This window comes from Rutidosis leptorrhynchoides, chromosome 2 (genome assembly GCF_046630445.1).
Source record: "Rutidosis leptorrhynchoides isolate AG116_Rl617_1_P2 chromosome 2, CSIRO_AGI_Rlap_v1, whole genome shotgun sequence".
Lineage (NCBI taxonomy): Eukaryota > Viridiplantae > Streptophyta > Magnoliopsida > Asterales > Asteraceae > Rutidosis > Rutidosis leptorrhynchoides.
In genome coordinates, this window is record NC_092334.1 from 568629742 (window position 1) to 568773920 (window position 144179).

The 144179-nt window shown below is 34.0% G+C and overlaps 6 protein-coding genes and 3 pseudogenes across 9 annotated transcripts; 6 read left to right on the top strand and 3 right to left on the bottom strand.

Moving 5' to 3' along the window:
* Nucleotides 1-25664: 25664 nt before the first annotated feature.
* LOC139894580 (uncharacterized) lies at nucleotides 25665-31530 on the top strand. Of its 4 annotated transcripts, none has more exons than XM_071877947.1 (5): nucleotides 25665-25766; nucleotides 27849-30190; nucleotides 30226-30534; nucleotides 30806-30878; nucleotides 31079-31530. In XM_071877947.1, exons 2-3 carry the CDS (start codon nucleotides 28743-28745, stop codon nucleotides 30329-30331), a joined length of 1554 nt encoding a protein of 517 aa, XP_071734048.1. In that variant the 5' UTR covers nucleotides 25665-25766; nucleotides 27849-28742; the 3' UTR covers nucleotides 30332-30534; nucleotides 30806-30878; nucleotides 31079-31530. The 4 variants fall into 4 exon arrangements, with proteins under 4 accessions (XP_071734048.1, XP_071734049.1, XP_071734047.1 ...); XM_071877948.1 differs by lacking the exon at nucleotides 25665-25766 and adding an exon at nucleotides 27585-27771; XM_071877946.1 differs by lacking the exon at nucleotides 25665-25766 and having other exon boundaries at nucleotides 27585-30190.
* A 2204-nt stretch (nucleotides 31531-33734) lies between these two features.
* On the bottom strand, nucleotides 33735-36019 carry LOC139893172 (APO protein 2, chloroplastic-like). Its single transcript, XM_071876322.1, has 4 exons — nucleotides 35881-36019; nucleotides 35363-35496; nucleotides 34867-35222; nucleotides 33735-34719 (listed from the first exon to the last, which is right to left on the bottom strand). Exons 2-4 carry the CDS (start codon nucleotides 35492-35494, stop codon nucleotides 33888-33890), a joined length of 1320 nt encoding a protein of 439 aa, XP_071732423.1. The 5' UTR covers nucleotides 35495-35496; nucleotides 35881-36019; the 3' UTR covers nucleotides 33735-33887.
* A 25791-nt stretch (nucleotides 36020-61810) lies between these two features.
* LOC139889797 (uncharacterized) lies at nucleotides 61811-64765 on the top strand. The gene is made up of 4 exons (XM_071872727.1): nucleotides 61811-63290; nucleotides 63737-63809; nucleotides 64048-64140; nucleotides 64669-64765. Exons 1-4 carry the CDS (start codon nucleotides 61811-61813, stop codon nucleotides 64763-64765), a joined length of 1743 nt encoding a protein of 580 aa, XP_071728828.1.
* Nucleotides 64766-83276: 18511 nt separating this feature from the next.
* LOC139889798 (putative disease resistance RPP13-like protein 1) lies at nucleotides 83277-88754 on the top strand (annotated as a pseudogene).
* Nucleotides 88755-95980: 7226 nt separating this feature from the next.
* LOC139889799 (APO protein 2, chloroplastic-like) lies at nucleotides 95981-98686 on the bottom strand (annotated as a pseudogene).
* A 300-nt stretch (nucleotides 98687-98986) lies between these two features.
* LOC139889800 (protein FAR1-RELATED SEQUENCE 5-like) lies at nucleotides 98987-100574 on the top strand. Its single transcript, XM_071872729.1, has 3 exons — nucleotides 98987-99092; nucleotides 99611-100107; nucleotides 100191-100574. Exons 1-3 carry the CDS (start codon nucleotides 98987-98989, stop codon nucleotides 100572-100574), a joined length of 987 nt encoding a protein of 328 aa, XP_071728830.1.
* A 458-nt stretch (nucleotides 100575-101032) lies between these two features.
* LOC139889801 (putative disease resistance RPP13-like protein 1) lies at nucleotides 101033-107184 on the top strand (annotated as a pseudogene).
* A 2205-nt stretch (nucleotides 107185-109389) lies between these two features.
* On the bottom strand, nucleotides 109390-114727 carry LOC139889802 (APO protein 2, chloroplastic-like). Its single transcript, XM_071872730.1, has 4 exons — nucleotides 114667-114727; nucleotides 110862-110995; nucleotides 110369-110724; nucleotides 109390-110221 (listed from the first exon to the last, which is right to left on the bottom strand). Exons 1-4 carry the CDS (start codon nucleotides 114725-114727, stop codon nucleotides 109390-109392), a joined length of 1383 nt encoding a protein of 460 aa, XP_071728831.1.
* Nucleotides 114728-114800: 73 nt separating this feature from the next.
* LOC139889803 (uncharacterized) lies at nucleotides 114801-115718 on the top strand. Its single transcript, XM_071872731.1, has 3 exons — nucleotides 114801-115224; nucleotides 115297-115415; nucleotides 115509-115718. The coding sequence occupies exons 1-3, from the start codon at nucleotides 114801-114803 to the stop codon at nucleotides 115716-115718; spliced, it is 753 nt and encodes a 250-aa protein (XP_071728832.1).
* Nucleotides 115719-144179: the final 28461 nt, after the last annotated feature.

The following is a 144179-nucleotide window of genomic DNA, read 5'->3' on the forward strand; positions in this document are numbered from 1 at the left end:
AAACTACATTGGCATAACTTGCTCCGACACTACTTGCTCCGCCATTACTCGTTCCGACACCATTTGTCCCTTTCGTTCTATTAACCCCTGGTCCGTAGACCTCACACTTCGACGCGCTATGACCATTTCTTTTACACTTGTTGCAAAATTTGGTGCAGAACCCCGAGTGATACTTTTCACACCTTTGGCATAGCTGCTTCTGATTGTTGTTGCTGTTGCGGTTATTATTGTTGTTGGGATGATTGTTGTAGTTATTGTTGTTGTTGTTGTTGTTGTTATTGTTGGGCCATTTGTTATAGTTGCGATTGATGTTGCGATTGTTGGGATAATTGTTGCGATTATTGTTGTAATTGCTGTTGTTGCTGTATTGGTGATTCTTATCACCGTTTTCCTCCCACTTTCTTTTGACTTGCTTCACATTGGCCTCTTCAGCAGTCTGTTCTTTAATTCTTCCTTCAATCTGGTTCACTAGTTTGTGAGCCATTCTACATGCCTGTTGTATGGAGGCGGGCTCGTGTGAACTTATATCTTCTTGGATTCTTTCCGGTAATCCTTTCACAAACGCGTCGATCTTCTCTTCCTCATCTTCGAATGCTCTCGGACACAATAGGCAAAATTCTGTGAATCGTCTTTCGTATGTGGTAATATCAAATCCTTGGGTTCGTAACCCTCTAAGTTCTGTCTTGAGCTTATTGACCTCGGTTCTGGGACGGTACTTCTCGTTCATCAAGTGCTTGAATGCTGACCACGGTAGTGCGTACGCATCATCTTGTCCCACTTGCTCTAGATAAGTATTCCACCATGTTAACGCAGAACCTGTGAAGGTATGTGTAGCGTACTTCACTTTGTCCTCTTCAGTACACTTACTTATGGCAAACACCGATTCGACCTTCTCGGTCCACCGTTTCAATCCGATCGGTCCTTCGGTTCCATCAAATTCCAAAGGTTTGCAGGCAGTGAATTCTTTGTAGGTGCATCCTACACGATTTCCTGTACTGCTAGATCCAATGTTATTGTTGGTATGTAGCGCAGCCTGTACTGCGGCTATGTTTGAAGCTAGAAAAGTACAGAATTCCTCTTCATTCATATTCACGGTGTGTCGAGTAGTCGGTGCCATTTCCTTCAAAATAGTCAAATGGAACAAGTTAATCATACAGAATATTAAGAGTAGTTAATAGTATTTCGTAGCATAATATGAACTCATTTATAAAGGCTTTTTCTTCATATTAGCGTTTTATAAGTTTAAATTCGGGTAGTACCTACCCGTTAAGTTCATACTTAGTAGCTAATATACAATTCAACTACTACAATTCTATATGAAAAACTGATTATAATAATATTTCGCGTTCAAACTTTTACACAATATTTTACAAACTTACAATACCGCTTATTTTACATATAGCATGAAATATAGCACACAATAAATTTGATACAAGATGGTTGTGAAGATAATTCTAGCTAGTACACAAGTCGTTCAGCAAAGGCAATAAAGACACGTAATTCATACGTCCAGAAACAAGTCATGCATTCTGGTTTTACTAGGATTACTTCCCATCCTTGGTCTTGTGGAACATAACCGTTATGGCCGTTGATAAGACAGCGTGTTGTAACTTCGTCAAAGGGACGAGGGTTACGTAATGTCCAACAGTCCCGTAACAATCTAAAAACCTCATTTCTTACTCCAATTACCGACTCCGTCACTTGTGAGAACGTTTTGTTTAATAGTTGTAGCTCGATGTTCTTGTTCTCACTTTGGTGAGAAGCGAACATTACTAATCCGTAAGCATAACATGCCTCTTTATGTTGCATGTTAGCCGCTTTTTCTAAATCACGAAGTCCAATATTCGGATATATTGAGTCAAAATAATTTCTTAACCCATTGCGTAAAATAGCATTTGGGTTCCCCACAATATATGCGTCAAAGTAAACACATCGTAACTTATGGATTTCCCAATGTGATATCCCCCATCTTTCGAACGAAAGCCTTTTATAAACCAAGGCATTCTTGGAACGTTCTTCGAATGTCTTACAAACTGATCTCGCCTTAAATAGTTGTGCCGAAGAATTCTGACCGACTCTAGATAAGATTTCATCAATCATGTCTCCGGGTAGGTCTCTTAAAATATTGGGTTGTCTATCCATTTTGTGTTTTTATACTGTAAAATAGACAAGAGTTAGATTCATAAAAAAAATAATACTTATTAATACAAGCAATTTTTACATATATCATAAAGCATAAGCACACTATATTACATATATTACACCACACGAATACAACTATCTTATTCCGACTCGCTTGTTTCTTCTTCTTCGGTTTTGGTTCGTTTTGCCAAGTTTCTAGGGATATATGATGTTCCCCTAATACGAGCCGTCGTTTTCCACATTGGTTTAGAAAAACCTGGTGGTTTAGAGGTTCCCGGGTCATTGTTACAAATTAAGGACTTCGGGGGTTGACGATAGATATAAAGTTCATCGGGGTTGGAATTAGATTTCTCTATTTTTATGCCCTTTCCCTTATTATTTTCTTTTGCCTTTTTAAATTCAGTTGGGGTAATTTCTATAACATCATCGGAATTCTCGTCGGAATCAGATTCATCGGAGAATTGGTAATCCTCCCAATATTTTGCTTCCTTGGTGGAAACACCATTGACCATAATTAACCTTGGTCTGTTGGTTGAGAATTTTCTTTTACTTAACCGTTTTATTATTTCCCCCACCGATTCTGATTCTTCTTCCGGTTCCGATTCTTCTTCCGGTTCCGATTCTTCTTCCAGTTCCGACTCTTCTTCCGGTTCCTCTTCGGGAACTTGTGAATCAGTCCACGAATCATTCCAATTTACATTTGACTCTTCATTATTATTAGGTGAGTCAATGGGACTTGTTCTAGAGGTAGACATCTATCACATAATATCAAACGCGTTAAGAGATTAATATATCACATAATATTCACATGTGGAAAATATATAGTTTCCAACAAAATTTGTTAAGCAATCGTTTTTCAAGTAAACATGGTCGAAGTCCAGACTCACTAATGCATCCTAACAAACTCGATAAGACACACTAATGCAAAATTCTGGTTCTCTAAGACCAACGCTCGGATACCAACTGAAATGTCCCGTTCTTATTGATTAAAAACGTTCCATATTAATTGATTTCGTTGTGAGGTTTTGACCTCTATATGAGACGTTTTTCAAAGACTGCATTCATTTTAAAACAAACCATAACCTTTATTTCATCAATAAAGGTTTAAAAAGCTTTATGTAGATTATCAAATAATGATAATCTAAAATATCCTGTTTACACACGACCATTACATAATGGTTTACAATACAAATATGTTACAACAAAATAAGTTTCTTGAATGCAGTTTTTACACAATATCATACAAGCATGGATTCCAAATCTCGTCCTTATTTAAGTATGCGACAGCGGAAGCTCTTAATAATCACCTGAGAATAAACATGCTTAAAACGTCAACAAAAATGTTGGTGAGTTATAGGTTTAACCTATATATATCAAATCATAATAATAGACCACAAGATTTCATATTTCAATACACATCCCATACATAGAGATAAAAATCATTCATATGGAGAACACCTGGTAACCGACATTAACAAGATGCATATATAAGAATATCCCCATCATTCCGGGACACCCTTCGGATATGATATAAATTTCGAAGTACTAAAGCATCCGGTACTTTGGATGGGGTTTGTTAGGCCCAATAGATCTATCTTTAGGATTCGCGTCAATTAGGGTGTCTGTTCCCTAATTCTTAGATTACCAGACTTAATAAAAAGGGGCATATTCGATTTCGATAATTCAACCATAGAATGTAGTTTCACGTACTTGTGTCTATTTTGTAAATCATTTATAAAACCTGCATGTATTCTCATCCCAAAAATATTAGATTTTAAAAGTGGGACTATAACTCACTTTCACAGATTTTTACTTCGTCGGGAAGTAAGACTTGGCCACTGGTTGATTCACGAACCTATAACAATATATACATATATATCAAAGTATGTTCAAAATATATTTACAACACTTTTAATATATTTTGATGTTTTAAGTTTATTAAGTCAGCTGTCCTCGTTAGTAACCTACAACTAGTTGTCCACGGTTAGATGTACAGAAATAAATCGATAAATATTATCTTGAATCAATCCACGACCCAGTGTATACGTATCTCAGTATTGATCACAACTCAAACTATATATATTTTGGAATCAACCTCAACCCTGTATAGCTAACTCCAACATTCACATATAGAGTGTCTATGGTTGTTCCGAAATATATATAGATGTGTCGACATGATAGGTCGAAACATTGTATACGTGTCTATGGTATCTCAAGATTACATAATATACAATCCAATTTGATTAAGTTATGGTTGGAATAGATTTGTTACCAATTTTCACGTAGCTAAAATGAGAAAAATTATCCAATCTTGTTTTACCCATAACTTCTTCATTTTAAATCCGTTTTGAGTGAATTAAATTGCTATGGTTTCATATTGAACTCTATTTTATGAATCTAAACAGAAAAAGTATAGGTTTATAGTCAGAAAAATAAGTTACAAGTCGTTTTTGTAAAGGTAGTCATTTCAGTCGAAAGAACGACGTCTAGATGACCATTTTAGAAAACATACTTCCACTTTGAGTTTAACCATAATTTTTGGATATAGTTTCATGTTCATAATAAAAATCATTTTCTCAGAATAACAACTTTTAAATCAAAGTTTATCATAGTTTTTAATTAACTAACCCAAAACAGCCCGGGGTGTTACTACGACGGCGTAAATCCGGTTTTACGGTGTTTTTCGTCTCTCCAGGTTTTAAATCATTAAGTTAGCATATCATATAGATATAGAACATGTGTTTAGTTGATTTTAAAAGTCAAGTTAGAAGGATTAACTTTTGTTTGCGAACAAGTTTAGAATTAACTAAACTATGTTCTAGTGATTACAAGTTTAAACCTTCGAATAAGATAGCTTTATATGTATGAATCGAATGATGTTATGAACATAATTACTACCTTAAGTTCCTTGGATAAACCTACTGGAAAAGAGAAAAATGGATCTAGCTTCAACGGATCCTTGGATGGCTCGAAGTTCTTGAAGCAGAATCATGACACGAAAACAAGTTCAAGTAAGATCATCACTTGAAATAAGATTGTTATAGTTATAGAAATTGAACCAAAGTTTGAATATGATTATTACCTTGTATTAGAATGATAACCTACTGTAAGAAACAAAGATTTCTTGAGGTTGGATGATCACCTTACAAGATTGGAAGTGAGCTAGCAAACTTGAAAGTATTCTTGATTTTATGTAACTAGAACTTGTAGAATATATGAAGAACACTTAGAACTTGAAGATAGAACTTGAGAGAGATCAATTAGATGAATAAAATTGAAGAATGAAAGTGTTTGTAGGTGTTTTTGGTCGTTGGTGTATGGATTAGATATAAAGGATATGTAATTTTGTTTTCATGTAAATAAGTCATGAATGATTACTCATATTTTTGTAATTTTATGAGATATTTCATGCTAGTTGCCAAATGATGGTTCCCACATGTGTTAGGTGACTCACATGGGCTGCTAAGAGCTGATCATTGGAGTGTATATACCAATAGTACATACATCTAAAAGCTGTGTATTGTACGAGTACGAATACGGGTGCATACGAGTAGAATTGTTGATGAAACTGAAAGAGGATGTAATTGTAAGCATTTTTGTTAAGTAGAAGTATTTTGATAAGTGTATTGAAGTCTTTCAAAAGTGTATAAATACATATTAAAACACTACATGTATATACATTTTAACTGAGTCGTTAAGTCATCGTTAGTCGTTACATGTAAGTGTTGTTTTGAAACCTTTAGGTTAACGATCTTGTTAAATGTTGTTAACCCAATGTTTATAATATCAAATGAGATTTTAAATTATTATATTATCATGATATTATCATGTATGAATATCTCTTAATATGATATATACACATTAAATGTCTTTACAACGATAATCGTTACATATATGTCTCGTTTAAAAATCATTAAGTTAGTAGTCTTGTTTTTACATATGTAGTTCATTGTTAATATACTTAATGATATGTTTACTTATCATAGTATCATTTTAACTATATATATATATCCATATATATGTCATCATATAGTTTTTACAAGTTTTAACGTTCGTGAATTGCCGGTCAACTTGGGTGGTCAATTGTCTATATGAAACATATTTCAATTAATCAAGTCTTAACTAGTTTGATTGCTTAACATGTTGGAAACATTTAATCATGTAAATATCAATCTCAATTAATATATATAAACATGGAAAAGTTCGGGTCACTACATTAGGTGCTAGTATAAATTTAATGCCGTATTCACTATACGCTAAACTAGACCTTGGAGAATTGAAACCAACAAGAATAAGCATATAACTAGCCGATCGATCAATAAAATATCCTAGAGGGATAATGGAGAACATGCTAGTTAAAGTTGGTACTTTAGTATTTCCAGTAGATTTTGTTGTTCTGGACATGGAAGAAGATTCTCAAGTTCCTCTCATATTAGGAAGACCATTCTTAAACACGGCTAAAGCAATGATAGACGTGTTTGGTAAGAAACTGACCCTAAGTATAGAGGACGAGAGTGTTACCTTTTCAGTTGATAGAGCAATGCAACAACCGCAATCTGCAGATGATACATGTTATTATATACAAACTATAGATTCACATGCAGAATTATTAGAAGAATTTCCAGAATTACAAGGAACAGGAGAATGTTCTTTAGGAGAAGGAACTGAACCAATTGATGAAGTTGAAATGTTAGCTACACTAATAGCTAATGGATATGAACCAACAACAGAAGAAATTCAAATGCTAAAAGAAGAAGACAGATATCGATATAAATCATCGATAGAAGAACCTCCAACATTAGAGTTAAAGCCACTTCCAAACCATTTGGAATACGCTTATTTACATGGTGAATCTGAATTACCTGTAATAATATCGTCTTCTCTTACTGAAAATGAGAAATCACAACTTATTTCTGTATTAAAAGCTCATAAACCAGCCATTGCATGGAAGATTCATGATATTAAAGGAATAAGTCCTTCGTATTGCACACATAAAATCCTTATGGAAGAAGGTCATAAAACGTATGTGCAACGCCAACGAAGACTAAATCCTAATATGCAAGATGTTGTTAAAAAAGAAATTATTAAACTGCTAGATGCAGGTTTAATTTATCCGATCTATGATAGTCCATGGGTAAGCCCAGTTCAATGCGTGCCTAAGAAGGGTGGCATGACTGTCATCACAAATGAAAAAAATGAGCTTATTCCTACTAGGACTGTAACAGGATGGCGTGTATGTATTGATTATAGAAAATTAAATGACGCCACCAGAAAAGATCACTTTCCCTTACCTTTTATTGATCAAATGTTAAAAAGATTAGCCGGAAATAGTTACTATTGTTTTCTTGATGGTTTTTCCGGATATTTTCAAATTCCAATAGCACCCGAAGATCAAGAGAAAACCATATTCACGTGCCCTTATGGTACTTTTGCTTACAAACGCATGCCATTTGGACTTTGTAACGCCCCTGCAACCTTTCAAAGGTGCATGATGGCGATTTTTCACGACATGATAGAAGAATGCATGGAAGTTTTTATGGATGACTTTTCAGTCTTCGGTGATACATTTGAATCATGTCTAGTTAATCTGGAACGAATGCTTATTAGATGCGAACAATCAAATCTAGTACTTAATTGGGAGAAATGCCATTTCATGGTTAAAGAAGGCATCATTCTTGGTCATAAAATTTCAAAAGAAGGAATTGAAGTGGATAGAGCTAAAGTAGATGTAATTGCTAAACTTCCACATCCCACCAATGTTAGAGGAGTTAGGAGTTTTCTAGGGCATGTCAGTTTTTACCGACGTTTCATAAAAGATTTTTCTAAAATTGCCACTCCTATGAATAAACTCCTAGAAAAAGATGCTCCATTCATCTTTTCAGATGAATGCATCAAATCTTTTAATATTCTTAAAGAGAAACTCACTAATGCGCCGATCATGATAACACCAAATTGGAATCTACCGTTTGAACTTATGTGCGATGCAAGTGATTTTGCAATGGGAGCCGTTTTAGGACAAAGGATTGAAAAAAGATTTCAACCTATATATTATGCTAGTAAGACGTTACAAGGAGCACAAACAAATTACACAACTACTGAAAAAGAACTCCTTGATATTGTCTTTGCTTTTGACCAATTTCGTTCATATCTCGTTCTAGCAAAAACGGTGGTCTATACTGACCATTCTGCTCTTAGATACCTATTTTCGAAACAAGATGCTAAACCAAGATTAATCCGTTGGATCTTACTCTTACAAGAGTTCGATATTGAAATCCGAGATAAAAGAGGAGCAGAAAATCTCGCCGCCGATCATCTTTCTCGTCTTGAAAATCCCGAATTAGAAGTTCTAAATGAATCGGCCATACAAGACAACTTTCCTGATGAATATCTATTGAAGATAGATTATAATGTAATTCCATGGTTTGCAGACTATGCAAACTACTTAGTATGTGGATTCCTTGAAAAAGGATTGTCGTACCAAAAAAGAAAGAAATTCTTTAGTGATATAAAACACTATTTCTGGGAAGATCCACATCTGTTTAAAAGTTGTCCAGATGGAATAATACGCCGATGTGTATTCGGAGATGAAGCTAGTAAAATTTTAAACCATTGTCACACAGGACCAACAGGAGGGCACTATGGGCCTCAACTAACAGCAAGAAAAGTTTATGATGCCGGATTCTATTGGCCTACAATTTACAAAGACGCTCACCATCTTTGCAAATCCTGTGATGCTTGTCAAAGGGCCAGAAAAATAAGTCAACGTGATGAAATGCCACAAAATGTCATTCAAGTATGTAAAGTATTTGACATTTGGGGTATTGACTTTATGGGTCCATTTCCAAAATCTCATAATAATCTATACATTCTCGTAGCCATTGATTATGTATCTAAATGGGCGGAAGCACAAGCTCTCCCAACTAACGATGCACGAGTTGTAGTCAACTTTTTAAAACGTCTTTTTGCAAGGTTTGGAACACCGAAAGCTTTAATAAGTGATCGGGGTACTCATTTCTGTAATAATCAACTTGAGAAAGTTCTTAAAAGATATGGAGTAACTCATAAAATCTCCACCGCATATCATCCACAAACAAGTGGACAAGTTGAAAATACCAACCGAGCTTTAAAACGTATTCTAGAAAAAACCGTAGGATCAAATCCGAAGGAATGGTCCATTAAATTGGAGGATGCACTCTGGGATTTTAGAACAGCCTACAAAACTCCAATTGGAACCACACCTTTTAGACTCGTTTATGGAAAAGCATGTCATCTTCCAGTAGAAATTGAACACAAAGCATTTTGGGCTTTGAAGACATGTAATCTTGATTTACATGAAGCTGGACGTCTACGGTTAAGTCAACTAAACGAATTAGAAGAATTAAGACATGAAGCATACGAAAATTCGTTAATCTATAAAGAAAGAACGAAGAAATGGCATGATAAAAGAATTAGAAGTTTAAAAGAATTTAAAGAAGGAGACAGAGTTCTTCTTTTCAATTCACGATTCAAGCTATTTCCTGGAAAATTGAAATCAAGATGGTCTGGACCATTCATAGTCAAAAGAGTTTTCCCATACGGAACGATAGAATTAATAAATTCAAATGGAATTGAATTTAAAGTTAATGGTCACAGAGTTAAACATTACATAGATAGTCCAATGGAAGTTGACAATGAAGTTAATCACAATTTCGATACCACAGCTAACTAAGTGTGGGGAGAATCAAGTCTTTTAAAGGATAATATGTATTTCTGTTAGAGTTAGATTTTCTGTTTTCATGTAGTTCTCGAAAATGGAACCCGAATGGTCTTTCCCTAGCAGGCCCTAAAGAACTAGTCTTCTCCCCCCATTCTGAATTTTTATTTTTTTAGGTTTTTACGAAATGAAGACTTCCTGTGAACTAAACCATGGTCTAATGCTACACGCTTTGATCACTAAACGTAATAATGACACACTTCCGAGTGAACTAGTATCAGTAATCAGAGAAAGATTGGACGGAGTAAGAAAAGAATCCAGATGCGAAGAAAATAAGTTACAATTTGGTAAAGGAAAATCAAAATCCGCAGCGAAAAGAGGAGCACGACACCTTGAAAGATGTCACAAATGCGGAAAATGGTCACATGGAGGTAAATGTTCAAATAATCAAACCTATTCAAACACCGAATTTGTTACGTTATGCAGAGACGGACCGTTCATATGTTTAGAAGAAAAAACACTGAATGCTCGAGGTTACGCCTATGTAGCCATGGAAAATCAATTAAACCGACTATCTTATGAATGGGATAGATCATATCACTAAGAATACTATCTCACAGGTAAGTCTGTACAGTTTTTATTTTTTATTTTCATTTTTAACCTTTTGATAATAAACGCTAATTTGTTCGCTATAAAGTATTAAATTGGTATTCGATGAAATTAGGTTTGGCGACCGAAATTATTGATATCATTCAAAAATTTATTACATCACTGCGAAATTTAACGTTTATTCTTAAGGTATAAATATCTTTAATCAATCAAACCAAAATATTTCAAAAATTCGTCATGAGTTAAATTAGGTCATGGAACCGAAATTACTTTACCGAAAAGAGGGGCGCATATTTTTGATAATATTTGATTGATTAAAGTAAGATAAAAGCCAAAAAGATTTTTAATTTTATTTTTACCATGTTTTTAAAATTAATATATAAATCTTAAATTAATATTGTGAACTCTGTAAAATCAATATATTTAAGTTTGTCAATATTTGAAAAATTAATATTTTTAATATAAGTTTTTATGTATAAAAACAAAAATATAATATAAGTTTGGTGTGAATTTTTAATATTATGCATTTTTAATTAAGTTTGGTGTAAATTTTTAATTTTATGCATTTTTAAATTTAAGTTGTGTGAATTTAAAAACAAAAATTTACTTTATGTCGCTAAGTTAAAAATATGATTTTTAAAATTCGTCGTAAGTTGAAGACTAGGTCTTTGAACCGAAATTGCTTTATCCGAGGGAGGGACGAGAACTTTTATTATCATTATTTTTAATCTTATTGAATTAAAGTATGCCAAAAACATTAAAAAAAAAAAACCCCAAAAATCTAAGCTTTTAAAACAATCGCTTGAAAAAGACAAATTTTAAAATTTTGTCGAGGGACGGACTAGGACATCGATCCGAAACGACCTCATCCTAAAACAAAGGAAAACAAAATTTTAAATTTATTTTATATTTGTTTTATAAGTTAAGGCTTATTAAAAAAAAAAAAAAAAAAACGCCGTGACTCGCGGAGTTTGTAAGGGTCAAACACCGCAAGTCGCGGAGGACCGAAATTACAGAAAAAAAATAAAAAGGGCCGAACAGCTCAGTTGCACACACTCACAACCCAAAAACTGCGAAAAACACCCGAACAAAACACACACAAAATCGAATTTTTGGCCATTTTTCATCAAATCTTTTACAAAATCATGTTGAGAAGGATGCTATCAAGGAATTACTCAAGAAAAAGGGTAAATTTCTACACCAAAACACCCTTTAATCCGAAAAATTAGTGTTCTTGAGCAATTTTATACCCAATTCAATTTTGATGCTTTTTAGTGTAATTATGCTTAAATTGTTTATGTATTATGCTTGTATAACCTAGATTGATGCTATTTAACATGATTAGAAGCCTTAAACTTCAAATTTTAAGAAATCTAGGGTTTGTGTTCTTGAGCAAATTTGGGACTTTTTGATATAAACAGGTTATGGCCGATTTTTGTCATGAATTGTTACTAAATTGAGTAGTGTAACATGTTTAGGTAGTTAAATGATCCAAACTTTGAGCCTAAACATGATTTTTGAGAATTAAAGTGAACTTTTTCAAGTCTAAAATTCATGAATTTGATTTTTGAGAGATATTGCCATTTGAAACTTGTTTAATTGCTAGTAATGATTATTTTGACATGTTATTTGAGTTGAATGCTTATGAACTTGGCGAACATTTTCGTATATGCTTATTTGAAAAAGTGTAGATTTGATAAAAATATGAAAATGAGCATAAGTTTGATATAAATTGGATATGTCATTGTAATTATTTTGATTGATGATTTTGCTGACACTAATGCATATTTGGATGCACAAAAATTGTGTTTGATATGTTTTGCAGACTGAAAGGGGTGAATCTTCATCCCAAGCTCGCAATGCTCCTCCTGAGAATGCGGAACAACAGGATGTTGATAGCTATTATAAACAAGATATACCTCATCCAGTTATGACATTTTCAGATATGCACTTGGAAGATTTGCACCCGAACTTGAGATTTGACAGACGTTGGATAGATTATCCAAAATACCAAAGGGGCTTGCATACTCTTCATTCTAAAGTTGTTGAAGTACCTAAGATAATAGAATGGGGACCATTAGAAGCTGTAGAATTGGCCGGGCCAATTAGAGAATTACTTACACAGAGGTATGGTAATTCTACTTTTAACGATTGGGTACGATTATTCAGCATGCGTAGACCTGTATATAAAGTATGGTGTGAAGAATTATTGTGTAGTATAGAAATAAATGATCGGGTAGTTAGTTTAACCGATCGATCTTTTATTAGATTTTTGTTAGGAGGTTCGATGCGCCACATGTCTTTACTAGACATGGCTCAGGCCTTACGTATATATACGCCTGAGGAGTTAGCATCTGTCGATTGTAGAGGGTTGATATTGAACGGTAGGAAAATTGATGAAAATTTTGATACGCATGGTGTATGGAGTCAAATGACTAGCCATCACCGATTTAAAGGGGGAAATTACTCTTATTTGGATATAGATAGAGCAGAGTTAAGAGTAATTCATAGGTTTTTAGCCAATTCGATTACACAACGAGGTAAGAATAAGGAAAAGGTAAATGAACAGGATTTGTTTTACCACATGTGTATTCGAGACCCACAAAGCACTGTAAGTATACCTTATTGTGTGGGTTATTATTTATCAGCTATGGTTAGGGGGATGAGACCGCACAGTATAATCGGAGGTGGTATATTTATTACACTAATTGCTGAGTATCTCAATGTGGATATAAGTCGGGGGGGATTATTAGTCGAAGAACCAGAACCCCACGATACAATTGGTTTAAATGTATACCATGGTGCAAAGGTTTTGAAGAGGCGAAATAACGCCGCAGTACAATACCATGGTAGACATCCACAGGTTGAGAGAAACCAACAGCCAGGTAATGTGGGAGGGGGAAATGAAATGACAGAAATGCAAAGGTTTATAGCTTCACAAGAGTATGAAAATGCTAGACATCGAGCATTTGAAGATTGACAAGTTCATTAAAACCAAATCATAGCTCATTGCCAACATGTAGGTAGAAACTATATTCCTACTCCATCGCCCGTATTTCCTCCCTGGTCTATAGAGATCCAACCACCGTATCCTACGTATAACCCAGCCGAAGCATTCTATAACACATACGGTTATGCATGGAACCCCTACTGGTATCAGTATCATCCCTAGTCTACTTAGTTTTATTTATTTTATTATTTGTAATGTTGATACATTTAATACTTATGTTAATATTGTAATAGTTTTTATAATTTTCTAACTTTTATTATTAGATTTTAATAATTTTTGAATGTGGGGTAATATACCAAACTTCAAAAATATGTATATATGTTTGCAGTTTATCTTATGTACACAACAGGGTAAAACAGCGCATTTTCAAAGACTGGCATTAAGTTCAGCAAAAGCAACTAATTTTGACGACAAGATGCAAAATATATGTGAAATAACAACAAGACGGAATGAACAAATGATGTGCACCATTTATCATTCAACACAAACAACAATATGTTTGGAAACTTTGGTAAAATTTAATCATTTCTACGCTAATCACCCTCAATAATTTAAATTGTTACTGATTTCTTGCAAATGAGGGCATTGCAAGATCTTAAGTGTGGGAAGGGGTTAAATTTTTTCGGATTTTTAAAATTTTTATCTTAAACACTTGGTTACCATTAAAAATACTAGTAAAACAGTAGTTGTATTATAATCTAGTGCTCTCTGATAATAAAGAACAGCCCTAGTCTTATATACTGACTACCCAATTCTAGAAAAAAAATTTCAAAATTTTCAATTAAATGAATTCAAAATCATGTTTATACATATTTATGAACGATAAAACTAGGTTTTAACACCGAAATTATTGTTACCTTGGAAAGGACATAAATTGAGAAACAAACTAAAATGTTAGAATTCATTTAAAATGGAATAGAGGAAAACAAAAAGGAAAAATAAAAGCCAAGTGTGGGAAAATTTACCAAGTTATTTTAAACATATGTCACATATTTCTGTAACAAATAATTGAAAATACTTTTGTTTTGAACGATAATTAACTGTTTTACCCGATTTACTGTAAGAAAGATGGATCTACACAATGAATCAATTCCATCGTTAAAAGGAAGTAAAGTCTTCCGAAAAAGAAACGCGCTTCTTGATTTAGGTCATGAAGTTGTCGTCCAGACCAGCTGTAGGTTGATGAAAAATCTAGAAAAGTCATCGCTAAAATCAGCAGGAAATCCACGGACCTCAGCATCAAACAGGGTCGCCAAGTAGTCAGATTTATCCTAACCATGAGAAGGATTTATCTCGTACAATGGGGGGGCACCATGCAAATTAGCTTGATAAGACTAATAAATCAGATCCTCAGAAAGGATAATCTCCTTTAAAGATCAAAAATCAGCTTTTAAGACTGATATTACTCAATCCTAGAGATTGACCTTAAAGATTGAGAATTCAAACTCATGGAATTCAATGATATCTAAACTCGAGCTTGAACGAGAAAATATTTTGATCAAAAATTACAAACCGATTTGTTTTCTGAAAACCTATTTTCAATGCGTTCATTACCATTGAACGTAAAATCCTAGGAATTCACCTGGAATTCATTAGGTCACCTGAACCAAATCGGGTGTCAACCGTAAGAACGGTGGTTGCATAGCATGGTCGAAGACAGGACCTTGTGCCAGACCAAAAAATTATAAGGGTGAGCTTTACTATTGCTCCTACAAAGGATAGTAATTGCGTCCGACACGTTATAGACCATAATCAAAAGCATGTCAGGGAACATTGCCTTAACAGTTGCTTGTTCAACGCTTTCCTTTACAACCGGACGGTAGTTTACCGAAAGGTAATATACGGAGCAAGTATACTGGACGTGTTGCTTTCCTAATACAAGGTTAGCAAGTGGGTGACACAAAACCATAAGTTTTGAGCCAAAATTTTCAAATCTAAAACCCACCAAACCTACAAAAAGAATTTGCAAACACCGGTGAAGGGTTATTCTGGAAAACTTATCTAGGGTAAAAGCTAGATTTAATTTTCAAAAGATCAAATGTTTTCATAAAGATCCAATTTCCTTAATGGATCTAAATTTTTATAGTCATATGGGACTGTAAACCATATCGTTACTACCATTGTTTATACCGCCGTATAGAAATCACTGATGTACAAAGTGTGAAGAATAAAGAAGTGATTCTAGTATTTCAAGACTATATTGCTTGAGGACAAGCAACGCTCAAGTGTGGGAATATTTGATAATGCTAAAAACGAACATATATTTCATAGCATTATTCCTCAAGAAAGACAAGCTTTTAGTTGCAATTGTTCTATTTACAAGTAATATTCGTTTAAATAATAAAAAGGTGAAGACAAAAGACAGATTCGACGAATTGAAGACGCAAACGACCAAAAAGCTCAAAAGTACAAAATACAATCAAAGAGGTTCCAATTATTGATAAGAAACGTCTCAAAATTACAAGAGTACAAGATTCAAAACGCAAAGTACAAGATATTAAATTGTACGCAAGGACGTTCGAAAATCCGGAACCGGGACCAGAGTCAACTCTAACGCTCGACGCAACGGACTAAAAATTACAAGTCAACTATGCACATAAATATAATATAATATTTAAATAATTACTAAAATTATTTATATATTATATTTATTTATATAATCCGTCGACAAGCTAGGAGCCAAGGTTTGGTGAGCTGTAAAAACAAACTCCGCGACTCGCGGAGTTTGAAGAAGGAAAGGGCCGCGAGTCGCGGAGCTTCCCTGGACTAAAATCCCTATAAAAGCCAACGCAGTTTGATCATTTTTAATGTCATAAATCAATCTCTCTCTATATATTTATACGTAATATTTATATTTATATTTTATATTTTAATTTTAATTTTAATTTTAAATCCTAATAATAAGGGTATGTTAGCGAATGTTGTAAGGGTGTAAGTCGAAATTCTGTCCGTGTAATGCTACGCTATTTTTAATCATTGTAAGTTATGTTCAACCTTTTTAATTTAATGTCTCGTAGCTAAGTTATTATTATGCTTATTTAAAATGAAGTAATCATGATGTTGGGCTAATTACTAAAATTGGGTAATTGGGCTTTGTACCATAATTGGAGTTTGGACAAAAGAACGACACTTGTGGAAATTAGACTATGGGCTATTAATGGGCTTTATATTTGTTTAACTAAATGATAATTTGTTAATTTTAATATAAAGATTTACAATTGGATGTCCCTATAAATGACCATATACACTCGATCGGACACGATGGGCGGGGTATTTATATGTACGAATAATCGTTCATTTAACCGGACACGGGAATGGATTAATAGTCACTAGAATTATTAAAACAGGGGTGAAATTATGTACAAGGACACTTGGCATAATTGTTAACAAAGTATTAAAACCTTGGGTTACACGCAGTCGATAACCTGGTGTAATTATTAAACAAAGTATTAAAATCTTGTTACAGTTTAAGTCCCCAATTAGTTGGAATATTTAACTTCGGGTATAAGGATAATTTGACGAGGACACTCGCACTTTATATTTATGACTGATGGACTGTTATGGAAAAAAACCAGACGGACATATTAAATAATCCAGGACAAAGGACAATTAACCCATGGGCATAAAACTAAAATCAACACGTCAAACATCATGATTACGGAAGTTTAAATAAGCATAATTCTTTTATTTCATATTTAATTTCCTTTATTTTATATTTAATTGCACTTCTAATTATCGCACTTTTATTTATTGTTATTGTATTTAATTGCACTTTTAATTATCGTACTTTTTAATTATCGCGAGTTTATTTTATCGCACTTTTATTTATCGCAATTTCATTATCGTTATTTACTTTACGCTTTAAATTAAGTTATATTTATTTTTATTATTTTACATCAGGTTTTAACTGCGGCTAAAGTTTTTAAAATCGACAAACCGGTCATTAAACGGTAAAAACCCCCCTTTATAATAATAATATTACTTATATATATATTTGTATTTTTATAAAATAAAACTAATATAGCGTTAAGCTTTGTTTAAAGATTTTTTTTCCCTGTGGAATGAACCGGACTTACTAAAAACTACACTACTGTACGATTAGGTACACTGCCTATAAGTGTTTTAGCAAGGTTTAAGTATATCCATTCTATAAATAAATAAATATCTTGTGTAAAATTGTATCGTATTTAATAGTATTTCCTAGTAAAATTTAAGCTATTTTATATACACCTCGCATAACATCATGAGTAATCAGGTAATTATTTACTTATATTTTCTCTATGCAATCTTGAATGTTACTATGTTACTGACTGATGTTACTGGCCTACTGCTATGTCACTGAAATGATATGTCCTTGGTGAAATTTTCATGAAAATAGTCTGGTGACCATGTGTTATTGTTTGTAAAGTTGCAAAAGTAAAGATTCTTGGTGAAATTTTCATAAAAATAGTCTGTTAGTGGATGATAATGTTTGGATAAAGTTGGGTCTACTTATTATGATAACTTTAAACATTTCAAATTAATTTGTGTTTTTAACAGGTTGTTTTAGTTGTTGGTTCAAACAGAGTTGAGATAGGAAGATGAGTGATAAATGGGCCAACTATATCCATATTGCACTTAGTTGTGGTTTTTATCCACATAGTTGTTTTAGTCTCATAAGATGTTTAGTATATTTTTATTCATATGTTGTGATATATATAGATTTATTTAGTTAATTAATCACTTTAATTTCTATGTACAGTGTGACGACCCGGAAATTTCCGACCAAATTAAAACTTAACCTTTATATGTTCCAACACAATAAGCAAAGCCTGTAATGTTGAGTCTCGAAATGTTTGAACTATTTATATAGATTCATTTAACCTGTGACTATTTCCGACGATTCACGAACAATTGTGTGTAAATAAATATGTAAATATATATACATGTATAAATATAAGAGTGCATATTAAGTTGTATTAATAAAATACAAAATAATCATTTGAATTGAAAATGTAAAATAATGTACAAGATAATTAAGATTAAAATTTATTTATGATTTAAACGAATTCTTATTTTTATTTATTATCATTTTTATGATATTATTTAGTTATTTTATTAGAATTATTATTAATATTATTAGGGTATTTACTATTAATATTTATTAAAAATAAAAATAGGGAATCCCATTATGTTAGAAGTAACTATCAATTTTTTTCTTTTTCTTCACATGAAAATAATTTACGCACTTCATGTCTCCAGTTTGTTACAAGTCTACTTCACAAATCAATTGAAAATCAATTTAACTGTTAAATCATGTACCTAATCACTCTATATAAGTTACAAACTGCAATTTGAGTTGAAAACAAAGAAAACCCAGAAAATAAGCTCGACACTCGGTACATTCATCTTTTTCACCATATTTTGATTTAGAACAAATTTTCAAAATGTAATAATGCAGTCATGTTAGGAATCGTCTATCTAAACTATCTGTAAGTTTTCAATCCTCAATTCTTTCTATTAATTTCTAATTTGAAAGTCAAAGTTTTGGTTTTCAAAGTCAACTAAGTGTTCTTGAATCAAATTCGAGTTTGTTTTGATATCTCCAGTTAATTTGATGATCCATAAAGATTATAGGAATGATTTGCAACACAATTCATGTTGTAATCATAACCTATAACACTCTTAATCTAAAAATCAATTTTTGAGTTCTTGAGTTCTTCACAGTGATATACACTAACGTGAATTCGAAACAAATTTCAAAAACTAAAAATGTAGAGTTGTTAGGAATCATTTACTTAAACTTCCTGCAAAATCTCAAGTTCCAATTCTTGATAACGAATTCGAATTTGCGAGTCAAAGTTAAATTTTCAAAAGTCAACTGTTTTGTTCTTGGAGAAATTAGAGCTTGTTTTGATGTTTTAAGTTCAATTGACGATTTCAATAGTTTTTAGGAATGATTTGAAACATGTTTCATGTTGTAAAGATTGTCCAAAACGAACTCAAAATTGAATTATTTTTTTTTTCTTGGCTACTAGCAAGCAGTAGGATTTTTTTTGTTTTTTTTCCTCATTTTTTTTATATCATGAACACATTTTTATTTTTTGTTTCATGTTTGTTTAGAAGTCCTAAAACCATTTTGATGATTGACTATTAAGAATGAAGTTGTTTGATTGTTTAGATTTTGGTGAAGAAGATGAAGTGGGTTGAAACATGTAATAGATAAGTATTTGGGTTTGTATTATAAATCAAAAAAACTGAAATGGAGGAATGGTTAAGGGTGTTGATGAGTGAACGAGAGGTCTCGGGTTCGAGCCCGGCTTGGTGCAATTTTTTTAAAACTGACTCCTAAGGTAGTTTTATACTTTTAAAAATTATTATTATTATTAATATTATTATTATTATCCTTAGGTATTTCTACAATTATTAATTTTACAAAACAAAAGATATATATGTAAATATATTATTACATAAAATATACTAATATTACATAAAATTATGTTTCAACTAATATTATTGATATAACATTAATTAAATATCAAATAAGTATCATAATATATTATAAGAATAATTAATACATAACAAATATATAAACTTAATTGATTTATACTATAATGTGTTAATACTTGATATAGGTTCGTGAATCCGAGGCCAACCCTGCATTGTTCAATGTCGTCATATGTATTTTTACTACAAAATACAGTATTGTGAGTTTCATTTACCTTTTTACCCTTTATATTTTTGGGCTGAGAATACATGCGCAACTTTTATAACTGTTTTACGAAATAGACACAAGTAATCGAAATTACGTTCTATGGTTGAATGATCGAAACTGAATATGCCCCTTTTTATTAAGTCTGGTAATCTAAGAATTAGGGAACAGACACCCTAATTGACGCGAACTCTAAAGATAGATCTATCGGGCCCAACAAGCCCCATCCAAAGTACCGGATGCTTTAGTACTTCGAAATTTATATCATGTCCGAAGGAGGATCCCGGAATGATGGGGATATTCTTATATGCATATTGTGAATGTCGGTTACCAGGTGTTCAATCCATATGAATGATATTTTTGTCTCTATGCATGGGACGTATGATTATGAGAAATGGAAGTATGAAATCTTGTGGTCTATTAAAATTATGAAATGATTCTTTATGATAAACTAATGAACTCACCAACCTTTTGGTTGACACTTTAAAGCATGTTTATTCTCAGGTACGAAAGAAATCTTCCGCTGTGCATTTGCTCATATTAGAGATATTACTTGGAGTCATTCATGACATATTTCAAAAGATGTTGCATTCGAGTCGTTGAGTTCATCAAGATTATTATTAAGTCAATTATATTTGGATATATTATGAAATGCTTTACATGCCTGTCAACTGTCGATGTAACGAAAGTTTGTCTTTTAAAAACGAATGCAATGTTTGTAAAATTTATCATATAGAGGTTAATTACCTCGCGATGTAATCAACTGTTGTGAATCGTTTGTAATCGATATGGACTTCGTCCGGATGGATTAGGACGGGTCTCTACATACAGGTGGTGATTTCGTTCTTTTGATGATTGGAAAGTTTGAAGAATTGAAGATTCGTTCTTTACCACGTTGTTATGTTTGTGTTTCTTAATTTGAATGTTGAACTTAGGTTAAAAGTAATATGGATAATTTGTATTTTGAATTTGTTATGTTTGTGTTGAGACTTATGTATTATGTAATTCATGTGTTATGTTTTTGTTGGGATAATCTTGTTCTTTTTTCATTCAAAACACTGGTGCAACACCAATATTTTCAAGAACAGTTAGTGATGTGCAAGAGCATGGATGGATTGTTTTTTATATATAATTGTATTTAATCTTAAATTGAAATTGAAAGTTCGGATTTTCGGATAATCCGATATCCGAATCCGAAATTTCGGATTCGGATATCAGATGGGCAAATCCACTATCCGAATTTTCGGATATTCGGTTTTGAACACCCCTAAATGACGTATGTAGAATAACATGAACCTGAAAAATCTTCTCCAAACGTATTTTGATATCAACATAAAATTCCAATTTTATATTTGGTAAAAAATTCTGAACACAGCATATTTGTTTTGTTACTTTTGTAGATTTACTACTCCGAGCTTTGAAGATGACTTGTGCCTACTCAGGGTCGGTTTCGAGAATTTGAGTGCCCTGGACGAAACGAAAAAGAGGGCCCTTAGACTCTAATGAATAATATAAGCTAATTAAAAAAACGACAAATATATCAATCGTTAAAGATATTTTAAAGATTATTAATGTTACTTTATTCAATAAATGAAACACACCAACTATACAGATACAACATAATTTATACTCCTTGATATTGATCTTCAATGCTTTGCCACAGCTTCTCTTTATTTGTTGTCAATTTGATAAGTGATAAGTTAATGTGTTTTATCCCACATTGGTGAGGATTCAAACAAAAATACACTATAAATTAATAACTTGGGTCATAATAAATAAAGAACAAAAACTAAATTTATTCATTTGAGCATAACTTATCTACACTTTTAAAAGTCTTGTCAGTTGAGCTTGATAATTTTTGTAACCAATAAATAATATTGGGCCCTAAAATTATTGGGCCCGGGGCGAATGTACACCTTGTACCCCCTCCGTCCCGGCCCTGTGTCTACTGTATATCATTATATTTTACTTAACTCCATCTTGCCTTCTCACTTGTCATGAATCTTACTCAATATTCCACCATCTTCTCCTAAAAAAAACAACCAACAAAACAATGTCATTAAATTCTTACTCTGAAAAAAAAAAAACATACACCATGAACTCAAAAGACATGATCACAAACCACAACTATTCCTTTCTAATTCTTCATGTTTTACTTGTTGACTTGTTGTTAATGTTGGGGAATTATGGCCTCACTAATTCCCATCACCCAGCCCAACAATAAACAGTAAAGAAATAAGAACAATACACAAGATTTAACGTGGAAACTCCAAAACAGGAGAAAAACCACCGGCCCCCAAAGAGAGAAATACACTATATCATAAATTGTTACAATGATATAGACGACTCTCTTAAGCCAACTACACTCTCCAAAATATTTAACTAATAGAACTCTCAAACAAGGGTAAGAAAGAAAGAAATAATTAAATACTTAAAGTGTATTGATTGGTGTAATTTGGAAGTGAGGCTTAACACTCCTTTTATAACCAAGTCACCCCTCTCCCACTTCTTCCTCCCACCTATGTGGGATAACATCCATTCACAAATACAAAGCAACCATATCTATTTCTTCTAACCAAAACTATAACCAACAAATCTCCACCGTTTGGATAGAAGAAGATAACCATGCTTCCACTTTGCAAAAGAAACCAACGTAGATGCTTCATCGACGACAACTTCAAGATCCTCATCTTCATGCCGCTGACATTACCTCTAACCCAAGAAATAAAATTTGCATCTTCATCGAACATTGTCAAGACCCGACAATCATTGTCATAACAGACAATCATAACTCTAAACAGAATTATCATACTCCACCATAAAGAGTATAGCACTTAGAATATCACATTCCAAGCATTTTGTATCGGCACATGTTGTATACCCAGCTGAACCGTTATGGTGCAACTTCATGTTTGGCTTTCCCTGGAAGTTTCATCAGCTACAACATTCGTTTCCACCACACAACCTGCATAAACGCCAAACCAATGCCCATGTGCAATTGTGGAACCGCTAACGAATATCCCTTTCCATGGTGGCGCGGACACACCATGAGGATGACGTGACTTCAGAGGAATCCGTCACTCTCCGTAACAACGGAGACAATGTTAGCATCTTTGGAGCCATTTGCCGGATTAGCTCCACCTGGACAATTAACCCTTACATGCCCAGTTTTCCCGCACTTCCAGCATGTCAGATTCTTTCTAGAGTTTCTCTTCTGCCTATCCGAACACAACAGTACTGTAGCTTCTGATGACGAGACTCCGTTACCTTCCAATCTTTTCTCCTCGGATAGGAGCTTGCTAGTAACATCTTCAAACTTCAACGTTTCTTTCCCGTACATTAGAATAGGTTTCATGTGCTCATAGGACGATGATAAAGATAATATCAACCTCAAAGCTTTATCTTCATCATCCGTTTTAACTCCAATAGCCTCCAGTTCCGAAACAATACCGTTAAGAATACTCAGATGATCTGAAATCTTTGAACCCCCATCCATACGCAAAGTATGAAATTGTTCCTTAAGACACAACCGATTTGAGATGCCCTTGCCCTGGTACAACTGCTCCAACTTATCCCAAAGTTCCTTAGCCGTTGATAACCCGTGCACATTTGCAAGCACGTTCTTTGCAAGACACAAACGAATCGCACTTGCCGCCCTCAAATCCATATCATCCCATTCTTCTTCATCGAACTTACTGCTAGAATCACTGCCAGGAACAAGGGTGGGTTTACCCTTCAATGCCTTGTGTAAACCAGACTGAATCAACGCATCCTTGACTTGAACCTGCCATAAGCCAAAATTGATCCTCCCATCAAATTTTTCAACATCAAACCTCATTGGACTGAACTTCGACATCGTATCCGTATCCTATAAACAACACTTTCTCTGATTTTGCTCACGTTTCGAATAGCCAAAAGATGTAGCAGGTAGCCAGGACCCTTTAAATCGGAAATCCACAACTCGCCACTAACAAATCCAACTATTACTACGAATCAGAAAAAATATTGTCTAACCAGATACCCTATACGATCAATAGAACTCGTTTCTGATGTGGACGATCCACTCCCGTGGCAACCACAGAGCATACTCCGACTCCTATAACCGAGACCCCCGTCAAACCTGACGCTCTGATACCAGTTGTTGGGAAATTACGGCCTCACTAATTCCCACCACCCAGCCCAACAATAAACAGTAAAGAAATAAGAACAATACACAACACAAGATTTAACGTGGAAACTCCAAAACAGGAGAAAAACCACCGGCCCCCAAAGAGAGAAATACACTATATCACAAATTGTTACAATGATATAGACGACTCTCTTAAGCCAACTACACTCTCCAAAATATTTAACTAATACAACTCTCAAACATGGGTAAGAAAGAAAGAAATAATCAAATACTTAAAGTGTATTGATTGGTGCAATTTGGAAGTGAGGCTTAACACTCTTTTTATAACCAAGTCACCCCTCTCCCACTTCTTCCTCCCACCTATGTGGGATAACATCCATTCACAAATACAAAGCAACCATATCTATTTCTTCTAACCAAAACTATAACCAACGGTTAATTAATCTTTAGGATTAACAACAGATGGTGTTTTATTACTTTCTTTTAAATACTCTGTTATAACGGATCCATTTGGTGTTTTCGATAACTGGAATTATTCAGATGAATCGTCATGTTCATGGTACGGTGTAATTCGGTTCAATATATCGATCTATCCTCGAAATTAATCAGCGGTTCACTACCGAAAGATTTCGGAAGCTAGGATCTTGTTTATTTCAACATCTCACAATATAATATAACCGGAGGATCCCATCGGAGTTCACAAATAAAATCCCAACAAATTCAAATTTTGATCTATTGTTTAATAATCTCATTGTCCAGTACATGATACAGTTTTTATATAAACTAAATTAATTAAAAGGACAAATTTATGTGAGGGGTTAACGATCAAAATCTAACGGGCGTTAGGTTGTGGTACCAATCACGAAAGCTAGGTAAAGCATAGGTACCAACTATGCAAAAAAAAAGTTTAGGTATTGTTAAAAAAAATATAAACAAACCACAGATACCAACGGCGTAATTTTTTCATTAAAGAATGAAAAGGAAAAAAAAAATAAAAAATAAGAGGAGGATGCATCCAGGAATTGAACCCAAGACACTTCGGTAACCACGACAAAGAAATAACCACTAATCCATAAGAGCGCTGGGAGTGGTTGTCCGTCTCCCCACGTCGCCTAGCTCGTCGCCCGTCGCCCCACTCCCCACTCCAGTCGCTTTGTTCCGTCCCCCTCTGGTCAGTTACCCATGCGACGCAATTTTACAAAAATCAAATGGACCGTTGGTATTGATTTTGCTTTTTTTATTTTATTTTTCTAAATCTGACATACCCAAGTAACATAGGTCACCACTTCCCACTTTTTCTGACTCAGCAAGTTAGGCCTGACATGTCACCACTCTAATATATTTAGTATTAATTAAAGGTTTAAAAGTATCGATTTCATCTCTTGAATGTGACTCACCCGGCCCCATTTGACTAATTAAGGTTTCACATCGCAAAAAACGCAAAAATGAAACGGCGAATTGTATAAATCATGCAACTGGTAATTGTATTATTGTAAGTATTCAGTTATGATGTACTAGTTTGTTTACTGTGCAGCTCTATTTGAAACTTTAAATTTTAATTGATGTTGAAATTTGGAATTAAAAAATTGGAAAAGTAATGGTGGGATATTTTTGAATTAACCATTGTTGGAAATTCATTATGATTAGATTATTGATAATTTGGTTGCTCAGTGAGCATGAGTTTGTAACCGGTGATAATTTGTGCACAGGGTCAGTTATAACTTGAGGAAGGTGTTATGTGGCCATTAAGTAGTTGTAGTATTTTTCCTACTAGATTAAATTATTATTGTGTACCAAACAATATGTTAATATAGCTCTTGATGTGTAGAATAGATGCTTGGACTCGTTCACACTTCTCAAAAATGTTTATTAACTAGTCAAATGGGTACATTTTGGATCAAGTCTTGCTAAAAGTGAAAGGTTTTGTAATTTGGAGTTTGCACATATATAAGGTCTTTCATGGACTCATGGGTGAAAATTCACTTTAGACCGAGTAGCTGTCTATGAGGCATGAAGCAAGAATATTTATAATTCTGTGCATGACAGCATGTTCTAATTCAACCAAAAGATGATTTACAACTTCTTGTTACTGTCTTACTGATGTCCCCTGTTTACAACTTAATTAACAAAGTATCTCTTTAAGAAACAACCTATTAGTTATATGTGACTGAAATTCATCCCCTGCAATTGAGCATGTATTAAGTTATAGTTTGTGTCCGTATGTCTATTTATTAAAACTTGCTTGTGCCTTTAGAGCCACCGGTTACTGTGGTTGATCCGGCTAGGTGCTTTAACCTTCAAACCTTTTGGTAGCAAACCCTGAGAAATGTTAATCACATGGAAAAACCTACCATAAATAACCACAAAATGAAACAATAATAAAGTTTTGACATCGACAAATTAATTCCCTTCATATGTTTTGACAAAATGAAATTAATTCACGGGTCTGAAGTTTTCTTTAGGTTATTAGAACCAAGGCTATATAGTGATTGCTGCACGGCAGATTATGCTTCACACTCGAGCATGACATGTTTGGCAATGATACATGTGCAAACCTGTAATTGGAGTTAGTTTTATATAATTGATTAAGAAGCTGGTGTATATTCTTATGGTTTGCAATATGATAGTATTTCATATTACATTTCTTTCTATTAGTTGAATTGCAATTGATAAGAACTTTTGGTAGGTCCAATTTCATTTATAATGTTAGTGGTGTCAATTTTGACCCATTTACTTGTGAAATGGGTTGATTCAGGCTATATCCTATATCTTATGTTTCACTTGGTCCAAATATTTTCGGCTAAAAACAGAACATATTATTAGATGGATTAACACAATAATAGTTGAAAGTTGATATATACCTCTTAATTATGGGTAATATCTCTTTAGTTAGCATATGTGTAATATCAAATGATTAGTGTAATAAGTAATATATTGGCAGAAGTTGCTTAACTCAGACACGCATATACATACATCTCACATATATTTAGAGCCGTGGGCAGTGGCGGAACTTGAGCCCGATAGAGGGGGTGAAGCTAGTGACATGGGGGTAAACACTAAAAAAATCTTATTTTTTAGTATTTTTTTTTGTGTGTAAATTTTTTTTCCGTTAAATTTAGGTGTGGCGGATACCCCCTTTGGGTAACCCCAAGGTCCGCCACTGGCCGTGGGGCCGTTCCAAACAGATTTTCTCTAACACCTTTTAATTACATTTCTTCCAATATAAATATCTGCACGTCCACTCTACCTCTTGCCATATCTTCAGTCCAATACCTGTAGAATGACGGCTTGTCTTCCCACGGAAAGCTTCACTGGTGCTAAGGTTTGTAACGTTCTTGAGGCCCCACCATTTGTAAACACGAACCCAAATATTAAAAGCGTGCTTGCAAAAGATTAGAGCATATTCTATATCATCATCACATAGATTGCATATCACATAGACTGCATTAGACAACAATGTAGGTCCACTCCTCGCTTGTCCAATTCGAGTAAAACTGGTAATCTTCGTCTTTTTTTTCTGTCCATATGAACATCTCAACTTTTTTAAGAATGAAGTTATTTCTCATAATTTCAGGTTGACCGCGACCTTCTTCAAGTACCTTTTCTTCCAGCAACGATGTGAGAGTTTTTATAGTGATCATCCCATTTGTAGATAGTGTCCACTGCCATATATCTTTTGACCTGCTACTGTATACATGTGACTCAATCATATCCATTTTACTAAGTAAATTAAATTCACTACCCACATGTCCAAAGGGAGATAGGCTATAGCCAATGTTTCAACTTATCTAACAAGATTCTGGTTGACATTTTCCTAATGCTGCCATTGTTAAGGGTCCTCAATTTAAGTAACTTTATGATAAGTGAAATACCAGATACTATTGCTTGGTAGCTTGAGGCACTTGAGGTATCTTAATGTATCTCAAACTAATATCACACAACTACCAGAAAGTGTCTGCAACCTCTATAATTTACAAACACTTATCCTGTTTGGCTGTTACGATTTAGTTAAGTTGCCCAACGACTTCTCAATGCTCAAAAATCTGAGGCATGTTGACATCAGAAATACTTACTCTTTGAAATTGAATAAGATGCCCTTAGGGATTGGTAAGTTAAACAGCCTCCAAACACTGTCCAAAATAATTATTGGAGGTGAAAACAGATTTGGAATTAGGGAGCTGAAAGAATTGAAGAACCTGTGCGGGGATATCCGTATTGAAGGGTTAGAGAAAGTGACAAATGCTAATGATGCACGAGAGGCTAACTTTTCTCAAAAGAGGCTTAGCGAGTTAGAGTTGAGATGGAGTGATGTGGTCGATGATTCTGGAAAAGATTTTCTCGATAAGGATGTATTAGATGGGATGAAGCCTCATAGTGGTACTCTAAAACAACTTAAAATAGTGTCACATAGAGGAATAGAGCTTCCAAATTGGGTTGTGGATCCCAATTTTAATAAGTTATCAGAGGTATGGTTACATACTTACATGGTTGTAATAATTGTACATGTTTACCGCCACTAGGGCAGCTACCCTCACTTGAGAAGTTGTTTATTGAAGGCATGGATGAGGTGAATAATGTAGGTTTGGAGTTTCTTGGTACTACTGGTGTAGTGTCATTCCCTGTACTTAAAATTCTAAGCTTCAAAAATATGAAGTGTTGGAAGTTATGGTCAACCAAAAGAGGGGTTGTGTTTCCGTGCCTTGAGAAGCTTGTTATTAGAAAATGTCCAAATCTGGTCGAAGTATCAATCGATGCACTGCCTTCACTAAGACATCTTAAAATAAGGGAGTGTGATCACAGTGTGTTGACTAGTGTGTTGACTAGTCTGGTTCAGGTAGCTTCATCCGTCACAGAGTTAAACCTAGGTCGTATTTCAGGTCTTACTGATGTGATGTTCATGAGAGGTTTTGGAGATCATCTGAGGAAACTTGAAAAGTTAATCATCAGGTCATGTGATGGGATAAGATACTTGTGGGAATCAGAAGCAAAGGCAAGCGTGGTTCTTGCGAGTTTAAGGGAGTTGGAAGTAGATAATTGTTATGATTTGATTAGTCTTGGTGAGAGAGGGGAGGAGGATGATAATAATGACAAGAGTGGAAGCAATCACTTGGCATCTCTTAGGAACCTGTCTATAGAGAAATGTAAGAATATTGAGCGTTGTAGTTGTCCAAACAACATTGAGACATTGAGTATTCTGAGATGTGATTCAATTAGAGATGTGTCTTTCTCATCTCGAGGAGGGCAGAAACTCAAGTTAGTTTATATTGATGGATATGAAGGAGGAGGAGACAAGACTCAGATGCTTATCAACAACAACAACAATACAGGGATGCCATCGCTTGAATCTCTAGATATTAGACGCTTTCCACATCTGAAAATCATCGTTGAATTGAATTGCTTCCTTCATATCACCAGTTTGAGAATAGTTGATTGTGAAAGTCTGGAGTCAATGCCTGATGTACAACTGCCGAAACTCATATTCTTAACACATCTGGTAATTTACAAGTGTCCAAGTTTGGGTGGTTCATTTCCTGGTGGGCTTTGGCCTCCTAAATTGAAAAAATTAACAATAGGTAAGTTGAAGAAGCCGATATCAGAGTGGGGCCCACAGAAATTCCCACCCTCACTTGTTGACCTGGAGTTATATGGTGGGGGATCGTCAGGAAATGAGGATGATGCGAGTATTATTATTAGTGATGACCATTTGTATTGTCTTCTTCCATCGTCTCTCACCTCTCTCCATATAAAATATTTGAAGGAAATTGAAACAATATCAAAGGGACTGGAACACCTCACATCCCTCCAACATCTTGAAATTCAAGACTGCCCAAAGATGAAACATATCTTATTACCAACATCTCTTACTTCCCTTGAGATACGCGATTTGAAGGAATTGGAAACAATTTCAAAGGGACTGCAACACCTCACCTCCCTCCAACATCTTGAAATTCGCAACTGCCCAAAGATGAAAGATCTACCGAAAATGCAGTTGAGTTCACTTCTCAGTTTGAGAATCATTGGTTGCCCGAAGCTGAAAAAAAGGTATATCAAAAGTAAAAGTGGTAGTGAAGAATCCTACAACTACATGCCCCTCATCTCCCATATCCCCAAAATCAACATATGGGATTAATAATGTGGGTTTGGTTCGAAAAAAAAGTAGTAGTGAAGAATCCTACAACTACATTCCCGTCACCTAAAACACTAAGCTTCGAAAATATGAAGGGATGGACGCATGCTGGACGATTCATCAAGTGTGTCAGGTAAGATTTGTTTACTTTTCACCCACCATTTCATTATATTATGCGTGTAATCAATCACCAATTCATTATATGTAATCAAATTTTTTCTTTTTTTTTTACAGAAACTCTGAATTAGTTATTTCGTAAGTCCGTGTACACTGGCATTTTTTCTTGTTTTCAAGATTTCTAAACAAATGATCATATATTTCCGATATTCCATCGTTGATTTATCCGCTTCTTTGATCATATCACATGATTCTCACTTTATCATATCACATGTTTCTCTTTGTAGCTCAACGATTTTGGTGTAGATACAGTGCTGAAACTGCTGCTGTAGGGATCTAATATTCATGGTTTACGTGGAGGTATGACCTGAGGAATAATTCTCATTGTTTTCTAAAAATATTCACTAGGCAAAAACTTATGTCAGTTACCTAAGTAAACAGTTAGATAATAGGTCGGCTGGACCCAGTCCAGTCCAACCAAACCTGCTTTGACCTTACTCAAACGTACACTTCTAATTTTCCACCTTTGATTGACTCGTGCTATTATGGTTAACATGCAGGACACCAAGCAAAGGAGTTGAATACTTGGTTGAGGTGTCAGCAGCAGATGGTGAGGCCATTGCAATAACTCGTGCTGCTGCAAACGCACGTCAGTCAAATGCAGAAGTTGACCTGTCAGATTGGGATCGTGAAGAGAAGACTATTTCTAGTGACCACGAATCTGATGTTGTAACTGATTCTGAACAAGCTGTTGTGATATGAGTCTGGTCTATCATCTATATCATGAAACTGGTAATGGTATTATTGTAAGTATTCAGTTATGATGTATTTGTTATACTGTATACAGCTTTATTTGAAACTTTAAATGATTATTGCTGTTGAAGTTTGGAACTGAAAAATCGGAGAAGTCATGCTGGTGGGATATATTTGAATCTAGCAGTGTTGGAAATTCATGTAATCATGTTGATTAGATTATTGTTAATTTGGTTGCTTAATGAGCATGAGTTTGTTACTGGTGATAATTTGTGCATAGTTATAAATTGAGGAATATGTTATGTGGCCATTTAGTAGTTGTAGTATTTTTCCTACTGGATTGATTTATTATTGTTTGTCAAACAATATGTTAATATAGCTCTTGATGTGTAGAATAGATGTTTTTACTGGTTCTCACTTACCAAAAATGTTTATTAACTAGTAATATTTGAGAAAAATTGTGGCCATAGCTGATGCCAAAACTCTTAATGGGTACATTTTGGATGAAGTCTTGCTAAAAGTGAAAGGTATAATTTGGAGTGTATCTTTTAGTGAGAACGAGTGATCTTAGTGATTCTTGTTCAGAACAAGTGATCTTAAAAATCTTTGTTGTGATCTCATTCTTAATGGCTCCTTATGACTTATGAGGACAGCTCTTCGTCGATTTTCAAGATATCTATACTTTCTATTAAAGCATGATGACATCGTAAAAATGTTATTTCCTTTGTTAAAAAAATAAAAATTAATCTAAGTATGGTGGGTGATGTCATTAACCTAAATAGTTTTGAATTAAATCTATACTTTCTATTAAAGTTTTAAAATGATGACATCATAAAAATGTTATTTCCTTTGTTAAAAAAAATCAAAAAAAGAAAATGAAAAAAAAAAATTAAACATAGTGGGTGATGTCATTAATCTAAATAATTTTGAATTAAAATAAGATCTTATTAATTATTTTAATGATGTTATTAATAAAAATTATCCAAATTTTAAAAAAGAAAAATTCTAAACCCCATGATGATGTCATGAAAATAATTAATTGTATTTAATGAAAATATTAACATATTAATTGTATAATATATCTCTTTACGGGATTAATTACTATATATGTATGCGAAATATGTCTCAATAAAAGGTTGTAATGTAGTCTTTTATGATAAGGAAAATAGTAATTGTGATGTCTCTAACCTAAATAATTTTGAATTAAAATAAAATCTTATTAATTATTTTGATGATGTCATATATAAGGATTATCCAAATTAAAAAAAAATAGAAATAACGAGAAAAATTCTAATCCCATGATGATGTTATCAAAATAATTAATTGTATTTAATAAAAATATGAAAATGTTAATTGTATAATATATCTCTTTACAGGATTAATTACGCTATATATGTATGTCAATATATGTCTCAATAAAATGTTGTAATGTAGGCTTTTATGACAAAAGAAAATAGTAATTGTGATGAAAATTGAAAGAGAGTGATGGGAGAATGAATGTAGTTCATTTGTTCTGACCAAATTAAGTACATCAGTATGTTTGTAAAAACAACGACAAGTTTCTTAGTCGGAGTACGTGATTCTACGGGTCATTAAACTAAATAACTTTAGCATTTACATTCACTTAATACCTAAAACATATCATTAAATTGTTTCGTTTAAACAAACCCGTAATTTCACGGGTCATTTCACTAGTATTATTGAAAATCTAAAGAATGAATTAAAGAAGATTCATTAATATCTTCCCCAATAACTATAAATCTTGTGTTTTCCTTATTTATTTTCATCACATTTATTTACAAACAACACCCAAGTTCAAGAAGATGATTAAATAAAAAAGTTTTTAAATACAAACTAAGTAATTAACTATTCAACTCCACCTCTAGTTATTTATAAAGACATATCCCTCCGAATTATAAACAAAGCTAAGCTATATAAACAAATAAATCCATACATTTTATATCAGCGTTAATTACAAAAAAATGAGGCCTTTTGGAACTCCATCAGACTAATGTGATAATACAGCTTAATGATAATTTACAAGTTTGCTAAGTTATAACTAGCTTTTCCTGAAAATGTGCAAGAAAAAGTGTTGGAAGATTATCTATAATTAATAACGTTATGAAATCTTAAGACTCCGTTTGACTCACGGAATTCAATGGGATTCTGGCGGAATTGGAATGGAATTTAGACACGTCTAAATTCAGTTAGAATTCCGCCATAATTTCATTAGATTTCGTGAGCCAAACAGGGTTAGAGAACGAGAATACGATAAGCAGGTTATCTCTTTAATTTACAGCATTAAAAAGGACTATCGCGACTAGAAACACATACGTGCTAAGGTGAATATTGACCAACATCACTTCACTTAATAATAATAACAAATATTTAACCACCATTTTTAGACTAATGCAATCGCCAGTTTGTAACGTTTTTAAAGAGGCACTTGGATAAAACATTACAACACAATTAAAATGATCCAATCGGAGGGAAACGCGTAGTAAAATCGAGCCTTTAGAAGATAATTTATATCTTAAAGAACGATCATTTTACAATTCAGAATTGATCATATGAAATACACAATAAAAAAGTAAATTTAACCATACGGTTATAACTTCAAACCACCATTTCTGCTTCTCTAACACTACTAGGAATACCAACATCTAACCGCATCGTCGGCTTGTACTGTTCAGGTACAACCGCACCACCCTGCACACAAATCTCCACGACAGCTGGCGCCTGACCATAAAAATTCCTCAACTCCTTTTGCAACATCGGTTCGTCCAAATTAGGAACATGCCACACGTACCTTGGCGGTATCAAATCATCAAGAACCGCCGATTGCCACCCGTGCTGTCCATTCCTCTGTTGGTGCTTAAACGCCCCACAGTTTTGTGCTTTATGACCCGTGGGTCCCACGTGGATCTCGGGGCAGTATCCACAAACTCTCACAGGGTACATCTTCATCAATTTGTTAGCCCCTGTTCTCATCTTCTCCCATACTTTAAGCGTTTCTTCTGCAAGTAATACTATTTCTTCTTTATTAGACGGTGGGGTTATTTCCCAATCTGGTATTTCAGTTAATAACATGGGTTTTGGATCTTGTGAGGGTAAATCGGGTAATTCACTTTCATCAGCATCGATGAACTCGCTTTTGCTGATTCGAATAATGGGTTTTCGTCTTCTTTTTGTGGGGAAATCGGGTAAATCGACACCTGCTTGAATGCAAAGCTCAACAAGTGCTGGGATTCGAGGGACGGAAAATCGTTCTTCGTGAGTGATACGTTTTCCCAAACGATCGTATAGGTGAAAAGATTCGATTTGAACGATTATGTCCTCGACAATAGCGTCTACCCACTCGTGTTTTCCCTTTCGAATAGAAGAATTTTGACCTTGACATGACTTGAAGGGATGACCCACGGGTCCCACATTAATTTCATTACAATACCTGCCAAAAGGAGATTAAACATATAGAAAAAATCTAACTCCTATCGAAATCTCACTGAATCAACACAATATTGATGAGATGAACATTTGAATGAGATTCAAACAAAAAATTGCAAAAGTTAAATGTGTATCAGGGCAAAAGAATTACTTGCACGCTTGTACGGGGACCACTTTGAGGAGCTTTTTGAGATTGTTAATCAATATAGTTCTTGCATTCAACACATTATAAGCAAGAGGAATCATTCTCTGAACCAGCAACCCGTTTTTTGGAGGTGGGGCGGGTCTTTTAGGCTGGCCTTTTCTACTCTTCATCCTCTCCCTTGCAGCCCGTCGAAGGTCCAAAATAGGTACAGGAAAAGGCTTTTTTTCTTTCTTGGAATAGTAACGTGGCAAATCAACATTTTGAGGATTATTGCTGCAACAAATAATCAATGATTGTGCCCTAGATATATTGGGAAATGGACCTAAAAATACACATTGATGTCTGGATTTCTTGACACTAATCTGCAAGAAAATACTTCAAGTTATTATCAATGTTGTTCAAACCAAGTCAAGTTGTGTGTATGCTTGAATTTACAGAAGCCATGTTTCAAAATGTCAGTTATTCAATACAAAAGCCAGATGCTAACATATACATGTGTTACCTTCACAGAATCAAAGAATTCGAGATCCTGTTGTGAATTGTATTTCAAGCTGCCAGCTTTAATGGGTAAATATCTCTGTTTACTTACAAAGGAAGTAGTTCCCAACTCAGGAGAAACCAAACAACAACTCATATCTGCAATAAAAAATAACAATTGTCAGTTTTTATTATTATATCATAGAAATGAACTCTTACATATAAAATTCTTGAAAATTTGTGGTTTCTAATCTGTTTAAATCAATAGGTAGGAACTTTTAGAGAGTGATTAGTACCCTAAACAACAAGCTCACTACTTACAAGTGGTGTTACTTCTTCAGCAGTTCTACTATTGCTTAAAACTAGCAGTGTTCTCATTGAGGAATTTTATCAAACACTTGGTGTTCATGATATTGTGAATCTTATCTGCTACCCATCATAGAAAAGTATTGACTAAGATAAATGCAAACCCGGCTATAATTGAAGAGATTGAACACGCTAAATTGGAAATAAATCAAACAGATAAGGCAGGACGAAACATACCAGCAGGAAATCGAGAAATTGAACACGGAGTTCGTCCCAAATGAAGCCGCTAGAAGCTTGAGGAGCAACACCCAGTAACAAGGCTTGTTTAGCAGCGGTTAAGGTGATGTTTGGGTGAGATTATTTTGCGCGTGTAATCTGAAATGTAAATTAGAAAATGAGAAAATAAAAATCAACAAAAATGATTAAAAAGTCATTTTAGAATTGAAGTGGCGTTGCTTTTTAAAAAAAATAACGAGATTATGTCTCATTTAATCCTTCTATTATATATATATATATATATATATATATATATATATATATATATATATATATATATATATATATATATATATAGTTAGGATCAAGAGAAGTAACCAATCGGTGGAAGTAAATGTTTTTTTTTCGTTTTTTGAAAAAACTTTGTTCACGAACATTATAGATTGGATGAAAATATGAACATTTAATAAAGACACTTTGTGATAAATGTTTTTATTTTAGCGAGAAAACGCTCGACAAAATAATATTTAACAATTATCGTGTTTTTCGAGCGTATTTTGAGGTTTTAGATATTAGGGTTTAGATATTAGGGTTTAGATATTAGGGTTTATAGGGTTTAGATATTAGGGTTTAGATTTAGGGTTTAGATTTAGGGTTTAGATTTAGGATTTAGATTGAGTTTTTAACACGAACGGTTTAGAGTTTAGGGTTTAGGGTTTGGTGTTTTGGGTTTATGGTAGGGTTTAGGGTTTGGTGTTTTGGGTTTATGGAATAAACCCAAAATACCAAACCCTAAACCCTAAACTCTAAACCGTTCGTGTTAAAAACTCAATCTAAATCCTAAATCCAAACCTATATATATAATAATAACATTCATCACGAACAATATTATCTTGAATATTATTTTTGTCGATCGTTTTCCCGCCAAAACAATAACATTCATCACGAAGTGTCTTTTCTAAATGTTCATATTTTTATCCAATCCATAATGTTCGTGAACAAAGTTTTTTAAAAAAACAAGAAAAAAAAATTGCTTCCCCCCGATTGGTTACTTCCCCATTGATCCTGCCCCTATATATATATATATATATATATATATATATATATATATATATATATATATATATATATATATATATATATATATATATATATATATATATATATATATATATTGGTAGGATCAAGAGGGAAGTAACCAATCGGGGGGAAGCGGGAGGAAGCAAAAAAAAAATTTCTCGTTTTTTGGAAAAACTTTGTTCACGAACATTATAGATTAGATGAAAATATGAATATTTAATAAAGACACTTTGTGATAAATATTTTAATTTTGGCGGAAAAACGCTCGAAGAAGTAATATATAACAATTATCGTGTTTTTTGAGCGTATGTTGAGGTTTTAGATATTAGGGTTTGGATATTAGGGTTTAGATATTAGGGTTTATAGGGTTTAGATATTAGGGTTTAGAAATTTAGGGTTTAGGGTTTAGATTTAGGGTTTAGATTTAGGATTTAGATTGAGTTTTTAACACGAACGGTATAGAGTTTTGGGTTTGGTGTTTTGGGTTTATGGAATAAACCCAAAACACCAAACCCTAAACCCTAAACCTTAGACCCTAAACTCTAAATCGGGCTAAATTTTACTTCACAAAACATTATAAAAAAAAACGTTGACATTTTTCACGAACAATATTATCTTGAATGTTATTTTTGTCGATCGTTTTTCCGCCAAAATAATAACATTCATCACGAAGTGTCTTTTTTAAATGTTCATATTTTCATCCATTCTATAATGTTCGTGAACAAATTTTTTTCAAAAATCGAAAAAAATTTTTGCTTCCCCCCACTTCCCCTCGATTGGTTACTTCCCCATTGATCCTTATATATATATATATATATATATATATATATATATATATATATATATATATATATATATATATATATATATATATATGTGTGTGTGTGTGTGTGTGTGTGTGTGTGTGTGTATGGAGAGGATCCGGTGAGAACTTTTTTAATGTGAGAACTAATTCGAGAAAAAAAGTGGCGGGCGAAAAAAAAAGGAAATTCGAGCAAAAATTAAAAACACGAACGAACAAAAATTTATAGTCGAGCAAAATTTTTTTTTGTTCGAATTACAAAAATGTAGAACACATTTTTGTTCGAATTTCAATATTTTTTGTTCGACTACCGCTGTGTTCTACATTTTTTTTTCGACTATAAAAAATGTAGAACACATTTTTGTTCGAATATCATAATTTTTGTTCGACTTTCATTTTTTGTTCAACCGCCTTTTTTTTGTTCGACTTTCCCTTGCTCGAATTCCCTTTTTTTGCTCTCCCGCCACTTTTTTTTTGCTCGAATTTCCCTTTTTTCGAATTTCAGTGTATTTTTGAGTTCTCAAGGTTCTCACACCAAAAAGTTCTCATTTGATCCATATATATATATATATATATATATATATATATATATATATATATATATATATATAGTGGCAGGATCAAGAGGGAAGTAACCAATCGGGGGGAAGCGGGGGGAAGCAAAAACTTTTTTTTTTCGTTTTTTGAAAAATCTTTGTTCGCGAACATTATAGATGGGATGAAAATATGAACATTTAGTAGACACTTTGTGATAAATGTTTTTATTTTGGCGGGAAAACGCTCGAAGAAGTAATATATAACAATTATCGTGTTTTTCGAGCGTACGTTGAGGTTTTAGCTATTGGGGTTTAGATATTAGGGTTTATAGGGTTTAGATATTAGGGTTTAGAAATTTAGGGTTTAGGGTTTAGATTTAGGGTTTAGATTTAGGATTTAGATTGAGTTTTTAACACGAACGGTTTAGAGTTTAGGGTTTAGGGAGAGACAAATCAAAAGCGGCCGCGAGAAGATCGATTTCGTTCGATGCGAGAACGACATCTCGTTCAACAAACTCTTCAAAGTCCACCAAAAGTTCAGTTATGAAGGACGAAGAAAAAAGTTTATCTCTTGCGGCATTTTGAGATGCAGCCAACAAGCTGCGCAAGGGATCCAAATCCTAAATGCGGATACCGATCGTTTAAACAAGAAAGACAAAAAAATGGTTGGAAAGCTTCAAAGTTGGGTTCGAAAGAAGTTTAGAGATATAATCCAAATTTCGTCTTCCGAAGATGAAGATGAAAACGATAACAACAACAATGATGACAATAATGACGATTAAGCAACTACTTTATGTTTTATTTCAATTTTATAACTGATTAATTTTGTGTTATGTTTAAGTTTATGCACTTTCTAATTTTATGTTAAATGTTATTTATAGTTTTATTTGATATTATGTAATTTTAATTTTAATTAGAGTAAATTACACCAATGGTCCATGTGGTTTAATGTAAATTAAGTCGCTAATCCATATCTCTTAAAAATTACATGGTTCGTCCCTGTGGTTTTAAATATCAACGGCGCTGATCCCTGTAATTTATTGTAAATTACGTCGCTCGTCCCTATCTTTTTAAAATTACATGGTTCGTCCACGTGGTTTTAAATATCAACGATGCCGGTCCCTGTGGATTATTATTATTATTATTATTATTATTATTATTATTATTATTATTATTATTATTATTATTATATTATTATTATTATTATTATTATTATTATTATTATTATTATTATTATTAAGCTTTGTTCACTTTTTTATTCAGATTATATGTAGTTACATCTAGAGTTTCTTTTAATCATGTGTGACGATCGCTCCAAATCCATATGGACGAACACGTCATTCATCGATTTCATTGCGAGGTATTTGACCTCTGTATGATACGTTTTGTAAACATTGCATTCTTTTGAAAAGGCACACCATAAATGAATATTTAAGTCAAAGGTTTTCGACATCTGATGATTTCTACATATAGACAATCACCGTAAATAATAGTTTACAATAGTACTTCAGTTGACAATGCAGTCAAAATAAGATACATGGTGATGATTTGGTGAATGCAACGTTTCCTTGAAAAATATGCCATGTAAGACTCCATGCACATAGTTTGTCTAACATATAAGCAAACAGCGGAAGACTTCTAGGGAACCTGAGAATAAACATGCTAACAAGTGTCAACACAAAGGTTGGTGAGTTCATAGTTTTAATGTTTTGTATAATCTGTACACAAAGGTGGATCACAAGATTTCAGTTGTTTCATCCAGAAATGTTTATCAAAATATTCTACAAGATTGAGCACCCTGGTAACTAAACTTAACGTATATATAATTTGTACCCTTTGTATAATCATCTTAATAATACACGCAAACCAACGTGTACGCTTCTCAAATAGCATACGTCCGTTAAAAGGCTAGCGCTCTAGCTCGGACGGGGATATCAAGCCCTATGGATCCATATACTACTACTCGCGCTCACCAGTTCTTATAACTGGCAATTACTAGTTACCAAAGCTAAGGGATTTTCGGTTCAAACTCAGTGTAGAATTTAGTATGTACTTGTATCCATTGTGTTAAAAATAAAGTGCATGTATTCTCAGCCCAATGAGAAAGGGAGCAAATGAAACTCACATTAGCAGCATATAAAGTCGTTCACCAAAATGTGACCGAAACTCGGATTACCAAATAACCGTAGATCTCAACCTAGAGAACATATGTTGGTCAATAAATGTTTATCAAGCTAGGTCAGGTCATAGTGTATCACAATCCTAATGCTCGAGATCGACATACAAAAGTTATCCAAAGTCGTTTCATACAGTCAATTTTGACAATAGTTCAACAAAATGAGACGTACCTTATATAAGGATTCATTTACTCGGTTGGTAATATTCAAAAATTCAATTTATCAATCTTACAAACAAGTTGTTTAAATATTAATTGCAGATTCAAAAGCAATTCCAATTAACGTCAATTATAATTCAGTTGATCATATCTTTTAATCCGTTCATCGAAACTTTTCGATATCTAAATGAAAAGTTATTGATTTTTCGCCAGCTTTCCAAAAACATGTATATCATATACCTTTTACCAGTAATATATGTATTTAATTCGTGATCTATTATAAACTGTTTAACGACAAAATTTAGCATACAAGCATGCATAAATATATATACTCGAGCACTAGACATGGATACACAATTAATATACAAAAGATAAGATATGAATGCTCACGTATCAATATTGTGATTCAATATTGTAGAAAAGTACGTAGACGCAACAGAGATGATAAACACTAGGTTTGATTCATAAATATACCCCCGAACATTACCCATAATTTCCTTAGCTCTATCCCGCTTAAAAAACCCATTTTGAAAGTGACACGCTCAAGACCTCGTCGTAGTATTTTATGTATAATATTAATATTACTAATAATAATAAGATTAATAATAATATTAATCTTAATAATAATAATAATAATAATAATAATAATAATAATAATAATAATAATAATATAAATAAAATAAATAAATACTTACGGAGTAATTGAATCAAAACAGAAGCAGAAATGATCGAGCTTTTATAGGTGTGGCCTGTCCCCAGACCCCATGCGATCGCATGGTTCATAAGGCCATTGGCCATGCGATCGCATGGACCATTTTTCCAGCTCACATAATTTTGGCAACTAGCTCGTCGACATATTTTTATAATATATATATAATATATAATTTAAATTAATTAATTATATATTATATTTTATTCTTGTGCATAGTTGATTTGTAATTTTTGTTCCGATAAGTCGTACGTCGTCACTCGACTTATGTTCCGGTTCCGGTTTTTCGAATGTCCCTTCGTACGCTGAGAAAATTCGCTCTTTACGTTTCGTGACACGTACCTTTGTCAAAATATAGTCTTAAATTATCAATAAACTATATCACTCAAAGTGTATCTTAAACTTTCGAGTGTTTTGGTCATTTACTTCTATAAATCATCGTCTCGTAGTATGTACATATACATTTTCATTTTGAAATAGTGTTTAACTGTAGCAAAGTTACTGTAGTAAAGTTTTTTTTTATTGTAGCAAATAGTGATTTTCGAAAACACTGTAGCTTTTCGGGTACTGTAGCAATTCGAAAATACCGTAGCAAATTAGTGTTTTACTGGTTCATCTTAAACGTTTTAGTTAACTTATCTAAATATCAATCGAATCAATAATCGAATGTTACTATCGTTTACTAAATAACTTGAAATCATATATATATATATATATATATATATATATATATATGCACATTAAGTTATATATATATATATATATATTGTTCGTGAATCTTCGAGAACAGTCAAAGAATAATTGATTACATGAATATAGTTCCAAAACTTTGAGACTCAACATTACAGACTTTGCTTATCGTGTCGAAAACATTAAATCATTTAAAGATAAAGTTTAAATTTGGTCATAAATTTCCGGGTCATCACATCATGTGTTATCTCAGTTAAATAAATGGAAATTATTTTGAATGTTTAACAAATTTTACAAGCATGAGAACCAAACGACAGTCAGAAACCAGTGCATGCCTATAAAAGTTTGTCCGAAGTTCGTTTGTTGCTTAGCTTTTATTAGAAGAGATTTAATGTTCTTCCATCTTACTTCAGTTTTCTTTATCAAGCAGCAATGAAGTTGACTTTTTAAATGTCAAAAAAGATTAAGATCAGAATGTTGATCTATATTTGTACCACGTTAGACTATCTGATACAGAATGTTGACTTTTTCTTTTTTATCGAGATAGTGTATGATTGACTCTATACGACTGTAAAAAAAAACAATCATGCTACGAGTACTAACTTGTAGCTAACTAACTCATACTAATATCTAAATTGCATCTTTAATTCAGCTTAAATATATATGTATATATAAGTGGTAATGTATAACGTAATAAAGTGGTTAGAGGGACAAATTGGGTAATAATTACAAGCTTATAGTTGACTTAAATTAGGTAAGTCTACCAACGAGGACAGTATGTTGCCACTCACCACCACCACCACCACCACCACCAACAACAACAACAACAACAAAAACAAAAACAACAACAACAATAATAATAATAACAATAATAATAATAATAATAACAATAATAACAATAATATTAATCCATAGGGACCAGCGTCGTTGATATTTAAAACCATATGGACGAACCATATAATTTTAAAGATATAGGGACGAGCGGCATAATTTACAATAAACCACAAAGACCAGTGCCGTTGATATTTAAAACCACAGGGACGAACCATGTAATTTTTAAGAGATAGGGACGAGCGACGTAATTTACAACAAACCACATGAACCATTGGTGTAATTTACTCTTTTAATTATTAACTCTTTTTTATATAATATTTTTTATTATAAAAACAAATAAAAAACAGCAAAATAGAAAATCAAAATTAAATCCCACTCATCCTTAGACAACAGCCCCCATTACAACTCTCATTTTTCCTACCATGATCCAGTCAGCGTCTTTCTCAAAAAGTACATGATATCCGATCCATTTCACAATCATCATTATATCTATTTTATATGGGAGGTGATACTCACACACCAATTTTTGATCTATACACACTTTTTACCATAAAACTTACAATTATATCCTTAAATTCATCTAGAGAGTTGAACCACAATTATTGTAATTAAGGACATATTAGTAAATTAGGTGTGTATGGATTAGAGATGCAATGGTCACCCGATCCAATGAATATCCCTCCGATCCATCCGCGTCGTGATGGATATGGATGAACCTAAATGGATATGAATATGAATATGGATGAAATTAAAAGGATATGGATATGGACATGGATGAAAAGTTTCATCCATGGATATATCCACTAAAACCCGAAATACATATACAATTAGATAAATGTAGATATATGTTTACATATTTCATAATAAAATTGTAACAACCCAACCCAATATACAATCGAACACGTGTAATAATTTTTATTTTATTTTACAGTGGAGTGCGCCACGCGCACACCTCAGGGTGCGCGGCGCGCATAGGCCCACATTCAGTTCTGTCCGATTTCGTCAATTTTCAATTAAAGATCTCCCACTTCCCGGCATATTTAGACGAAACGCTTTTCACAATATGTTATAATGGTTAAAACTTACACGATTCAATAATAAAATGAGTTTTACAAAATGGGGCCCACATCGGCCGTTTTACGAGTTTCATACAAAAGTTCGAGTTTCGACCGCACTAGTTTAAATTCCAAACGACACTATGAGCATGGTTTTTGGGGTTAAACTACCCAAATCTCGGTCAAACTCCAAAGCTATCACATCCCAAATGCGACCCCTAAACAACAAGCGGGATCTCTAATCCAATCGAAGGCCCTTACCCTTGTCAACGCCGGAGCCTATAAAAAGATAAACAACGAGAGGGTAAGCAAAGCTTAGTGAATGCAATAATTATACCCATATATATATAACATACCTACTTGCAATCACTTACACATATACCGCATACACGCTAGCAATACAATTAGCATACCATCTCATGTACAAAGCTAATGATCTCCAACAAACCGCTACTAGCGTAATCAATAACATATAATCGACATAATATAATATGCTACAAAACAAAATACACAACCATGGTTAACCATTCTAGCGTCATGGTGCTACCGGCTCTTTGGTTCACACCATACGCATTTGTCATGATGCTACCGGCTCTTTGGTTCACATCACAACTCGAGTCATACTCACTCTAGAGTGCTACCGGCTCTTTGGTCCACACTCTAATAACGCTAAGGTGCTACCGGATCTTTGGTTCACACCCTAACAAATCGTGCTATAGCGCTACCGGCTCTTTGGTTCACACTATAACACACGTACTATGACGCTACCGGCTCTTTGGTTCACATCATAGCACGCTCGCACATACTATGGCACTACCGGCTCTTTGGTTCATACCATAGCATACAAATAAATACATTACATACATATGCATATAATCATTCCACTCACCTTAACGATTTGGTGACGATTTATACCTCCACAAGCTTCAAAGCAAGGTACCTAATATAATAAGTACTCGATCAACAAACAAACTTGTTGGACTAAATACCAACACTTCACTCATGTGCATTTAATGACTTAAATGCATTAAATGCCCCATTTTCACCAAAACCGCCCTTTAAGGGTCAAGACCATCATTAATCACTTAAAAGCTAGTGATTAAGGTCCAACAACACTAACCATTACACAATTAGGGTTTTTCATACCCATATTTCCCAATTAGGTCAATCATTAGCCCTTTGACTAATTTAAAGTCAACACACCCATTTCGGGTCATCCACTAACCCATCTAACACCCATTTACTAATTAACTAGGTGTGCTAGTGATTAACTAACCAATTAGAACTCATAAACATCACTTAACATTTTGAAACCCTAGGTTAGTCACCATTGAGTCTTCATGACTCCATCTTACCCAAGAACACCCAAAATCACCAAATATGTATTTTATGTTCTTCATTTACCCAAACCCTAACCCTTACACAAAATCAAAGTAAGGAAATTAAAGTTAGAACATACCACTACAACCACAATGGAGCTAGAGAGGAGATGAACAACTTTAATACCCGCACTTTGGTCCGAGAACAACTTCTTCCTCTTGGATTTAAGCTTTCTCTCTCAAGAATCACACTCTCTTTCTAAAATTAAAGTGATATGGATATGGTAGTTGAAAATGGAGTTAATGATACTCCACAAACTGACTAACTGGTCTTTAACTCGTCCACAAGTGAAATTACCAAAAAGCCCATCAAAATATCTCATTAAAACAGCAAAAACCCGGCTACAGTAGGGAGTGCGCCGCTCCCTTTGGTGTGCGCGGCACGCACTAAGCTCAGATTGCTCTCTGACTTCTGTTTAACTGCACAATCATTCCCACAATTTATGTACTCTATATACTCTGCTGTACAATGAAGATTAGGGTCTTACAACTCTCCCCCACTTGAATCGGAGCGCATCCTCGCAATCCAAGCCGCATGACAAGAGGGAAGATAAACCAACACGAATTCTTCGGAATCCCAAGTAAACTCGGAACCTTTACTACGACGCCATTGAAATTTATAAGTTCTCACTTCTTTATTTCTCAACCTTTTGACCTTCTCATCGAGTATGGCAATCGGCTCCTCAATATACTCTAACTTATTGTTTAGCTCAATCTCGTCTAACGGCACCCAGGATGAATCATCCGCAAGACACTTGCGGAGATGGGAAACATGAAATGTATTATGGATCTCCGCAAGCTCTTCGGGTAATTCCAAACGATACGCGACTTCACCAACACGAGCTAAAACCTTAAATGGTCCAATAAACCGAGGAGCTAACTTTCCCCGTTTTCGAAACCGAATAACACCTTTCCATGGCGAAACCTTAAGCATCACCATGTCACCTTCTTGAAATTCGATCATTCGTCTACGCTTGTCGCATACGACTTTTGTCTATCTTGCGCCTTTTCCAAATGATCCCGAATCATATCAATCTTGCTATTCGTTTCTAAGACCAAATCGGTACTCCCGATTTCCTTTTGGCCAATTTCACCCCAACAAATCGGAGTTCGGCACCTCCGCCCATAAAGCATCTCGTAAGGTGGCATCCCGATACTTGTATGATAACTATTATTGTACGAGAATTCCACCAAAGGTAAGTGCTCATCCCAACTACCACCGAAATCAATAATACACGCCCGCAACATATCCTCTAATGTTTGATTCGTACGTTCGGTTTGACCGTCCGTTTGAGGATGATACGCCGTGCTCAATTTCAATTGTGTACCCATATCTTCATGAAACTTTTCCCAAAACCGAGATGTAAAACGAGTATCTCGATCCGAAATAATAGATATAGGAACCCCATGTCGAGCGACTACCTCCTTGATAAACAATTTAGCCAAAGTCTCCGATGATATCGCTTCCCGAATGGGAAGAAACAAGGCACTCTTCGTCAATCGATCAACTATCAACCAAATCAAATCGAATTGGGTTCTCGCCGTTTTAGGTAACTTTGTGATGAAATCCATGGTAATGTGCTCCCATTTCCATTTCGGGATTTCTAACGGTTGTAACTTACCATACGGCTTTTGGTGCTTGGCCTTAACTTGCAAACACGTGACGCATTGCTCAACATACTTTACAACATCACGTTTCATGCCCGGCCACCAATAATCTTTCCTTAAGTCAAGATACATTTTCGTCGCGATCGGATGAATGGAATACTTTGACTTATGTGCTTCATCAAGTAGCACTTGTCGATAATCACCCATCTTAGGCACCCACACTCTTCCTTGAAAAGACAACAAACTACGCGAACCCATAGTAATGAATTCCGATTGTCCCACAATTCGTTCCGCATGCTTGTTGTGAACGTAAGCCTCTATTTGAATCACACCAAGTTTTTCAAGAAAATCGTTAGTAATAATCATACGTAACAATCCCAATCGTAACGCCGGGTGATGACTCTTTCGACTTAACGCATCCGCGACCACATTCGCCTTGCCCGGATGATAAAGTATCTCACAATCGTAGTCTTTCACCACATCCATCCATCTACGTTGACGATAATTCAAATCTCTTTGATCAAAAAGATGTTTCAAACTCTTGTGATCCGAATAAATTGTACACTTGACACCATACAAGTAATGGCGCCAAATTTTCAACGCATGAACAACCGCCGCCAACTCAAGATCATGAGTCGGATATCTCGTCTCGTGTTCCTTTAATTGTCGAGAGGCATAAGCGATGACTTTACCCCTTTGCATTAGAACACAACCGAGCCCATTTAAAGAAGCATCACAATAGACCGTCATGTCTTCCACCCCTTCCGGCAAAACTAGCACCGGAGCTTGACACAACTTCTCTTTTAACAATTGAAAAGCAATTTCTTGCTCGTTCTCTCAATTAAATCTCGCATTATTTCTCGTTAACTTCGTCAATGGAGAAGCGATCTTAGAAAAGTCTTGGATAAACCGACGATAATAACCGGCCAATCCGAGAAAACTTCGGATTTCCGTAGGCGTAGTCGGTCGTCCCCAACTCTTTACCGTCTCTATCTTCCCTGGATCTACTTGAATACCATTTTCGTTCACAATGAGGCCAAGGAATTGAACTTCCCTTAGCTAAAATTCACATTTGGAGAATTTAGCATACAACTTCTCCTTCCGCAACGTCTTTAACACACTCCGCAAATGATGTTCATGTTTCTTCATACTCTTCGAATAGACAAGATTGTCGTCGATGAACACAATTACCGACTTGTCCAACATAGGTTGGCACACTCGGTTCATGTGATCCATGAATGCCGCCGGTGCATTCGTAAGACCAAAAGGCATAACTACGAATTCAAAATGCCCATAACGCGTTCGAAAAACCGTTTTCTCGATGTCTTCCTCACGGACCCGCATTTGGTGATAGCCGGACCGTAGGTCGATTTTAGAGAAATACGTTGCACCTTGGAGTTGGTCGAACAAATCGTCAATCCTAGGCAATGGATAACGATTCTTGATCGTCATTTTGTTCAACTCCCGATAATCGATGCACATCCGCATACTACCATCCTTCTTCTTCACGAATAAAACCGAAGCGCCCCATGGCGAAGCACTCGGTCGAATGAAACCCTTTTCAAGTAGCTCTTGGGTTTGATCTAACAACTCTTGCATTTCTGTCGGCGCTAAACGATAAGGAGTTTTAGCAATGGGGGTAGACCCCGGAACCAACTCAATGCGAAATTCAACTTGTCTTTCCGCCGGAACACCCGGTAACTCATCCGAAAAAACGTCTTCAAATTCACTCACCACCGGAATTTCACGAATGGGTGGTGGCTCATCACGAGTATCAACAACATGGGCAAGAAAAACCATGCCACCACCAACAAGAAAACGACGTGCCCGTGCAAAAGTGCATATCGGCACAAGTCCTCTTCGTTTATCGCCATGAATAATTAACTCTCCCCCACTTGGGGTCTTCACTCGAATAGATTTTTCATGGCATGCAATATCGGCTCTATTATGATCGAGCCAATCCATACCAACAACGATATCAAAATCACCCAAAGTCATCGGGATGAGATCGATTTTAAAGTTTTCGGCACCAAACACAACATTACAATTTTTACACACATCAACCACTAGTACCGTCTTGCCATCTTCTATTTCAACTTATACCGGACGACTTAACTTAGCTAACGGTTTATTAAGTTTAGGCACAAATTTTGGTGACACAAACGACAAGTTTGCACCACTATCAAAGAGTATCCTTGCCGGATTGGAATTAACCATGAAAGTACCTGAGACAACTTCACTAGATTGCTTGGCCTCCTCATTGGTCATCAAATAATTTCGACCCCTAGCCGTACCCGCCGCCTTCTCTAATCGCTTAACATTATCGTTGCGCAATTCGGGACACTCCGGACTCTTGTGCCCCTCTTTGTTACAATTAAAACAAACGATTTTGTTAGAAGATGAGTTCGTACAATCACGGGCCAAGTGCCCTTGTCGACCACAATTGTAGCACGTGGGCCCAAAACTCTTAGAAGCCGTCTTTTTCGCACTACCGACGCTCTCAGCCACACTCTTGTTCTTCTTGTTCGAGTGGCTAGTAGCTTCAAATTTTCGTTTGTCAAAGGTGAAGTCACTCTTTCTTGGAGCAAGCGACTCAAAACCCTTAGCGATATCAAATAGCTCGTCAAAAGTCTTCGCCGAATTCCTACTAATCCTTTCTTGATAGTTATCATTCAAGGTTCGGTAGAAATCTTCTTTCAACATGTGATCGTTCTCTTCATACTCCGGGCAAAATTGGGTCTTTGATAAGAAAGTGGACTTGAGAGTGTTCAAATCCATTGACCCTTGCCTTAAAGTACGTAACTCGTCCTTAAGCTTTGAAAGATCGGCCGAAGTTCGGTACTCCTTGAAAAATTCTTCTTTAAACTCGTCCCACGTCAAACTCATACTTTGTTCTTCGCCATAAAGTCGGATTTTCGCATCCCACCACAACTTGGCATCACCCCTCATCATGCTACTACCAAACCTCGTCTTTTTATCGAGAGGGCACTCACTAGTACGGAAAGCCCCCTCCATATCAGAGATCCATCGAGCACTCTTGAGTGGGTCTCATTCACCCTCAAAGGTGGGAGGTTGAGCATCTTTGAAGTTTTTATAGTGGAAGTCTCGTCTTCCCGCGTTATCCTCTTTAAGAACAATCTTAACTTGTTCCTTGACTAGATTGACTACTTGTTCGTCAATCGAATCCAAGAACATCTTCTTAACATCCTCTAAGAAGGCCTCATGACGCCTTTGCATAATGGCCTCAACCTTGGCCGTAAACTCAACATCCTCGCTCAAAACCCCTTCATTGATCTCAGGTCCGTTTCTCGTCTTCATACTATAAAACATAAATGGTTAAGCAACGAACGAGAAAACCTAACACATATGAATGTACATATACATCACACTACCCCATCTTGCTCAACAATCGTCGTACATCGCTTGTTTGACACGATTTGAACCCGTAACAATGGTAGCTAATCATTGTTACGCGAGCACGTCGCATTAACTTGCTAGTACAACGTCTATCTCGCTTGATGATTGCTATCACAACACAAAACAATTAGCGCAAGGTTAGTTCACATAACCTAAGCACTAATCAACTCCCGGTCCGACTCGTCTCCTACAAGTCCCGCATAAAGCGCATATACAAATAAATCTAAGTCTAGGCACCTATCTCAAGTCGCATAAATCCCTTAGACCATGCTCTGATACCACTTGTAACAACCCAACCCAATATACAATCGAACACGTGTAATAATTTTTTTTATTATTTTACAGTGGAGTGCGCCACGCGCACACCTCAGGGTGCGCGACGCGCACGGGCCCACATACAGTTCTGTCCGATTTCGTCAATTTTCAATTAAAGTTCTCCCACTTCCCGACATATTTAGACGAAACGCTTTTCACAATATGTTATAATGGTTAAAACTCACACGATTCAATAATAAAATGAGTTTTACAAAACGAGGCCCACATCGGCCGTTTTACGAGTTTCATACAAAAGTTCGAGTTTCGACCGCACTAGTTTAAATTCCAAACGACACTATGAGCATGGTGTTTGGGGTTAAACTACCCAAATCTCGGTCAAACTCCAAAGCTATCACATCCCAAATGCGTCCCCTAAATAACAAGTGGGATCTCTAATCCAATCAAAGGCCCTTACCCTTGTCAACGCCGGAGCCTATAAAAAGATAAACAACGAGAGGGTAAGAAAAGCTTAGTGAATGCAATAATTATACCCATATATATATAACATACCTACTTGCAATCACTTACACATATACCGCATACATGCTAGCAATACAATTAGCATACCATCTCAAGTACAAAGCTAATGATCTCCAACAAACCGCTACTAGCGTAATCAATAACATATAATCGACATAATATAATATGCTACAAAACAAAATACACAACCATAGTTAACCATTCTCGCGTCATGGTGCTACCGGCTCTTTGGTTCACACCATACGCATTTGTCATGATGCTACCGGCTCTTTGGTTCACATCACAACTCGAGTCATACTCACGCTAGAGTGCTACCGGCTCTTTGGTTCACACTCTAACAACGCTAAGGTGCTACCGACTCTTTGATTCACACCCTAACAAATCGTGCTATAGCGCTACCGGCTCTTTGGTTCACACTATAACACACGTACTATGACGCTACCGGCTCTTTGGTTCACATCATAGCACGCTCGCACATACTATGGCACTACCGGCTCTTTGGTTCATACCATAGCATACAAATAAATACATTACATACATATGCATATAATCATTCCACTCACCTTAACGATTTGGTGACGATTTATACCTCCACAAGCTTCAAAGCAAGGTACCTAATATAATAAGTACTCGATCAACAAAAAAACTTGTTGGACTAAATACCAACACTTCACTCATGTGCATTTAATGACTTAAATGCATTAAATGCCCCATTTTCACCAAAACCGCCCTTTAAGGGTCATGACCATCATTAATCACTTAAAAGCTAGTGATTAAGGTCCAACAACACTAACCATTACACAATTAGGGTTTTTCATACCCATATTTCCCAATTAGGTCAATCATTAGCCCTTTGACTAATTTAAAGTCAACACACCCATTTCGGGTCATCCACTAACCCATCTAACACCCATTTACTAATTAACTAGGTGTGCTAGTGATTAACTAACCAATTAGAACTCATAAACATCACTTAACATTTTGAAACCCTAGGTTAGTCACCATTGAGTCTTCATGACTCCATCTTACCCAAGAACACCCAAAATCACCAAATATGGGTTTTATGTTCTTCATTTACCCAAACCCTAACCCTTACACAAAATCAAAGTAAGGAAATTAAAGTTAGAACATACCACTACAACCACAACGGAGCTAGAGAGGAGATGAACAACTTTAATACCCGCACTTTGGTCCGAGAACAACTTCTTCCTCTTGGATTTAAGCTTTCTCTCTCAAGAATCACACTCTCTTTCTAAAATTAAAGTGATATGGATATGGTAGTTGAAAATGGAGTTAATGATACTCCACAAACTGACTAACTGGCCTTTAACTCGTCCACAAGTGAAATTACCAAAAAGCCCATCAAAATATCTCATTAAAACAGCAAAAACCCAGCTACAGTAGGGAGTGCGCCGCTCCCTTTGGTGTGCGCGGCACGCACTAAGCTCAGATTGCTCTCTGACTTCTGTTTAACTGCACAATCATTCCCACAATTTATGTACTCTATATACTCTGCTGTACAATGAAGATTAGGGTCTTACAAAAATGCATTTACCGTAGATTTACATTTTTACTTTCAACTTATAACTAAATAACTATGATATATTTCAAAAGAAACGTATATCTAACAAAAATAAACAATCAAATTACATATTTATTTTTTCATAATTTACGTTTGATAGTAAATTCAACAAATTATGTTCTATCTTCGACAAATTTTATGCATTCTTGTGGAAAAATATTAATTATGTCATATTATATTTATTTTTCCTATACTACATTTTTGTTTTCATCGCATATTATGAAATATTATACAGTAGCATTTTTTTAACATCTAATGGATATCCATTAACTCGCTTAATCCAGTGGATATATGTGACGATCGCTCCAAATCCATATGGACGAACACGTCATTCATCGATTTCATTGCGAGGTATTTGACCTCTATATGATACGTTTTGTAAACATTGCATCCTTTTGAAAAGGCACACCATAAATGAATATTTAAATCAAAGGTTTTCGACATCTGATGATTTCTACATATAGACAATCACCGTAATATAATAGTTTACAATGATACTTCCGTTGACAATGCAGTCAAAATAAGATACTTGGTGATGATTTGGTGAATGCAACGTTTCCTTGAAAAATATGTCATGTAAGACTCCAGGCACATAGCTTGTCTAACATATAAGCAAACAGCGGAAGACTTCTAGGAACCTGAGAATAAACATGCTAACAAGTGTCAACACAAAGGTTGGTGAGTTCATAGTTTTAGTGTTTCGCATAATTTGTATATAAAAGTGGATCACAAGATTTCAGTTGTTTCATCCAGAAACGTTTATCAATAGATTCTACATAACAGAGCACCCTGGTAACTAAACTTTAACGTTATAATGATAAATACCCCATTCGTTTTAATACACGCAAACCAACGTGTCCTAAACTCAAATAACACACGTCCGTTAAAAGGCTAGCGCTCTAGCTCGGACGGGGATGTCAAGCCCTATGGATCCATATACTGTTATTCGCGCCCACCAGTCCATATCCTATGTACTGGCAGCTACTAGTTACCAAAGCTAAGGGATTTTCGGTTCAAACTCAGTGTAGAATTAAGTATGTACTTGTATCCATTGAGTTTAAAATAAATTGCATGTATTCTCAGTCCAAAAATATATATTGCAAAAGCAATTAAAAGGGGAGCAAATGAAACTCACCTTAGCAGCATATAAAGTCGTTCACCAAAATGTGACTGAAACTCGGATTACCAAATAACCGTAGATCTCAACCTAGAGAACATATGTTGGTCAATAAATGTCTATCAAGCTAGGTCAGGTCATAGTGTATCATAATCCTAATGCTCGAGATCGACATATAATAGTTATCCAAAGTCGTTTCAAAAAGTCAATTTTGACAATAGTTCAACAAAACGAGACGTGCCTTATATAAGGATTCATTTACTCGGTTGGTAATATTTAAAAGTTTACTTTATCAGTCTCGTAAACAAGTTGTTTAAATCTTAATTATAGATTCAAAAGCAATTTCAATTAACGTCAAACATAATTCAGTTGATCATATCTTTTAATCCGTTCATCGAAACTATTCGATATCTAAATGAAAAGTTATTGATTTTTCGCCAGCTTTCCAAAAACATGTATATCATATACCTTTTACCAGTAATATATGTATTTAATTAGTGATTCATTATAAACTGTTTAACGACGAAATTTAGCATACAAGCATATATAAATATATATACTCGAGCACTAGACATGGATACATAATTAATATATAAAAGATAAGATATGAGTGCTTACGTATCAGTATTGAGATTCAATATTGTAGGAAAGTACGTAGACGTAACGGAGATGATAAACACTAGTTTTGATTCACAAATATACCCCCGAACATTACCCATAACCTCCTTGGCAATAACCCATAATTTCCTTAGCTCTATCCCGCTTGAAAACCATTTTGAAAGTGACACGCTCATAACCTCGTCGTAGTATTTTATGTATAATACTAATTAATAATATTAATAATAATAAGATTAATAATAATAATAATAATAATAATAATAATAATAATAATAATAATAATAATAATAATAATAATAATAATAAATACGGAGTAATATATAATTTAGAGAAAGAAGTGTGAAAACTGAGCAATTTATAGAACCTTTTCTGAAAAAGTACCCCATGCGATCGCATGGGATTTGTGCTTCAAGGCCATGCGATCGCATGGCCCTCTGATCCAGCTCACAAACTTTTAACTTTTTGTTTGTCGACATAATTTTATATAATATATACAATATGTTTAATTTATATAATTAATTATATATTATATTAAATTCACATGCATAGTTGACTTGTAATTTTTGTTCCGATGACTCGTACGTTGTCACTCGACTTATGTCCCGGTTCCAGTTTCTCGAACGCATTTTCGTACGCTTAGAAAACTCGCAATTTACGTTTTGTGACTCGTACCTTTGTCAAAATATAGTCTTAAATTATCAATAAACTATATCATTCAAAGTGTATCTTAAACTTTCGAGTGTTTTGGTCATTTACTTCTATAAATCATTGTCTCGCTATTTGTTGATATATAATAACAAATCGTTTTATGACCAAGTTAATATATATTTTCAACATTCATAAACACGTTTTAAATATACGTCGCAATTTATTCATACAATTAATATTCCAACTTATCATATATATTCAAATAAATATTTAAACCAATAAGTTTAATGTACGGTATTAAACAATTAAAACGTTGTTACGTTTTCAAGTTATAGTATATATATGTATCTATTTACATATAATGGTTTGCGAATCATTGAGAACAATCGAAGGGTAATTGAATAGTTCAAAATTTTGAGATTTAACTTCATAGACTTTGTTTATCATGTCGGAAACGTTAAAGATTAAGTTTAAATTTGGTCAGAAATTTCCGGGTCATCACAGTACCTCCCCGTTAAAGAAATTTCGTCCCGAAATTTGAGTGAGGTCGTCATGGCAAACAATAAAAATGTTTTCATGATGAATATGTGTTGATAAATAGAATTTTTATCACCGTTGAATAATATGGATAAAACAATCCAATTACTCGAAGTGTATGAGAGAAGTTATCGTAATAGAGTGAAATGAAAGAATAGAGATTCGTCTTAACTTTAGACGTAGTTACGATTGATTTCCGGAATTTAAGGAATAGAAAATCTTCATAATCTAAATAAGATTTGATTCTTCGGAATTTGCGGAAATTAGGATTTTCTTTGATTAAATGCGTAATCTGCCTCGATTGCTATGTCTGATATTTCGCTATAAATTGACCTCTTCCGTTTCATTTATTTTCAACACTCCTATAATCTTCTTTCTTATTTCATACATCCCAATAGATTGTGAAAATGCTTAATCTAGTTCTGATTCTTGATATTTTCCTAGCTATCGTATCCTTCATTCTTCTTTTTCATCTGCCACCAGAGAAAGTTATTTTCTTCTACTATTACCTTGGGGTTATAGTGTTTTTCATTCTCCCGTGTCTTTATATTGCTATACGCATTGATATACACGGTTCGTAATTTCGGGGTTGTTATCGGGCTTTATATTCTCCATTATATTTCGGAGCTTCATGCTTTCGTTTTCTCTTCCCGACCTTAAGTCAAGCGGATAATGGTCCAGAATTCGTAGGTATGAAGTTTCAGATGAACATAACTAATGTTCTAAGAAAGAAATGGTAATAGCACAATCTGACTTGTCAAATTACCAGAATACCTCGAAAAAGACCGAATCATTAAGAAAATATTTTCTTGATATTTTTAGAGATTATATAGAATGAAAGAGTTATGTAACATGGTTCATGATGAGGGTATGATCTGTGAACCTTTATCACGTTCCATTAGAAACTCAGCATGACTTACTGTAATATAATCACGTTGATCAAGTGTCATTATATTATACTAACTCATGCTTCAATTCCTAACATTACTTCAAAACATTTATATTTTAAACTTGAAAGTTTCAGAATTTAGAAACTAAAATAGTTTCTTTTATGGAGTAACACAGATATCGTAAGGAGAAAATTGATTTCCGATAAGAATGATTATGGAATTATCTCCAGAAATATGGAGGATATTTATAATGAAAGATACGATGATATCTTAGAATTTCTAATATCAGAGGATGATGAAGAATATTGTCCGCAAGGGTTTAGATTCGGAAGCAAGGTATTCGTTAATGGCTTCAGCAGATACTGAATCATTTGGATTCTTTGAAGACAGGTTTCGTCCTTGGGATTTAGCCTCTTTCATACTTTGCTCAATCCGTTTTCCAGTTCCAAACTTTCTCTTTTTCTGAGCTTTGCCAGCACACTATCCTTTATCATCAAACTTTTTACTGTTAAGGTCATTTACAGTTTTTGCTGCTTCATCAGCATTTTTCAAGATTTCGAGAACTAGTTCGTAGTTTAAGGTGTTTTTCAGAAACTTCACATTCGGAGTAAATAAGTCTAGGAGATAGACATTATATGTTTATATATAACTGTTGGCGTAGAATTGCTGCGAAATTCGAAATACTGATTGCTAATTCCCGGTAGTTGGTATGGCAATTATCGTTAGAAGATGTAGATGAGTACATGATAGGGTTTCAATGAGTATAAGGATTTTTCGGAAGGTCAAGGATCAATGAAGTTGTTGGTAAATTTACTGCTAATGTGGTGGAACATAAAAGGTTCCCCAGTAACAAGAACGTATATATCAAGATTACAATAAGGCTTAATCTGAAAAGTTGAAGTTGACTGGTTGGAAGTGTGGTAAAACTGGATACTTTGAAAAGGAATTGCAAGGTTATTTTTGGTAAAAACAATACCAAAGGATCTTTCACAGTTTTGAAGTCAAAGTATAGCTTTGAAAGATGTAGAGATCTAAGAATGATTTCACCGGTTCAGAGTTATGACTTGGATTCTGATCAGTCAATATCAGAATATGTAATTGAATTTGTATGAAAACGATTGTATATCGTTGCGAGCATTGTTAATAAATTTTTTTTTTTGAATCAAGGTTGAAGAATGTACAGTGTAACATATTAATTGTGAACTTCCATATTTTCCGAGTATTACCTACCCGTTAAAGATTTCACAAGTAATATTTTGTACAAAAGAATTTTTCATTACAGTCTTTATGAAAATATCTGTATGTATATTTTCTTCGAATGTAATTCGGATCATAGTAAGCTCATTTGATTTTTGGCTTGAATGAGAAATGAATAATCTCTAAAACATTAGAGATTACATAATCTTCGCGGAGTATTTCACTAATGAAATCAATACTTCATTATTTATTCTTTTTCCTTGGTGAAGGATGTTGATTGCTCGGAGAATTTTTTTTTTTTTTTTTTTTTTGAACCTTACAAGGCACAGATGATGTTTTCTGGAAAGTTTCGAGTACATCGAAAATGAAAATGTAAAATCAATTATGTAATTGAATAATACACTTGGTTTATTATGAAATGGAATTCATTAAGTTGAAACAGAGATTGTAGTTAACGAAGGTTAAGTTGTTAACGAAGGATGTACATCATAGCATATTAATAATATGAATTTAACCGAGTAATATTTACCCTTTTTCAATTCATACAGAATTGCTTAGTACGAAAAGATTTACGATGGTTTTAAAATTTATATATATAAGATATACATATAAATTCTTTAGAGGAAATGAGTTATTACTTCATAACTCATTGATACAATATACTCGTTGTTGATTCGTAATGATGTCCAGGGTGCTTTCTTGAACTGACGGAGCTCGTGATGTTAGAGGCGATGTTGACAGCACTGACTGTGCTGGTGAGGCTAAGGGTACTATTGATGCTATTTGTAAAAAAGTCTATCTTGTACCTTACGTACCATTCTTGTCAGGGTTTCTACTCTTCCTTCTATCATTTATATTCATTAGATTTACGGTTAGAACTGGGATAAATAATCTCTAAGATTTTAGAGATTACCTAATCGTCGTAGAATATTTCTCTGATGAAGTTATGAATCAATACTTCATCATTTATTGTTATTGGTACCCCTTGGTATCTATGGTGAGTATGATGTTGATATCCGAGGTACAGATTGTGATGTTGAGGTGTGTGATGGGGATGTTGTTATTGGTGGTGGTAATAATACTGTTGGTGTTGATGATGGTGGTACTGGTTATGCTGCTGGTGCTGCTGCTGGTGTTTGTAATCATTGCACCATATTCTCCAAAGCCACTACCCGAGCGCGAAGCTCGTTGACTTCTTCTATTATACTTGGATGATTGGTGGTTTGGACAAGCGGATGAATAAGATTTAGAATATTGGATATTACGTAGTCATTGCGAGCTGTTCTGGAAATGAGGGTGAAAATGGTGTTACGAACGGGTTCGCCGGTAAGTGCTTCAGGTTCTTCACCAAGAGGTGAATGTGGTGGATGGAAGGGATCGCCTTCTTCTTGTCTCTAATGATTAAGTAGATTACGAACCCATCCCCAATTCATCCAGAATAGATGATGGCTAATTGGTTGATCCATTCCGGTTACACTGTCTTCGGAATTCAGGTGAATATCCATATCGGAATAGCTGTTAGAGTTTAAGGAATTTGAACTAGATACGGGATCCATCTTGTATAATTAGGGAGATGATTTTTGATATGAATTAGATTATAGAATTTAGTTTGGTATTCTTCAATACATAATTTACATATATATATATATATATATATATATATATATATATATATATATAATACCAAATTCCATAAATCACGGAGAAATTTTCGGAAGATGTCAGGAAAAGTTTACAGTAACAGATACGCTAAGATATGAATTTTGTCTATACACTATTCATGCAATCAATGCAGTAAAACGTGTCTAGACTTAAGAATGATAAGCATGTAATTTCCGACAAGAAATGATAAGCAAAACTTTTAACATGCAGACACGGTCGAAGTCCAGACTTACTAATGCATCTTAACAACTATCAGTTAGACACACGCATGCAAGACCTGGTTCGCTAGGACCAACGCTCTGATACCAACTGTGACGATCGCTCCAAATCCATATGGACGAACACGTCATTAATCGATTTCATTGCGAGGTATTTGACCTCTATATGATACGTTTTGTAAACATTGCATTCTTTTGAAAAGGCACACCATAAATGAATATTTAAATCAAAGGTTTTCGACATCTGATGATTTCTACATATAGACAATCACCGTAATATAATAGTTTACAATGATACTTCCGTTGACAATGCAGTCAAAATAAGATACTTGGTGATGATTTGGTGAATGCAACGTTTCCTTGAAAAATATGTCATGTAAGACTCCAGGCACATAGCGTGTCTAACATATAAGCAAACAGCGGAAGACTTCTAGGAACCTGAGAATAAACATGCTAACAAGTGTCAACACAAAGGTTGGTGAGTTCATAGTTTTAGTGTTTCGCATAATTTGTATATAAAAGTGGATCACAAGATTTCAGTTGTTTCATCCAGAAACGTTTATTAATAGATTCTACATAACAGAGCACCCTGGTAACTAAACTTTAACGTTATAATGATAAATACCCCATTCGTTTTAATACACGCAAACCAACGTGTCCTAAACTCAAATAACACACGTCCGTTAAAAGGCTAGCGCTCTAGCTCGGACGGGGATGTCAAGCCCTATGGATCCATATACTGTTATTCGCGCCCACCAGTCCATATCCTATGTACTGGCAGCTACTAGTTACCAAAGCTAAGGGATTTTCGGTTCAAACTCAGTGTAGAATTAAGTATGTACTTGTATCCATTGAGTTTAAAATAAATTGCATGTATTCTCAGCTTAAAAATATATATTGCAAAAGCAATTAAAAGGGGAGCAAATGAAACTCACCTTAGCAGCATATAAAGTCGTTCACCAAAATGTGACTGAAACTCGGATTACCAAATAATCGTAGATCTCAACCTAGAGAACATATGTTGGTCAATAAATGTCTATCAAGCTAGGTCAGGTCATAGTGTATCATAATCCTAATGCTCGAGATCGACATATAATAGTTATCCAAAGTCGTTTCAAAAAGTCAATTTTGACAATAGTTCAACAAAACGAGACGTGCCTTATATAAGGATTCATTTACTCGGTTGGTAATATTTAAAAGTTTACTTTATCAGTCTCGTAAACAAGTTGTTTAAATCTTAATTGTAGATTCAAAAGCAATTTCAATTAACGTCAAACATAATTCAGTTGATCATATCTTTTAATCCGTTCATCGAAACTATTCGATATCTAAATGAAAAGTTATTGATTTTTCGTCAGCTTTCCAAAAACATGTATATCATATACCTTTTACCAGTAATATATGTATTTAATTAGTGATTCATTATAAACTGTTACAACGACGAAATTTAGCATACAAGCATATATAAATATATATACTCGAGCACTAGACATGGATACATAATTAATATATAAAAGATAAGATATGAGTGCTTACGTATCAGTATTGAGATTCAATATTGTAGGAAAGTACGTAGACGTAACGGAGATGATAAACACTAGGTTTGATTCACAAATATACCCCCGAACATTACACATAACCTCCTTGGCAATAACCCATAATTTCCTTAGCTCTATCCCGCTTGAAAACCATTTTGAAAGTGACATGCTCATAACCTCGTCGTAGTATTTTATGTATAATACTAATTAATAATATTAATAATAATAAGATTAATAATAAGATTAATAATAATAATAATAATAATAATAATAATAATAATAATAATAATAATAATAATAATAATAATAATAATAAATACGGAGTAATATATAATTTAGAGAAAGAAGTGTGAAAACTGAGCAATTTATAGAACCTTTTCTGAAAAAGTACCCCATGCGATCGCATGGGATTTGTGCTTCAAGGCCATGCGATCGCATGGCCCTCTAATCCAGCTCACAAACTTTTAACTTTTTGTTTGTCGACATAATTTTATATAATATATATAATATATTTAATTTATATAATTAATTATATATTATATTAAATTCACATGCATAGTTGACTTGTAATTTTCGTTCCGATGACTCGTACGTTGTCACTCGACTTATGTTCCGATTCCGGTTTCTCGAACGCATTTTCGTACGCTTAGAAAACTCGCAATTTACGTTTTGTGACTCGTACCTTTGTCAAAATATAGTCTTAAATGATCAATAAACTATATCATTCAAAGTGTATCTTAAACTTTCGAGGGGGGTGGGGGTTATGGTCAACCAAAAGAGGGGTTGTGTTTCCGTGCCTTGAGAAGCTTGTTATTAACAAATGTCCAAATCTGGTCGAAGTATCAATCGAAGCACTGCCTTCGCTAAGTCATCTTGAAATAAAGGAGTGTCTTCACGATGTGTTGACAAGTTTAATTCGTGCAGCTTCATCGGTCACAGAGTTAATACTAGGTTGTATTTCAGGTCTTACTGATGATGTGTTCATGAGAGGTTTTGGAGATCATCTGAGGGAACTTGAAAAGGTAATCATCTCGTCATGTGATGGGATAAGATGCTTGTGGGTATCAGAAGCAAAGGCAAGCGTGGTTCTTGAGAGTTTAAGGGAGTTGGAAGTACGAAATTGTGATAATTTGATAAGTCTTGGAGAGAGAGTGGAGGAGGATGATGATGATGATGACGACAAGAGTGGAAGCAATCACTTTGCATCTCTTATAGAGTTGGAAATAGGGAGTTGTAAGAGTATTGAGCGTTGTAGTTGTCCAAACAACATTGAGAGATTGAGTATTTGGGGATGTGATTCAATTAGAGACGTTTCTTTTTCATCGGGAGGAGGGCAGACTCTCAAGTCAATTTATATTGATGGATGTAACAAAGTAATGAAAAAGGAGTTGGGAGGAGGATATGAAGGAGGAGACAAGACTCAGATGTTTATCAACAACAACAACAACAACAATACAGGGATGCCATCGCTTGAATATCTATATATCACACGTTTTCCACATCTGAAAATCATCGTTGAATTGAATTGCTTCCTTCATATCACCAATTTAATAATAAATGATTGTGAAAGTTTGGAGTCAATACCTGATGTACAACTGCCGAAACTCATCTTCTTAACACATCTGGTAATTTACAACTGTCCAAGTTTGGGTGTTTCATTTCCTGGTGGGCTTTGGCCTCCTAAATTGCAAAACTTAATAATAGGTAAGTTGAAGAAGCCGATATCAGAGTGGGGCCCACAGGAATTCCCACCCTCACTTGTTGAACTAACCTTATATGGTGGGGGATCGTCAGGAAATGAGGATGATGCGAGTATTATTATTAGTGATGACCATTTGTATTGTCTTCTTCCATCGTCTCTCACCTCTCTCCATATAGAAGATTTGAAGGAAATGGAAACAATATCAAAGGGACTGCAACACCTCACATCCCTCAAACATCTTGAAATTCAAGACTGCCCAAAGATTAAACATATCTTATTTCCATCATCTCTTACTTCTCTCCGGATACAAGATTTGAAGGAATTGGAAACAATTTCAAAGGGACTGCAACACCTCACCTCCCTCCAACATCTTGAAATTCAAGACTGCCCAAAGATGAAAGATCTACCGAAAATGCAGTTGAGTTCACTTCTCAGTTTGAGAATCATTGGTTGCCCGAAGCTGAAAAAAAGGCATATCAAAAGTAATAGTAAAGAATCCTACAACTACATGCCCCTAATCTCCCATATCCCCGAAATCGACATACGGGATGAATAATGTGGGTTTGGTGTTTATTAGTACCGGTGTGTCATTCCCGTCACCTAAAATACTAAGCTTCGAAAGTATGAAGAGGTAGACGCATGCTGGACGATTCATCGAGTGTGTCAGGTATGATTTGTTTACTTTTGACCCACCATTTCATTATATCATGCATGTAATCAATCACCAAATCATTATATGTAATCAAATTATTTTTTAACAGAAACTCTGAATTGGTTATTTGGTAAGTCCATATACACTGGAATTTTTTTCTTGTTTTCAAGATTACCAAACAAATACTCATTTCCGATATTCCATCATTGATTTATCCGCTTCTTTGATCATATCACATGATTCTCACTTTATCATATCACATGTTTCTCTTTGTAGCTCAACGGTTGTGGTGTAGATACAGTGCTGAAACTGCTGCTGTAGGGGATCTAATATTCATGGTTTACGGGAGGTATGACCTGTCTATACTTTCTAGTCTCCTACTTTGTATATAATCTGAGGAATAATTCTCATATATTGTATTCTAAAAATATCAACTAAGCAGAAAACTTATGTCAATTACTTAAGTAAACAGGTAAATAATAGGGCGGCTGGACCCAGTCCAGTCCAACCAAACCTGCTTTGACCTTACTCAAACACTTCTAATTTTCCACCTTTGATTGACTCGTGCTATTATGGTTAACATGCAGGACACCAAGCAAAGGAGTTGAATACTTGGTTGAGGTGTCAGCAGCAGATGGTGAGGCCATTGCAATAACTCGTGCTGCTGCAAGCAAACGCACGTCAGTCAAATGCAGAAGTTGACCTGTCAGATTGGGATCGTGAAGAGAAGACTATTTCTAGCGACCACGAATCTGATGTTGTAACTGATTCTGAACAAGCTGTTGTGATATGAGTCTGGTCTATCATCTATATTTAAATGATAATTGATGTTTAAGTTTGGAACTGAAAAATTGGAAAAGTCATGGTGGGATATATTTGGATCTAGCGGTGTTGGAAACTCACGTTGATTAGATTATTGATAATTTGGTTGCTTAGTGAGCATGAGTTTGTTACTGGTGATAATTTGTGCATAGTTATAATTTGAGGAATATGTTATGTGGCCATTTAGTAGTTGTAGTATTTTCCCTACTGGATTGATTTATTATTGTCTACCAAGCTCTATGTTAATATAGCTCTTGATTTATTATTGTCTACCAAGCTCTATGGTTTGTTACTGGTGATAATTTGTCTAGAATAGATGTTTTTACTGGTTCTCACTTACCAAAAATGTTTATTAACTAGTCAAATTTGAGAAAAATTGTGACCAGAGCTGATGCCAAAACTCTTAATGGGTACATTTTGGATGTAGTCTTGCTAAAAGTGAAAGGTATAATTTGGAGTGTATCTTTTAGTGAGAACGAGTGATCTTAGTGATTCTTGTTCAGAACAAGTGATCTTAAAAATCTTTGTTGTGATCTCATTCTTAATGGCTCCTTATGACTTATGAGGACAGCTCTTCGTCGATTTTCAAGATATCTATACTTTCTATTAAAGCATGATGACATCATAAAAATGTTATTTCCTTTGTTAATAAAATGAAAATTAATCTAAGCATGGTGGATTATATCATTAACCTAAATAATTTTGAATTAAATCTATACTTTTTATTAAAGTTTTAAAATGATGACATCATAAAAAAAGTTATTTCCTTTGTTAAAAAAATCAAAAAAAGAAAATGAAAAAAAATTTTAAGCATGGTGGGTGATATTATTAACCTAAATAATTTTAAATTAAAATAAATCTTATTAATTATTTTAATGATGTCATTAATAAAAATTATCCAAATTTTAAAAAATTCAAAATAAAGAGAAAAATTCTAAACCTCATGATGACGTCATCAAAATAATTAATTGTATTTAATAAAAATATTAACATATTAATTGTATAATACTATATCTCTTTACGGGATTAATTACTATATATGTATGCGAAATATGTCTCAATAAAATGTTGTAATGTAGGCTTTTATGACAAAGAAAATAGTAATTGTGATGTCTCTAGCCTAAATAATTTTGAATTAAAATAAAATCTTATTAATTATTTTGATGATGTCACATATAAGGATTATCCAAATTTAAAAAAGAATATAGAAATAACGAGAAAAATTCTAAGCTCATGATGATGTCATCAAAATAATCAATTGTATTTAAAAAGCAGGTGGCCAGCCGCGCGTTGCGGCGGCCACCTTAAAAAGGCGTTTATGTACAACGGGCATAATTGTGCGTAATATAATGTCTACATATATCGCATTGTTGTTTTCTACATAATTGTAGAGTAGTTAATTTAACACATCTGTTACAATAGTGCAATATCTATCCACAGGAAAAAAATAAACCGAAAGGCGGGGCGACACAACCCTCAACCAAAACAATTTCTGCATACCACTTTCTCCATGCTAAAGATGCAACGTACATGATTAGGCTTATGATTACCTTACAGTAAAACTAATTCCGATGATGATGAAAGGAAGCAAAAAATGGATAGATCAAACTTATTGCAAAATGGGAAAACATAAGTTTATATATGATATTGAAAATGAACAAATAACAAAGACTTTACCTCAATTTCGGTGTACGCCTATTCATGAGGACCCCAAGGTACCAGTTGAGGAAGAGGATGGGGTATAACATGTAACATCCAGCACATTCTGACCGTCGCTCCTTCTATAGTCGTGTCATATACCAAATACATTATCGATTATTCGTGATTCAGATAACGTGTTTGGAACACCCTGCTGGTCAAAAAAAATACTCAAAGTTATATAAATATTAAACATTAAACATTTATAGTATATTATGCTTACCTACGTATTGTTGTTGAGCCAATGGGACCAACGGGATGGCGTCATTTCTCGAGTGTTGATCATGGCAGCCTTTAAGGATAAGAAACAGTCCATTTGTTAATGTAAAACAAACACAATAAAAAAATATACGTATAGCTAATAACATCAAAACAATAAAATAACCACACGGGTCGACCCATACATACAAAGTTACGTACTACTAATTGATATAGAGATACCAATAATGCAAACTGCACATCTTAAGATTTTCCTATAAATATAACTATAATTTCAATTTGTATATGTATTACCTCAAAAACCAACACATTATCAGGATCTAAAACCGATAATGTCGATAACTGAAATAGTTCTTCGACGATATAGTGACCATGAAAATGCCATCTACCGACCAAAGCAATGTACTAAAATATGGCTTTTTTATTAACACATATTTTTTTTTACCAAAATGACACTGAATTAGTTACATAAATCAATAAAAAGGATACCAAAATACCCTATGATTACTCATTCTATATGCTGTGCAGATTCTGTTATTTGCAAATTGTAACAATTGAACATCATCACCTATACTTACATATATATTCATTTTAAAAATATCAGTTGAACTCAACCTGGGAAAGCCAACATATTAAATACCAAGTCGATAAACAATCGCATATATTTGCATACCATTTACTACATAAAAAACAACATAACATTAAAAAGAAAAAAGAAAAAATAAAAATAAAAAAAAAATAATCAAAAGCATAAAACAAACTTACTGTACGATGTCGTTAAGCGCAACTAAAGAAATAAGCCACAAAAGCAAAACGCAAGGCACTCCTAACATAAGAACATTTAATAGAAATCCACAACATTCTATAAAGACGATAACAAACTGCAGAAAACCCAAGTGTCCGATGCCCCTATGACTGATCTAATTAAATACGGAGTAGTAACATATATAGCAAATATCTTATAGCGTCTGCTGTAATGGATGGTTTAGGTCGAGAAAACATATTTTACAGAATATGCAACAATGGTTACGATCTTAAACCGTAAATTTTGCAAATGAATTCATAAAAAATATTAGTTTCAAACTGGAGATCATAATTCACTGAAAAGGCAGTTATGACGTATATAATTACATGTACACACAATTAAAGATCAATTGCAATTTCAGAGAATGACCTTACAACATGTTTAACAATATTCCACAATTAGCCGAACTGTATGTTGTGCTTCATTATTTGAATTACTACCACCATCTGCATATATAATAGTATAAAAGAAATAGCTTTGCTTGAGTCATTTTGGTGTATTCAGGAAACAACAGGAACATCAGGTATTACTGGTCAGTTTGCTCTATCAAGTATCGCTTCCTAAATTTTAAAAACAGAAACAGTTTTGCAGCTCAGATAGGTATATATGATTCCAACCAAGAGAACCCGAATCACCATGGCTGCAACTAATATGTTGCCCCGCTAAGATATGACGCGTTTTCTCATGGCGAGACTCAAATAGCAGACTTTCAACATCACAGCCTCGCACTCAAAACCCTTCTAAATCAACGGTAATATTTATTCACATCAGAATTTTGTGTTCGTAATTCTTAGCAAGAGGAGACGAATGACCATGGTTGCAACTCATTTGTTGCGCTACCACGATACGATCCGTTTTTTTCTCATTGCAAGAATCAGCTAACAAATTTTCATCATCAGGAGCCACGGCTACAACAAATCGTTGCCTTTCCAATAGGTGACCGAGAGCACACATATTCACCATCAAAGCTTTCCTAAGCTGCAAAGAATGCAACAAAAAACAAAATATGAGCACGTATACAGTTACTGTATATGTTGCATTTTAAAATAAACATAAATAAGAGAGCGTTTGAAATAATTAACATGTGCATCGTCAAACTTTGAAAGCAAATAAGACCCCAAACATTTCAGTGTTTCAAAAGATGCAGCGAACAATATGGAGTTGACAATAAGCAGCCGTTTTACAAATTTTATTTGAGCAAAAATATGCAATCCGTTAGTCTTTTCAAAGTTCCAGTTAGAAAATATACCAATAACTATACACAAAAAATGATGTTAAGGATTACCTGTAAACCTAATAAGCAAGTAACGTAACCAAGATCAACAACATTTTAGAAAGAGAACGAAATAAAAAAAATGAAACCCTAACCTTTATATGGATGATGTCGATTACCGGACAATAAAAGGAGCGGAAACCCTGTAATTTCAAGCTCATCGATCACCTCAGGCAACACTAATCGCTATTGGAACCGGACCGCAAACCCTAGTGGTCCAGTACGCTGACAATTCGGACGGTGAAGAAACCGGAGCCTCTTACAGGCGAAGAAACCGCGCTGATTATGTTGGGCATGGTTGGAGAAGAGACCGACGATTGTCGGGCCGGAGATGGTGGCGACGAGATGGAGCTGTGGAGGGGAAAAATCGCTCGAAGACCCTGGAGAGATCCGTGGGGGAACAAAGGGGAAGGGGTGAAGTGTTGTGAACTTGTGATTAAGAGGTGATCGACTGTAACACAAATTTGAAAGAAAATAACTCTATTAGATTACAGAGTATTACAAAACTCTAAAACAAAAAACTCTCAAACTAACACACTAGGATTTCTCACCACTCTCTAGGGATGTATTCACTCTTGGTTAGGATTACACTTTAACTCACACACACTAACTAGGTGTGATTACACTTTTCTGAATGATTTGGGATGATTTACAATTGAGGTTTGCACCTCTATTTATAGTAAAAATTCTATGGCGGTGGAAGGGTGTGAACGGAGATGGTGGGCGGCCGTCATCGTGTTCATCTTTGCTTCTTCTACATGGTGTTCAAAGAAGGCTACTTTGAACATCTAGAAGGTGAGCTTCTAGATTGTAGGCTGGAAACTTTCAATTCTCCCCCTCCAGCCGAATCCACGAACATTCCAGTTATGTCTCTGCATAACTCCAACTTCTCTCGAGTCACCACCTTTGTTAACATATCCGCAGGATTCTCCTTTGTATGGATCTTCACTAGTCTCAACAGTTGTCGATCAATTACCTCGCGTATCCAATGATAGCGAATATCAATATGTTTTGTACGGGAATGGTACATGGAGTTCTTGCTCAAATCTAGAGCACTCTGACTGTCACAATGTACCTTGTACTCCTTTTGCTTGATTCCAAATTCTTGGAGATAACGCTTTAACCACAACATTTCTTTTCCAGCTTCTGCGGCAGCAATATACTCTGCTTCAGTTGTGGATAATGCAACACACCTCTGTAGTCTTGACTGCCATGAAACAGCTCCCCCTGCAAAAGTGTAAATGAATCCTGAAGTAGATTTCCTACTATCAGGATCTCCGACCATATTCGCATCTGTATAGCCTTCCAAGATTGGATCAGCTCCCCCGTAACAAAGACATAGATTCGTTGTACCCTTAAGATATCTGAGAATCCATTTTACCGCATTCCAATGCTCTTTTCCGGGGTTCGAGAGAAAACTACTCACTGTTCCCACTGCGTGAGCAATATCGGGCCTTGTACACACCATTGCATACATCAAACTTCCAACTGCTGAGGAATATGGTACTGACGACATCTCCCCGATCTCTTCCTTGGATGAGGGACAAGAACTCTTGCTTAACTTGAAATGGTTAGCTATTGGAATGCTAACAGGTTTGGCATTGTTCATATTGAAACGTGAAAGCACTCGTTCAATATACTTCTCCTGAGATAGCCATAACCTTTTATTCTTCCTATCTCGGGTTATCTGCATTCTCAAAATCTGTTGAGCCTGTCCTAAGTCTTTCATGTCAAAAGACTTAGAGAGTTCCTTCTTCAGCTGGTTGATCTTCGTTACGTCTTTTCCTACGATCAAAATATCGTCTACATAAAGTAGAAGAGCAACGAAATCTCCTTCAGAAAACTTCTGAATGTAGACACACTCATCTGCTGCAGTTTTCTTGTACCCGCGACTCACCATGCACGAGTCAAACTTCTTGTATCACTGCCTAGGTGCCTGCTTTAAACCGTACAAACTTTTCTTCAGCTTGCTTACGAGATTATCTCCTGAAATCTCAAAACCTTCTGGCTGCTCCATGTAAATTTCTTCATGTAAATCTCCATGAAGAAAAGCTGTCTTTACATCCATCTGTTCAAGCTCCAAGTTCATACTTGCGACCAATCCAAGTATGACTCTAATTGAAGTCATCTTGACTACTGGTGAAAATATCTCGTCAAAATCAATCCCTTTCTTCTGTTGGAATCCTTTGACTACAAGTCGTGCTTTGTATTTCACCACTTTTCCACTACCATCCTTTTTCAGCTTGAACACCCATTTATTTTTTAGTGCCTTCTTCCCGCGTGGAAGTTCTACAATCTCATAAGTTTGATTTTTCTGCAGAGAATCCATCTCATCCTGCATTGCGAGCAACCATTTTTCTTTATCCTTATGAGTTACTGCTTCATGAAAACTCTCCGGTTCTCCATCTTCAGTAAGTAGAAGGTACTCGGATTCTGGATATCTACTCGATGGAATCCGACCTCGTTCAGATCTACGAACTTCTGGAACATTCTGAGGAGATCCACCATCATCTTGACCTTGTGATGGTGCTGGAATGTAGTGACCCGAACTTTTCCATGTTTATATATATTAATTGAGATTGATATTTACATGATTAAATGTTTCCAACATGTTAAGCAATCAAACTTGTTAAGACTTGATTAATTGAAATATGTTTCATATAGACAATTGACCACCCAAGTTGACCGGTGATTCACGAACGTTAAAACTTGTAAAAACTATATGATGACATATATATGGATATATATATAGTTAACATGATACTATGATAAGTAAACATATCATTAAGTATATTAACAATGAACTACATATGTAAAAACAAGACTACTAACTTAATGATTTTTAAACGAGACATATATGTAACGATTATCGTTGTAAAGACATTTAATGTATATATATATCATATTAAGAGATATTCATACATGATAATATCATGATAATATAATAATTTAAAATCTCATTTGATATTATAAACATTGGGTTAACAACATTTAACAAGATCGTTAATCTAAAGGTTTCAAAACAACACTTACATGTAACGACTAACGATGACTTAACGACTCAGTTAAAATGTATATACATGTAGTGTTTTAATATGTATTTATACACTTTTGAAAGACTTCAATACACTTATCAAAATACTTCTACTTAACAAAAATGCTTACAATTACATCCTCGTTCAGTTTCATCAACAATTCTACTCGTATGCACCCGTATTCGTACTCGTACAATACACAGCTTTTAGATGTATGTACTATTGGTATATACACTCCAATGATCAGCTCTTAGCAGCCCATGTGAGTCACCTAACACATGTGGGAACCATCATTTGGCAACTAGCATGAAATATCTCATAAAATTACAAAAATATGAGTAATCATTCATGACTTATTTACATGAAAACAAAATTACATATCCTTTATATCTAATCCATACACCAACGACCAAAAACACCTACAAACACTTTCATTCTTCAATTTTCTTCATCTAATTGATCTCTCTCAAGTTCTATCTTCAAGTTCTAAGTGTTCTTCATATATTCTACAAGTTCTAGTTACATAAAATCAATAATACTTTCAAGTTTGCTAGCTCACTTCCAATCTTGTAAGGTGATCATCCAACCTCAAGAAATCTTTGTTTCTTACAGTAGGTTATCATTCTAATACAAGGTAATAATCATATTCAAACTTTGGTTCAATTTCTATAACTATAACAATCTTATTTCAAGTGATGATCTTACTTGAACTTGTTTTCGTGTCATGAATCTGCTTCAAGAACTTCGAGCCATCCAAGGATCCGTTGAAGCTAGATCCATTTTTCACTTTTCCAGTAGGTTTATCCAAGGAACTTAAGGTAGTAATGATGTTCATAACATCATTCAATTCATACATATAAAGCTATCTTATTCGAAGGTTTAAACTTGTAATCACTAGAACATAGTTTAGTTAATTCTAAACTTGTTCGCAAACAAAAGTTAATCCTTCTAACTTGACTTTCAAAATCAACTAAACACATGTTCTATATCTATATGATATGCTAACTTAATGATTTAAAACCTGGAGACATGAAAAACAACGTAAAACCGGATTTACGCCGTCGTAGTAACACCGCGGGCTGTTTTGGGTTAGTTAATTAAAAACTATGATAAACTTTGATTTAAAAGTTTTTATTCTGAGAAAATGATTTTTATTATGAACATGAAACTATATCCAAAAATTATGGTTAAACTCAAAGTGGAAGTATGTTTTCTAAAATGGTCATCTAGACGTCGTTCTTTCGACTGAAATGACTACCTTTACAAAAATGACTTGTAACTTATTTTTCAGACTATAAACCTATACTTTTTCTGTTTAGATTCATAAAATAGAGTTCAATATGAAACCATAGCAATTTGATTCACTCAAAACGGATTTAAAATGAAGAAGTTATGGGTAAAACAAGATTGGATAATTTTTCTCATTTTAGCTACGTGAAAATTTGTAACAAATCTATTCCAACCATAACTTAATCAACTTGTATTGTATATTATGTAATCTTGAGATACCATAGACACGTATACAATGTTTCGACCTATCATGTCGACACATCTATATATATTTCGGAACAACCATAGACACTCTATATGTGAATGTTGGAGTTAGCTATACAGGGTTGAGGTTGATTCCAAAATATATATAGTTTGAGTTGTGATCAATACTGAGATACGTATACACTGGGTCGTGGATTGATTCAAGATAATATTTATCGATTTATTTCTGTACATCTAACTGTGGACAACTAGTTGTAGGTTACTAACGAGGACAGCTGACTTAATAAACTTAAAACATCAAAATATATTAAAAGTGTTGTAAATATATTTTGAACATACTTTGATATATATGTATATATTGTTATAGGTTCGTGAATCAACCAGTGGCCAAGTCTTACTTCCCGACGAAGTAAAAATCTGTGAAAGTGAGTTATAGTCCCACTTTTAAAATCTAATATTTTTGGGATGAGAATACATGCAGGTTTTATAAATGATTTACAAAATAGACACACGTACGTGAAACTACATTCTATGGTTGAATTATCGAAATCGAATATGCCCCTTTTTATTAAGTCTGGTAATCTAAGAATTAGGGAACAGACACCCTAATTGACGCGAATCCTAAAGATAGATCTATTGGGCCTAACAAACCCCATCCAAAGTACCGGATGCTTTAGTACTTCGAAATTTATATCATATCCGAAGGGTGTCCCGGAATGATGGGGATATTCTTATATATGCATCTTGTTATTGTCGGTTACCAGGTGTTCACCATATGAATGATTTTTATCTCTATGTATGGGATGTGTATTGAAATATGAAATCTTGTGGTCTATTGTTACGATTTGATATATATAGGTTAAACCTATAACTCACCAACATTTTTGTTGACGTTTAAAGCATGTTTATTCTCAGGTGAATATTAAGAGCTTCCGCTGTTGCATACTAAAATAAGGACAAGATTTGGAGTCCATGTTTGTATGATATTGTGTAGAAACTGCATTCAAGAAACTGATTTCGATGTAACATATTTGTATTGTAAACCATTATGTAATGGTCGTGTGTAAACAGGATATTTTAGATTATCATTATTTGATAATCTACGTAAAGCTTTTTAAACCTTTATTTATGAAATAAAGGTTATGGTTTATTTTAAAAATGAATGCAGTCTTTGAAAAATGTCTCATATAGAGGTCAAAACCTCGCAACGAAATCAATTAATATGGAACGTTTTTAATCAATAAGAACGGGACATTTCAGTTGGTATCCGAGCGTTGGTCTTAGAGAACCAGAATTTTGCATTAGTGTGTCTTATCGAGTTTGTTAGGATGCATTAGTGAGTCTGGACTTCGACCGTGTTTACTTGAAAAATGATTGCTTAACAAATTTTGTTGGAAACTATATATTTTTAACATGTGAATATTATGTGATATATTAATCTCTTAACGCGTTTGATATTATGTGATAGATGTCTACCTCTAGAACAAGTCCCATTGACTCACCTAATAATAATGAAGAGTCAAATTTAAATTGGAATGATTCGTGGACTGATTCACAAGTTCCCGAAGAGGAACCGGAAGAAGAGTCGGAACCGGAAGAAGAATCGGAACCGGAAGAAGAATCGGAACCGGATGAAGAAATAGAACCGGTGGGGGAAATAATAAAACGGTTAAGTAAAAGAAAATCCTCAACCAACCGACCAAGGTTAATTATGGTCAATGGTGTTTCCGCCAAGGAAGCAAAATATTGGGAGGATTACCAATTCTCCGATGAATCGGATTCCGACGAGAATTCCGATGATGTTATAGAAATTACCCCAACTGAATTTAAAAAGGCAAAAGAAAATAATAAGGAAAAGGGCATAAAAATAGAGAAATCTAATTCCAACCCCGATGAACTTTATATGTATCGTCAACCCCCGAAGTCCTTAAGTTGTAACAATGACCCGGGAACCTCTAAACCACCAGGTTTTTCTAAACCAATGTGGAAAATGACGGCTCGTATTAGGGGAACATCATATATCCCTAGAAACTTGGCAAAACGAACCAAAATCGAAGAAGAAGAAATGACCGAGTCGGAATAAGATAGTTGTATTCGTGTGGTGTAATATATGTAATATAGTGTGCTTATGCTTTATGATATATGTAAAAATTGCTTGTATTAATAAGTATTTTTTTTTATGAATCTAACTCTTGTCTATTTTACAGTATAAAAACACAAAATAGATAGACAACCCAATATTTTAAGAGACCTACCCGGAGACATGATTGATGAAATCTTGTCTAGAGTCGGCCAGAATTCCTCGGCACAACTATTTAAGGCGAGATTAGTTTGTAAGACATTCGAAGAACGTTCCAAGAATGCCTTGGTTTATAAGAGACTTTCGTTTGAAAGATGGGGGATATCACATTGGGAAACCCATAAGTTACGATGTGTTTACTTTGACGCATATATTGCGGGGAACCCAAATGCTATTTTACGCAACGGGTTAAGAAATTATTTTGACTCAATATATCCGAATATTGGACTTCGTGATTTAGAAAAAGCGGCTAACATGCAACATAAAGAAGCATGTTATGCTTACGGATTAGTAATGTTCGCTTCTCACCAAAGTGAGAACAAGAACATCGGGCTACAACTATTAAACAAAACGTTTCCACAAGTGACGGAGTCGGTAATTGGGGTAAGAAATGAGGTTTTTAGATTATTACAGGACTGTTGGACATTACGTAACCCTCGTCCCTTTGACGACGTTACAACACGCTGTCTTATCAACGGCCATAACGGTTATGTTCCACAAGACCAAGGATGGGAAGTAATCCTAGTAAAACCATAATGCATGACTTGTTTCTGGACGTATGAATTACGTGTCTTTATTGCCTTTGCTGAACGACTTGTGTACTAGCTAGAATTATCTTCACAACTATCTTGTATCAAATTTATTGTGTGCTATATTTCATGCTATATGTAAAATAAGCGGTATTGTAAGTTTGTAAAATATTGTGTAAAAGTTTGAACGCGAAATATTATTATAATCAGTTTTTCATATAGAATTGTAGTAGTTGAATTGTATATTAGCTACTAAGTATGAACTTAACGGGTAGGTACTACCCGAATTTAAACTTATAAAACGCTAATATGAAGAAAAAGCTTTTATAAATGAGTTCGTATTATGCTACGAAATACTATTAACTACTCTTAATATTCTGTATGATTAACTTGTTCCATTTGACTATTTTGAAGGAAATGGCACCGACTACTCGACACACCGTGAATATGAATGAAGAGGAATTCCGTACTTTTCTAGCTTCAAACATAGCCGCAGTACAGGCTGCGCTACATACCAACAATAACCTTGGATCTAGCAGTACAGGAAATCGTGTAGGATGCACCTACAAAGAATTCACTGCCTGCAAACCTTTGGAATTTGATGGAACCGAAGGACCAATCGGATTGAAACGGTGGACCGAGAAGGTCGAATCGGTGTTTGCCATAAGTAAGTGTACTGAAGAGGACAAAGTGAAGTACGCTACGCATACCTTCACAGGTTCTGCGTTAACATGGTGGAATACCTATCTAGAGCAAGTGGGACAAGACGATGCGTACGCACTACCGTGGTCAGCATTCAAGCACTTGATGAACGAGAAGTACCGTCCCAGAACCGAGGTCAATAAGCTCAAGACAGAACTTAGAGGGTTACGAACCCAAGGATTTGATATTACCACGTATGAAAGACGATTCACAGAATTGTGCCTATTGTGTCCGGGAGCGTTCGAAGATGAGGAAGAAAAGATCGACGCGTTTGTGAAAGGATTACCGGAAAGAATCCAAGAAGATATAAGTTCACACGAGCCCGCCTCCATACAACAGGCATGTAGAATGGCTCACAAACTAGTGAACCATATTGAAGAAAGAATTAAAGAACAGACTGCTGAAGAGGCCAATGTGAAGCAAGTCAAAAGAAAGTGGGAGGAAAACGGTGATAAGGATCACCAATATAACAACAACAGCAATTACAACAATAATCGCAACAATTATCCCAACAATCGCAACATCAATCGCAACTACAACAAACGGCCCAACAACAACAACAACAACAACAACAGCAACTACAACAATCATCCCAACAACAATAATAACCGCAACAACAACAACAATCAGAAGCAGCTATGCCAAAGGTGTGAAAAGTATCACTAGGGGTTCTGCACCAAATTTTGCAATAAGTGTAAAAGAAATGGTCATAGCGTGGCGAAGTGTGAGGTCTACGGACCAGGGGTTAATAGAACGAAAGGAACAAATGGTGTCGGAACGAGTAATGGTGGAGCAAGTAGTGTCGGAGCAAGTTATGCCAATGTAGTTTGTTATAAATGTGGAAAACCGGGCCACATTATTAGAAATTGCCCGAACCAGGAGAACACGAATGGACAAGGCCGCGGAAGAGTTTTTAATATTAATGCGGCAGAGGCACAGGAAGACCCGGAGCTTGTTACGGGTACGTTTCTTATTGACAATAAATCTGCTTACGTTTTATTTGATTCGGGTGCGGATAGAAGCTATATGAGTAGAGATTTTTGTGCTAAATTAAGTTGTCCATTGACGCCTTTGGATAGTAAATTTTTACTCGAATTAGCAAATGGTAAATTAATTTCAACAGATAATATATGTCGGAATCGAGAAATTAAACTGGTTAGCGAAACATTTAAGATTGACTTGATACCAGTAGAGTTAGGGAGTTTTGATGTGATAATTGGTATGGACTGGTTGAAAGAAGTGAAAGCAGAGATCGTTTGTTACAAAAATGCAATTCGCATTATACGAGAAAAAGGAAAACCCTTAATGGTGTACGGAGAAAAGGGCAACACGAAGCTACATCTTATTAGTAATTTGAAGGCACAAAAACTAATAAGAAAAGGTTGCTATGCTGTTCTAGCACACGTCGAGAAAGTACAAACTGAAGAAAAGAGCATCAATGATGTTCCCATCGCAAAAGAATTTCCCGATGTATTTCCGAAAGAATTACCGGGATTACCCCCACATCGATCCGTTGAATTTCAAATAGATCTTGTACCAGGAGCTGCACCAATAGCTCGTGCTCCTTACAGACTCGCACCCAGCGAGATGAAAGAACTGCAAAGCCAATTACAAGAACTTTTAGAGCGTGGTTTCATTCGACCAAGCACATCACCGTGGGGAGCTCCTGTTTTGTTTGTCAAGAAGAAAGATGGTACATACAGGTTGTGTATCGACTACCGAGAGTTGAACAAACTTACCATCAAGAACCGCTACCCACTACCGAGAATCGACGACTTATTTGATCAACTACAAGGCTCGTCTGTTTATTCAAAGATTGACTTACGTTCCGGGTATCATCAAATGCGGGTGAAAGAAGATGATATTCCAAAGACTGCTTTCAGAACACGTTACGGTCATTACGAGTTTATGGTCATGCCGTTTGGTTTAACTAATGCACCAGCTGTGTTCATGGACCTTATGAACCGAGTGTGTGGACCATACCTTGACAAATTTGTCATTGTTTTCATTGATGACATACTTATTTACTCAAAGAATGACCAAGAACACGGTGAACATTTGAGAAAGGTGTTAGAAGTATTGAGGAAGGAAGAATTGTACGCTAAGTTTTCAAAGTGTACATTTTGGTTGGAAGAAGTTCAATTCCTCGGTCACATAGTGAACAAAGAAGGTATTAAGGTGGATCCGGCAAAGATAGAAACTGTTGAAAAGTGGGAAACCCCGAAAACTCCGAAACACATACGCCAGTTTTTAGGACTAGCTGGTTACTACAGAAGGTTCATCCAAGACTTTTCCAGAATAGCAAAACCCTTGACTGCATTAACGCATAAAGGGAAGAAATTTGAATGGAATGATGAACAAGAGAAAGCGTTTCAGTTATTGAAGAAAAAGCTAACTACGGCACCTATATTGTCATTGCCTGAAGGGAATGATGATTTTGTGATTTATTGTGACGCATCAAAGCAAGGTCTCGGTTGTGTATTAATGCAACGAACGAAGGTGATTGCTTATGCGTCTAGACAATTGAAGATTCACGAACAAAATTATACATGATTTGGAATTAGGCGCGGTTGTTTTTGCATTAAAGACTTGGAGGCACTACTTATATGGGGTCAAAAGTATTATATATACCGACCACAAAAGTCTTCAACACATATTTAATCAGAAACAACTGAATATGAGGCAGCGTAGGTGGATTGAATTGTTGAATGATTACGACTTTGAGATTCGTTACCACCCGGGGAAGGCAAATGTGGTAGCCGATGCCTTGAGCAGGAAGGACAGAGAACCCATTCGAGTAAAATCTATGAATATAATGATTCATAATAACCTTACTACTCAAATAAAGGAGGCGCAACAAGGAGTTTTAAAAGAGGGAAATTTAAAGGATGAAATACCCAAAGGATCGGAGAAGCATCTTAATATTCGGGAAGACGGAACCCGGTATAGGGCTGAAAGGATTTGGGTACCAAAATTTGGAGATATGAGAGAAATGGTACTTAGAGAAGCTCATAAAACCAGATACTCAATACATCCTGGAACGGGGAAGATGTACAAGGATCTCAGGAAATATTTTTGGTGGCCGGGTATGAAAGCCGATGTTGCTAAATACGTAGGAGAATGTTTGACGTGTTCTAAGGTCAAAGCTGAGCATCAGAAACCATCAGGTCTACTTCAACAACCCGAAATCCCGGAATGGAAATGGGAAAACATTACTTGGATGATTGGTGGTTTGGACAAGCGGATGAATAAGATTTAGAATATTGGATATTACGTAGTCATTGCGAGCTGTTCTGGAAATGAGGGTGAAAATGGTGTTACGAACGGGTTCGCCGGTAAGTGCTTCAGGTTCTTCACCAAGAGGTGAATGTGGTGGATGGAAGGGATCGCCTTCTTCTTGTCTCTAATGATTAAGTAGATTACGAACCCATCCCCAATTCATCCAGAATAGATGATGGCTAATTGGTTGATCCATTCCGGTTACACTGTCTTCGGAATTCAGGTGAATATCCATATCGGAATAGCTGTTAGAGTTTAAGGAATTTGAACTAGATACGGGATCCATCTTGTATAATTAGGGAGATGATTTTTGATATGAATTAGATTATAGAATTTAGTTTGGTATTCTTCAATACATAATTTACATATATATATATATATATATATATATATATATATATATATATATATATATATATATATATATATATATATATATATATAACCAAATTCCATAAATCACGGAGAAATTTTCGGAAGATGTCAGGAAAAGTTTACAGTAACAGATACGCTAAGATATGAATTTTGTCTATACACTATTCATGCAATCAATGCAGTAAAACGTGTCTAGACTTAAGAATGATAAGCATGTAATTTCCGACAAGAAATGATAAGCAAAACTTTTAACATGCAGACACGGTCGAAGTCCAGACTTACTAATGCATCTTAACAACTATCAGTTAGACACACGCATGCAAGACCTGGTTCGCTAGGACCAACGCTCTGATACCAACTGTGACGATCGCTCCAAATCCATATGGACGAACACGTCATTAATCGATTTCATTGCGAGGTATTTGACCTCTATATGATACGTTTTGTAAACATTGCATTCTTTTGAAAAGGCACACCATAAATGAATATTTAAATCAAAGGTTTTCGACATCTGATGATTTCTACATATAGACAATCACCGTAATATAATAGTTTACAATGATACTTCCGTTGACAATGCAGTCAAAATAAGATACTTGGTGATGATTTGGTGAATGCAACGTTTCCTTGAAAAATATGTCATGTAAGACTCCAGGCACATAGCGTGTCTAACATATAAGCAAACAGCGGAAGACTTCTAGGAACCTGAGAATAAACATGCTAACAAGTGTCAACACAAAGGTTGGTGAGTTCATAGTTTTAGTGTTTCGCATAATTTGTATATAAAAGTGGATCACAAGATTTCAGTTGTTTCATCCAGAAACGTTTATTAATAGATTCTACATAACAGAGCACCCTGGTAACTAAACTTTAACGTTATAATGATAAATACCCCATTCGTTTTAATACACGCAAACCAACGTGTCCTAAACTCAAATAACACACGTCCGTTAAAAGGCTAGCGCTCTAGCTCGGACGGGGATGTCAAGCCCTATGGATCCATATACTGTTATTCGCGCCCACCAGTCCATATCCTATGTACTGGCAGCTACTAGTTACCAAAGCTAAGGGATTTTCGGTTCAAACTCAGTGTAGAATTAAGTATGTACTTGTATCCATTGAGTTTAAAATAAATTGCATGTATTCTCAGCTTAAAAATATATATTGCAAAAGCAATTAAAAGGGGAGCAAATGAAACTCACCTTAGCAGCATATAAAGTCGTTCACCAAAATGTGACTGAAACTCGGATTACCAAATAATCGTAGATCTCAACCTAGAGAACATATGTTGGTCAATAAATGTCTATCAAGCTAGGTCAGGTCATAGTGTATCATAATCCTAATGCTCGAGATCGACATATAATAGTTATCCAAAGTCGTTTCAAAAAGTCAATTTTGACAATAGTTCAACAAAACGAGACGTGCCTTATATAAGGATTCATTTACTCGGTTGGTAATATTTAAAAGTTTACTTTATCAGTCTCGTAAACAAGTTGTTTAAATCTTAATTGTAGATTCAAAAGCAATTTCAATTAACGTCAAACATAATTCAGTTGATCATATCTTTTAATCCGTTCATCGAAACTATTCGATATCTAAATGAAAAGTTATTGATTTTTCGTCAGCTTTCCAAAAACATGTATATCATATACCTTTTACCAGTAATATATGTATTTAATTAGTGATTCATTATAAACTGTTACAACGACGAAATTTAGCATACAAGCATATATAAATATATATACTCGAGCACTAGACATGGATACATAATTAATATATAAAAGATAAGATATGAGTGCTTACGTATCAGTATTGAGATTCAATATTGTAGGAAAGTACGTAGACGTAACGGAGATGATAAACACTAGGTTTGATTCACAAATATACCCCCGAACATTACACATAACCTCCTTGACAATAACCCATAATTTCCTTAGCTCTATCCCGCTTGAAAACCATTTTGAAAGTGACATGCTCATAACCTCGTCGTAGTATTTTATGTATAATACTAATTAATAATATTAATAATAATAAGATTAATAATAATAATAATAATAATAATAATAATAATAATAATAATAATAATAATAATAATAATAATAATAATAAATACGGAGTAATATATAATTTAGAGAAAGAAGTGTGAAAACTGAGCAATTTATAGAACCTTTTCTGAAAAAGTACCCCATGCGATCGCATGGGATTTGTGCTTCAAGGCCATGCGATCGCATGGCCCTCTAATCCAGCTCACAAACTTTTAACTTTTTGTTTGTCGACATAATTTTATATAATATATATAATATATTTAATTTATATAATTAATTATATATTATATTAAATTCACATGCATAGTTGACTTGTAATTTTCGTTCCGATGACTCGTACGTTGTCACTCGACTTATGTTCCGATTCCGGTTTCTCGAACGCATTTTCGTACGCTTAGAAAACTCGCAATTTACGTTTTGTGACTCGTACCTTTGTCAAAATATAGTCTTAAATGATCAATAAACTATATCATTCAAAGTGTATCTTAAACTTTCGAGTGTTTTGGTCATTTACTTCTATAAATCATTGTCTCGCTATTTGTTGATATATAATAACAAATCGTTTTATGACCAAGTTAATATATATTTTCAACATTCATAAACACGTTTTAAATATACGTCGCAATTTATTCATACAATTAATATTCCAACTTATCATATATATTCAAATAAATATTTAAACCAATAAGTTTAATGTACGGTATTAAACAATTAAAACGTTGTTACGTTTTCAAGTTATAGTATATATATGTATCTATTTACATATAATGGTTTGCGAATCATTGAGAACAATCGAAGGGTAATTGAATAGTTCAAAATTTTGAGATTCAACTTCATAGACTTTGCTTATCGTGTCGAAAACGTTAAAGATTAAGTTTAAATTTGGTCAGAAATTTCCGGGTCATCACAATATAAATATGGATGGATGAACTAAAATTATATGGATATGAAAGAACAAAAAATAAATGGATATGAATATGAATACGGCATCATCCGATCCATATCCGATCAATTGTCATCCCTAATAGGATGGATCAAAACTTAGTTTGTTTTTATATCTATTATTATTATTATATCTATATCTATATCTATGGTCTTATTGGTCAATTGAGATCTAACCCTCCCTGTTTAGATCTTAAGCGTTGACCATTAATCGATCTCTTTTTGTTATTCACCTAATACTTTTCATCTCTACTAAAATCGATCTCTACTGATCTAGTTTCTCATCATAAACTAATTAATCATCAATTATTTAATGGCTGAAGTTATCGCTTCTGATCTCATCAAACTTGTTCTTCAGAACTTAGCCTCTGAAGCTGTGAAGAAAATTGCTCGCTCTCGGGGAATTCAATCCGAGATCAACAAGTTTGAGACAAAATTCTCCGACATCCAAGAATTACTTAATGATGCTTCAGAGAAGGAAGTAACTGATAAAGATGTTAAACGGTGGTTGAATAGGCTCCAACATGTGGCTTACGATATGGAGGATGTACTCGATGGCTTAGCAACTGAGGCTATGCACCGCGAGTTCATCGACAAATCTGTTGGCAGCTGCATCAGCAAGGTAAAAATCCCAACTTGCTTCACAAATTTCTCACTAGGTACTCGTTTGAGTAGCAAGTTAGATCAGATTTACAAGGAGTTGAAAGATCTAGAAACCGAAAAAAACTAGTCTTGGTTTGATTGTGAAAGTTGATCATAGTCCAAACAATATAATTAGAAGTTTGGAAACTTCTCTAGTAGATGAATCTAGGATTATTGGACGTGAATTGGAAAAAGAGAAATTTGTCTGCAAATTACTGGCGGATGAACCTGGTGATGAAAACTTTAGCATTGTTCCGATAGTTGGTATGGGTGGGGTTGGTAAAACAACTCTAGCCAAACTTTTGTATAATGACAAACAAGTGAAGGAGCACTTTGAACTCAAGGCGTGGGTTTGTGTTTCGGATGAGTTTGATATCACTCATATAAGCACTATTATCTATCAAAATATGGGCGGAGAAAACAAGGATTTTCGAGATCTTAATCTACTTCAAGTAGCTCTTGAAGATCTACTTACGGGAAAACGTTTTCTGATAGTGTTGGATGATGTATGGAGTGAAAGTTATAAGCATTGGGAAACCTTAGTTGCTCCGTTTCGTAAATGTGCTCCCGGAAGTAAAATCATCATGACAACTCGGAAGACCATATTGATTAACCAGGTAGGCTATACTGATAATACAGGCCAACTAGAGAGCCTGTCACATGATGATGCTGTGACTTTATTTGCTCAAAATGCTTTGGGTTCCCCTAATTTTGATTCACATTTGAATCTGAAACCGCATGGTGAAGGTATCGTGGAAAAATGTGGCCGATTGCCTTTGGCTTTGATAGCACTTGGGAGGTTATTGAGAACCAAAAAAAATGAAGAAGAATACTGGAAGAAAGTGTTGGATAGTGATATATGGACTCTAGAAGATGCCGGTGAAATTGTTCCAGCCCTTAGTAGGCTAAGTTACCAAGATCTTTCAGCGTGTTTGAAGCGGTTGTTCCCATATTGCTCCTTCTTTCCTAAGGACTATTTATTTGATAAGAGGGAGTTGGTTCTATTGTGGATGGCCGAAGGATTTTTACACCATTCGACTGTTGAAACAGAAGAACACTTTGGTCATCAATGTTTTGATGAGATGTTGTCAATGTCATTTTTTCAGCATGCGCCAAACGAAAAATCGTTGTTTGTGATGCATGACTTGATGAATGACTTGGCGGCATCAATTGCTGGTAACTTTTTCGTTAGGTTAGATAATGGCATGGAGAAGGATAAAGGGAGTAAAGCGTTGGAAAAGTGCCGCCACATGTCATTTGTTCGTGAGACATATGGAGCCTATGATAAGTTCAAGGCATTCAAAAGTGCTAGAAGTCTAAGAACAATCTTGGCAACGTCTGTTGGGGAGATAGATTGGCAAAGTTTCTACTTATCTAACAAGATTCTGGTTGACATTTTCTTAATGCTGCCATTGTTAAGGGTCCTGAATTTAAGTAACTTTATGATAAGTGAGATACCAGATACTATTGGTAGCTTGAGGCACTTGAGGTATCTTAATGTATCTCAAACTAATATCACACAACTACCAGAAAGTGTCTGCAACCTCTATAATTTACAAACATTGATCCTGTTTGGCTGTTGGAAATTAGTTAAGTTGCCCAACAACTTCTCAATGCTTAAAAATCTGAGGCATTTTGATATCAGACAAACTAGCTCTTTGAAATTGAATAAGATGCCCTTAGGGATTGGTAAGTTAAAAAGCCTCCAAACACTGTCCAAAATAATTATTGGAGGTGAAAACAGATTTGGAATTAGCGAGCTGAAAGAATTGAAGAACCTGTGCGGGGATATCTGTATTGAAGGGTTGGAGAAAGTGACAAATGCTACTGATGCACGAGGTGCAAACTTTTCGCAGAAGAGGCTTAGCGAGTTAAAGTTGATATGGAGTGATGTGGTCAATGATTCTCGAATAGATATAATTGATAAGGATGTATTAGATGGGATGAAGCCTCATAGTGATACTCTAAAACACCTTAAAATAGTATCATATAGAGGAATAGAGCTTCCAAACTGGGTTGTGGATCCCTCTTTTAATAGGTTGTCACATGTAACTATACGTGATTGTAAAAATTGTACATGTATACCGCCACTAGGGCAGCTACTGTCACTTGAGGAGTTGTTTATTGATGGCATGGATAAGGTGAATAATGTGGGGGTGGAGTTTATTGGTACTGGTGTAGTGTCATTTCCGTCACTTAAAATTCTAAGCTTCAAAAATATGGAGGGGGGTGGGGGTTATGGTCAACCAAAAGAGGGGTTGTGTTTCCGTGCCTTGAGAAGCTTGTTATTAACAAATGTCCAAATCTGGTCGAAGTATCAATCGAAGCACTGCCTTCGCTAAGTCATCTTGAAATAAAGGAGTGTCTTCACGATGTGTTGACAAGTTTAATTCGTGCAGCTTCATCGGTCACAGAGTTAATACTAGGTTGTATTTCAGGTCTTACTGATGATGTGTTCATGAGAGGTTTTGGAGATCATCTGAGGGAACTTGAAAAGGTAATCATCTCGTCATGTGATGGGATAAGATGCTTGTGGGTATCAGAAGCAAAGGCAAGCGTGGTTCTTGAGAGTTTAAGGGAGTTGGAAGTACGAAATTGTGATAATTTGATAAGTCTTGGAGAGAGAGTGGAGGAGGATGATGATGATGATGACGACAAGAGTGGAAGCAATCACTTTGCATCTCTTATAGAGTTGGAAATAGGGAGTTGTAAGAGTATTGAGCGTTGTAGTTGTCCAAACAACATTGAGAGATTGAGTATTTGGGGATGTGATTCAATTAGAGACGTTTCTTTTTCATCGGGAGGAGGGCAGACTCTCAAGTCAATTTATATTGGTGGATGTAACAAAGTAATGAAAAAGGAGTTGGGAGGAGGATATGAAGGAGGAGACAAGACTCAGATGTTTATCAACAACAACAACAACAACAATACAGGGATGCCATCGCTTGAATATCTATATATCACACGTTTTCCACATCTGAAAATCATCGTTGAATTGAATTGCTTCCTTCATATCACCAATTTAATAATAAATGATTGTGAAAGTTTGGAGTCAATACCTGATGTACAACTGCCGAAACTCATCTTCTTAACACATCTGGTAATTTACAACTGTCCAAGTTTGGGTGTTTCATTTCCTGGTGGGCTTTGGCCTCCTAAATTGCAAAACTTAATAATAGGTAAGTTGAAGAAGCCGATATCAGAGTGGGGCCCACAGGAATTCCCACCCTCACTTGTTGAACTAACCTTATATGGTGGGGGATCGTCAGGAAATGAGGATGATGCGAGTATTATTATTAGTGATGACCATTTGTATTGTCTTCTTCCATCGTCTCTCACCTCTCTCCATATAGAAGATTTGAAGGAAATGGAAACAATATCAAAGGGACTGCAACACCTCACATCCCTCAAACATCTTGAAATTCAAGACTGCCCAAAGATTAAACATATCTTATTTCCATCATCTCTTACTTCTCTCCGGATACAAGATTTGAAGGAATTGGAAACAATTTCAAAGGGACTGCAACACCTCACCTCCCTCCAACATCTTGAAATTCAAGACTGCCCAAAGATGAAAGATCTACCGAAAATGCAGTTGAGTTCACTTCTCAGTTTGAGAATCATTGGTTGCCCGAAGCTGAAAAAAAGGCATATCAAAAGTAATAGTAAAGAATCCTACAACTACATGCCCCTAATCTCCCATATCCCCGAAATCGACATACGGGATGAATAATGTGGGTTTGGTGTTTATTAGTACCGGTGTGTCATTCCCGTCACCTAAAATACTAAGCTTCGAAAGTATGAAGAGGTAGACGCATGCTGGACGATTCATCGAGTGTGTCAGGTATGATTTGTTTACTTTTGACCCACCATTTCATTATATCATGCATGTAATCAATCACCAAATCATTATATGTAATCAAATTATTTTTTAACAGAAACTCTGAATTGGTTATTTGGTAAGTCCATATACACTGGAATTTTTTTCTTGTTTTCAAGATTACCAAACAAATACTCATTTCCGATATTCCATCATTGATTTATCCGCTTCTTTGATCATATCACATGATTCTCACTTTATCATATCACATGTTTCTCTTTGTAGCTCAACGGTTGTGGTGTAGATACAGTGCTGAAACTGCTGCTGTAGGGGATCTAATATTCATGGTTTACGGGAGGTATGACCTGTCTATACTTTCTAGTCTCCTACTTTGTATATAATCTGAGGAATAATTCTCATATATTGTATTCTAAAAATATCAACTAAGCAGAAAACTTATGTCAATTACTTAAGTAAACAGGTAAATAATAGGGCGGCTGGACCCAGTCCAGTCCAACCAAACCTGCTTTGACCTTACTCAAACACTTCTAATTTTCCACCTTTGATTGACTCGTGCTATTATGGTTAACATGCAGGACACCAAGCAAAGGAGTTGAATACTTGGTTGAGGTGTCAGCAGCAGATGGTGAGGCCATTGCAATAACTCGTGCTGCTGCAAGCAAACGCACGTCAGTCAAATGCAGAAGTTGACCTGTCAGATTGGGATCGTGAAGAGAAGACTATTTCTAGTGACCACGAATCTGATGTTGTAACTAATTCTGAACAAGTTGTTGTGATATGAGTCTGGTCTATCATCTATATTTAAATGATAATTGATGTTTAAGTTTGGAACTGAAAAATTGGAAAAGTCATGGTGGGATATATTTGGATCTAGCGGTGTTGGAAACTCATGTTGATTAGATTATAGATAATTTGGTTGCTTAGTGAGCATGAGTTTGTTACTGGTGATAATTTGTGCATAGTTATAATTTGAGGAATATGTTATGTGGCCATTTAGTAGTTGTAGTATTTTCCCTACTGGATTGATTTATTATTGTCTACCAAGCTCTATGTTAATATAGCTCTTGATTTATTATTGTCTACCAAGCTCTATGGTTTGTTACTGGTGATAATTTGTCTAGAATAGATGTTTTTACTGGTTCTCACTTACCAAAAATGTTTATTAACTAGTCAAATTTGAGAAAAATTGTGACCAGAGCTGATGCCAAAACTCTTAATGGGTACATTTTGGATGTAGTCTTGCTAAAAGTGAAAGGTATAATTTGGAGTGTATCTTTTAGTGAGAACGAGTGATCTTAGTGATTCTTGTTCAGAACAAGTGATCTTAAAGATCTTTGTTGTGATCTCATTCTTAATGGCTCCTTATGACTTATAAGGACAGCTCTTCATCGATTTTCAAGATATCTATACTTTCTATTAAAGCATGATGACATCATAAAAATGTTATTTCCTTTGTTAATAAAATGAAAATTAATCTAAGCATGGTGGATGATATCATTAACCTAAATAATTTTGAATTAAATCTATACTTTTTATTAAAGTTCTAAAATGATGACATCATAAAAAAAGTTATTTCCTTTGTTAAAAAAATCAAAAAAAGAAAATGAAAATTTTTTTTAAGCATGGTGGGTGATATATTAACCTAAATAATTTTAAATTAAAATAAATCTTATTAATTATTTTAATGATGTCATTAATAAAAATTATCCAAATTTTAAAAAATTCAAAATAAAGAGAAAAATTCTAAACCCCATGATGACGTCATCAAAATAATTAATTGTATTTAATAAAAATATTAACATATTAATTGTATAATACTATATCTCTTTACGGGATTAATTACTATATATGTATGCGAAATATGTCTCAATAAAAGGTTGTAATGTAGGCTTTTATGACAAAGAAAATAGTAATTGTGATGTCTCTAGCCTAAATAATTTTGAATTAAAATAAAATCTTATTAATTATTTTGATGATGTCATATATAAGGATTATCCAAATTTAAAAAACAATATAGAAATAACGAGAAAAATTCTAAGCTCATGATGATGTCATCAAAATAATCAATTGTATTTAAAAAACAGGTGGCCAGCCGCGCGTTGCGGCGGCCACCTTAAAAAGGCGTTTATGTACAACGGGCATAATTGTGCGTAATATAATGTCTACATATATCGCATTGTTGTTTTCTACATAATTGTAGAGTAGTTAATTTAACACATCTGTTACAATAGTGCAATATCTATCCACAGGAAAAAAAATAAACCGAAAGGCGGGGCGACACAACCCTCAACCAAAACAATTTCTGCATACCACTTTCTCCATGCTAAAGATGCAACGTACATGCTTAGGCTTATGATTACCTTACAGTAAAACTAATTCCGATGATGATGAAAGGAAGCAAAAAATGGATAGATCAAACTTGTTGCAAAATGGGAAAACATAAGTTTATATATGATATTGAAAATGAACAAATAACAAAGACTTTACCTCAACTTCGGTGTACGCCTATTCATGAGGACCCCAAGGTACCAGTTGAGGAAGAGGATGGGGTATAACATGTAACATCCAGCACATTCTGACCGTCGCTCCTTCTATAGTCGTGTCATATACCAAATACATTATCGATTATTCGTGATTCAGATAACGTGTTTGGAACACCCTGCTGGTCAAAAAAAATACTCAAAGTTATATAAATATTAAACATTTATAGTATATTATGCTTACCTACGTATTGTTGTTGAGCCAATGGGACCAACGGGATGGCGTCATTTCTCGAGTGTTGATCATGGCAGCCTTTAAGGATAAGAAACAGTCCATTTGTTAATGTAAAACAAACACAATAAAAAAATATACGTATAGCTAATAACATCAAAACAATAAAATAACCACACGGGTCGACCCATACATACAAAGTTACGTACTACTAATTGATATAGAGATACCAATAATGCAAACTGCACATCTTAAGATTTTCCTATAAATATAACTATAATTTCAATTTGTATATGTATTACCTCAAAAACCAACACATTATCAGGATCTAAAACCGATAATGTCGATAACTGAAATAGTTCTTCGACGATATAGTGACCATGAAAATGCCATCTACCGACCAAAGCAATGTACTAAAATATGGCTTTTTTATTAACACATATTTTTTTTTACCAAAATGACACTGAATTAGTTACATAAATCAATAAAAAGGATACCAAAATACCCTATGATTACTCATTCTATATGCTGTGCAGATTCTGTTATTTGCAAATTGTAACAATTGAACATCATCACCTATACTTACATATATATTCATTTTAAAAATATCAGTTGAACTCAACCTGGGAAAGCCAACATATTAAATACCAAGTCGATAAACAATCACATATATTTGCATACCATTTACTACATAAAAAACAACATAACATTAAAAAGAAAAAAGAAAAAAAAAAAAAAAAAAAATCAAAAGCATAAAACAAACTTACTGTACGATGTCGTTAAGCGCAACTAAAGAAATAAGCCACAAAAGCAAAACGCAAGGCACTCCTAACATAAGAACATTTAATAGAAATCCACAACATTCTATAAAGACGATAACAAACTGCAGAAAACCCAAGTGTCCGATGCCCCTATGACTGATCTAATTAAATACGGAGTAGTAACATATATAGCAAATATCTTATAGCGTCTGCTGTAATGGATGGTTTAGGTCGAGAAAACATATTTTACAGAATATGCAACAATGGTTACGATCTTAAACCGTAAATTTTGCAAATGAATTCATAAAAAATATTAGTTTCAAACTGGAGATCATAATTCACTGAAAAGGCAGTTATGACGTATATAATTACATGTACACACAATTAAAGATCAATTGCAATTTCAGAGAATGACCTTACAACATGTTTAACAATATTCCACAATTAGCCGAACTGTATGTTGTGCTTCATTATTTGAATTACTACCACCATCTGCATATATAATAGTATAAAAGAAATAGCTTTGCTTGAGTCATTTTGGTGTATTCAGGAAACAACAGGAACATCAGGTATTACTGGTCAGTTTGCTCTATCAAGTATCGCTTCCTAAATTTTAAAAACAGAAACAGTTTTGCAGCTCAGATAGGTATATATGATTCCAACCAAGAGAACCCGAATCACCATGGCTGCAACTAATATGTTGCCCCGCTAAGATATGACGCGTTTTCTCATGGCGAGACTCAAATAGCAGACTTTCAACATCACAGCCTCGCACTCAAAACCCTTCTAAATCAACGGTAATATTTATTCACATCAGAATTTTGTGTTCGTAATTCTTAGCAAGAGGAGACGAATGACCATGGTTGCAACTCATTTGTTGCGCTACCACGATACGATCCGTTTTTTTCTCATTGCAAGAATCAGCTAACAAATTTTCATCATCAGGAGCCACGGCTACAACAAATCGTTGCCTTTCCAATAGGTGACCGAGAGCACACATATTCACCATCAAAGCTTTCCTAAGCTGCAAAGAATGCAACAAAAAACAAAATATGAGCACATATACAGTTACTGTATATGTTGCATTTTAAAATAAACATAAATAAGAGAGCGTTTGAAATAATTAACATGTGCATCGTCAAACTTTGAAAGCAAATAAGACCCCAAACATTTCAGTGTTTCAAAAGATGCAGCGAACAATATGGAGTTGACAATAAGCAGCCGTTTTACAAATTTTATTTGAGCAAAAATATGCAATCCGTTAGTCTTTTCAAAGTTCCAGTTAGAAAATATACCAATAACTATACACAAAAAATGATGTTAAGGATTACCTGTAAACCTAATAAGCAAGTAACGTAACCAAGATCAACAACATTTTAGAAAGAGAACGAAATAAAAAAAATGAAACCCTAACCTTTATATGGATGATGTCGATTACCGGACAATAAAAGGAGCGGAAACCCTGTAATTTCAAGCTCATCGATCACCTCAGGCAACACTAATCGCTATTGGAACCGGACCGCAAACCCTAGTGGTCCAGTACGCTGACAATTCGAACGGTGAAGAAACCGGAGCCTCTTACAGGCGAAGAAACCGCGCTGATTATGTTGGGCATGGTTGGAGAAGAGACCGACGATTGTCGGGCCGGAGATGGTGGCGACGAGATGGAGCTGTGGAGGGGGAAAATCGCTCGAAGACCCTGGAGAGATCCGTGGGGGAACAAAGGGGAAGGGGTGAAGGAGTGTAACTGAGAAATATCTGTTGGGCTGAAAATACGAAAATACCCTTATATTAAGGTGAACAGTGACGAAAATACCTTTACTGTTGGTGAAAAGTAAATGGGTTTTTGCTCAATTGTAATATTATTAATAAAAATATTAAAATGTTAATTGTATAATATATCTTTTTACGGGATTAATTACGTTATATATGTATATGAATATATGTCTCTATAAAATGTTGTAATGTAGGCTTTTATGACACACAAAAAAAAAAATAGTAATTGTGATGAAAATTGGAAGAGATTAATGGGAGAATGAATGTAGTTCATTTATTCTGACCAAGTTAAGTACATCAGTATGTTTGTAAAAACAACGGCAAGTTTTTTAGTCGGAGTCCGTGATTCAACGGGTTATTAAACTAAATAACTTTAGTATTTACATTCGCTTAATACTTAAAACATATCATTAAACTGTTTCGTTTAAACAAATCCGTGATTTTACGGGTCATTTCACTAGTATTATTAAGAATCTAAAGAATGAATTAAAGAAGATTCATTAACATCTTCCCAATAACTATAAATCTTGTGTTTTCCTTATTTATATTCATCACATTTATTTACAAACAACACCCAAGTTCAAGAAGATGATTAAATAAAAAAGTTTTTAAATACAAACTAAGTAATTAATAATTAACTATTCAACTCCACTTCTAGACTTTTTTGCTCCCTTGGTCTCTATATTATACCCAAAATCGTTAACAGCGTCCCTTGATTTCTAATTTGGCCTTTCGAATCCTTTATTTTTCCTAATTTGGCAATCCGCATCCCTCCGTCTCATCACCGTCAATTCTTCTGTTAACTTGAAGCATGTGCCAAACATGTGAGGGTATTTTAGTCTTTTTCCCTTCTTTTTATTTAACTTATATTTTTCTATCAAAGAGTATTATTACTTATACACATAGTGCAAGTATGCAAGCATTCTAAAAAACTCTTATTTAATTTAATTATCCTATCAAAATCTGTAGAAAAAGCATCTAGTTTCAACGATTAAAAATAATAAGAAACAAAGGGTCAGTATCAATATTAAAACCTACAGGTACTTCGTATGTTCTTGAGGTACAAACACCCATCATCGATTGTTAAAAAAATCTAAAAATATAGCTCCATACAAAGAATCACACACCACTACCATTAAGAATTCTTCTGCAATAATATAAACTCTGAAACCCCTAAATGAAAAAGATAGACGACGAAAATCAACAAGAGAGAAGCAAAGTTATGGGGTTACGGTGGTGTGCGGTGGTGTACGGCGGTGCACGGAGATTATATTAACCACCACCTGTTAATACTTAATATTTTATTTGGGTTTTTCAGATCCTCGATGTGAATTGTGTATATTTAGGTATTGTGGAGATAAAGATTTGTACCATTTACTCGTTGGAGATCTATAGCTGAAAATTTATGATTTTGGCATCTACAGCCAGAAAATGCATCTCGCTGCGAAAAACTTCTGATTTTGTTTAGAGTTAATCGCTGCCGGAAAACGCATCTCACCGGATCAAATTTTATGCTGCTTGGGGTTAATCAATTCACGTGGTAGAAGAAGAAAATGGATTAAAGATGTCAAATTTGTGACAATTTTTGACGCTATCGATTGTTGATCCGTATACAGCCATCACCGATTAATACAAATATACAATTTTTTACAGCCATCACCGATTTATCTAACAACAATCGGTGAACTTCTCCGTTTGATTTCATCCTATATCATTCTTATTTCTATTGTTTGTCTTTAGATCTAGTTTAGTTTTCTTGAGTTTAATTTGAATCGAAAGTTTAGCAAGATGTGCAAATTTTACGAAAGTTTAGCAAGATGTGCAAATTATATGTGGGAACAAGTCTTACTGCATTTGAGTCATGTGCATCATCGGATGAATTCAGTTTTTGTATTCTAGCTATCAAATAGGAAGTAAAGTTAAGAGTTTGTTAGTCAGAAAATTACCCACATGTCGATTCTGATGCTGATATAGTTTGTATTTTAGGATAATTGTTACAGCTACTATTCTTCTTTCTTCTTCTATTTATATTTGTATTTATAGCTTTGATTTGATTTTGATTTGGTTTGGTTTTAATTCAATTATGATTTAGATTTGGATTTAGATATAGATATAGATAGTTGGATTTGATTTTAGGTTTATTTTTATGATGGTTTAGTGATGAAGATGAAAATGAAGGGTAAAAAGACGAATTTACTCTCACATGCATTGCACATGTCATGACTTAACTTTCAATTTCGATGGCAAGTTGACGGAGGGACTCGGATTGCAAAATTAAAATTATTAAAGGATGCGAAAATCTAAATTAGAAAGCAAGGGATGTTGTTAGCGATTTGGTGTAAAATAGAGGGACCAACTGATTAAAAAAGTCTTTATTTTCATCACATTTATTTACAAACACCTCCAAGTTCAAGAAGATGATTAAATAAAAAAGTTTTTAAATACAAACTAAGTAATTAACTATTCAACTCCACTTCTAGTTATTTATAACGACATATTCCTCCAAATTATAAACAAAGCTAAGCTATATAAATAAACAACATTTTATATCCGCGTTAATTACAAAAAAATGAGGTCTTTTGGAACTCCATCAGACTAATGTGATAATACAGTTTAATGATAATTTACAAGTTTGCTAAGTTATATAGCTTTTCCTGAAAATGTGCAAGAAAAATTGTTGACGGATTATCTATAATTAACAACGTTATGAAATCTTAAGGCCCCGTTTGGCTCACGGAATTCAATGGGATTCTGGCGGAATTGGAATTGAATTTAGACACATCTAGATTCAATTACAATTCCGCCATAATTTCATTAGATTTCGTGAGCCAAACGAGGTTTAGAGAATGAGAATACGATAAGCTAGAATGTTATCTCTTAAATTTACAACATTAAAAAGGACTATCGAGACTAGAAACACATACGTGCTAAGGTGACCAACATCACTTCACTTCACTTCACTTCAATGTGTATGTGTATAATAATAATAATAACAAATATTTAACCTCAATGTGTGTATAATAATAATAATAACAAATATTTAACCACAATTTTTAGACTAATGCAATCGACAGTTTGTAACCAATTTAAAGAGGCACTTGGATAAAACATTACAACACAATTAAAATGATTCAATCCGAGGGAAACGCGTAGTAAAATCGAGCCTTTAGAAGATAATTTATATCTTAAAGAACGATCATTTTACAATTCATAATTGATCATATGAAATACACACAAGAAAAAAGTAAATTTAACCATAGGGTTATAACTTCAAACCACCATTTCAGCTTCTCTAACACTACTAGGAATACCAACATCCAACCGCATCGCCGGCTTGTACTGTTCAGGTACAACCGCCCCACCCTGCACACAAATCTCCACGACAGCTGGCGCCTGACCATAAAAATTCCTCAACTCCTTTTGCAACATCGGTTCGTCCAAATTAGGAACATGCCACACGTACCTTGGCGGTATCAAATCATCAAGAACCGCCGATTGCCACCCGTGCTGCCCGTTCCTCTGCTGGTGCTTAAACGCCCCACAATTTTGTGCTTTATGACCCGTGGGTCCCACGTGGATCTCGGGGCAGTATCCACAAACTCTCACAGGGTACATCTTCATCAATTTGTTAGCCCCTGTTCTCATTTTCTCCCATACTTTTAAGTGTTTCTTCTGCAAGTAATACTATTTCTTCTTTATTAGACGGTGGGGTTATCTCCCAATCTGGTATTTCAGTTAATAACTTTGGCTTTGGATCTTGTGAGGGCAAATCGGGTAATTCACTTTCATCAGCATCAATGAACTCGCTTTTGCTGATTCGAATAATGGGTTTTCGTCTTCTTTTTGTGGGAAAATCGGGTAAATCAACACCTGCTTGAATGCAAAGCTCAACAAGTGCTGGGATTCGAGGGACGGAAAATCGTTCTTCGTGAGGGATACGTTTTCCTAAACGATCGTAGAGATGAAAAGCTTCTATTTGAACGATTATGTCCTCTACAATAGCGTCTACCCACTCGTGTTTTCCCTTTCGAATAGAAGAATTTTGACCTTGACATGACTTGAAGGGATGACCCATGGGTCCCACATGAATTTCATTACAATACCTGCCAAAAGGAGATTAAACATATAAAAAACATCTAACTCCAATCGAAATCTCACTGAATCAACACAATATTGATGAGATGAGCAATAGACTGAGATTCATACAAAGATTGCAAAAGTTAAATGTGTATCAGAGCAGAAGAATTACTTGCACGCTAGTACGGGGACAACTTTTAGGAGCTTTTTGAGATTGTTAATCAATATAGTTCTTGAATTCAACACAGTATAAGCAAGATGAATCATTCTCTGAACCAGCAACCCGTTTTTAGGAGGTGGGGCGGATCTTTTGGGCTGGCCTTTTCTACTCTTCATCCTCTCCCTTGCAGCCCGTCGAAGGTCCAAAATAGGTACAGGAAAAGGCTTTTTTTCTTTCTTGGAATAGTAACGTGGCAAATCAACATTTTGAGGATTATTACTGCAACAAATAATCAATGATTGTGCCCTAGATATATTGGGAAATGGAGCTCCAAATACACGTTGATGTCTGGATTTCTTGACACTAATCTGCAAGAAAATACTTCAAGTTATTATCAATGTTGTTCAAACCAAGTCAAGTTTTGTGTATTCAATACAAAAACCAGATGCTAACATATACATGTGTTACCTTCACAGAATCAAAGAATTCAAGATCTTGTTGTGAATTGTATTTCAAACTGCCAGCTTTAAGAGGTAAATATCTCTGTTTACTTACAAATGAAGTAGTTCCCAACTCAGGAGAAACCAAACAACAACTCATATCTGCAATAAGAAAATAACATCACCAAACATTAAAAGCTATCAAAGTTTAAATATGTCTACTTCAAATGTCGGTTTTTATTATTATCATAAAAATGAACTTTTTCAAATAAGATTCTTGAAAATTTGTGGTTTCTAACCTGTTTACATCAATAAGTAGGAACTTTTACAGGGTGATTAGTACCCTAAACAACAAGCTCACTACTTATAAGTGGTTTTACTTCTTCAGGAGTTCTACTATTGCTTAACACTACCGGTGTTCTCACTGGGGAATTTTATCAAACACTTGGTGTTCATCTAAAATGAACAATGGTTCATGATGTTGTGAATCGTATCCGCTACCCATCTTAGAAAAGAATCGACTAAGATAAATGCAAATCCAGCTATAATTGAAGAGATTGGACACGCTAAATTGCAAATAAATCAAACAGAGATATTTACCATGGAGCAACAACAACAATTGATGCAACAACAAGCACTTCAACTACAATGTTTTAACTTACAACAACATTTTTTACAAACGGGTCAACAAAATTTGTACCATTCGGGTCAAATACAAACGCAACTGGAAAGGCGATCGCAACAACAAAGGCAATCACAATCACAACCTCCATCCCAAGTACCCAATACGCCTACTAGAAAGGAACAAAGCCATAAAAAAATCGGTGGTATGATCTTTTATATATTTATTTTTTATCTATTTATATATGTATGTCGATCGTATATATGTTTATGTTATATAGATTATTTATAAGTATTTAAGGTATGTATATATATATATATATATATATATATATATATATATATATATGTGTGTGTGTGTGTGTGTGTGTGTGTTATATTTATATTTTCATATTATTTATATTTATGTATTTATGTATGTGATATAGATATGTATGTATGTATATATATATATATATATATATATATATATATATATATATATATATATATATATATATATATATATACACGGGTATAATCAAGAGGGAAGTGATTTTTAGGGGGAAAAGTGGAAGCTCATGATCTCACCCTTGATTTTTGATCCAACAGCCGTAATATTCCACCTCCTCCTCTTGTTCCAGCTTCTTCATGCCCGTATCCTTTATTTGTATTGAAAGGGTAATTTCGTCTTTTCATAATTACTTTTATTTTTTAAGTAATTTCGTAATTCTTTTTTTTTAGTTTTTTCCTTTTTATTAACTTATATAATTGATTTTGTTTTTTTCGTCGATCATCATTGAATTAGGGTTTCGTTCTCTCTTTGTCAATATTCAATTACGATTCTTCATACAATTTTTCAGTGATTTCGTCTTCATCATAAACGTTTGAGTTACGGTTTATATGTTCATCTGATTCGTTTTTTTTTTTGCTCCATTTAGTGCTATATCGTTCGTATCTGATTCGTTTTTACTTTTTTATGTGTAATCAAGGTTTGCGATGGCTTCCAGTTCTATTTGTGCTTCAGATTCTACCTCTCGTGTTGAAGGTTCTACTTCTGTCGCTGCTTCATCTGGTTTCGATTTTGCACAGTCTGATGCTGAATGTACGTGTTTTCTGATTTACATTCATTATTTTTTAATTTTCTTTACATATGATCGATATTACTATTTGTTATCTGTTTTCTGTTGTTTGCTTCTATTTTAGGGTTTATGTTATGTTTCAGTGCATTATTAATGAATATTTTTAATAACATTACATGCGTTGCATGTATTAATATGACTTGGTTTTCCTGCTTTTAATACTTTATTTTCTTATGAATATTACATATGATGAATATTATTATCTATTGTCTGCTTTTTATTTTATTTTATGGTTTATGTAATGTTTTTGTTCATCAATGATAAATATTTTTCTAATAACATTACATGCCCTGCACGATTTAATGTGAATTGTTTTTTTCTGATTTCAATACATGATTTTGTTATGAACATTACATATGTTTATTATTATTATATATTTTCTTTTCTTTTTATTGTTTTTTAGGGTTTATGATATGTTTCTGTTCACCAATAATAAATATATTGCTAATAACATTGCATGATCAATATTTTGTATTTTTAGGTTCTGGAGCAATTGTTGAACAACTTGATATTTCTTCAATAATTAGAGAAAGTGTTGATGGTTCACAAGAATATTTACCTGTTGTTCCTGATCATTTGAAACCTGTTATTGGTACTTTATTTCAATCGTATGATGCATGTCAGTTGTTTTATGAGTCCTATGGCGATGCTGGTGGATTTGATACTAAAAGATCTTCTCAAAATAGAAATGCAGCTAGGATTGTTACTTACAAGCTTTTTAGGTGTAATAGATCCGGTACTTCTAGGCATCTCGCCTATGATTCTCTTGTATATTTTAATCCACCTATCATTAAAGATTCAGTTGAAGGTGGTGTAGAAGGTGATGTTGAAGGTGACTCAGAAGTTGATGTTGATGGTAATGGTGAATCTAATGTTGAACTTTCTAAAGCTGATAAAAGGAAGAAAAGAAAGAAGGAAAAAAACCTCTTATTCGTAAAGTTTCCACAATCAAGACTGGTTGTTCAGCATCTCTTAGATGTAAGTTAGTTGGTGATAAGGTGATGATTTGGAAGTTCTATGAAGGTCACAATCATAAGTTAGTTTCTAAAGGTAATATACAGCAAATGAAGATAAACAGAAGGATTGGTTTAGACGACGCGCAAATGTTGTTTGATTTAAATACTAAATCTAATGTTGGTGCTACTACAGCTTACAACATTATCTCAGATCTTAATGGTGGTTTTAGTCTAGTTGGTCCTTCTTCTGTTGATTTTCAAAACTTTAGGCGTGACATGAATCGGTATGTAGGTGAAAGTGATGCACACATTTTTATAGAGAATCTTCTTCGGAAGCAAGAAGTTTTACCAAACTTCACTTGCGAGTATAAATGTGGTAATGATGGTACTTTACTTGGAGTATTCTGGTCTGATTATGTCTCTAAAGTTAATTATCAAGAGTTTGATGATATCGTGTCTTTTGATGCAACTTACAAGACAAACAAGTAAGTCTTTACTTTTGTTTTTATTAATTTATTCTGTTCACATTCAATGTATGTAATATTATTATTAATTATGTTAAATTGTATGTTAAATTTCCGGGTCATCACAATATAAATATGGATGGATGAACTAAAATTATATGGATATGAATATGGATATGGAAGAACAAAAAATAAATGGATATGAATATGAATACAGCATCACTCGATCCATATCCGATCAATTGTCATCCCTGATAGTATGGATCAAAACTTAGTTTGTTTTTATATTTTTTATATCTATTATCTATTATTATATCTATGGTCTTATTGGTCAATTGAGATCTAACCCTCCCTGTTTAGATCTTAAGCGTTGACCATTAATCGATCTCTTTTTGTTATTCACCTAATACTTTTCATCTCTACTAAAATCGATCTCTACTGATCTAGTTTCTCATCATAAACTAATTAATCAACAATTATTTAATGGCTGAAGTTATCGCTTCTGATCTCATCAAACTTGTTCTTCAGAACTTAGCCTCTGAAGCTGTGAAGAAAATTGCTCGCTCTCGGGGAATTCAATCCGAGATCAACAAGTTTGAGACAAAATTCTCCGACATCCAAGAATTACTTAATGATGCTTCTCAAAAGGAAGTAAGTAATAAAGATGTTAAACGGCTTACGATATGGAGGATGTACTCGATGGTTTAGCAACGGAGGCTATGCACCGTGAGTTCAACAACAAATCTGTTGGCTGCACCAGCAAGGTAAAAATCCCAACCTGCTTCACAAATTTCTCACTAAGTACTCGTTTGAGTAGCAAGTTAGATCAGATTTACAAGGAGTTGAAAGATCTAGAAACTGAAAAAACTAGTCTTGGTTTGATTGTGAAAGTTGATCATAGTCCAAAAAATATAATTAGAAGTTTAGAAACCTCTCTAGTAGATGAATCTGGGATTGTTGGCCGTGAATTGGATAAAGAGGCATTTGTCTGCAAGTTACTTGCGGATGAACCACGTGATGTAAACTATAGAATTGTTCCGATAGTTGGTATGGGTGGGGTTGGTAAAACAACTCTAGCCAAACTTTTATATAATGACAACCAGGTGAATGACCACTTTGAACTCAAGGCGTGGGTTTGTGTTTCGGACGAGTTTGATATCATTCGTATAAGCAGTATTATCTATCAATCTATGGGCGGAAAAAACAAGGATTTTAGAGATCTTAATCTACTTCAAGTAGCTCTTGAAAATCAACTCATGGGAAAACGTTTTCTGATAGTGTTGGATGATGTATGGAGTGAAAGTTATAAGCATTGGGAAACCTTAGTTGCTCCGTTTCGTAAATGTGCTCCCGGAAGTAAAATCATCATGACAACACGGAAGACCCTATTAATCAACAAGCTAGGCTATAGTGATAATACAGGTCAACTAGAGAGCCTGTCACATGATGATGCTATAACTTTATTTGCTCAAAATGCTTTGGGTTTACCTAATTTTGATTCACATCCCACTCTGAAACTACATGGTGAAGGTATCGTGGAAAAATGTGGCCGATTACCTTTGGCTTTGATAGCACTCGGGAGGTTATTGAGGACCAAAGGAAATGAAGAACAATACTGGAAGAAAGTGTTGGATAGTGATATATGGACACTAGAAGATGCCGGTGAAATTGTTCCTGCCCTTAGTCTAAGTTACCAAGATCTTTCAGCGTGTTTGAAGCGGTTGTTCGCATATTGCGCCTTCTTTCCCAAGGACTATTTATTCAATAAGAGGGAGTTAGTTCTATTGTGGATGGCAGAAGGGTTTTTACACCATTCGACTGTTGAAACAGAAGAAGACTTTTGTCATCAATGTTTTGATGAGATGTTGTCAAGGTCGTTTTTTCAGCATGCACCAAACGAAAAATCGTTGTTTGTAATGCATGACTTGATGAATGACTTGGCGACATCAATTGCTGGTGACTTTTTTGTTAGGTTAGATAATGGCACAGAGAAGGATAGAGGGAGTGAAGCGTTGGAAAAGTGTCGCCACATGTCATTTGTTCGTGAGGAATATGGAGCCTATGATAAGTTCAAGGCATTCAAAAGCGCCAGAAGTCTAAGAACAATCTTGGCAACGTCTGTCGGTGTAGACGAACGGAATTATTTCTACTTATCTAACAAGATTCTGGTTGGCATTTTCCTAATGCTGCCATTGTTAAGGGTCCTGAATTTAAGTAACTTTATGATAAGTGAGATACCAGATACTATTGGTAGCTTGAGGCACTTGAGGTATCTTAATTTATCTCAAACTAATATCACACAACTACCAGAAAGTGACTGCAACCTCTATAATTTACAAACACTTATCCTGTTTGGCTGTTGGTCATTAGTTGAGTTGCCCAAGGACTTTTCAATGCTTAAAAATCTGCGGCATTTTGACATTAGACAAACTCGCTCTTTGAGATTGAATAAGATGCCCTTAGGGATTGGTAAGTTGAAAAGCCTCCAAACACTATCCAAAATAATTATTGGAGGTGAAAACAGATTTGGAATTAGGGAGCTGAAAGAATTGAAGAACCTGTGCGGGGATATCTGTATTGAAGGGTTGGAGAAAGTGACAAATGCTACTGATGCACGCGATGCAAACTTTTCGCAGAAGAGGCTTAGCGAGTTAGAGTTGATATGGAGTGACGTGGTCGATGATTCTCGAATAGATTTTCATGATAAGGATGTATTAGGTGGGATGAAGCCTCACAGTGGTACTCTAAAACAGCTTAAAATAGTGTCATATAGAGGAATGGAGCTTCCAAATTGGGTTGTGGATCCCAATTTTAATAAGTTGTCAGAGGTATCGTTACATGGTTGTAAAAATTGTACATGTTTACCTCCACTAGGGCAACTACCGTCACTCGAGAAGTTGTTTATTGAAGGTATGGATGGGTGAATAATGTGGGTTTGGAGTTTACTGGTAATAATACTGGTGTAGTGTCATTCCCGTCACTTAAAAGTCTAAGCTTTGAAAATATGGAGGGGTGGAAGTTGTGGTCAACCAATTGTGGCGGAGATGTGTTTCCGTGCCTTGAGAAGCTTGTTATTAAAAAGTGTCCAAATCTGGTCGAAGTATCAATCGAAGCACTGCCTTCACTGAGACATCTTAAAATAAGGGAGTGTCATTACAATGTGTTGACAAGTTTGGTTCGTGCAGCTTCATCGGTCACAGAGTTAAACCTAGACAGTATTTCAGGTCTAACTGATGAGGTGTTCATGAGAGGTTTTGGAGATCATCTGAGGGAAGTTGAAAAGTTAATCATCAGGTCATGTGATGGGATAAGATACTTGTGGGAATCAGACGCAAAGGCAAGCGTGGTTCTTGCGAGTTTAAGGGAGTTGGAAGTACAAAATTGTGATAATTTGATAAGTCTTGGTGAGAGAGGGGAGGAGGATGATGATGACGACAAGAGTGGAAGCAATCACTTAGCATCTCTTAGAGAGTTAATTATACATAGTTGTAAGAGTATTGAACGTTGTAGTTGTCCAAACAACATTGAGACGTTGAGTATTTCGGATTGTGATTCAATTACAGATATTTCTTTCTCATCTGGAGGAGGGCAGAAACTCAAGTCACTTTATATTGATGGATGTAAGAAAGTAATGAAAACTGAATTGGGAGGAGGATATGAAAGAGGAGGTGACAAGACTCAGATGCTTATCAACAACAACAATACAGGGATGCCATCGCTTGAATATCTAAGTATTACAAGTTTTCCAGATCTGAAATTCATCGTTGAATTGAATTGCTTCCTTCATATTACCAATTTAAGAATAAATGATTGTGAAAGTCTGGAGTCAATACCTGATGTACAACTGCCGAAACTCATCTTCTTAACACATCTGGTAATTTACAACTGTCCAAGTTTGGGTGTTTCATTTCCTGGTGGGCTTTGGCATCCTAAATTGCAAAACTTAATAATAGGTAAGTTGAAGAAGCCGATATCAGAGTGGGGCCCACAGGAATTCCCACCCTCACTTGTTGACCTAACCTTATATGGTGGGGGATCGTCAGGAAATGAGGATGATGCGAGTATTATTATTATTATTAGTGATGACCATTTGTATTGTCTTCTTCCATCGTCTCTCACCTCTCTCCATATAAAAGATTTGAAGGAAATGGAAACAATATCAAAGGGACTGCAACACCTCACATCCCTCCAACGTCTTAAAATTCAAGACTGCCCAAAGATGAAACATATCTTATTTCCATCATCTATTACTTCTCTCAAGATATGGGATTTGAAGGAATTGGAAACAATTTCAAAGGGACTGCAACACCTCACCTCCCTCCAACATCTTGACATTACCAACTGCCCAAAGATGAAAGATCTACCGAAAATGCAGTTGAGTTCACTTCTCAGTTTGACAATCTTTCGTTGCCCGAAACTGAAAAAAAGGTATATCAAAAGTAAAAGTATTAGTGGTAGTAGTAGAGAATCCTACAACTACATGCCCCTAATCTCCCATATCCCCAAAATCGACATATGGGATTAATAATGTGGGTTTGGTGTTTATTAGTACCGGTGTGCATTCCCGTCACCTAAAATACTAAGCTTCGAAAGTATGAAGAGGTAGACGCATGCTGGATGATTCATCGAGTGTGTCAGGTATGATTTCTTTACTTTTGACCCACCTTTTCATTATATTATGCATGTAATCAATCACCAATTCATTATATGTAATCAATTTTTTTTTTTAACAGAAACTGCATTAACTCTGAATTATTTATTTGGTAAGTCCATATACACTGGAATTTTTTTCTTGTTTTCAAGATTACCAAACAAATTGAAGGTATTCCGTATGCCCGAGAGACATATTAAATTAATGCGGCTAATGTGTTATGATCCAAGTCGGGTCATACCCAATAACAAGCTTACCAACACCTTATATGTATTTAATCTTAACGATTGGGTCGTTAGATAAATACGCTACACTTGAACTTTAGAAAATCGGTTTTCTAAAATATTATTACTTGAGATAAATTATTTGGATAATTTATATGATAAGGATTTGATTATTTACAAGATTAAATAGTTATGTTGTGTTACATTTTATAAAAGGGTTTATAAAATATAAGTAACAAATGCATGGTATATTATTTTGTAACAAGTTTATAAAAAAAAAAAAAAAGGTTGCAAAATCTATAAAAGATCCCCTCATGGGGACGGTTTTGGCAAGCCCAATATGTCCACCCATGCTTAATGTTACTTCCAACATATGCCTAAAATCCTTGGGTTTTGATGCTTGACCAAAAAGGGGTGCATGCTATTTTAAAAGTTCAAGTAACACTAAAAAAACAGAGCTTCCTAGCTGCTGAAACTGCCGAGACTGAGGGAATAAGAGGTAGTTTTGAGTCTAATAGAAAGCTTAATTTTTGGTGTAATAAAAATCCTAACTAAACTTCAAGGTGTTGGTGATAAGTTTGGGGTATTTCTCCTTGAGGTTTCATAGTTTTGAAGCTTCATTCATCATCATTCTTTCAACTAGCTGCTGTCCAGAATTTTGGGTTCAAAGGAAGTGGGTTTCAAGCTTGGTTTTAGGGTGATTAAGTGTCTAAAACATAATCAAGTTCAAGGGTGGTGTTGGTGCATTAAAAGCTTGGGGTTTTAACACACTTGTTCATCATCTTCTTGTATCAAACAACCCTCAACTAGCTTGAGGAGGTAAATAAATCTTCTCCTCTTGTTCTTATATATAAGTATATATTCTAGACTTGATATTAACATGGAATTTAACTAAAAGGCTAAACATATAAACATGAACTTATCATTTTGCTTCCGCTTGCTTTAACACTACTACAAATTGGTTTTGTAATTATGTTAACTATAAGAACATGTTTTATGAACTTGTTAAATTCCATCACAAATACTCATTTCCGATATTCCATCATTGATTTATCCGCTTCTTTGATCATATCACATGATTCTCACTTTATCATATCACGTGTATCTCTTTGTAGTTCAACGGCTGTGGTGTAGATACAGTGCTGAAACTGCTCCTGTAGGGATCTAATATTCATGGTTTACGTGAAGGTATGACCTGTTTATACTTTCTAGTCTCCTACTTTGTATATAATCTGAGGAATAATTCTCATATATTGCAATCTAAAAATATTCACTAAGCAAAAACTTATGTCAATTACTTAACAACAACAACAACAACAGACCAAATCCCACATGTGTGAGGTATGGGGGAGGTGTGACGTAGACAATCCTACCTCTATCCTAGAATAAAGAGAGATCATTTCTCCACCCCGAGTGAAACACAAGAGTAGAGAAAGTAAACAGTTAAATAATAGGCTGGACCCAGTCCAGTCCAACCAAACCTGCTTTGACCTTACTCAAACGTACACTTCTAATTTTCCACCTTTGATTGACTCGTGCTATTATGGTTAACATGCAGGACACCAAGCAAAGGAGTTGAATACTTGGTTAAGGTGTCAGCAGCAGATGGTGAGGCCATTGCAATAACTCGTGCTGCTGCAAACGCACGTCAGTCAAATGCAGAAGTTGACCTGTCAGATTGGGATCGTGAAGAGAAGACTATTTCTAGTGACCACGAGTCTGATGTTGTAACTGATTCTGAACAAGCTGCTGTGATATGAGTCTGGTCTATCGTCTATATCATGAAACTGGTAATGGTATTATTGTAAGTACTCAGTTATGATGTATTTGTTATACTGTATACAGCTTTATTTGAAACTTTAAATGATTATTGCTGTTGAAGTTTGGAACTGAAAAATTGGAAAAGTCATGGTGGGATATATTTGAATCTAGCAGTGTTGGAAATTCATGTAATCATGTTGATTAGATTATTGTTAATTTGGTTGCTTAATGAGCATGAGTTTGTTACTGGTGATAATTTGTGCATAGTTATAAATTGAGGAATATGTTATGTGGTCATGGTTTGTGATGTCATTAACCTAAATAATTTTGAATTAAATCTATATCTATACTTTCTATTAAAGTTTTAAAATGGTGACATCATAAAAATGTTATTTCCTTTGTTAAAAAAATCAAAAAAAGAAAATGAAAAAAAAATTAAACATGGTGGGTGATGTCATTAACCTAAATAATTTTGAATTAAAATAAGATCTAATTAATTATTTTAATGATGTCATTAATAAAAATTATTCAAATCTTAAAAAATTCAAAATAAAGAGAAAAATTATAAACCCCACGATGATGTCATGAAAATAATTAATTGTATTTAATAAAAATATTAATATATTAATTGTATAATATATCTCTTTACGGGATTAATTACTATATATGTATGCGAAATATGTCTCAATAAAATGTTGTAATGTAGGCTTTTATGACAAGGAAAATAGTAATTGTGATGTCTCTAACCTAAATAATTTTGAATTAAAATAAAATCTTATAAATTACTTTGATGATGTCATATATAAAGATTATTCAAATAAAAAAAAAATAGAAATAACGAGAAAAATTCTAACCCCATGATGATGTCATCAAAATAATTAACTGTATTTAGTAAAAATATTAAAATGTTAATTGTATAATATATTTATTTACGGGATTAATTACGTTATATATATGTATATGAATATATGTCTCAATAAAATGTTGTAATGTAGACTTTTATGACAAAGAAAATAGTAATTGTGATAAAAATTGGAAGAGAGTGATGGGAGAATGAATGTAGTTCATTTATTCTGACCAAGTTAAGTACATCGGTATGTTTGTAAAAACAACGACAAGTTTCTTAGTCGGAGTCTGTGATTCCACGGGTCATTAAACTAAATAACTTTAGCATTTACATTCACTTAATACCTAAAACATATCATTAAACTGTTTCGTTTAAATAAACCCGTAATTTCACGGGTCATTTCACTAGTATTATTGAAAATCTAAATCTAAAGAATGAATTAAAGAAGATTCGTTAATATCTTCCCCAATAACTATAAATCTTGTGTTTTCCTTATTTATTTTCATCACATTTTTTTATAAACAACACCCAAGTTCAAGAAGATGATTAAATAAAAAAGTTTTTAAATACAAACTAAGTAATTAACTATTCAACTCCACTTCTAGTTATTTATAAAGACATATCCCTCCGAATTATATACAAAGCTAAGCTATATAAACAAATAAATCCATACATTTTATATCCGCGTTTATTACAAAAAAAAAATGACGCCTTTTAGAACACCATCAGACTAATGTGATAATACAGCTTAATGATAATTTACAAGTTTGCTAAGTTACAACCAGCTTTTCCTGAAAATGTGCAAGAAAAAGTGTTGTCAGATTATCTATAATTAATAACGCTATGAAATCTTAAGGCCCCGTTTGACTCACGGAATTCAATGGGATTCCGGCGGAATTGGAATTGAATTTTAGACACGTCTAAATTCAATTCTAATTCCGCCATAATTTTATTAGATTCCGTGAGCCAAACGGGGTTGGAGAATGAGAATACGATAAGCTGGATTGTTATTTCTTTAATTTACAGCATAAAAAATAACTATCGCGACTAGAAACACATACGTGCTAAGGTGACCAACATCACTTCACTTCAATGTGTATGTGTATAATAATAATAATAACAAATATTTAACCACAATTTTTAGACTAATGCAATCGCCAGTTTGTAACCAATTTAAAGAGGCACTTGGATAAAACATTACAACACAATTAAAATGATTCAATCCGAGGGAAACGCGTAGTAAAATCGAGCCTTTAGAAGATAATTTATATCTTAAAGAACGATCATTTTACAATTCATAATTGATCATATGAATTACACACAAGAAAAAAGTAAATTTAACCATAGGGTTATAACTTCAAACCACCATTTCAGCTTCTCTAACACTACTAGGAATACCAACATCCAACCGCATCGCCGGCTTGTACTGTTCAGGTACAACCGCCCCACCCTGCACACAAATCTCCACGACGGCTGGCGCCTGACCATAAAAATTCCTCAACTCCTTTTGCAACATCGGTTCGTCCAAATTAGGAACATGCCACACGTACCTTGGCGGTATCAAATCATCAAGAACCGCCGATTGCCACCCGTGCTGCCCGTTCCTCTGCTGGTGCTTAAACGCCCCACAATTTTGTGCTTTATGACCCGTGGGTCCCACGTGGATCTCGGGGCAGTATCCACAAACTCTCACAGGGTACATCTTCATCAATTTGTTAGCCCCTGTTCTCATCTTCTCCCATACTTTAAGTGTTTCTTCTGCAAGTAATACTATTTCTTCTTTATTAGACGGTGGGGTTATCTCCCAATCTGGTATTTCAGTTAATAACATGGGTTTTGGATCTTGTGAGGGCAAATCGGGTAATTCACTTTCATCAGCATCAATGAACTCGCTTTTGCTGATTCGAATAATGGGTTTTCGTCTTCTTTTTGTGGGGAAATCGGGTAAATCGACACCTGCTTGAATGCAAAGCTCAACAAGTGCTGGGATTCGAGGGACGGAAAATCGTTCTTCGTGAGAGATACGTTTTCCTAAACGATCGTAGAGATGAAAAGATTCGATTTGAACGATTATGTCCTCTACGATAGCGTCTACCCACTCGTGTTTTCCCTTTCTAATAGAAGAATTTTGACCTTGACATGACTTGAAGGGATGACCCATGGGTCCCACATGAATTTCATTACAATACCTGCCAAAAGGAGATTAAACATATAAAAAAACATCTAACTCCAATCGAAATCTCACTGAATCAACACAATATTGATGAGATGAGCAATAGACTGAGATTCATACAAAGATTGCAAAAGTTAAATGTGTATCAGAGCAGAAGAATTACTTGCACGCTAGTACGGGGACAACTTTTAGGAGCTTTTTGAGATTGTTAATCAATATAGTTCTTGAATTCAACACAGTATAAGCAAGATGAATCATTCTCTGAACCAGCAACCCGTTTTTAGGAGGTGGGGCGGATCTTTTGGGCTGGCCTTTTCTACTCTTCATCCTCTCCCTTGCAGCCCGTCGAAGGTCCAAAATAGGTACAGGAAAAGGCTTTTTTTCTTTCTTGGAATAGTAACGTGGCAAATCAACATTTTGAGGATTATTACTGCAACAAATAATCAATGATTGTGCCCTAGATATATTGGGAAATGGAGTTCCGAATACCCTTTGATGTCTGGATTTCTTGACACTTATCTGCAAGAAAATATTTGAAGTTATTATTAATGTTGTTCAAACCAAGTCAAGTTGTGTGTATTGTTGAATTTACAGAAGCCATGTTTCAAAATGTCAGTTATTCAATACAAAAGCCAGATGCTAACATACATGTGTACCTTCACAGAATCAAAGAATTCGAGATCCTGTTGTGAATTGTATGTCAAACTGCCAGCTTTAAGAGGTAAATATCTCTGTTTACTTACAAATGAAGTAGTTCCCAACTCAGGAGAAACCAAACAACAACTCATATCTGCAATAAGAAAATAACATCACCAAACATTAAAAGCTATCAAAGTTTAAATATGTCTACTTCAAATGTCGGTTTTTATCATTATCATAAAAATGAACTTTTACAAATAAGATTAAAATTTGTGGTTTCTAACCTGTTTACATCAATAGGTAGGAACTTTTACAGAGTGATTAGTACCCTAAACAACAAGCTCACTACTTACAAGTGGTTTTACTTCTTCAGCAGTTCTACTATTGCTTAAAACTAGCAGTGTTCTCATTGAGGAATTTTATCAAACACTTGTGTTCATGATATTGTGAATCTTATCTGCTACCCCATCATAGAAAAGTATTGACTAAGATAAATGCAAACCCGGCTATAATTGAAGAGATTGAACACGCTAAATTGGAAATAAATCAAACAGATAAAGCAGGACGAAACATACCAGCAGGAAATCGAGAAATTGAACACGGAGTTCGTCCCAGATGAAGCCGCTAGAAGCTTGAGGAGCAACACCCAGTAAAAAGGCTGGTTTAGCAGCGGTTAAGGTGATGTTTGGGTGAGATTATTTTGCGCGTGTAATCTGAAATGTAAATTAGAAAATGAGAAAATAAAAATCAACAAAAATGATTAAAACGTCATTTTAGAATTGAAGTGGCGTTGCTTTTTAAAAAAATAACGAGATTATCTCATTTAATCCTTCTATAATATATATTATACCTGGCAAACGGGTCGAGATGGGTCGGGTTAGGTCAAAGATCAAATGGGTTCGGGTCGAAATGGGTCATGAGTCGAAATGGGTCAGAATTAAAATGGGCCGAACGGGTTGGGTCGACACCCGGGTCGGGTTGGGTCGACACCCAGGTCGGTTGGGTCGAGCTACTAAAAAGTTTCTTGTTTGCATTTTTTGATGTATCTCTTCCGAAAACGAGCCCCGGAAACGAGCGCCAAAAACGCCCGCCGAAAACGCGCGCCGAAATCGCCCGCCGAAATGGGGTGCCGAAAACGGGCGACAAAAAACGCGCGACGAAAACGCGCGCCGAAAACGCGCCCCGAAATCGCGCCCCGAAATCGCGCCCCGAAACGGCCGCCCAAAAAGGGCCTCGAAATCGCGCCCCGAAAACGCGTGCCGAAAACCGCGCCCCGAAACCGCGCCCCAAAAACGCGCGCCGAAATCGCGCCCCGAAAACGCGCCCCGAAAACGCGCGCCGAAATCGGGCCCCGAAAACGCGCTCCGAAATGGCGCCCCGAAAACGGGCCCTGAAATCGCGCGCCGAAACGGCCGCCCAAAACGGGCCCCGAAATCGCGCGCCGAAACGTGCGCCGAAAAACGCGCGCCGAAAACGCACGCCGAAATCGCGCTCCGAAAAACAAATCTTTTGAAATGAACCCATTTGGACCCATTTGGGTCTTCAAGTAATTTTTGTATTGTGATTGGACCCATTTGGGTCTTTAAGATATTGTTATATATATATTGGTAGTATCAAGAGGGAAGTAACCAATCGGGGGAAGGAAATGTTTTTTTTTTCGTTTTTTGAAAAAACTTTGTTCACGAACATTATAGATGGGATGAAAATATGAACATTTAGTAGAGACACTTTGTGATAAATGTTTTTATTTTGGCGGGAAAACGCTCGAAGAAGTAATATATAACAATTATCATGTTTTTCGAGCGTATGTTGAGGTTTTAGCTATTGGGGTTTATATATTAGGGTTTATAGGGTTTAGATATTAGGGTTTAGAAATTTAGGGTTTAGGGTTTAGATTTAGGATTTAGATTGAGTTTTTAACACGAACGGTTTAGGGTTTAGGGTTTGGTGTTCTGGGTTTATGGAATAAACCCAAAACACCAAACCATAAACCCTAAACTCTAAATCGGGCTAAATTTTACTTCACAAAACATGAAGAAAAAAAACGTTCATATTCTTCACGAACAATATTATCTTGAATGTTATTTTTGTCGATCGTTTTTCCGCCTAAATAATAACATTCATCACGAAGTGTCTTTTCTAAATGTTCATATTTTCGTGTGATCTTGATGCCGGAAAAAAAATTTCAAAAAACGAAAAGAAAAAAAAATTGCTTCCCCATTTTACTTCACAAAACATGTAAAAAAAAACGTTAACATTCTTCACGAACAATATTATCTTGAATATTATTTTTGTCGATCGTTTTCCCGCCAAAATAATAACATTCATCACGAAGTGTCTTTTCTAAATGTTCATATTTTCATCCAATCTATAATGTTCGTGAACAAAGTTTTTTTAAAAAACGAAAAAAAAAAATAATTTGCTTCCCCCCGCTTCCCCCCGATTGGTTACTTCCCCATTGATCCTGCCCCTATATATATATATATATATATATATATATATATATATATATATATATATATATATATATATATATATATGTAGTGGTAGGATCAAGAGGGAAGTAACCAATCGGGGGAAGCGGGAGGAAGCAAAAAAAAAATCTCGTTTTTTGAAAAAACTTTGTTCACGAACATTATAGATTGGATGAAAATATGAACATTTAATAAAGACACTTTGTGATAAATGTTTTAATTTTGGCGGAAAAACGCTCGAAGAAGTAATATATAACAATTATCGTGTTTTTCGAGCGTATGTTGAGGTTTTAGCTATTGGGGTTTAGATATTAGGGTTTAGATATTAGGGTTTAGAAATTTAGGGTTTAGGGTTTAGATTTAGGATTTAGATTGAGTTTTTAACACGAACGGTTTAGAGTTTAGGGTTTAGGGTTTAGAGTTTGGTGTTTTGGGTTTATGGAATAAACCCAAAACACCAAACCCTAAACCCTAAACCCTAAACTCTAAATCGAGCTAAATTTTACTTCACAAAACATGAAAGAAAAAAAAACGTTCATATTCTTCACGAACAATATTATCTTGAATGTTATTTTTGTCGATCGTTTTCCCGCCTAAATAATAACATTCATCACAAAGTGTCTCTTCTAAATGTTCATATTTTCGTGTGATCTTGATGCCGGGAAAAAAAAATTCCAAAAAAAACGAAAAAAAATAAAAATTTTGCTTCCCCCGCTTTCCTCCGATTGGTTACTTCCCCATTGATCCTGCCCCCTATATATATATATATATATATATATATATATATATATATATATATATATTACTATTATTGATAATATAATATTTATATTATAATACAGCTTAGAGATAGTAACATGAGTAATTATATATGTTGAAAATGGGTTGGTTGGTAGTGGGATGGTGGTCGATATGATGATGGATATTCCTAAAATATAAAGGCAAGATTGACAACTACTTAAAAAATAGTAATATGTATCTACCTGGCTGTAGTCATCATATCGATTTTTTTTAAATAGTAATTTTATTTAAGTCAATTGTAAAAATGGAAATTTTACAAAAATCATTACGAAAATGGTAAACCGAAGTTTCAAACTTCGGTTTTGCCAAATCCGAAGTTTGGAACTTCAGTTTTGATGCTTTATTCATTTACACAGTGACTTGGCAGACATGTGTACAAGCTTTTGCCACCCGTGCCCTAAACCAAAGTTTGAAACTTCGGTTTTGCAGGCTTTTCAGCAAAACCGAAGTTTCAAACTTCGGTTTTGGTCCTGCCATATTTTGTTCACTTTTAACCCGAATTTGCTTTTGCATGTCGAAATCTATGCTTTTCTACATCTATTTATACCACTTGAAACTTCATTCTCAATAACAACATCACATACAACACAACCACATTTCAAACACATCAAACTGAGTTTTATGTATCAGTGAAATCACCAGTTGAAAACTATACAAAATACTAAATCACATTCTAAAAAAATGGCCAATGATGAGAACGATGGATGGGAATACCTACTTGATATTGATGATTCTGACCTTACTCAATCTGTATCAGTTTCAAAACCCAATGAAACCATATTGGTGCCGACTGAGTCACCACCATTCCCCCGACCGTTAGAGTCCCCCCAACGAAACCGTCAAAAACAAAAGCAACCTATTTCACCACCACGACCTGTTCTGCGTGGTTCCGGGTCTAACAAAAAGAAAAAATTATCGTACCGAATCCCTGGACCCGCTGGTATTTTCCAAGATGCGTGTGAACTTCAAAATAACGAGAATAACGTTGTGGATGACATGTCTACGCAAGATTTTGTAAGGGAAATAATAAACAGACCTGAAGCGGATGATTCGTTTACACTGGTTCCGTGGCTACACGCGATGGAGTTTGCATATCCGTACGGAGGTAAACAACAAAATTGTATACTCATTTTTAAAACCATAAGCCAACAGTGTAGGTGTGTTGTTGTAACTGCAGGTAGATCTGATATAGCAAGCATTCTGAGGCAGCGTAGACTTTTACCAGCTGATCAAGTTGTTGGTGTTGTTAAGACTTGTGAGAAAAATGATTTCGGTGATATGTATGTAACGCTGAAAGTGAGTTTACATCACTAACTTATGTATATTTTCATAATTGTATTGCATTGACTAAAGCAGGTTAATGTAACTATATTCTTTTATGTTTAATAGGAGACTACGGGTACTATTCGAGGAACAGTATCTAGCAAGATCATCGATGGTGTTCATTGGAAGTATGAAGGTGTAAAAGGCATACGTGAGGAAGCCGTTTTGCTGCTACAAAATTGTTCTATCTTTCTCCCTAGTGTGAAAGTTAAAATCTTTAACATTACACGCAAGGCGTTAATAAAGGTGTTCTTTAAAGACGGTGGATCTACCTAGAGAATTGTGTTGTTGTTGTTGTTGTTGTTTAAAATAAACTATTGTTATTGTTGTTTTAAATAATCTATTGTTATTTTTTGTTATTGTTATTTAAAATAAACTAGTTGTTATTTTTGTTTAAAAACGATACTAAATGTAAATCACAAACGCAACGAATTTATTTAAACAAGTTCAAAAGATAAACATTACAACGAATATAATTAAATACAACTAATCAATGACCATGACATCGCCCACGTATATATCGTAGGTGATGACCGGTTCCACACCTTGTTGGTTGTGTTTGCCTTTGACTCCTCTGCGGTACTTGTTGCCAGTTTTCATCATCGCCCATGGTTAAATCCTCGATAGGCTCATCCTCAAGTAGGTAATCAGAAACACTCACATCAAGAGGGCTTTGAGAGGACGAGCCACCTACATATGTTCGGTGGGGGTCCGAGAGGAAGATCCATGATGTGTTTCTTGAGGGGTCCGAGAGGATGATCCATGATGCGTGTTCAACGGGGTATTGTATATGTTTGGAGGGGTATTGAAGACGTTCTGATGGGTATTGTAGATGTTTTGATGGGTATTGTATGTGTTTCGAGGGGTACTGTATGTGTCATGAGGGTTATGATACGTTTGGCGAGGATCATGATAATGCGCCTGATCACCGTAATCATTAGCCGAGAACTCGAAGTTTTGTGACGGATAGTATTCAAATGGAGCACCTGGCTGATTATGATGCGCGTATGAAAGTAGCTGATGTGGCATGTCATAAAATGCTTGCGAGTTAGGTTGACTGTTTGGTTGCATTTGTGCAAATTCCATATCTTGCATCCTCCAAAGCCCTTCCTCCTGTATATAGTTACAAGTAAACTAATATTATAACAAAAGTTTATCGATCGTGAGGTTATTATTTATAAATAATAAAAATATTACACAATTGTTAACTAGAGGGGGGGTGAATAGTTACTTAACACGTTTTTAACACTTTTTCGATTGATCACCAAATTCGATTAACTATGATCAACCGATTCAACTCAAACTTGATGTGTGTAGTGTATATGTTCAAAATGATGAATAAAGTAATGTAAAGAACATAGACACGAGGATTTATAGTGGTTCGGGTGGATGTTAACTGATCCATCTTAATCCACTCCCCGATTACACTAATCGGGATTTGTTGCTTCACTAAGCACTTTTCTCCAAACCCGGTGGAGATTCGATTTACAAGTCTTCAACCACTTTGGTAGACAACAAACATAATCTTTCTATCCCTTTGAAAGATCAACTCCAACCTATATCAACTTATCTTCACCTTGGACAAGTATTAATCTTCAAAAAAGATTAATCAACTTCCTAAGTCCCTTTAAGGAAGTAGATCACTAAGCTAGTATATGCTTCCACTAATTGAAGTTACAAGACTTATACACTTTGCAATGATGATCCTAAGACAATACTATGACATACATTACACTAAGTAAACTCACAAGATTAATGATTTTGATTAGTAAGTTTACAACAACCAAATTCTATATCTATAAGATCATAGAATCTTCTCTTGCTTGATCACATTTGAGTATTAATTAGAGCCCTTGTGATCTCTGGAAATAAGCCTTTTAAATATGCAAGAGGGTCAGCTTCAAATGCTCTAATGCTTCCTTTTCATAGTAGGATTCAAAAAATAGCCGTTGACACACGGTTGCCAGCACGGTCGACCGTGGTTCGACCGTGCGTGCTCCAGTCCAAAATTGGTATCCGTTGTATAGCCGTTTGACTTAAATTTGAACACCACATTTTGGCACATTTACTCCTTCTAGCACCTGCAAAAGAAACCAAACATCCTATACGAGTACTATAGCATTAAGTGTGTGAGTTTGGTCTTATTGTGTGAAAGTGACTTAACACTCCAATAGTGGTAAACCCAACATTATTGGAGAAGTGTCTTGATTGATATTTTGGGAAATCTCAGTTTGGTCAAGACTTAGTTAGTCACATTAATGCATTTGGTTCATTAACTTCCTAGTTTCAATTAATCACAAGTCATGTTCTTTTTGAGTTTAGGTAGAGATTAATTGAATGGTGTCTTTCTAAGATAATCATTAAGTATGTAGAGACATCAAAGTTAAGTCATACTTGAACAAGCAATCACAATTTGTTACTTAGACAAGACCAAATAGACAATTTACCATAATTTCATTGTGAACCATTTTACACTTAATTTATTGGAGTAGGCTAGTTACTTGAATCCTAACTAGTAAGAACATAGCAAGCATATTAATCAAGTTGACAAATTTATGAGTATTAAACATATTAGCAAGTAGCAAATAATATTCACACATAGCAAGAGATAGTTACACTAAGATCAATCATATGGATATTTGCACAACTTATAATTTAAGCTTTTAGCAAGCTTACTTGCAATATAACATATTGCATGATTAATGTGTAAGCACACATTAATGTCCAATACATGCACAAGGGAAGAGAAATCTCTAGTTAGGACTTGGTAACCATCCTAAATGTATCTAAGCGTATTTTAGGATTACAAGTCTTTACTAGTTACACTTGAAAGCATTGTTCTTCATTTAGCCTTAATTAATCACTAAGTCATTTTTAATAATAATTATTGTTCTAATGATATTGGCTTAAGTGTGTTGGTACTTGATGATCATACTAAGGATGTCTAGATAAGATTTAAGATCACAATTTACTGTTTAACACTTATGTGTTATGCCTAATTTTGGTTAATTTGTCATTAAGACATCATTAGGTGTAATTAACCACGGTTAGTGTTTTTATGACCAAAACTCGATTGAATATGGAGAGGGCATCTATTCTAAGCATGTTGAGAAAGGTTTCATGAATTATAAATGTCGGGAACTAGTCAAACTTAATTTTATCAAAATTGGTAACAGAAAAAACTGCAGTCGCATTGCGGTTGGCCTTACCTTGACCGTGTATTTTGCTGATCTTTAATTCCATTCTTTAAGCTATGTTTGACTTGGTCATTTGCAAGATAAAGTATGGATTAGTGACCTTGCGTGTTTTATGTTAAGATGTCAGTCATCACTTATGCGTATGTATGTGTCATCATCAAAACCTATTCTTTGGTTAATCATCATACTTAATTTTGCCATTTAGTTCATTAACCAATATTCAACCAACATTCTCCCCCTTTTTGATGATGACAAACATACAAGTGATGAGGGACATTTTGCTATAAATACGCAAGTGTTAACAATCACTTGTATCCATCTTTCTCCCCCTTTTGTCGAAGCAAAAAGATTAGCTCCCCCTAGAACTAAGATCGCCCTTAGAGCAAAGCTCCCCCTTAAATTGTGCATGTTGGAAAACATTTATTAAAACATCACAAGCACACATTTTATTTAAAGCAAGCACGAAACATAGTAATGCATATATGAAAATATGCATGGAAAATACAACAAAGAGCACATAAATGCATGGTATAGGTAGGCATTCTTCATATTGCCTTGACCTATTTCTTGCGGTGAATGTAGTGATGAGTGTCTCTTATAATTCCTTCAAGTCTATTCAGATGTCGTCTGATTTTCAGAACATTCTCATGAATGACACTGCTTTGTCCTGTGGTTAAAAGAAGACTGAAGTTTAGATGATTATCAAAAGAAGGTTCAACAAATGGTCTAGTTGATGCTCTGCATATCGGGTATGACGAAACTTGAGTAGCATAGTAATAAGAGGTTGTTAATTTGAGGTGAGCAAAAAGTTTAGTTAAGTGAAGACCATAAGGTTGTTTCAAGTAGGGTTCTTGAGCTACCTGTTGCATTCTTGATACCATAAGAAATGCAATGTTTACCTTAAGTGAGTGTATGAGACACCACAAAAAAGTAACCTCATTTGCATTCATTCTCCAAAGTAATTCACCTTTTCCATATACGTTTATAGAGATGATCTGTTGCCATAGATCATATGTTGAAACAAGGTGATGCACTAAGAAACCCCCCTTGTTGACGGACTCAAATTTGAGTGGTCCTTTACTCAGTGTTTCAAGAACACATTCTTTTTCTAACCATTCTGGAAACTCATCAAATGAGTTTGGGTTAAGAAAGAATTTGATCCCGTTACTTGGAACATCCATGATGTTTCCAAATTCTTCAAGTGTCAAGGAATAGTTTTTGCCATAGAGAGTGAATGATATCTTCATATCATCATGAAATTGGAAGTTTTCATAGAACTCGATGACATGAAGAGGATATAGAGGTCCTCGAATATTGAGGAAGACATTCCAATTCACACTATAGAAGTTAGCCAGCGAATAGGTTGAAAGTTGATGTGTTGACACTTCTCTTCCTTCTGCAATCGGTCTCATGATTTGATTGAAAGTGATGGATTGTGATGGGGGATATGAGTTTAGTTGAATGCACTAGTTTTTATAGAGGCCTACTAGGTATAACTTTAATTTTTCACAAGTGGGGTAGGTAGAATGAGTAAAGTCTTTTAATTGACAGATCAATTCTCACTTGAGAAACGTTATTGGGCATAATAAGACAGAATGGTTTGTCAGTCTATGTACGGATTATCCTACGGTCGACCGTGAGTTCAGCCGTGTGTAATTCTGACACGCTTGGACTTTTCATATGATCAATTAAATACATATAGTAAGCACACATGAATACTTATTAAACATACATACCAATGTTTTCCAAACATTGTTGTCTTAAACATTCAACCATTAAACAGTAGAATAGCTTCATGAGAACTTGTTAGAATTCTTCACTCAATTCATCATCTTCCTCATTTCCTGACCTACAGGTTAAGCTTCTGATCACTCCTTTTAGCAATTTCTTCACTTTTGATTCCTTCTTCAGACTTTTGATTTGAATTTGATAGATCTTATCCATTTTGGCATTAACCCCAAGATCTCTCACCGTCATTTCCTTCTTTATCTTCACTGTCTGATATCTCAATAGCTCATCTGCTTGTTCCTTCCTTATTAGTAGTTCTTCTTCGCTTGAAGGTTGATCCTCCTGTTGTTTTTTGATGGTAAGATTGGTTTATGAGTAAGTGGAAGAGAGTCATCACTTGAGATGTTGAGGTGCCTAAACAGTTTGTTGAGATGCATTCCATAGGGTAATCCTCGAGTTGTTTCGGTGATAGTTCCATTCATTCTGGTTGCCATTAGATAGGCAATGTTTACTTTGATGCCATGTTCCAAGCACCACATGAGAGCAAATTGAGTGGCATGGATATTGTAGTGATTTCCTGATTTGCAGTAGATGTTGTAGTTAATGACTTTATACCAAACTTCATATTCAGAGGATATATGTCTTCCCAGTACTCCAGACCTCTCAATTTCAACTCGAGGAGCATTTTCCTTGCATAGTGTATCTATTAATGCCGTTTTGCTAGAGATAAAATTCGAAAGATATGCCAGTCCATGATGCGAACTAAAGAACTCTTCACCATCTGTTGGAACTTGGAGAATGCGCTCGAAGTCCATAAGAGAGTAGCAGTAATTAGTGCCTTGAAGACTGAAGGAGACTTCGTTATTCACAAAGTTGAAGTTTGCATAAAATTCGCGAATGAGAGATGGATAAATGGGACTATCAAGAGTAAGAAATGCTTCCCATTTAAGACCTTTGAATTGTCTCATGAGTTCTGGCATTTGATCATGGGCAACTTTTCTTCCTTCAGTGATATGACGGTTAGAGAGAAATCTAATGTTGTAATTAATTCTCTCTGTTGGATCTGACGGTGGATCGTATGAATCCTTTCTTCTTAGTTCACTGCTCTTTCCCTTTCCTCTTGCCATTTTCTACACAATGATACTTCAAATTAATTCAAAGTGTATAATTCAATTGTAGGCAACAAGTTTTGCAAACTTTAATTATCATCAAAACTTAGATATTTTGATGTTAATGTTCTTCACATTTTCACTCTTCATTAGTGTTAATGAGTTTGCAACTAGATTAAGATTTTCACAAAGTTCATATGTGTTCTAGACTTTTTGAGATCATCATCAACACATGTTTTGACATCTAACATTATTACACTCAATTTGCAACAATGTCATTTATATCATATGAACAATGATTCTATGAAAATCTAACCTAGATACATAATGATTTCTAGAATTGTTCAAGGTTAAATCAATACATAGATACACTACTACAATCGTTTCTAAGTTGTTCTTCAAGAACAATTTTGATTGTTTGCATCAATATAAGTTTTGATTTATTCTAGTTAGGGTTTCTTCATAACCCTAATTCATCATACAAACACAATTGAATGCTAGGAAAGCAAGGATTAATTATACCGAAAGTAGGAATTGAGATTGAAGGAATGAGTGTTCTTCTTCATGCGGTCAATCTTCACAGCCATGTGCGAGGTGTGTGTGTTTTGAAGTGAGTTTGAATGAAATAAAAGTGATGGTTTTATTGAATTTAAAACATAGTCAGACCATTCACGGTCGAAGCACGGTCGACCTTGGTGTTGGCCGTGAAGGAATTTTCAGACGTACAAAACAGGAATCTGCGGTCGTGTATACGGTCAACCGTGATTCGGCCGTGGATTCTTATGATCACTAATTGTAATGACCCAGAAATTTCGTCAAATTTTGAACCAAACTCTCGATACGATTGAATATTTTTGACGCGATAAGAAAAGTCTGTTAGGTTGAGTCTTAAAAATTTTGAACTGTTTTCTTGCATTCATTCAGCTTCGACTATTTCCGACGATTCACGAACAATTGTGTGTAAATAAGAAATGTAAATAAATATATATAAATATATATGTATATGATATTATTATGAATCTATATATGAGTTCTATTAATATATTGTAATATATATAAAATATATAAATATTCAATATTCAATAAATGTTATCATATAATATAATATTACATAATTAATAAACTGTAATATTAATATATTACCTGTAAATAAAAGTTTAATTATAAGTTATTATATTATTATTACATTAATTATTATTAGTATTAGTATCATTAGAAATTAAATCATAATATGAAATTGTTACATGTAATTGATATATTATTATTATTATTACTGTTATTATTATTATTATTATTATTATTAGTATTGTATCATTAATAATATGATTATTATCATTTTTATAATTACTTTTATTCTTATTATTAGTATAATTTTGATAAAATTATAATTATTAATATATTTCTATTATTACTTTTATTATTATAATTTTTATTAAAATTAATAACATTCACAGAATTATTAATAGATTTATATTATTAATTAATATTACAAAATTAACGGATACATATATACAGATGTATAAGCAGAAATATAAATATAGATATATATATATATAAATACAGTTATATACATATATATACAGGTAATTAAGTATTCTATTATATATCACAATCACGTCTAAATTATTTACCTGATATTAAAGTCTTTGAATTGTACGACTGTAATTAAAGAATTGTATCTGTTCTTAATTTTTCTTCTTCTCCTGTTCTTAATTGTACAAACTGTCGATTCAATTAAGCTACAAAACAAAATGTTATTTGAGTCTTACTGCTGTTTAATAACACTTACACTTTCAATAATTCATACTGCAATGTAGGAAATAAAATCAAACAGAAAAATCATACGAGTTGTTCTTCATGTCTCTAATCTGGATTACATGACAAGAATCGATTCATAACATATACAAATTCAGTTGCATTTCATTTTCAACTTTTATTCTTTTTATTCTTCTTCTGATTCTAATTGATTCCATATGTCGACACCATCACTAAACAACAATACAAACTCAATCAAATTAAGTCGTTCGATATCAATAGCGATCGTACGAATCTGTTACACTTCACTTTATGCTTTATATGTTTTTGTTTGTATCATCTTGGGCTTGATTCTTCATGTCGATAACACTAGCATTATATAATATACGATCCTTCTATGATGCGGATAAAAAAATTCCTTCAATTTCTCCACCACCTTTAAATTACAACCACCATATCATCTTCTCTATCTGTTTCTTTGTTTCTGTCCCATCGAGTAACCATCACCACATATCACGAAAACATAAACACCATAATCATCAATACTCATAACACCTGCCAACCCTTTAATTTCTTCGTGTTCCTGTCCAGAAATCTAAACAACAACCCACAAACCACCATATTGAAACCACCATCACAACCCCCGTAAAGTTGCTGTAAGTTTTTTCTATTTTTACTCGAACATTAACTCCACCTTAAGACTGCTACTACAGCTGTTTTGATCTTCTGTTTAAACCGTAGCAAACCACCACGAACCACCCCACTTTTACTGCAACATTTTGCTGCTACGTTTAATATGATTACTGTTTCGAACCCGTGAACAAACCACACTGCTGCAGCTATATTTTTTTGTGTGTGTTTGAATTGCAATTCAGTCTACAACAGACATTAGTTTTATAATTGCACGTTACTTTCTTTCTTTCCTTTTGGCCCACAAAATTCCTTGCTTTTGATCTTTCTTCTTCGTGGTAGGCCAAGGAAAACCCACCCAAAATATCAATACAAAAGAAGAGCTAATCATGGTTGACCAAATGGGAGTGTTATAAGGTACGTGTTGGTTGATAATGATATATACTATATCATATTCTTGGATTCCGAATATAATCTGGAAACAAAATGTTAATCTAGTGGTGGGACAGGAGATAAAAACAAATTTGTTTGAATCATTTCATATGACCGAACGAATTTTGTTTTAAACTGCATTAGAATTTCGAATTGAACATGGGCTGTGATCCTGCACGAGGGCCTGCTCCAGTTACTGTTTCTGTTGGGCCATAACAAAAGCCCAATTAATTTTTGTTTTGAACGAAGCTTGCTTCTGTTAATCTATCTGCTGCTACGACTTGTTTTATTTTTCTCGATCATGATATTGATTATGATGGCTACGGATATTATTAAGGTGATGATATATGGTAGCATACGATAAAGATGAAGTAAGAATTGATGATGAGGTTGATACATGTATGACAATCATGTTTAGATGATGGTGCATGATGATGATTAAAGGTGACAATGAGATGGGATGATACTATAATTATGTTAATGATTAAGAATAATAAAGATGATGATACAAGATAGCGATGATGGTAATGGTACATGAAGAAAATGATATTATATGACTGTGATGATTCTTTTTCCCTTTCTTTTTCTTTTTGTCGACAACTTTAAATAAAATAAACACCACATATTTTGCAAGTTGCACACTATATCGATATGGGCATAAGACGGGCCGTAATTTCAATTAATACTTCGGGCTGAGGACTAGACTTCCTAGTAGGGCCGTGAATTGATTAAGCCTGATGGGCCGAAACATATTGGGCTGAATTAATTGAAGAAGAATATGAAGTAGAATTGGATAACGGGATATATATGTATAAGTTTCATATTATACCAGAAAAACGGAAAGGAGTGGAGTGGTTAGTAGTGTTATGGGTAAGCGAGAGGTTGCGGGTTCGAGTCATGGCAGAGACAGTTTTATTTTTGGAGCTTATACTCTTAAGGTAGTAATTTATTATTATTATTATTATTATTATTTTTCATTATTAGTATTATTATTAGTAAAAGTATTATTATTATTATTATTATTATTATCATTAAACATATTATTATCACAAGTATTATTAATATTATTATTATTATTATTATTATTATTATTATTATTATTATTATTATTATTATTATTATTATTATTATTATTATTATTATTATTAACATTATAATAATTATTATTATTTTGTTAGTATTATTATTATTGTATCATTTTAAAACTATCATTTTTAGAATTAACATTTATTATTATTACTATTATTACTATCACTATTATCATTATCCTTAAGCTAGTATTACTACAAATTATTAATCTTGCAAACGAAAGATATTTATATAAAAATATATGAAGTATACTAATATTACATAAATCATGTTTTAACTAATATTATTGATATAACATTAATTAAATATCAAATAAGTATCATAATGTATTATAAGTATTAATAAAATTATATATATGAATATTAATCTTAATACATAACAAAATTTATAAACTTAATTGATTTATATTATAATGTGTTAATATATATATATACATGATATAGGTTCGTGAATCCGAGGCCAACCTTGCATTGTTCAATACCGTCATATGTATTTTTACTACAAAATACAGTATTGTGAGTTCATTTGATTCCTTTTTACTCTTTACATTTTTGGGACTGAGAATACATGCGCTACTTTTACAAATGCTTTATTAAATGCTTTTGAAATACATTTTGAACTGCGAATACATGAAATATTTTTTTTTATAAATGTTTGACGAGATAGACACAAGCAAAACATTCCTCGAATGAATTATGTGGACGTGATAATTGCCACCATTGAATTATGTGGATGTGATAATTGCCACAATTGATATGAATATTTTTCCCCTGATTATTATTACTTGGTAACCTAAGAATTAGGGAACATCACTAATTTTGAGAATTAGTGCACGCCTAATTGACGAGAATCCTAAAGGTAGCTACCGGGTTTAACACCCCTACCCAGAATGTTCACTAGACAGAAGGGCTAGTGGGCGTGGTGTTTAGTACTTCGAAGTTTATATGATTATTATACGGACGAGATGTTCTGTTTTGGGGATATTATTATGCGCATTATATGTTAAGGTCGGTTACCAAGCCAAGCTATGAAAGCAATGAAAAGTGAATGTTATGTATCGAGAGAATGATTTTATACACAGGTTATGTGTATGTTATTTTTGTGCACGAGATATGTGTACGGTTACTAAGATTTATGAAAATGGTTTCGTACACGAGAAAGTTGTACTGTATTTAAAAGATATCGCATGTACATTACATGTGGGTATAGGATTCGGGCCCATTTGTACCATGCAGCATTTAAATCTTGTGGTCTATCAAAATTATGAATTTTATTGTTTACAATAAACCTATGAACTCACCAACCTTTTGGTTGACACTTTTAAAACATATTTATTCTCAGGTCCTGAAAGAAATCTTCCGCTGTGCGTTTGCTTATTTTAAAGATATTACATGGAGTCGTTCATGGCATATAGAGTTCAGTACCTCGCAATGGGACCATATGTTGAAGACTTCGTCCAGATGGATTAGTACGGGTCATCACACTAATTTCTTCACTTCTTATTCCTTTGAGCACGTTTTGACGATTCTTATGTTCTATAGAATACTTGAGGACAAGTTTTCTTTTCCTAACATTGAATGATCACATCCTTTTGATGTTTGATCATCAATGACACGTATTATACTCTCTCTCTCTCTCTCTCTCTCTATATATATATATATATATATATATATATATATATATATATATATATATATATATATATATATATATATATATATATATATATATATATATATATTCAATCATACACATAGTATACACAAAACGCATCAATCTTGTATTTAGCATGCTATACATAGTTTCACACAAACACACAATCCTAATACAAGTGAACTTCCTTCAATAATCTTTTAAAATCATTTTTCAAAAACAATTTTGCATTTGCAATTGTAAGAAAAACCTTTTATTAATTTCAAATTCTTTTTGAAAAAGTTATTTCCATTGTCATTTTGATCATTGATTTTGATTGATTTTAAGATTACCCAATCATTGACTTATCTCTACCATTGTATTTAAAGTATGATTTTGTAGGAATTTAAGATTGATGGCCCTTCTTAAATCTTGACTTGAATAATTGATCTGTCAAAATCAGAATATGTAATTGAATTGGTGTGGAAAATGGTTGTCTTGAATTTTGTGAAATGATGTATATTGCTATGAAAGGAGAGAGTATAATTAACGATTGTCGAAACATCATTGAAAATGTACAGTATAACATATTAATGTGAACTTAAGTATTCCTCGGGTATTACCTACCCGTTAAAATAAAATTTCACAAGTAATATTTTGTACAAAAGAATTTTTATTACAGTCTTTATGAAAATATATGTATGTATATTTTCTTCATATGCAATATGGATTTAATGAGTTAATATTATATTAATCTCATTTGGTATACGGTTGGAACTAGAAATGAATAATCCCTAAAACTTTAGAGATTACATAATCGCCGCGGAATATTTCTTCAACGTAAATGAAATAATGAATTAATACTTCATCACTCATTATTGTTGGTATCCCTCAGTGCCTGCGGTGCGTATGATGCTGATGCTCGTAATGCGGCTTGCGATGTTGAGGCTTGTGATGTTGTTGGTACTGCTGGTGCTGGTGCTGGTAGTGGTTTGATGTGAGTATATATATGAGAATTTGTTTTGTTTTGTATTGTGAAAGAAGATGTTTAAAATTTCTTGAATAAAAAGAGAGGTCAAGAGCTTTATAAAGGGAATGAAATGATGTAGGATGCACTTGCTAATGAAGTTTTGCTTTTCATGACAGTACTTTTTTTTTTTTACTAAATAATTCACCATGCAAGATACGGAGTAAAGGTCGGATAGCCTCAATAATATTAGTAATATTATACTCGTTGCGGCATATCCTGAAAAGGAGAGAGAAAATGGTGCTACGAACGGGTTCGTCGGTAAGTGCCTCATGTTCTCCACCGAGAGGCGAATTAGATTAATGAAAGAGATCGCCTTCTTCTTGACTAAATTGATTGATTCGTCCACGAACCCACCCCCAATTCATCCAAAAAAAGTGATGACTAATTGGTTGGTTTATTCTGGTTAAACTGCTCTCGGAGCTCAAATGAAATTCCATATCGGAATAGCTTTTAGAAATCGATGAACTCGAGCTTTGTGAAGGATCCGCCTTACACGATCAGAGAAATGATTGTTGATATGAAGAAAAAAAATTAGGACTTAGATTGATATACTTAATACATAATTTACATATGTATATTTAATACCAAAATCCCATAAGTTACGAAGGAATTTACGGAAGATATCAGGCAGAGTCTACCGCGATAGATATGAATATGTATATACACTATCTATGCAATAATTGCAGTAAAACGTGTCTAGATTAAAAATTGATAGGCAGGTAATTTCTAACAAAAATGATAAGCAAAATTTATAATATGCAGATACGGTCGAAGTCCAGACTCACTAATGCATCCTAACAACTACTGGTTAGACACACTAATGCAAATTCTGGTTAGCTAAGACCAACGCTCTGATACCAACTGAAACTTCAGTTGGGGACGCATCCCACTCAGTGCCTTCTCAGCTAACCGCCTGGTGACCACTTAGCGTACCTCAAACACTGATTTTACGGCCCGCCTCTCAGTAACGTACAGCCAACCTTAATAGGGACCGTGAGGGGCAAGAGCCAATGCTTCGTCACAGGTAACACTGTGAGAACCCCCTCTATGATTAACCCGCTAATAAACGGCATTAAACCAGCTCTGATACCAACTGAAGCGACCCGTCAATATTACTATAAACGCAGTACGTTATTCATTGGTCCCATAGCGAGTTATTTGACCTCTATATGATACGTTTTAGAAAATATTGCATTCGTTTCATAAAAAGCACACCATTATTATACATAATGCATTTTTTAAACAATTGGGCAATTATTTAAGGAATAATCCCCATAATACATCGGTTTTCAAATACTACACACTTGACATAACAGTCAAATATAATACATGACAAAGGTTTTATTGAATGCAACACTTTATTTAATTAAAAGCATGAGACTCCATGCACAGCTTGCTCAGATTATGCAACAGCGGAAGACTTTTTTAAGGACCTGAGAATAAACATGCTTAAACAGTCAACACAAAGATTGGTGATATATATAGGTTTAGTATCGATATAAATATGGACCACGAGATTTCATAGTTATAAATATATGTACACTCGCAAGTGTATAAAAGTATTCTATAAGTTGTTGAGCGCTTCGGTAACCATACTTAACCATTAATGTGGCATATTCCCTTTATTATGAAATCCCCCTACACTGTACCAAGTGTAGTAAAAACGAAGTACTATGCAACCGTTTACGATACTAGAACGACTAGCCCGGTTGGGGTTGTCAAACCCGATAGATCTATCAATAAGATTCGCGCTTACATGTTCTTACAACATGTAAATATTAGTTACCAAGCTATTAGGGAAAAATATGCAAAGTGGTACAACTCAACGTAGAATATATTTTAAGTACTTGTGTCTATGGCGTAAAACATAAAATGCATGTATTCTCATCTCAAAATATTTTTAGAGTTTAAAAATGGGACTATATACTCACAGTAGTAAAAGTATATTAATAATAAGTTTTCAACTTATTAAAAATATGACCGTCATCCTTGGATTCACGAACCTATAACAATAATAACGATTCAGATAATAATACGACACATGAATAAAATAAAGCAAGTTCATAGAATACTTATATAATAATTTTTAACATTTTATGTTAGTAGTCCATTGTTAGTAGTCCAAAATAGTCCAAAAAGTCCAACAGTCCAATAATCGGTATATATATAATCTTAGAATTACCCCACGACGTATTGTATACGTATTATCTTTGCATTAACCCAGAGATGTATTGTATACGTATTGTCTTAGAATTAACTAATACATATTGTGTACGTATTGTCTTAGGATTTATCAAAACGTATTGTATACTTATTGTCATGGAATGTACCAAGATTAATATATATATATATATATATATATATATATATATATATATATATATATATATATATATATATATACAATCTCAGAATTAACTAAGATTATAATATTTTGTTATACTAATGATAACATGTCTAAATATATATAGGATATAGGAAAATTTAGCAAGGATATAGTTTTTACAATATAAATTTCGTCCATACAACGTTAATTTTAGCAGATTTTGTATTGCTCGCCAAATATTCATTACAACTCCGTTTAAAGTGAATCAAATTGCTATGGATTCCTTAAGAAGTTAATTTTTCAAAAAAAATTCTAAAAGTTCAGCCCATGTATTAATATTCAGAGTTTTACCCTCTTTTTGTGCCAGTGAACAGATTTAGAAGAATCCCGACACCCACCCAATATATGATTTTTGATAAAATACTTCCACTTTGTCTAAAATAATGAAAAAAATACTGGAAGTCTTATTTACATATATTAACATATTTCCAAAGTCTTAGCCTCAAACTCAAAGTCTAAGATAGGTTTTTAATTCCCAATCCAAAACAGCCCGCTTTTTACCGAATGGAGATTAAACGATATATGTTAAGTTTCAAGGTGTTCTTCATATGTACAAGTTATAAGTTCTTATATTAACTTAATATAACATCATAATACATATAAATAAGTGTTATTAGAGTTAAGTTATAAAGATTATATTAGTTCTTTAAACAAGTTTAGAATCAACTAAACTATGTTCTAGTTTATAAACTCTTATATAGATAGCTATAAACATATGAATTGAACAAGAGTTGAAGTAGAGTTTTTACCTCAAGCTTAGAATGTAAAGTTGTAGGAAAGAAGTAGTAGAATAAAACTTGAGAGAGTTCTTGTAAGTGTTTGTGAAAATTAGAAGTAATGAATGTGTAAAAATGAATTAGAAATGGTGCTTATTTATAGGCTTGAAAATTTGTTTTTAGTGAAAATATCTAGTATAAGTTAAAATGTATTAAGTCATGGATGATATATTAAATTGATTAGGTCATGGATGACATATTACACAAATAATTGCAGATTTCTATTGCTATATACCAATAGTAAATACTTCTAGAAGCTATGTATAATACGGGTAAAAATACCGTATGAATGCGAGCAGATTTCTTGAGAAAATTGAACGGAAATACGAGTATAGCTATCCTTTATATGTATTGGTATATTATAAAGTGTATTCAATACTTTTAAGGATGTATTTACACTCGTAATACATTATATGTAAATACATTTCAACATAAGTTAATTACTTCGTTTAAATAGTAACATATATATTATTCAAAAACTCTGTAAATTAGTAGTATGAAAATATATATACGATACTTTGTTAATATATTTAATGAGATATTTAATTATCATATTTTCAAGTTAAATATATATAAATCCATATATATACACAATAATTAAACAATTGATCAATTAAATCAAGTTATGACGTTCGTGAATCTTCGGAATAAAAGGGTGACCAAAAGCTTGTGTAAAACTCTTTTCGGAGGTTCAAGACTTATTAAAATTCATTGCTTATCAAGTCAGAATTATATAAAGATTAAGTTTAAATTTGGTCGAAAATTTCCGGGTCGTTACAGTACCTACCCGTTAAAGAAATTTCGTCTCGAAATTTGATCGAGGTCGTCATGGATAACAATAAGAATGTTATTATGACGAATATAAGTTGATTCATAGGGTTTTATCATGATTGAGAAATATGGATAAAATAATTCGATTACTCGAAACGTATGAGTGAAGCTATCGTAAAAGAGTGAAATGATAAAATAGGGATTCGTCTTATCTTTTGACGTCATCACGGTTGATCTCCGGATTAAAGAAAATCTTTGTAATATATATATAAGATTTGATTCTTCGGAGATTAAGGAAATTATGATCCTTTTCGATTTAATGCAATAATCTGTCTCGATTTCTCTGTCGGATATTTTACTATAAATCAACCTCCTACGTTTCCTTATTTCCACATCTCCCATCTTTTATACTTTCTTCCTTTCTTCGTACTTCCAAAACATTCGTCAATATGCTCCATCTAGTTTTAATTCTTGATATATTCTTGAGTATCACATCTGTCATTCTTCTTTTTCATCTTCCACCGGAGGAATCCGTTAATTTCTACTATGCTCTTGGGTTTATAGTGTTCTTAGTTTTCCCGTGTCTTTATATTGCTATACGCATCGATATACACGGTTTGTAATTTCTGCTTTGTCTTCGTGCTTATATTTTTTCTTATATTTTAGAGTTTCATGCTTCCGTCTTCTTTTCCCGACTTCAAGTCAAGCGAATAATGGTCTAGAATTCATAGATATGAAATTCGGAATGAACATAGCTAATACTCTAAGAGAGAAATTGTAATAGCACAATTTGACATGTGAAATTACCATAATCTAAAGGAAAAGATATAACTATCAATAGAATATGTTCTTGATATGTTTAGAGATTACATTGAATGTAAGAGTCATGTAACATGGCACATGATGACGTTATGGTCTGTGAATCATTACGTTCCATTTAGAAACTCAGCAGGACTTACTGTAATATAATCACATTGATCAAGTGTCATTATATTATACTAACTCATGCTTCAGTTCCCAACATTACTTCAAAAACATTCATACTTGTCACTCAGAGGTTTCAGATGTTTAGAAACTAAAACAATTTTCTTTATGATGTGATACAGATAACGCGAAGGAATAAATGATTTCAGATAAGAATGGTTATGAAAATATCTTCAAAAATATGAAGGATATTTATAATGGAAGATACGATGATATCTTACAATTTTTAATATCAGAGGATGATGAAGAATATTGTCCGCAAGAGTTTAGAGTCGGGAGCAAGGTATTCGTTAATGACTTCAGCAGATACTGAGTCATTTGAATTCTTTGAAGACATGTTTAGTCTTTGCGATTTGTACACAGCCTCCTTCATACTTTGCTCAATCCTTTTTCCAGTTCCAAACCTTCTCTTTTTCTGAGCTTTGCCAACACACTATTCTTTATCATCAAAATTTTTACTATTAAGGTCGTTTACAGTTGTTTCTGCTTCATCAGCATTTTTCAAAACTTCATACTACTGATTCGTAGGCTGAAGTGCTATTCCAGATTTTAAAATTATAATTCCAGGAGATAACGTTATATGTATATGCAGAAATGATGTGAGATTCAAGAATAATTATTGATGCTTCCTAGGGTTTGGTTTGACAATTATTGTTACAAGATGTAGATGGGTACATGACAAGGTTTTATAGTGATTTTTCAGAGAGATTTAATTTAAAGAGCAATAAAGTTGCTAGTAAGCTTACTACTAATGTGGTGGAATATAAAAGGTTCCCCGGTAACGATGGTGAAAAGACAACATATATATCAAGGTTTTAATAAGGCTACTCCGGATAAAAAGTCGAAGTTGTCTTTTTTGGAGTTGTGACAAAATTCGCTATTTTGAAAAGGGATTGTAAAGTTATTTTGGGTAATAATAATGCTAAAGGATCTGACACGGATACATGTTGAACCTTTGCTTAGGTTCAAGTGTCCTCCGAATGCATATCTATATGCATATATTCTTCGTATGTATCGTGTAATTGGTTCATTCTCTCGATTGTTCCTTAGTTGAGGTGTTTTCAAGAATTTTGAAGGGTTTAGACGCAGGTTGTCATCATCAATATCCGTATAATGAATTCGTCGTGAATCTTGAATGATACGAATATCTTTATGAGTTCTGTGAATGAAAGTGATGTTCTAATATAGTTTGAATTTAAAGTATGATTTTGTAGAAATTTAAGATTGATGGCACTTCTTAAATCTTGACTTGAATTTTTGATCTGTCAAAATCAGAATATGTAATTGAATTGGTGTGAAAAATGGTTGTCTTGAATTTTGTGAAATGATGTATATTGCTATGAAAGGAGAGAGTATAATTAACGATTGTCAAAACATCATTGAAAATGTACAGTATAACATATTAATGTGAACTTAATTATTCCTCGGGTATTACCTACCCATTAAAATAAAATTTCACAAGTAATATTTTGTACAAAAGAATTTTTATTACAGTCTTTATGAAAATATATGTATGTATATTTTCTTCAGATGCAATATGGATTTAATGAGTTAATATTATATTAATCTCATTTGGTTTACGGTTGGAACTAGAAATGAATAATCCCTAAAACTTTAGAGATTACATAATCGCCGCGGAATATTTCTTCAACGTAAATGAAATAATGAATTAATACTTCATCACTCATTATTGTTGGTATTCCTCAGTGCCTGCGGTGCATATGATGCTGATGCTCGTAATGCGGCTTGCGATGTTGAGGCTTGTGATGTTGTTGGTACTGCTGGTGCTGGTAGTGGTTTGATGTGAGTATATATATGAGAATTTGTTTTGTTTTGTATTGTGAAAGAAGATGTTTAAAATTTCTTGAATAAAAAGAGAGGTCAAGAGCTTTATAAAGGGAATGAAATGATGTAGGATGCACTTGCTAATGAAGTTTTGCTTTTCATGATAGTAAATTTTTTTTTTACTAAATAATTCACCATGCAAGATACGGAGTAAAGGTCGGATAGCCTCAATAATATTAGTAATATTATACTCGTTGCGGCATATCCTGAAAAGGAGAGAGAAAATGGTGTTACGAAGGGGTTCGTCGGTAAGTGCCTCATGTTCTCCACCGAGAGGCGAATTAGATTAATGAAAGAGATCGCCTTCTTCTTGACTAAATTGATTGATTCGTCCACGAACCCACCTCCAATTCATCCAAAAAAAGTGATGACTAATTGGTTGGTTTATTCCGGTTAAACTGCTCTCGGAGCTCAAATGAAATTCCATATCGGAATAGCTTTTAGAAATCGATGAACTCGAGCTTTGTGAAGGATCCGCCTTACACGATCAGAGAAATGATTGTTGATATGAAAAAAAAATTAGGACTTAGATTGATATACTTAATACATAATTTACATATGTATATTTAATACCAAAATCCCATAAGTTATGAAGGAATTTACGGAAGATGTCAGGCAGAGTCTACCGAGATAGATATGATAAGATATGAATATGTCTATACACTATCTATGCAATAATTGCAGTAAAATGTGTCTAGATTAAAAATTGATAGGCATGTAATTTCTAACAAAAATGATAAGCAAAATTTATAATATGCAGATACGGTCGAAGTCCAAACTCACTAATGCATCCTAACAACTACTGGTTAGACACACTAATGCAAATTCTGGTTAGCTAAGACCAACGCTCTGATACCAACTGAAACTTTAGTTGGGGACGCATCTCACTCAGTGCCTTCTCAGCTAACCGCCTGGTGACCACTGAGCGTATTACGGCCCGCCTCTCAGTAACGTACAGCCAACCTTAATAGGGACCGCGAGGGGCAAGAGCCAATGCTTCGTCACAGGTAACACTGTGAGAACCCCCTCTACGATTAACCCGCTAATAAACGGCATTAAACCAGCTCTGATACCAGCTGAAGCGACCCGTCAATATTACTATAAATGCAGTACGTTATTCATTGGTCCCATAGCGAGTTATTTGACCTCTATATGATACGTTTTAGAAAATATTGCATTCGTTTCATAAAAAGCACACCATTATTATACATAATGCATGTTTTAAACAATTGGGCGATTATTTAAGGAATAATCCCCATAATACATCGGTTTTCAAATACTACACACTTGACATAACAGTCAAATATAATACATGATAAAGGTTTTATTGAATGCAACACTTTATTTATTTAAAAGCATGAGACTCCATGCACAGCTTGCTCAGATTATGCAACAGCGGAAGACTTTCTTAAGGACCTGAGAATAAATATGCTTAAACAGTCAACACAAAGGTTGGTGATATATATAGGTTTAGCATCGATATAAATAAAGACCACGAGATTTCATAGTTATAAATATATGTACACTCGCAAGTGTATAAAAGTATCCTATAAGTTGTTGAGCGCTTCGGTAACCATACTTAACCATTAATGTGGCATATTCCCTTTATTATGAAATCTCCCTACACTGTACCAAGTGTAGTAAAAATGAAGTACTATGCAACCGTTTACGATACTAGAGCGACTAGCCCGGTTGGGGTTGTCAAACCCGATAGATCTATCAATAGGATTCGCGCTTACATGTTCTTACAACATGTAAATATTAGTTACCAAGCTATTAGGGAAAAATATGCAAAGTGGTACAACTCAACGTAGAATATATTTTAAGTACTTGTGTCTATGGCGTAAAACATAAAATGCATGTATTCTCATCTCAAAATATTTTTAGAGTTTAAAAATAGGACTATATACTCACAGTAGTAAAAGTATATTAATAATAAGTTTTCTACTTATTAAAAATATGACCGTCATCCTTGGATTCACGAACCTATAACAATAATAACGATTCAGATAATAATACGACATATGAATAAAATAAAGCAAGTTCATAGAATACTTATATAATAATTTTTAACATTTTATGTTAGTAGTCCTTTGTTAGTAGTCCAAAATAGTCCAAAAAGTCCAACAGTCCTATAATCGATATATATATAATCTTAGAATTACCCCACGACGTATTGTATACGTATTGTCTTTGCATTAACCCAGAGACGTATTGTATACGTATTGTCTTAGAATTAACTAATACATATTGTGTACGTATTGTCTTAGGATTTATCAAAACGTATTGTATACTTATTTTCATGGAATGTACCAAGATTAATATATATATATATATATATATATATATATATATATATATATATATATATATATATATATATATATATATATATATATATATATACTATCTCAGAATTAACTAAGATTATAATATTTTGTTATACTAATGATAACATGTCTAAATATATATAGAATATAGGAAAAGTTAGCAAGGATATAGTTTTTACAATATAAATTTCGTCCATACAACGTTAATTTTAGCAGATTTTGTATTGCTCGCCAAATATTCATTACAACTCCGTTTAAAGTGAATAAAATTACTATGGATTCCTTAAGAAGTTAATTTTTCAAAAACAATTCTAAAAGTTCAGTCCATGTATTAATATTCAGAGTTTTACCCTCTTTTTGTGCCAGTGGACATATTTGGAAGAATCCCGACACCCACCCAATATATAATTTTTGATAAAATACTTCCACTTTGTCTAAAATCATGAAAAAAATACTGGAAGTCTTATTTACATATATTAACATATTTCCATAGTCTTAGCCTCGAACTCAAAGTCTAAGATAGGTTTTTAATTCCCAATCCAAAACAGCCCGCTTTTTACCGAATGGAGATTAAACGATATATGTTAAGTTTCAAGGTGTTCTTCATATGTACAAGTTATAAGTTCTTATATTAACTTAATATAACATCATAATACATATAAATAAGTGTTATTAGAATTAAGTTATAAAGATTAGATTAGTTCTTTAAACAAGTTTAGAATCAACTAAACTATGTTCTAGTTTATAAACTCTTATATAGATAGCTATAAACATATGAATTGAACAAGAGTTGAAGTAGAGTTTTTACCTCAAGATTAGAATGTAAAGTTGCAGGAAAGAAGTAGTAGAATAAAACTTGAGAGAGTTCTTGTAAGTGTGTGTGAAAATTGGAAGTAATGAATGTGTAAAAATGAATTAGAAATGGTGCTTATTTATAGGCTTGAAAATTTATTTTTTAGTGAAAATATCTAGTATAAGTTAAAATGTATTAAGTCATGGATGACATATTAAATTGATTAGGTCATGGATGACATATTACACAAATAATTGCAGATTTCTATTGCTATATATCAATAGTAAATACTTCTAGAAGCTATGTATAATACGGGTAAAAATACCGTATGAATGCGAGTAGATTTCTTGAGAAAATTGAACAGAAATACGAGTATAGCTATCCTTTATATGTATTGGTATATTATAAAGTGTATTCAATACTTTTAAGGATGTATTTACACTCGTAATACATTATATGTAAATACATTTCAACATAAGTTAATTACTTCGTTTAAATAGTAACATATATATTATTCAAAAACTCTGTAAATTAGTAGTATAAAAATATATATACGATACTTTGTTAATATACTTAATGAGATATTTAATTATCATATTTTCAAGTTAAATATATATAAATCCATATATATACACAATAATTAAACAATTGATCAATTAAATCAAGTTATGACGTTCGTGAATCTTCGGAATAAAAGGGTGACCAAAAGCTTGTGTAAAACTCTTTTCGGAGGTTCAAGACTTATTAAAATTCATTGCTTATCAAGTCAGAATTATATAAAGATTAAGTTTAAATTTGGTCAGAAATTTCCGGGTCGTTACATCTAGCACCTGCAAAAGAAATCAAACATCCTATACAAGTACTATATGCATTAAGTGTGTGGGATTTGGTCTTATTGTGTGAAAGTGACTTAACACTCCAATAGTGGTAAACCCAACATTCTTGGAGAAGTATCTTGATTTATATTTTGGAAAATCTCAGTTTGGTCAAGACTTAGTTAGTCACATTAATGCATTTGGTTCAATTCTAAAGACTAGTCAATATGTCATTAACTTCCTAGTTTCAATTAATCACAAGTCATGTTCTTTTTGAGTTTAGGTAGAGATTAATTGAATGATGTCTTTCTAAGATAATCATTAAGTGTGTAGAGACATCAAAGTTAAGTCATACTTGAACAAGCAATCACAATTTGTTACTGATAATGCTAAAAACGAACATACATTTCATAGCATTATTCCCCAAGAAAGACAAGCTTTTAGTTGCAATTGTTCTATTTACAAGTGATATTCGTTTAAATATTAAAAGGTAAAGACAAAAGACAGATTCGACGAATTGAAGACGCAAACGACCAAAAAGCTCAAAAGTATAAAATACAATCAAAGAGGTTCCAATTATTGATAAGAAACGTCTCGAAATTACAAGAGTACAAGATTCAAAAAGCAAAGTACAAGATATTAAATTGTACGCAAGGACGTTCAAAAATCCGGAACCGGGACCAGAGTCAACTCTCAACGCTCGACGCAACGAACCGAAAGTTATAAATTAATTATGTATATAAATATAATATAATATATAATTAATTATATAAATTATATATTTATATTATATTTATATATTAAATTCCGTCGGCAGATTAAAAGACAAAGATGTGTGGGCTGGAAATACGATCTCCGCGACTTGCGGAGTTTGAAGAAGAAAAGGGCCACGAGTCGCGGAGCCCCAAATGTTGAAACTGCCTATAAAGCTCGCGCATTCTGATCGTAAAAATATATATATAATATATCAATCTCTCTATATCTATACGTAATATTTATATTTATAATTTATATTTTAATTTTAATTTTAATTTTAATCCTAATAATAAGGGTATGTTAGCGAATGTTGTAAGGGTGTAATTCAAAATTCTGTCCGTGTAACGCTACGCTATTTTTAATCATTGTAAGTTATGTTCAACCTTTTTAATTTAATGTCTCGTAGCTAAGTTATTATTATGCTTATTTAATCCGAAGTAATCATGATGTTGGGCTAATTACTAAAATTGGGTAATTGGGCCTTGTACCATAATTGGGGTTTGGATAAAAGAACGACACTTGTGGAAATTAGACTATGGGCTATTAATGGGTTTTATATTAACTAAACAATACCTTGTTAATTTAATATACAAACTTATAATTCGACGTATTTATATATAACCTCATACGCTTGACTGGGTACGGTGGGCGGGATATCTATAAATACCAATAATTATTCATTTTACCGGACACGGAACTGGATTAATAGTTAATAGACTTGTTGAAACAGGGGTAAATTACATTCAAGGGTAATTGGTGTAATTGTTAACAAAGTAGTAAAACTTTGGTTTACACGCAGTCGATAACCTGGTGTATTCATTAAACAAAGTATTAAAACCTTGTTACAATTCGAATCCCCAATTAGTTGAAATATTTGACTTCGGGAATAAGAATAATTTGACGAAGGCTTTCGCTCTTTATATTTATGACTGATGGACTATTATGGACAAATCCGTATGGACATATTAAATAATCCAGGACAAAGGACAATTAACCCATGGGCATAAAACTAAAATCAACACGTCAAACATCATGATTACGGAAGTTTAAATAAGCATAATTCTTTTATTTCATATTTAATTTCCTTTATTTTATATTTAATTGCACTTCTAATTATTGCATTTTTATTTATTGTTATTGTATTTAATTGCACTTTTAATTATCGTACTTTTTAATTATCGCAAGTTTATTTTATCGCACTTTTATTATTCGCAATTTCATTTTCGTTATTTACTTTACGCTTTAAATTAAGTCTTTTATTTATTTAATATTTTACATTTGGTTTTAACTGCGACTAAAGTTTTAAAATCGACAAACCGGTCATTAAACGGTAAAAACCCCCCTTTATAATAATAATATTACTTATATATATATTTGTATTTTTATAAAAGTAAACTAATATAGCGTTAAGCTTTGTTTAAATATTTTCCCTGTGGAACGAACCAGACTTACTAAAAACTACACTACTGTACGATTAGGTACACTGCCTATAAGTGTTGTAGCAAGGTTTAAGTATATCCATTCTATAAATAAATAAATATCTTGTGTAAAATTGTATCGTATTTAATAGTATTTCCTGCTAAAATTTAATAGTATTTTATACCCCTTAGCTTTAACATCAAGTATTTTTGGCGCCGCTGCCGGGGAACAATCTAGCTTAAAAGCCGGAAGCGTAACGCTAAATTTTTTTAAAAAAAAAAAGATTTTTATTTTTAGTTTACTTTTATTAAAATTCACTTTTGTAAAAATACGTTTTTAATTATTCGAAAACATAAAAAGAAAACAAAAATATAAATATTTTTAAGAGTTTGTTAAATATTTAAGTTTTATAAAGTTTCTTTATTTTTATTTTATAAAAACATAAGTTTTATTTAAATATTTTGTTTTTATTTAAAACATAAAATCAAAAACCGAAAAAAAATTATATATAAATCTAGTTTTAAGATTTTTATTTATAAAATTGTAACATATTTTTATTTCTATTCTAGTTTTTAAATATAAGTTTTTATTATATAAATATTTTTATTTAAACAGAAAATATAAAACAGAAATTAAAAAAAAAAAAACTGAAACGAACGATTTTATCCTGCACCTGATCTGAAATTTGAAACCCCGCGACTTGCGGAGTTTTCCAACTTCGAGAACCGCGACTCGCGGAGTTCTCCCTGACGCGCCTGACAGAACCCTAATCAGCATTTATTACGGAGTAATTATTATTATTATTTTTTAATTAAACCCTAATTAGTTTTGTTAATTTATTATTAAGTTTAGTTTATTTATTTAATTTGTATATTTAGTTTATTTAGTTTAATTAAATTGTAAAATTAATAGTTTTATAAATTAAATAATATAAAAATAATATTTTTATAAAAAAATTGTACTTTTTACAACTTTTAGTATATTTTTATATTTTGTCCATTTTTAATTGTTTTAGCGTAAATATTTGTATTTTTCGCTCGTATTTAGTTTTAAGATATAGTTTTTGCCATAGTTATTTTTTACTTCTAGATTTTTAGGCTTTGTCGTAAAATCCCTTAAGTGCCTTTTCTTTAGACTAAGATTTAGGTACTTTAGAATTTTGCGACGCCTTTTTAAGTTTTAGTTTCTTTTTAAGTTATTTCCATTTGGAATATAGTTTTACTTGTAAGCTTTAAGACACAACTTTTAGTTTTAAATTTTTAGTTCCTTTTTAAGTTTAGATGCGCTATTTTCTTATTTCTCGACGCCTTTTACCTATGTATCAATTATCATTCCAATTAGTAATCTCAATTTGCGATTATAATTTTAAGTTAGTGATAGTAATAAGGTTGGGTTAGTCGAGTGTTTTTAAGTTCTATAAGTCACTCTTTTTCTTTCTTATTTTTATTTTTCGATCTTTTTCCGACACGCTCTTTTTCTTTCTTATTTCTCGCTATTCTAGTTTTTAGGACATAGATTTTTATTCTACTTCTTATCTAAATTTCTTAAAATTACGAAAATTTATTTTAAGTGGTTAAATTGATAGACATCAAAATTTTCTGGTTCGTAGTAATAGTTGGATTTGTATGTGGACCGGGTTATTGGAGCCAAACAGTCCTCAATTATATTGAGACCAAACGAATCATGCCCCTCTGCTGCATCTTTTGGCTATTCGAAACGTGGGCAAAATCAGAAAAGTCTATTAATTGGATAACTTATATAATTTTTCTTTCTTTTTAAAAAAAAAAAAACTAATAGGATATTCAGTGAATGCACCGAGCAAGACGTTCACCACCTTTTGTACGTTCACCACCTGTAACTAGATCAAGACATTTAGCAAATATTACCGCCGTTGATTTTTCTTTAGAATCGTCATCCAGTCGACCAAGTACTCCAGTTCAAATTTCTGATAATCCATTTTTTGAACCCGACCTCACAATTGAGAATCCGGAGAATATTCAGGGATGATTCATAGATCCTGAACCATTAAATTTTCATCCGGAACCACCAATCATTCAAACAGAGATTGTTGAGGAACGAACCATTAAATCAGAATCCTCTAGTGATTCGGATTCAACAAATTCAATTATGGAGAATCTGGAACCTTTAAGTATGGAAGACCGAATGAGAGCTAAACGCACTGGCCAAGGTCACGCAATTACTCATCCTGACATAAATGCGCCGGATTATGAAATCAAAGGACAAATTCTACACATGGTGACTAATCAATGCCAATTTAGTGGTGCGCCGAAGGAAGATCCAAATGAACATCTTCATACCTTTAGTAGGATCTGCACTCTATTTAAAATAAGAGAAGTTGAGGATGAATAGATATATCTCATGTTATTTCCCTGGACTTTAAAGGGAGAAGCCAAAGATTGGTTGGAATCATTACCTGAAGGGGCGATTGATACATGGGACGTTTTAGTTGAAAAATTTCTTAAACAATTCTTTCCGACATCTAAAGCCGTAAGACTTCAAGGAGAAATTGTTACGTTCACACAGAAACTGAATGAAACTCTATATGAGGCGTGGATAAGATTTGGAAAGTTATTAAGAGGATGTCCGCAACATGGTTTAGATACCTGTCAAATAGTACAAATATTCTACCAAGGATGCGACATCACTACAAGGAAAGACATATATATAGCAGCTGGTGGTTCTATTATGAAGAAAACAGAAACTGATGCTTACAAAATTATTGATAACACTGCTTCCCACTTACATGAGTGGCACCAAGAAAAAGATATCGTTAGATCATCTAAAGCAGCTAGAGCCGATTCTAGCCATGACTTAGATTCCATTTCCGCAAAGATAGATGCTGTCGAGAGACGAATGGAAAAGATGACTAAGGATATTCACTCAATACGAATTAGTTGTAAGCAGTGTGGAGGACCACATTTGATAAAAGATTGTCTTAGTATTGAATTAACAATGGAACAAAGAGAGAATATTTCATACATAAACCAAAGGCCTGGAAATAATTATCAGAATAATTATCAACCGCCAAGACCGATCTACAATCAAAACCAGAATTATAACAGAAATATTCCATACAACAACCAGCAAGGTCCTAGCAATCAACAAGTGTCCAACAATAATTAGAATCAGCAAAGACCTAATTTTCAAAACAAACCACCACAAACCAATGATAAAAAGCAGAATTTAGAAGATATGATGACGAAGCTAGTTGAAACTCAAACGCAGTTTTTCACATCTCA

Excerpts from the sequence above, each read along its gene's own strand:
- LOC139889800 (XM_071872729.1), top strand. The coding sequence starts at position 98,987 with ATGGCTTCCAGTTCTATTTGTGCTTCAGATTCTACCTCTCGTGTTGAA. Across the intron at positions 99,093-99,610 it reads TGCACAGTCTGATGCTGAAT|GTTCTGGAGCAATTGTTGAA; the intron begins GTACGTGTTTTC and ends TTGTATTTTTAG. Across the intron at positions 100,108-100,190 it reads TTGTTCAGCATCTCTTAGAT|CAAATGAAGATAAACAGAAG; the intron begins GTAAGTTAGTTG and ends GGTAATATACAG.
- LOC139889803 (XM_071872731.1), top strand. The coding sequence starts at position 114,801 with ATGGCCAATGATGAGAACGATGGATGGGAATACCTACTTGATATTGAT. Across the intron at positions 115,225-115,296 it reads GTTTGCATATCCGTACGGAG|GTAGATCTGATATAGCAAGC; the intron begins GTAAACAACAAA and ends TTGTAACTGCAG. Across the intron at positions 115,416-115,508 it reads ATATGTATGTAACGCTGAAA|GAGACTACGGGTACTATTCG; the intron begins GTGAGTTTACAT and ends TATGTTTAATAG.
- LOC139889802 (XM_071872730.1), bottom strand. The coding sequence starts at position 114,727 with ATGTGTTTGAAATGTGGTTGTGTTGTATGTGATGTTGTTATTGAGAAT. Across the intron at positions 110,996-114,666 it reads TGAGAATGAAGTTTCAAGTG|ATATGAGTTGTTGTTTGGTT; the intron begins GTATAAATAGAT and ends TTCTTATTGCAG. Across the intron at positions 110,222-110,368 it reads GTCCCCGTACTAGCGTGCAA|GTATTGTAATGAAATTCATG; the intron begins GTAATTCTTCTG and ends TCCTTTTGGCAG.
- LOC139889797 (XM_071872727.1), top strand. The coding sequence starts at position 61,811 with ATGATCAATAAACTATATCATTCAAAGTGTATCTTAAACTTTCGAGGG. Across the intron at positions 63,291-63,736 it reads GAAAAAAAGGCATATCAAAA|CTCAACGGTTGTGGTGTAGA; the intron begins GTAATAGTAAAG and ends TTCTCTTTGTAG. Across the intron at positions 64,141-64,668 it reads GCTGCTGCAAGCAAACGCAC|AGCTGATGCCAAAACTCTTA; the intron begins GTCAGTCAAATG and ends AATTGTGACCAG.
- LOC139894580 (XM_071877947.1), top strand. The coding sequence starts at position 28,743 with ATGGTTACATACTTACATGGTTGTAATAATTGTACATGTTTACCGCCA. Across the intron at positions 30,191-30,225 it reads GAAACAATTTCAAAGGGACT|GCAACTGCCCAAAGATGAAA; the intron begins GCAACACCTCAC and ends ATCTTGAAATTC.
- LOC139893172 (XM_071876322.1), bottom strand. The coding sequence starts at position 35,494 with ATGAGTTGTTGTTTGGTTTCTCCTGAGTTGGGAACTACTTCCTTTGTA. Across the intron at positions 35,223-35,362 it reads AATTCTTTGATTCTGTGAAG|ATTAGTGTCAAGAAATCCAG; the intron begins GTAACACATGTA and ends ATTTTCTTGCAG. Across the intron at positions 34,720-34,866 it reads GTCCCCGTACAAGCGTGCAA|GTATTGTAATGAAATTAATG; the intron begins GTAATTCTTTTG and ends TCCTTTTGGCAG.